Source organism: Bombina bombina, chromosome 1 (genome assembly GCF_027579735.1).
Source record: "Bombina bombina isolate aBomBom1 chromosome 1, aBomBom1.pri, whole genome shotgun sequence".
In the NCBI taxonomy this organism is placed as follows: Eukaryota; Metazoa; Chordata; class Amphibia; order Anura; family Bombinatoridae; genus Bombina; species Bombina bombina.
In genome coordinates, this window is record NC_069499.1 from 869,063,861 (window position 1) to 869,208,039 (window position 144,179).

The following is a 144,179-nucleotide window of genomic DNA, read 5'->3' on the forward strand; positions in this document are numbered from 1 at the left end:
CAGTAAAACCCACCACCCACACAACCAACACCCCAAATAAAATCGTAACTAAAAAAACTCCCCATTGCCCCGAAGATCCACTACCAGTTTTGAAGACCGGACATCCATCCTCAACAAAGCCGGGAGAAGTCTTCATCCAAGCGGCAAGAAGTCCTCAACGAAGTGGCTTGGATGAAGACTTCTCCCGGCTTTGTTGAGGACTTCTTGCCGCTTGGATGAAGACTTCTCCCGGCTTCAATGAGGATGGATGTCCGGTCTTCAAAACTGTAAGTGGATCTTCGGGGGTTAGTGTTTTTTTAAGGGTTTATTGGGTGGGTTTTATTTTTAGATTAGGGTTTGGGCAGTTGAAAAATAGCTAAATGCCCTTTTAAGGGCAATGCCCATCCAAATGCCCTTTTCAGGGCAATGGGGAGCTTAGGTTTTTTTAGTTAGGATTTTATTTGGGGGGTTGGTTGTGTGGGTGGTGGGTTTTACTTGGGGGGTTGTTTGTATTTTTTTTACAGGTAAAAGAGCTGATTTATTTGGGGCTAGTTTAGTTTAGGCTAGGGTTTTTTTTATTTTGGGGGGCTTTTTTTATTTTGATAGGGCTATTAGATTAGGTGTAATTAGTTTAAATATCTGATAATTTATTTTTTTAGTTTTTGTAATTTAGGTAATTGTATTTAATTTAGGTAACTGATTTAATTGAAGTGTAAGGTTAGGTGTTAGTGTAAGACAGGTTAGGTTTTATTTTACAGGTAAATTTGTATTTATTTTAGCTAGGTAGTTAGTAAATAGTTAATAAATATTTACTAACTAATCTACCTAGTTAAAATAAATACAAACTTGCCTGTAAAATAAAAATAAACCTTACGCTAGCTACAATGCAACTATTAGTTATATTGTAGCTATCTTATGGTTTATTTTATAGGTAAGTATTTAGTTTTAAATAGGAATAATTTAGGTAATGATAGTAGGTTTGATTTAGATTTATTTTAATTATATTAAAGTTAGGGGGTGTTAGAATTAGACTTAGGTTTAGAGGTTAATAAATTTTGTATAGTAGCAGCGACGTTGGGGGTGGTAGATTAGGGGTTAATAAATGTAGGTAGGTGGCGACGATGTTAGGGGTGGCAGATTAGGGGTTAATAATATTTAACTAGTGTTTGCAAGGCAAGAGTGCGGCGGTTTAGGGGCTAATATGTTTATTATAGTGGCGGTGATGTCCGGAGCAGCAGATTAGGTGTTAATAAGTATAATGTAGGTGTCGGCGATGTCGAGGGCAGCAGATTAGGGGTTAATAAGTGTAAGATTAGGGGTGTTTAGACTCTGGGTTCATGTTAGGTGTAAACATAAATTTAGTTTCCCCGTAGGAATCAATGGGGCTGCGTTACGGAGCTTTACGCTGCTTTTTTACAGGTGTTAGACTTTTTCTCAGCTGGTTCTCCCCATTGATGTCTATGGTGAAATTGTGCACGAGCACGTAAAACCAGCTCACTGCGGCTTTCAGCAGCGCTGGTATTGGAATGCAGTATGGAGCTCAATTTTGCTCTATGCTCACTTCTTGCCTGCTAATGCCGGGTTTTGTAAACCTGTAATACCAACACTGTAGGTAAGTGAGCGGTGACAATAACGTGCAAGTTAGCACCGCACCCCTCATAACGCAAAACTCGTAATCTAGCCGATATTTTCTCCACACTTAGAATGTCTGAACAAATCTTGTAAAAAAGCACCAGCTGTTCTATTTACATTTTATTATAATGTATAACAATTTGGGTTAAAGGGACATTAAATTAATTTAAAAAAAAAAAACACACAGTGCCTTTAAAAATAGTTTTCAAACCCCTTTTACAATCCATACATTTTTCTAAAACAGGTCCCTTTTTCAATTATTAGAAAATGAAATCTCGTTTCTAGTTGCCACTTAATTTTTATAATGAATACAGCCTGTTCCTGATGTAAAAACAAACCGTGTGCATTTATTTAGCACATTCTCATTCACCCTTAGGGACAGTAAGGGACAGTAAACATTTTGATATTGTAATATAAAATGATAATTTATACAAAAGTAGAACAACTCTGCAATAGACTCATTATTTATTTGCCTCCTTTTTCTGTGAAAATAGCATGTGACAGGCTACACAAGCTTCTCTCTATATCTCTCCCTAATTTGCTGTCTTTTTATTTCTGCTGAAGCCAAATAATGGAGATTTTGTAAACACAATCACAGTGGCAAGTCCTATCTTATCCATACTCAAGTCCAAATTTGCTCCTCCAAATAAGGAAAATTGTGGGTGGAGTTTGACCAATGAAAAACAACTGAAGCAAATAATGTTGATTAAAATCTGAATTTAACCTCTTAAGGACATATGACAGAATTTTTCCGTCATAAAACAATTGAGCAAACTGAAAGCTGTGTCCTTAAAGGGTTAAAGATAGTTCTAATAACAATTAGACTCAAACATTTAGATTCAAAATTAAACTTAAGGGACACAACCCAATTTTTTCTTTTGTGATTCAGATAAAGCATGCAATTTCAAGTAACTTTATAATTTACTCCTATTATCAATTTTTCTTCCTTTTCTTGCTATCTTTATTTGAAAAAGAAGGTATCTAAGCTTTTTTCTTGGTTCAGAACTCTGGACAGCACTTTTTTATTGGTGGATGAATTTATCCACCAATCAGCAAGGACAACCCAGGTTGTTCACCAAAAATGGGCCTACATCTAAACTTACATTCTTGCATTTCAAATAAAGATACCAAGAAAATAAAGAAAATTTGATAATAGAAGTAAATTAGAAATTTGTTTAAAATGTCATGCTCTATCTGAATCACGAAAGAACAAATTTGGGTTCAGTGTCCCTTTAAATGGACAGTCAACACCCGGCACAACTTAATCCCATAATTTAGATCCTCAGAATAAGATGCGCCTGCACCGCCTCCCATGTTAAATACCTCTAACGTTATAGGAGTAATCGTCCACAGCACATACGTTTTTTTGCTGTAAATATAGCGGCCAAACTCCTCCCCCTCTTCTCTATTGAATTCCATGCTCGTTCGTGTTCCTTTGCTAATGCGCAGTACAGCTGGACTGTACTGTGAAGTCAGGATCAGACTGATATGCTTCAGGAAAGTTTTTCTCTGTGAAAGGCACATGTTGAGCAAAAAGAGGCTGCTTCTTGGGTGGTAACTAGCCATAGAACAAGCTATTATGCTATTGTTCGTTTCCAGGTTGAGCGCTTCTCTCTTTTAATTTATGCAAATTATGACATTTTGGGAAGTCTCCCTAAGTGTGATGCGGGAATCCAGACGTGGACCCGTTGCTCAGTGTGCCTAGAGGTATATGGCTGCACCTCACTGACGAGGCCCACAATAGGCCGAAACGTACGTCTGGGGTTTTGCTGTTTCTCTCGTTCAGAGAAGAATTGCCTGGTATTTCGGGGCTGGACTGTACTGTGAAGTCAAGATCAGACTGATATGCTTCAGGAAAGTTTTTCTCTGTGAAAGGCACATGTTGAGCAAAAAGAGGCTGCTTCTTGGGTGGTAACTAGCCATAGAACAAGCTATTATGCTATTGTTCGTTTCCAGGTTGAGCGCTTCTCTCTTTTTATTTATGCAAATTATGACATTTTGGGAAGTCTCCCTAAGTGTGATGCGGGAATCCAGACGTGGACCCGTTGCTCAGTGTGCCTAGAGGGATATGGCTGCACCTCACTGACGAGGCCCACAATAGGCCGAAACGTACGTCTGGGGTTTTGCTGTTTCTCTCGTTCAGAGAAGAATTGCCTGGTATTTCGGGGCTGGACTGTACTGTGAAGTCAGGATCAGACTGATATGCTTCAGGAAAGTTTTTCTCTGTGAAAGGCACATGTTGAGCAAAAAGAGGCTGCTTCTTGGGTGGTAACTAGCCATAGAACAAGCTATTATGCTATTGTTCGTTTCCAGGTTGAGCGCTTCTCTCTTTTTATTTATGCATTTACATTTCTGTCTGCTCGCAAGCAGAAAACTAAAGTGCTGCTGCAAATCGCAGTGAACGCATGTTAAGAATCCAACCGAGGATTCCATTCTGATTGGCGGTTGAGTTTCAAATAAAACGTAATACGTAACATTGGGTTGAGTGTGGCGGTCATGTCTACAGCAGAAAAATGTCTGTGGACGATTATTCCTATAACGTGGGTATTTAACATGGTAGGCGGGATTAAGTTGTGCCGGGTGTTGACTGTCCCTTTAAAATAAAATAGAGCACAAATTGGATATCTTTTGTTAAGATGAGCTCAGGAGAGTCTTTATCCATGTGGTAAACGTGTTTGCAACAATGTTTATAGCAATTTTATACATAGTTGCAAACACTGCTGCCATAGATGGTTAAAGACACGTGCACTCACCTAAGCTAATATCAAGCTACCTAGGAGCGAGCAAATGTCTGTAGCACAAGCAGTGTTTGCTACCATACAGTGCTCTAGACATGTTCACGCTACCTATCTAGGTATCCTCTTCAACAAAGCATACCAAGAGAACAAAGCAAATGTAATCATTTAATTGGAAAGCTGTTTAAAACTGTATGCTCTATATGAATCATGAAAGTTTAATTTTGGCTTTACTGTCCCTTTGCAATGTACTGAAAAACTGCACAAAAAGTGGCGGTTGAAGTCTGACCTCTTATAGCTGTAGCAAACAAGGTGTTAATCTGTTTTAATAGCAGTCGGACTATACTGATATCCTAATCTATTGGAAGGCTGCAAAAAAATGTTGCAATTTCAAGGTGTTTACTGTCCCTTTTATTGTCTGTGAATTCGTCAGTGACAAAATACCATGCAAGTGCTTACTCCGGTACCTAGAGCAGGCTGTATTCACTATATTATATATCTCCATTTAACAAAAACAAAACAATGACACTGGTTGTCGATGCTACAAAATTTGCCTTGAAGACCCAAAAATCTAATTACTGATAACTTCTACACATTTGTCTCCTATAAATGCTACCTTTGCATATTATATCTATGTTTATGACGCTGTATAATCTTTTGGCGCTCTACAAATATCTGCTAATAATGATAACCAAGAGCTAATTATTATCTGTTATCCTTGCATGAAATGCGTCTGTGTCAGATTCTTACAAATCAATAAAATTAAAACAAAAATATAGATTTTCAGTTTATTTTTGACAGTCACGTTTAATAAATATATTTAAAAAAAAAGTTTTATTTTTTCCCGTTAGATGAGGCCCATCTGAACTGGTATTGTCTTCGTGGTAATACAAAATCAACAGATAGATCCTTTTGTTCTTTCTCTGAATCTATCATTTGGTATCCAAACATATTCATAGCACCTTTACACACGTCTTGTATCTTTTTGATTTTCTGAAATGAAAGAATATGCCTCCAAGCTTGAGACACATTTACCGCATCCCTTGATGTGATTTTGAATGCTTCCTTTTTGTTCCCTGGGCCTTGACCGTGCGTTATATTAAAGATCCAGTTCTTAAGTTTATTTGTCATTTTAAGATTTGCAAATTTATACATCTCTGTAATTTCTCTTAAAGGATCCCGAACAACATCCTCGTAACGGACCAACATATAACGATCCTTGAGGAAGCTTGGAGTTTTATGACTGGCGGTCTCATATATTTGGACATGACTTCTACAGATTGCACGCATTACTTCATACTTGGTATCATCTACTTTTGTACCATTTGTGTTGAGGACAATGCCGTTATCTCGAGATAAAGCTTTTAAAGATTGTTCTCGTGATTTAACAACAGCTCTTGGGTCCCGAATCAAGTGCAGAATTTTTATATTTAAGGAAGGATCATTCAAAAGTGGATATAAGACTTTTAGGTCAAAGAAGCGGACCTCTTTTAAAACAATATGACTGTATGTTTTACACGCTTCTTCAATCTTGCTAAAAGGATATTTTCCACATTTTTTTTTACACGACATTTCATTGGTGATATCATCACGAGTGTATGAATTACATGCAGGAAATGAGCATAGCGCCCTACTAACAGCCCACTGAAAAAGGTCTGACACATTCCTCTTTCCTGTCATGTAGGCATCAAACACAGACATGTCACACAAGAAAACTGATCTAATCAGGTCTCTCACTGCCATGTGCAGAACGTTGGCGTTATTTTGAAACATGGCTACCCAGACATGCCAAGCTGGCTCCATCAAGTAGAAGACATCTGGATGTTGACTGAAGATCTGACCAATAAAAGAGGAGCCTGACCTCCAGGAAGAGAGGATGAGAAGATGGACTTTAGCTGCTCTTTCTTCATTGTTTGGCACAAAAATGTTTTGATTGGAGTACAACACAAATAACAGAGCCGTTGAGATTCCAACAAATGCCGCAACTGCTGGGCCGTTAATTCGTAGTCTGGCCATGATTCTCAGATAACAGGTCTCTGTGTAAAAGAAAATAAATTATAATAGTTACCAATAACATATAGTTGTAACATAAAAGTAAATTTACAACAGTAAATATTTTGGCCTAGCAATGTTTTACTAAGTAAAGGCACAGAAAACACTCTGAGATAGTAATAAAAAAAACACCTAATTATACATAGTAAACCAACTGCAATATAATTTCATTAATTAATTTGCCCCTTTTTCCTGTAATTTAAGACAGTAAAATTAGGGTAAATTGTCCCTTTAATGCAATGTTCAGATTGGGTTCACTAAATAAGTAGTGGGTGGAGTTTGGCCATTAAAAAACATTTGCAGCAAACAATTCTAGTAACTTCTGAATTCTAATAAAGTTCTAATAACCTTTATACTCTACTAATATTATAATCTATGGAAAGACTTCAGAAGACAACTGTATAAAGTCTATTAGCCAGGCCAAAAATGTATGAGGGTTATTCCTGGGATTCTGTAATATTTCAGTCCCCCAGAGTTTTTAAAGTGTTGGTTCACCAAAATAAAGGGTAAAAAGCTTTTTATAACACTTAGGTTTGTTCAATATAATGAATAAAAATAATTATTGCATTTAAATAATTTTGATCATAAAAGATTGTCTTCTTTCTTACACCAAGCACTTTGTCCGGTGTCTGAGGCGCTTAACTGAATTTGTACTTGGAAAATAATCAATAAAATGTGCACATTGTCTATAACTTTTGGCAATAATGTAAGTAGTTATTTATGTTCCTTTCTTTTGAAAAAGAATTTTCAAAAAAAAGTTACGATTTTTTAGGAAAACCAGGCTATAAAGTTATGTTGTTCATTCTGAACTCAACCCCTGTCACGCCAACCATTCTCCACCCATAATAATTTAGACTCCATGCATATGTGACATCATTGACCGGAAATTACATTCAGCTCTCTTCAAGAGTGTGGTTCAGAAGAAGGTGATATCATACTTTTAAAAAATAAAATTTAATATTTTTATTGAGGACATCAAAAATAAAAGGAGATGAACATACATCAGATAATTAAAAGAAAAGTAAATAGAAATACAAAATGTACTAGATATTCACATCATATCTGAGTAAGAATTAATCAATAAAACCATAGTCCTCATTTTCTTTTCCCCTGCATCGATATAGTAGGTCACTCTTGCACCATTTGAGGTGATCTTGTAAAAGTCCAAGGGTATTTTATAACTGAAGCTCTAGAAAACAGCATCTGATAATAGATCCGCTTTAAAGTAATATAGGTAGATATATATTTTGATGCTGATGCCAAAACCAAACACACTAAGATTATACAACGTAATAAAACTTACTTTTAACATGAGTACATTTGTATATAATTTCTTAAGCAACATGTTGTTAAAGGAAGACCTAGATTATATACTTAAGGTTAAACAACAGAATTGTATTTTATATTAACCCCTTAATGACCGGACCATTTTTCAATTTTCTTACCCTTAATGACAATGGCTATTTTTACATTTCTGCAGTGTTTGCGTTTAGCTGTAATTTTCCTCTTACTCTTTTACTGTACCCACACATATTATATACCGTTTTTCTCGCCATTAAATGGACTTTCTAAAGATACCATTATTTTCATCATATCTTATAATTTACTAAAAAAAAATGATAAAATATGAGGAAAAAAATGGAAAAAAAACACACTTTTTCTAACTTTGACCCCCAAAATCTGTTACACATCTACAATCACCAAAAAACACTGATGCTAAATAGTTTATAAATTTTGTCCTGAGTTTAGAAATACCCAATGTTTGCACCTTCTTTGCTTTTTTTGCAATTTATGGGGCAATAAATACAAGTAGCACTTTACTATTTCCAAACCACTTTTTTTCAAAATTAGCGCTAGTTACTTTGGAACCCTGATATCTGTCAGGAATACCTGAATATCCCTTGACATGTATATATTTTGTTTTAGAAGACATCCCAAAGTATTGATCTAGGCCCATTTTGGTATATTTCATGCCACCATTTCACCGCCAAATGCGATAAAAAAAAAAAAAAAGTTCACTTTTTCACAAATTTTGTCACAAACTTTAGGTTTCCCACTGAAATTATTTATAAACAGCTTCTGCAATTATGGCACAAATGGTTGTAAATTCTTCTCTGGGATCCCCTTTTTCAGAAATAACAGACTTATATGGCTTTGTGGTTGCGTTTTGGTAATTAGAAGGCCGCTAAATGCCGCTGCGCACCACAAGTGTTTTATGTCCAGGAGTGAAGGGGTTAATTAGGGAGCTTGTAGGGAGCTTGTAGTGTTAATTTTAGCTTTAGTGTAGTGTAGTAGACAACCCCAAGTATTGATCTAGGCCCATTTTGGTATATTTTATGCCACCATTTCACCGCCAAATGCGAGCAAATAAAAAAAAAACTTTACATTTTTCACAATTTTAGGTTTCTCACTGAAATTATTTACAAACAGCTTGTGTTATTATGGCAGAAATTGTTGTAAAAGCTTCTCTGGGATCCCCTTTGTTCAGAAATAGCGGACTTATATGGCTTTGGCGTTGCTTTTTGGTAATTAGAAGGCCGCTAAATGCTGCTGCGCACCACACGTGAATTATGCCCAGCAGTGAAGGGGTTAAATTAGGTAGCTTGTAAGGAGCTTGCAGGGTTAATTTTAGAGATCAGCCTCCCACCTGACACATCCCACCCCCTGATCCCTCCCAAACAGCTCTCTTCCCTCCCCCACCCCACAATTGTTCCCGCCATCTTAAGTACTGGCAGAAAGTCTGCCAGTACTAAATAAAAGTTTTTTTTTTTTTTTTAAATAAAAATAATAAAATATTTTAGTTGTGATGAACCCCTTCCTTAGCACCAACCTCCCTGATCCCCCCCTCCAGCTCTCTAACCCTCTCCCCTACCTAATTACCGCCATCTTGGGTACTGGCAGCTGTCTGCCAGTACCCAGTTTGGCCCCACAAACCAAAGTATTTTAATTTTATTTTTAACTTTTATTTTTATTTTTAATTATTTCTGTAGTGTAGCAGCCCCCCACAATACCCCCACCCCCTCCCCCTCCCAGATCCTTTTATATGGAAAAAAAATTTTTTAACTTTTTTTCCCCCTTCCTAACTTCATTGGTGTCAGTGTGGCTAATGCGTGCACGTGCACGCGCGTCCACGTGCACACCCTCGTGCACACGCGCGCATCGTGCACGCGCGCACACGCTCCCTCCTCCCACCCGGTCAAACGGCACCATCGGCACCATCGCTACCAGTGCAGAGAGGGCCACAGAGTGGCTCTCTCTGCATCGGAAGCTTGTAAAGGAGTATTGCAGGATGCCTCCATATCGAGGCATCACTGCAATACCCTCAGAGCTGCTGGAAGTGGTTGTGATCACTTCCAGCACTCTGTTAGACAACTGACGTACCAGGTATGTCCATTTTCATTAACTGCTTGTTAATGCATGACGTACCTGGTACGTCAGTTGTCATTAAGGGGTTAAAAGTATGAGAGTCTGGCTTAACATGAACTTTTCAAACTTGTATGAATTACCATGCGGTCTTGTTCTGTGCGTAATTTTCTGTGTTCCACTTTAAGATTACTTGCATTTAAGTAATTATGTTATGGAGAAATATATACATTTGGGCCACATACAGTATTGTAATTAAGGATATATTTATCCTCCCCTCACCCCTGGCCGCTGAGAACAGGGGGTAACATCACTATTATTTCAGTATTGTAGCTAGAAACACTAGTACAGTGGTCCCCATAGTTCTTAGTCTGCATTATTGTGTAAGTTGTTTCCCTAGGAGCCCCCACAAACCCTGGGAAGTAAATATGGGTGAAATATAGTATATCGGTAGGTATTCTATAGGTGTTACACTGATGCGCCTCTATAAAGCTTATGGTTTTGTTCTACTGTAATCGTATGTTAATGGGGAGTCATGTATGGTTCAATGTTATAATGCTATAAAGAAAAATACACACATGGGTTATTAAGCCGGCTATGGAAAAAAAAAAACATTCAAAGTAGAAAAACTGAATAACATTCCATGAACATTTTTAAATTAGACTTTTAAGGTCATAATTGGCTGTGGCGCCTGATTGTGATTAGTTCCGTATCTTCAGGTTTTTGGCTTTAAAAGTGAAGAGTTTTTTATGGTAGCATTAGAGTCTCAAATCAAGTATGTGCCATCACTTTACAGGTACTCAAGGGGTTGTATATTTGCTTCCGTTAGTGTCCCGGGGGCCCCCCACCAATGCCACCAACCCCCCTAAGGGTGCAATATTTACTGAAGATTCTCTCTCCTCCAGGGGTCTTTCCATGCTGTGAAAGGGTCATAAGTTGGTGGCTTCAAAGTAGATGAGTCTGCCTCTATAATGGTCTCTGATAGATAGCTGTGTAACGTCTCCGTTTGCTCCAGTCTGTGTTGTGGTCTGTTCTTTATAGGAGCAGATTTTTCAGTAAATTCGGGCCCTTTTTGTTGGGTGCCTGATGTAGGTGGAATTGCTTCCAAAGTTCTACTGGAGGTTTTGGCTTTTGTACTGCAGGTTGTAAGTCAAGCCATTAGGTAGTCCATCTGTGCTTTATCCATAAGGTGCTGAAATAGTGCCTCCAGCTTTTGCCAGTGTTCTGCCAAAGCCATCATCATCATGTCTTCTAGTTAGTTTGGATCAATATCTTCTATACTATGTATGTGGTCTTCTTTAGGCTGAAAGTTGAGCTGTTAAGGATTGCTGGGAAGGATTAGTGTGTTTCGTTAAGGCAAGGTACCTCGGCCAGCCAAGGGGGTAGCGTCGCCTGTTGTGTGCCGCCGCGCCAGGCCTTTTATGTCTAGTTCCAAGCTCCGGTTTCACAAATACAGTCTGTATCAGTATATATTCGGCACCACTATATGATGTGATACTTCTTGGGATAGAAAAGGGTATTTTGCTGTGATTATTCTCCCTTAACTGGCGGATTAGATGAGATTTAGCCGGACCCCAGGAAAATGTGACCGTTCCCGGTCATAGTTCAGACACGCCCCGATATAGTTTTTATTAATATTTTGAGGCGTATTATGGCCAGGAAGGGTATTGACAAGCTTAACCACTCAACCCCATCACATAAAATTAAGATGGAAAATGATCTCTTTTCAAATTTTTATTTAAATCCATAAATAAAATATACTTATTTCATTGCTGCCATGTGGTCTACTCTCCTACACCACATTAGGAGAAAATGCCTTTTTTAAACAAAAAACACAACCCCATCACACTCACATATGTCATTGTTTTGAGGTTGTAAACTTGTCACAGGGTTGAGTTAGTTACTTAATTTATCTTTATTTAACTTTAATTAAAAAATATGAAATGTTCATTGTTTCAGTAAATATACTGTATGCTTACCGAAATCATGACAACTCATATTTTTGTTATAAATAGAATATTTGATGTAATGTGTAAACTTAAAGGGATACTAAATCCATTTTTTATCATTCATGATTCAAAGCATGCAATTTTAAGCAACTTTCTAATTTACTCCTATTATCAATTTTTCTTCATTCTCTTGCTATCTTTATTTAAAAAGCAGGAATTTAAAGCTTAGGAGCCAGCCCATTTTAGGTTCAGCACCATGGATAGTGCTTGCTTATTGGTGGCTACATTTAGCAAACCAATAAGCAAGCAAAACCCAGGTTCTGAGCCAAAATTGGGCTATCTTTATTTAAAAAGCAGGAATGTAAAGCATAGGAGCCTATGCTTTACATTCCTGCTTTTTAAATAAAGATAGCAAGAGAATGAAGAAAAATTGCTAATAGGAGTAAATTAGAAAGTTGCTTAAAATTGTATGCTCTATCTGAATCATTAAAGAAAAATTTTGTGTTTAGTATCCGTTTAAACTTTGACAGGCAGGAAAGAAAAAAAGAATTAGTGACCTAAGTGAGAGAGAGCCGTGGAGCATAATAAGTGGAGAGCAGCATAGAAAAGAAGGAGAGGAGACAACCACTGAGAATGATAAATACCCCATCTGAGAATGTCCCAGAGCTGCCACGACAGTCACTGTCAAGGTGAAGGGAAACAGGCATTTAAGGGTTTAAAAAAGTTGATTGTGAAAAATATTTTGTATAGAGCATGTTTAATTGTTTAATACTGGGGTTCCACAGGAGACCCTTACAGAATTGCTCCACAACAACATTCACAAGTTTGAGAAGCACCTGCTCAATGGCAAACAGCAATACACCTACTATTGTCAGCTAACAATACACCCTGGCAGTGTATGAGGCATTGATCCACATTGATTTTTCAGAGAACTCTCTCTGTAATTACGCATCAGAGATCCAAGCTGTCCACCTTGGGGCCTCACACAAGCAAGTCACTCTACACACTGGGGTAATGAATGTAGGGCAACAGAAGCCCATATGCTTCATCACAACACAACCTACCTTTCCAGACACAACGGCCCTACTGCTATATGGAAATATCTTAATCCAGTTCTACACTACCTTCATGCTACTCATCCAAAGGTTTCTGTGCTCGTTTTTTTAGTGATGGACCTTGCACACAGTATAAACAGAAACCAAAAGTTCTTGCTTTTTACTAATGAATTTAAAGCTGGCACATAGAACTATTTTGAGCCAAGCCATGGGAAAGGGGCCCTGATGATGAAGGAGGAGTATTAAAGGGAACAGCATACAGGTTGATGGCGTAGGACCATGAGATCCAGCTATATGAAGGCCTCAGACAAACAATCCCATAAGTGGGGCTGTTTTTCTTCAATGAGAATAAACCATCACCCTTGCTCTAGGTGAGCAGATACGTTGTGATGTCAGCTGCTTTTGTTTAACAAAGAAAGACCTAATCTGTACATGATTTAGCACAAATCACTTCAGTCATAACAACCCAATGCCTGTACAACTAGCAGACAATCAGGAACACCCACAACCTGTGAAAGTGCAGAAATGAAGAAATCCAGATGCTCTTGGACAGTGGTGCATACTGAGATATGATGACGACCTGTACCCATTTAGCCACCAATCAGCAAGCGCTACCCAGGTGTTGAACCAAAAATGGGCTGGCTCCTAAGCTTACATTCCTGCTTTTCAAATAAAGATACTAAGAGAATAAACATGTATAATAGGAGTAAATGAGAAAGTTGATTAAAATTGCATGCTCTATCTGATTCATAAAAGGAAAACATGTGGGTTTAATATCCCTTTAAATTTAACTCTGACAGTTGTGGATTTAATCTCCAGATTTTAGAAGCTACTGTCTACACAGTGATTGTTTAATCAATGTAGTAGCTCATTTGCATTTGTCTCTTATTGGCCTCAACTAAGGAGATAAAAGGCTTTTAAAAGGGTATGTAAATGGGTTGCAAAATAATGCAATGAAAAAAATTATTTCTGATTTATAAGCATATACAAAAATGTAGTTTTATATTTAAAATTTTTAGTAAGTTTTTAAAAATACATATACAGTAGTAGTTAAAAAAAAGAGGTGTTTTATGTCCATTTAAATATTTTTAAATATACTAGGTCCTTAAAATAAAGAGAACAGCATTATTACCCTAAAATGACCAGATGAGGGAAGTGTGTAACCAAGAAATGAGCAAAGCACTGGGTTTTACAAACACAGTGTCATGTATGTGTAATGTTATGTTTAGCTCCCAAGCCACCACTGGAATATAATAAAAACTATTTACTTTTGTTTAAACTACTATTACCCAAGACTACAAAATGTGGGTGGTGTAAAAGTATATATATGCTTAAAGGGACATGCAACTCAAAATGTTTCTTTCATTATTCAGCTAGAACGTACAATTATAAACTCTAATTTACTTCTATCATCAAATTTTCTTTGTTCGCTTTGTAATTTTTGTTGAAAAGCAGGGATATAAGTGTCTTGTGCACTATATAGCAGCAATTTTGCAAGAATGTTATCCATTTGCACGAACACTAGATGGTAACACTATTACCTAGGTGCTCCAGACACCCATCTAGGTATCACTTCAACAAAGAATACCATCAGAACAAAGCAAATTTGATAATAGTAGTAAATTGGAAACTTTTTATAACTATTTTTGTGTTTTATATCCCTTTAAGCAGCAATATGTTTAATGAGAAGTTCCTGTTAGATGGGTATAGCAGGAAAAATATTATTATTATTTTTTTATAAAAGCAGTGGTAAAAATCTGAATAAGCTAAGTTGCTATATTTTCCTACGGTGCATAATGTAGTGCAAGGACGTAGGGGCTATTTAAAGGGCCACTGTAAGTAAATATTTTCTATGCCTGTTACTAACTAACTACCCCAAATACGCTTTTTATCAATAGCATTTCATTAACATATCTCTACCGTATATCAGAAATCTTGTCTGCAAATTTAATTGTTTTCCAAACCCACTCCATGGGTATCCTTTGCTCTGTACCAATCCGTTTACAATACCTAGGTTTCAAAATGGCGCTTTAAACACAAAGTTATTGGTTTAAGTATTTTGAACACTCAGTGCTAAAAATAGTGGGCAGGATAACGTGACATCATCGGCGAATAAAAGATATAACTTTTAGAACGTTATGAAACTTTGTTTTGGAGAAAATATAGGTCAGTAGGTTTTAATTAATGTTTAAAAAGTCAAAGTGTGTCGGCACCTGAGGCAACTGGTGATGTAGGCAAAATAGGAACACAGACAATAACTAATATAAATTGTCTGAGGAGCTATACAATGTAATAAAGGTAGCTCCAATGCCGTAATAATCAAGTAAATCTCTCACCCCTCTTGGTCACGCAAAGTCCAGTTGTCACCTGGCCATACCCGCAGGTTAGCAAAATTCAAGACGACCCTTTGTGTGCAAACCAGGTGCACACGGAGCTGGTCTGGCACTTGACGCCCTCTCTAACTGCTCCGGTCTTCTCTGCCCGATTCCTCCTTGATGGCGTGTGACGTCACTGGTTCTTCTTCCGGTTCACGGAACTTCTTTCACCCGGATAGTATTGTGAAATCCCCGGCAACCTCCGAGATCAAGAGCGGTATGCTGAGATTTGTAGATAAGCAGATAAGACACACTGGTAACTGGTGCAACCTCGGTTCCACAAGACAGAGATAGCAAAGTTCAAATGAGGTGCACAAACAGCCAGTTGTGAATACAAATTTTCTTTTATTTGCAAGTAAAATTTCAAATTCCCTCCAGGGATACAGGAATCACAAGTTGGTAGTGAGTGGAGAAAGCTTCACTCTAGTGACTGTCTGCTGACATGTTTCGGCAATGAAGCCGTAATCGTAGCTGCAGTCTCAGGTGTGCACCAGTCTAATGAACCGGTTCCTGATACCTGATTGGTTTAAAAGTTTTATTAAAACCACACCTTGAGTGAAGCTAACCCCTACTCTCCTGACACATATTATAATAGAATAACACATTTCTATTACAGGTGTAACATACACACTTATGTGAAACCTAAACCACATAAACAATCAACTACTGTTGAGGTTATTAGGTGATAAGGAAATATTGCTGGCAAAGAGAGAGGTGTTTTGGATACACAGACTCAGAACCAGAGTCCCTGAAGGTCTAAATTCTGAATTTGACCTAATTAATTTCTGGGAATGATATTCTGGCTCTGGGTCTGTGTATCCAAGATTTCATCCTAACTCATATAAGGAGTACTTGCTGTACAATTTGCACGCTGTAGAAATATGCATATATTGTTACAAGTCAATGTGGGCAATGATACCACTTATGCATATATATATATGCATTCTAATACACTTGTTTATCTCTAAAATTTGTTTGTTAATTGCACTCTATGCATAACCTGTTTTTCACTGTATATATTACTATTTTTTTTAAATCTTGCATTTCTTATATGATTTTTGTCATGTTTGTAATGCTTGGTTAATGGATTTACCTAAGTGTTATATTGTTTATTTACTAATAACCTCAACAGTAGTTGATTGTTTATGTGGTTTAGGTTTCACATAAGTGTGTATGTTACACCTGTAATAGAAATGTGTTATTCTATTATAATATGTGTCAGAAGAGTAGGGGTTAGCTTCACTCTAGGTGTGGTTTTAATAAAACTTTTAAACCAATCAGGTATCAGGAACCGGTTCATTAGACTGGTGCACACCTGAGACTGCAGCTACGATTACGGCTTCATTGCCGAAACATGTCAGCAGACAGTCACTAGAGTGAAGCTTTCTCCACTCACTACCAACTTGTGATTCCCGTATCCCTGGAGGGAATTTGAAATTTGACTTGCAAATAAAAGAAAATTTGTATTCACAACTGGCTGTTTGTGCACCTCATTTGAACTTTGCTATCTCTTTAATTAATGTTTATTAACTTTAATATGTTAGTTGTTTAGCTTAAAAATTATAACAGAAAGTAATCCTTTAATAATGGATTTCAAGATGCTAGAAATCTGACATGCTCGAAAACTTTATTTTTATTGTTTATTGGCAAATTCAGGTAAATGCCATTTTAACCCCTTAACCCCTTAATGACAAGTGACGTACCAGGTACGTCCTGCAAAAACTTGCAGTTAGTGACAATGGACGTACCTGGTACGTCACTTGTCTAAGAGAGTGCTGGAAGCGATCGCAATCGCTTCCAGCAGCTCTCAGGGTATTGCAGGATGCCTCAATATCGAGGCATCACTGCAATACCCTTAGAAAGCATCCGATGCAGAGAGAGCCACTCTGTGGCCCTCTCTGCACCGGTAGCGATGCGGCCGGTTCGTTGGTGGGTGGGAGCGCAACTGGGAGGCGGGTGGGCGGCCCATCGCTACCCGGCATCCGGCTCCTGTTAGTGCAATGTGCACGCCGGGTGCCGGGAGCGCGCGGGTGCGCGCATGCGCGTGCGCGTGCGCGCGCGGGTGCGCGCGCACGCCCGCGATCACCTACCCACACTGACACCAATGAGTGGGAAGAGGGGGGGAAATATATATATATGAGGATCTGGGAGGGGGAGGGGGTTGGGGTATTGTGGGGGGCTGCTACACTACAGAAAAAAATAAATTAGTAATAAAAAATAATAATTAAAACCACTTTTTTGGGGGGCAAATTGGGTACTGGCAGACAGCTGCCAGTACCCAAGATGGCGGCAATTAGGTAGGGGAGAGGGTTAGATTGCTGGGGGGGGGGATCATGGAGGTTGGGGCTAAGGCAGGAGTCCATCACAGCTAAAACATTTTATTTTTTTTTATTAAAAAAAATAAAAACTCCTTTTATTTAGTACTGGCAGACTTTCTGCCAGTACTTAAGATGGCGGGGACAATTGTGGGGTGGGGGAGGGAAGAGAACTGTTTGGGAGGGATCAGGGGGTGGGATGTGTCAGGTGGGAGGCTGATCTCTACCCTAAAGCTAAAATTAACCCTGCAAGCTCCCTACAAGCTACCTAATTTAACCCCTTAACTGCTGGGCATAATTTACGTGTGGTGCGCAGCAGCATTTAGCGGCCTTCTACTTACCAAAAAGCAACCACAAAGCCATATAAGTCTGCTATTTCTGAACAAAGGGGATCCCAAAGAAGCATTTACAACCATTTGTGCCTTAATTGCAGAAGCTGTTTGTAAATAATTTCAGTGGGAAACCTAAAGTTTGTGACAAAATTTGTGAAAAAGTGAACTTTTTTTTTTATTTGATGACATTTGGCGGTGAAATGGTGGCATGAAATATACCAAAATGGGCCTAGATCAATACTTTGGGTTGTCTTCTAAAAAAAATATATACGTCAAGGGATATTCAGGTATTCCTGACAGATATCAGGGTTCCAATGTAACTAGCGCTAATTTTGAAAAAAAGTTGTTTGGAAATAGCAAAGTGCTACTTGTATTTATGGCCCTATAACTTGCAAAAAAGTAAAGAACATGTAAACATTGGGTATTTCTAAACTCAGGACAAAATTTAGAAACTATTTAGCATAGGTGTTTTTTGGTGATTGTAGATGTGTAACAGATTTTGGGGGTCAAAGTTAGAAAAAGTGTGTTTTTTTCAATTTTTTCCTCATATTTTATATTTTTTTTTATAGGAAATTATAAGATATGATGAAAATAATGGTATCCTTAGAAAGTCCATTTAATGGCGAGAAAAACGGTATATAATATGTATGGGTACAGTAAATGAGTAAGAGGAAAATTACAGCTAAACACAAACACTGCAGAAATGTAAAAATAGCCATTGTCATTAAGGGTAAGAAAATTGAAAAATGGTCCGGTCATTAAGGGGTTAAAGGGACAGTATACTGTAAAATAGTTTTTCCCTTAATGTGTTTACAATTGCTTATTTAACCAACTGCAGAGTAAAAAATGTATGAAAATTAGCTTTTTAAGGTTTATTTCTGTATATTAAAGCTCTGATTTTGTGTTTTGAAGCCACAACCTAATAAAATGGGTTGAGCTTGTAGGTATAATCAGATCTCATTACTGTATCACATTGTGCAAATATACCTGCTTCTTTATCTTATATCTGTCCTTAAAACAATCACCAATACTTTGAGAGAACAATGGAAAATCAACATTTTACTACCTTATCTCTGCTTTATCACACTGGGAGTGTAATTTCTTCTGCTGGCTGTGTTTACAAAGCTTATCTATAGCTGGTACGCGCGGCCACAAACTTTCAGAATAGGTGGGGATACCACATGCTAAATTAACATTTTCAAATGCCAATATAAGGGTAAAGGAGCTACTTGTAAACAATTTAATACACTCCAGCAGGTAAAGTGGATCATTGGGAACAAATTAAAGGGGAGAACATTTTTGAGTAAACTGTCCCTTTAAGGACAGAGGTTCTTCCAAGTTTCTGTTATTAAATGACACAGCAATTTGGCATTTTTGCTCACTATCGGTTTTCCCCTTAAAGGGACAGTCAAGTCAAAATTAAACTTTCATGATTCAGATAGGGCATGCAATTTTAAACAACTTTCCAATTTACTTTTATCATCAGAATTTGCTTTGGTCTATAATTATTCTTTGTTGAAAGCTAAACCTAGGTAGGCTCATATGCTAAATACTAAGACCTTAAAGACCACCTCTTATCTCAGTGCATTTTGACAGTATTTCACAGTTAGACACTGTTAGTTCATGGGTGTCACAAACAATGTCTAGTCATTTTTGACATGTGATCACGTGTGGGACCGCTGTCAGCGAGACCGCCTGGGCCTTAAGGGTTAAACGAAAGTCGTTAAGGAGATAATATGTTCACTTAAACGGGCATCAAACACCTCTTGCTTTTGTGTAAAAATGTGCTGCCTCATAAACCCACTAGTAAGGCCAAAAAGCAAAATCGTATAAGATAAGTTTTTAAAATTCTGCAAATAGCCGAAATCAGCTGTTTGAGTCGTAGTATTTGCAGTTTACCGAACTTTCTTTTTGCAACTCTAGGGAATGAGGTACCAGTGCAAATTTTACACAGAAGCAAGATCTGTTCAGTGACATTTTAACTGTATAGCGGCAAACTTTGTAATACACTCTCAATATTGTAGTTTGTCAACTCCTCTAGAGAGGCTGGAGTACATTATATGCAATTTAGACCCCTGACTCCTATATTCTGTACAGTAGGTGGTTGACATATGCAGCAGCTCAGTCAATATCTCTCCCTGTTTGGCCATAGCAGAGAATGGAGCCCAGACAAATTCAGCATTAAAAGGACACTGTATTGTAAAATGTAGTTCCAAATTACATGTTATACTTACTGCAGATTATTAAATATTTGGAAATTATTCCTTCATGTATATTTTTGTATTTGAAATAGCTGTTTTTGCTCATGAAAACCATCACCTATTGCTCTCACAGATATGGACATTTAAATGAGCTGACCCTGCAGAAAGAGCAGACGTTTATCATGTTATCTCTTTTTGTAGACAGAGTCTAATAGTTAGCTATTGGCATGCTAATTAAAGGGACATGAGACTCGAAATTTTTTCTTTCATGATTTAGGTAGAACATACAATTTCAAACAACTTTCCAGTTTACTTCTATTATCAAATTTGCTTCATTCTCTTTGTATGCTTTGTTGAAGGAGCAGCAATGCACTACTGGTTTCTAACTGAACACATGGGTGAGCCAATGACAATCGGTATATATATGCAGCCCCCAATCAGCAGCTAGAACCTAGGTTCTTTGCTGCTCCTAAACTTTCCTAGATAAACCTTTCAACAAAGGATAACAAGAAAAGAAAATTAAATAATAGAAGTAAATTGGAAAGTTGTTTAAAATTGTATTTTCTACCTAAATCATGAAAGAAAGATTTTGGGTTGCATGTCCCTTTAAGGCTGGTATGTTCAATGAGTAAAACCAACTATTTTCTGAGAGGTCAATGTATGCTGTTATCTCCTGTTTACATAACTTTTTGCAGAACAAACATATTTATATTTTCAGTATAGGTGTCAGTATTAATGGGCCAAATTAACTATTTCAAATGACAAAATAAATGTAAAAGAGTTTGCAAACAATGAAATATACTCCAGCAGGTAAAATGGGTATTTGGGAACACATTAAAGGGGAGAAAATTGTACAGTACCTTGTCCCTTTAACCCCTTCAGGACCGGGAATTTCAGAGAACTTCAGAGAAGTGCCAAATAATTTTTAGCATTTTTGCTATCACTCCAGTTTAACAGAAATAGAGCCTTGTGGGTTTATTTTTTTTTTTTTTTTTTTACCTATCAAAACTATATATTTTTAGTAGAAACCCCAATGTATTGATTAGGTCAATTTTGGTATATTTCATGCCACCAATTCACTGCCAAATGCAATCATATATAAAAAAAAATCTTTTAACATTTTCACAAACTTTGGGTTTCTCACAGAAATGATTTACATACCACTTGTAAAATCTTCTCTGGGATCCCATTTGTTCAGATATGCATGGCTTTACCATTGCTTTTTGGTAATTATAAAAAAAATAAAAAATGTGATCAAACAAACAGTGCACAAAAAAAAAATTGCTATTAGGGGAATAGAACTCTGTGTGTTAAATCCTTAGGCATACAACTTGACCACTAAGCTATCAGTTCCCACTAATGTTTTAAATGTATTTAATAGTGATACAACAAAGCAAATAGGCTTTTTGGTAATTAGAAGGCTAAAATTGCAGCTGTGCACCACACTTCTGAAATTCCCGATAGTGAAGAGGTTAATTAATTAATTAATTAATTAATTAATTATTTAATTAATTAGCTGGTAAGGGTAATAGTATTCTATTGTAAAAATTACCCTCCCACATGACACCTCCTACCTCCCTGATCCCTCCCTGATACTCCCAAACAGTTCTCACCCGCCCCCACTTTTCAGCACCATCTTAGGAACTGGCAGACAGTCTGCGGAACTACTATTGGTGGAGCAGGTGTGGTGGCACCAGGGCCCCATAGCAGCCAGTCTATATATATGCATGTGCAGAATGTGTTCAATCCTAATGCAGGGGAGCCTTTTACTAGTGCAGGCTGCAGGTTCATCTATCTTTCCTCAAAATCCTTATATGGTATATTATTATTATTATTGCTTACGACTGAGTTACCATTGGGGAGGGCCCAAAAAACAATTGCACCAGGACCCTCTGTTGAGTAGGTCCGTTACTGTTCTGCCAGTATTACGTTTTAGTTTTATTTATTTTTTGTTTTTTTTTTATTTAATTTTTTTCTGCAGTGTAGGTTCCCCTCTTACCCTCCCACCTCCCTGATCCCTCCTTAACAGCTCTATAAACCTCCCCCCTCCTACTGCACTCCACCATCTTAGGTACTGGCTGTTTGCCAGTACCCAGTTAATATACAATATTTTTGAAAAATATTTATTAATGCAAACATAGCCGCCCACCCACCTCCCTCTTTCTGCCCCTGGCTTGCAGTCTTAGCTGTCAAGGGACTGTAGTATGCGCTACAGGGTACGCTGGGCAAAGTAACCTGCAACATAGCACCTAAGTCCATGTGGTGCAAAGGGACACGAAACCCAACATTTTCTATTATAATTAAGACACAGTATAACATTTTAAAAATTTTCCAATGTATTTCTATTACCAAATGTACTTTGTACCCTTGGTACCCTTTGTTGAAAAGCAAGAAGGAAGGTTTAGGAGCAACCACATGGCTGTAGCACAAGCAGTGTTTGCTACCATACAGTGTTCTAGACATGTGCACTCTACCAATCTAGGTATCCTCTTCAATAAAGATTACCAAAAGAACAAAGCTAATTTGATAATAAAAATAAACAGGAAACTTTTTTAGAATAATAGGAAAAATTTTGTGTTCATATCCGAATGGGTACATTTATATTTATTTTGTCTACACTGCAACAGACAAGAAAAACATTTTTTTGCCTCTTTATGCTTCAGTTAAAGAGTTAATTGATGCATCAATGTCAATGAATAATGTCTGTGTACCTTAAAAAATAATCCATTGTCAGTCATAAAGCCCCTGTCCAACCAGGAAATATTTAAAGTGCAAATAAAATGCTCTAATGTGTTAGAGCATTTTATTATCACTATATTAGATGCATATATGCAACTGGGTTAAACACATAGTTTAAGGTCAGCTCCACTGCAGCAATGCACTACTGGAAGCTAGCTGGTGATTGGTGGCTACACACATGTCTCTAGTCATTGGCTCACCAGATGTGTTCAACTAGCTCCCAGTAGTAAACTGCTGCTCTAGAACTGACTTTAAATAACACCTAATTGTATACAAACAATAGTGCAAAATAAAATGCTCTAACACATTTTATGCACTTTTATGTCCCTTTTATTTAGGACACAGATGTCTCCTTAAAGTGCAATATACAGTATGTTTATTACATATGAAAAACTTTAAAAAAAAAAATTGATAAAAAATATATAATAGCTTTAATTTAGGTAGTTGGCGGTTTAGGGGTTAATAGCTTTGTTTAGTGTTAGGGATTGGGGGTACGGCCATTTAGGGGTTAATAGTTTAATTTATGTAGTTGCGATGTTGGGGGGTAGCAGTTTAGGGGTTAATAGCTTTATTTTGTGTTGGAGATGTGGGGGGACGCAGGTTTAGGGGTTAATAGTTTACTTTAGATAGTTGCGATGTGGGGGGCTGGCGGTTTAGAGGTTAATAGCTTTATTTAGTGTTGGCGATGTGGGGGGACGGCGGTATAGGGGTTAAAAGGTTTATTTAGTGTTGGCGGTGTGGAGATATGGCGGTTTGGGGGTTAATAGGTTTATTTAGTGTTGGCGATGTGCTGGGGCGGTTTAGGGGTTAAAAGGTTTATTTAGTGTTGGCGGTGTGGAGATATAGCGGTTTAGGGGTTAATAGGTTTATTTAGTGTTGGCGATGTGGGGGGACGGGGGTTTAGGTGATAATAGGTTTATTTAGTGTTGGCGATGTGGGGGGATGGCGGTTTAGGGGTTAATAGGTTTATTTAGTGTTGGTGATGTGGGGGGACGGCGGTTTAGAGTTTAATAGGTTTATTTAGTGTTGGCAAAGTGGGGGGGGGGGGGTGGCAGTTTAGATTAGATAAATATGAATAAACAATGGATCTGATTTTTTGGGGATTTTTGGGGATTTTAGTTATGGTGCTGATTCGGAAAGTTGTATTGATCTCAATCTCTTAATCAGCCAACATTCTTCCAAAAAGTAAATTCGGCCGAAACGAATTGCACATGTCTACTAATAAACATGCTACATGACCTTTAATTAGAGGCAGTGACAAGGGTAACATAGGCTTAGTCATAGGTGTCCAAAATAAAATTCCAAAGGGGGGTGGGAATAAGATGCCCCAAGCACAATTAAAGGGCCATTAAAGTGATTAAAGTGATTGTAAAGTTGAATGACTTAAAGCTCGGTATTTAAAAATGCTCTTAAAAACATGGGCACTTTAAGTCATTAAGCTTTACAATTACTTTTTGTTACTGTAAACTTACCGCCGATCCTCCGCCCACATCTCCTTCAGTATTGTGCAGATCGATCACAAATCCAGCTTCCTCCAATCGCTGTGTGCCCCTTTGGCGTCCAGCTCCTGAGGCACGCAGCAATTGGAGGAAGCCAAATCGTCATTGATATGCTAAAATTATACTGAAGGAGCTGCGGGCGTAGGATCGGCAGTAAGTTTACAGTAACAGAAAGGTAAGTATTTTAAAAAAGAAGCGTAATTGTAACGTTTAGTGACTTAAAGTGCCCATGTTTTTAAGACTTTTTAAATACCGGGCTTTAAATCATTCAATTTTACAATCACTTTAAACTGCTCGGTATAACTACAGATGAATGGTTATTACTCACCATGTTATCTTGCTCCTGTTCCTGCAGCTCTCATTAAAGCCATTGGTAAAGCTCTGAATCGTTATACTAAGTGCCGCCATCTTGTAACACAAATATTCTTCCATTCTGTGACAGAAGCAGTGCACTTTCACAGACAGATCAGTGATATTACAGTTATTTTGACAGCTGTACCTTGTATTTTGGGTTATTTTGCACAAAAGAAAGCAAAAGCGTTATATTTTTGCATAACAATATATATTAAAAAAAAAACTCATGAATAATGCAGCCGCTGGAAAACAAAATACTGCTTTGAATTGTGCACAATACGGTTTGTCAGGAAGACAACCGTATCACTGAATGATCAGCTGAATGTTATCTGCTTTGGTCACAAGATGCGAGTACTTCTACTCTAAGATGGCGGTGTCCAGTGTGAAGATGCAGCTTCACTAACCAGCACTTGTAAAATGTTGAAATAAGTGAATGGCTTTGAAGACAGCTGCAGGGAAAAACAAAAGCCTGGGGCCCGATCCGATATAAATCGTCGCCCGCAAAAGCCGGCGACGCCAAAATTTGCGCTGGTTTGGTATCACATATATGGCGTAACATAGAAGTTACGCTCGTATATTTCTGCCTTCGGCCGTAGTTTTTTGGACCATAGACAGGTATACCAAACCAGCGCAGTTTGGTATCCAAAATACAGCGTAAGGACTTACGTGGCGAAAATGGAGAAATCTTACTCCATTTTCACCTCGCCACAAATTGCAGGCGTAGTAAGCCTTACGCTGTGTATTGGAGCCCCGTAACTCCCTAAACTAACTGCAAAATAAAACCTAACACCTAACGTATGCGCAATGTCTATCTACCTGTCAACCGCAAACTGCAAAATAAAAACCTAACACCTAACACATGCGCAATGTCTATCTACCTGTCAACCGCGATCCCCCGCCGCAATCCCTAATAAAGTATTTAACCCCTAAACCGCCACTCCCCGGACCCCGCCGCCACCTACATAACCTACCCCCTACTGTGAGCCCCTTACCCCGCCGCCACCTACATGACCTACCCCCTAATGTGAGCCCCGTACACCGCCGCCACCTACATTACCTACCCCCTATGTGAGCCCCTTACTCCGCCGTCACCTACATTACCTACCCCCTAATGTGAGCTCCTTACACCGCCGCCACCTACATTACCTACCCCCTAATGTGAGCTCCTTACACCGCCGCCACCTACATTACCTACCCCCCTAACGTGAGCTCCTACCCCGCCGCCAGCTATATTAAAATTATTAACCCCTAATCTAATCCCCCTACCCCGCCGCCAGCTATATTAAAATTATTAACCCCTAATTTAATCCCCCTACAACCGCCGCAAGCTATATTAAATACATTAACCTCTAATCTAATCCTCCTACCCCGCTGCCAGCTATATTAAAATTATTAACCCCTAATTTAATCCCCCTACACTGCCGCAAGCTATATTAAATACATTAACCCCTAATCTAATCCCCCTACACCGCCGCCACCTATATTAACTATATTAACCCTAATTATATTAGGGTTAATATAGTTAATATAGTTATTATATTATATATATATTAACTATATTAACCCTATCTAACTCTAACACCCCTAACTTAATTATTATTAAAATAAATCTAAATAATATTAATAATATTAACTCAATTATTCCTATTTAAATCTAAATACTTACCTATAAAATAAACCCTAAGATAGCTACAATATAATTAATAATTACATTGTAGCTATTTTACGGTTTATACTTATTTTACAGGTAACTTGGTATTTATTTTAACTAGGTACAATAGCTATTAAATAGTTAATAACTATTTAATAGCTACCTTGTTAAAATAATTACCAATTTACCTGTAAAATAAATCCTAACCTAAGTTACAAATACACCTACACTATCAATAAATTAAATAAACTACAAATATCTAAACTAAAATACAATTAAATACACTAAACTAAATTACAAAAAAACAAAACACTAAATTACAAAAAATAAAAAAGATTACAAGAATTTTAAGCTACTTACACCTAATCTAAGCCCCCTAATAAAATAATAAAGCCCCCAAAATAAAAAAAATGCCCTACCCTATTCTAAATTAAAAAGTAACCAGCTCTTTTACCAGCTCTTAAAGGGCTTTTTGCGTGCATTGCCCCAAAGTAATCAGCTCTTTTGCCTGTAAAAAAAACACAATACCACCCCCAACATTACAACCCACCACCCACATACCCCTACTCTAAACCCATCCAAACCCCCCTTAAAAAAAACCTATCGCTAACCCCCTGAAGATCTCCCTACCTTGAGTCGTCTTCACCCAGCGCCGGGCCGAACTCTTCATCCAGATGTGGTCCTCCATCCCGGTGATGTCTTCATCCAAGCGGCAAAGAAGAGGTCTTCCATCCCGGCAATGTTGTTAGGTTTTTTTAAGGGGGGTTTGGGTGAGTTTAGAGTAGGGGTATGTGGGTGGTGGGTTGTAATGTTGGGGGGGTGGTATTGTATTATTTTTTTACAGGTAAAAGAGCTGATTACTTTGCGGCAACGCCCCGGCAAAAAGCCCTTTTAAGATCTGGTAAAAGAGCTGGTTACTTTTTAATTTAGAATAGGGTAGGGCATTTTTTTTATTTTGGGGGGCTTTATTATTTTATTAGGGGGCTTAGATTAGGTGTAAGTAGCTTAAAATTCTTGTAATCTTTTTTTATTTTTTGTAATTTAGTTTAGTGTATTTAATTGTATTTTAGTTTAGATATTTGTAGTTTATTTAATTTATTGATAGTGTAGGTGTATTTGTAACTTAGGTTAGGATTTATTTTACAGGTAAATTGGTAATTATTTTAACAAGGTAGCTATTAAATAGTTATTAACTATTTAATAGCTATTGTACCTAGTTAAAATAAATACCAAGTTACCTGTAAAATAAGTATAAATCCTAAAATAGCTACAATGTAATTATTAATTATATTGTAGCTATCTTAGGATTTATTTTATAGGTAAGTATTTAGATTTAAATAGGAAAAATTTAGTTAATATTATTAATATTATTTAGATTTATTTTAATAATAATTAAGTTAGGGGTGTTAGAGTTAGATAGGGTTAATATAGTTAATATATATATAATATAATAACTATATTAACCCTAATATAATTAGGATTAATATAGTTAATATATATAATATAATAACTATATTAACTATATTAACCCTAATATAATTAGGGTTAATATAGATAATATAGCTGGCGGCGGTGTAGGGGGATTAAATTAGGGGTTAATAATTTTAATATAGCTGGCGGCGGGGTAGGAGCTCACATTAGGGGGTAGGTAATGTAGGTGGCGGCGGTGTAAGGAGCTCACATTAGGGGGTATGTAATGTAGGTGGTGGCGGAGTAAGGGGCTAACATTAGGGGGTAGGTAATGTAGGTGCCGGCGGTGTAAGGAGCTCATATTAGGGGGTAGGTAATGTAGGTGGCAGCGGAGTAAGGGGCTCACATTAGGGGGTAGGTAATGTAGGTGGCGGCGGAGTAAGGGGCTCACATTAGGGGGTAGGTAATGTAAGTGGCGGCGGTGTAAGGAGCTCACATTAGGGGGTAGGTAATGTAGGTGGCGGCGGAGTAAGGGGCTCACATTAGGGGGTAGGTAATGTAGGTGGCGGCGGAGTAAGGAGCTCACATTAGGGGGTAGGTAATGTAGGTGGCGGCAGAGTAAGGGGCTCACCTTAGGGGGTAGGTAATGTAGGTGGCGGCGGAGTAAGGGGCTCACATTAGGGGGTAGGTAATGTAGGTGGCGGCAGAGTAAGGGGCTCACATTAGGGTAGGTAATATAGGTGGCGGCGGGATCCGGGAGCGGCGGTTTAGGGGTTAATAACTTTATTAAGTGCGGCGGGGTCCGGGAGCGGCGGTTTAGGGGTTAATACATTTATTATTAGGAGAGTGAGGGGGGATAGCGGATAGAGGGGTATACGTGTCGGGCTATGTTTGGGAGGCGTGTTAGACAGTACGGGAGATTTAATACTTTAGTCAGTTTTTGTAGGCGCCGGCAGTTTCTAAAGTGCCGTAAGTCACTGGCGACTCCAGAAATTTGTACTTACGCAGATTTCTGGACATCGCTAGTTTATTCCGACTTACGGCACTTTAGCAATTGCCGGCGGGGTATATTGGATAGCTCGAGTTGCGAGCTGAAACTACGGGGCGTGCGGGGTTCCCTCGCTTTGCGCCCGCAAACTACGCCGTATATCGGATCGCGCCCCAGGTGAGCAGTAACTATTATACTGTAGTATGTACCCTGCAGTTTAATGTCCCTTAAAGGGATATTAAACCCATTTTTTTTTCTTTTGTGATTCACACAGAGCAAACAATTTAAAAAAAAAAAAAAAAAAAAGTTTCCAATTGGCTTCTATATCAAATTTGCTTTGTGCCCATGGTAATTCTTTGTTCAAGACACACCTTGGTGATGTCTGGCGCACAACAAGGAAGGGAAATAGTGCTGCCATCAAGTGCTCTTGCAATACTGCGCCAGGCACGTGCACACTCCTAAGCTTATGTCCCTGCTCAACAAAAGATAGCAAGAGAACGAAGAAAATTAGATAATAGAAGTAAATTAGAACATTGTTTAAAATTGTAAGTTCTGTCTGAATCATGAAAGAAAATGAATGGGTTAAAAGTAATTTTAAACTCAGCTGCAACATGTGGAACATTAGAGAGTTGCTTAATCTACAATTGAACCGCACATCATATCATGTTCATAAGCATCAAAATAGTGAATCAAGTAGGTGCTTACATTGGGATATAAAGACCCAAAATCATCCCCCCCCATGGGATTACTAAGCACCACTGTGCCTGCTAATAGGGTCTGACTACTGCAGAAAATAAAGGGGAGTTTGTTTGCTTTCAGCTGCGGTTATGTACAGTATATTGCCCTGCCTGGAATTTACATTTTCTCTGGCATTTAACCTTAACTAACTATGGGCCAGATTACAAGTGTAGCGCAAAATATTCCTTTCACAAGGGTGATGTTTGCGCTCCACTTTGTAATACCAGCGCACGCCAAATGTACGCTGGTATTACAAGTTACGTGCAATGCGAACGCGCTCACAGCGAGCGTGCACTTCTATAGGCACATAACACATATTAACACATAAATATATATGTATTTATTCATATACATATATATTTATAGAGAACACACAGTTATGTAAAGGCACGGTTTTTTTCCTAGCAACCCACACCAGTACACTTTAAACCCTAAAAATTGCTTAGTATAGTGGGGGGGGGGTTGTGTGTGTTTTTTTTTTTTTTAAATGCTACATTATTATTTTTTTTTTTGAAAAGGGACCTCACATGTTATTCTGGGGGCAATTGGCGGACATTTAAAAAATGTACCTCTCATTAATTTTTTGAGCGATAATTGCTACCACAAGCTTGCGGTAACAATAACCAGCCACTTGTAATGGCTGGTTATTTATTGTGCGCCCCCGGAAATGGTAGAATTAGCCCATTTACGGGGTGCACGATAAATTAGCGCTCCACTTGTAATCTAGCCCTATATGTCTTATTTCTTATTTCAGAGCTATGCCAGTCACATTATAATAGTACATTAAACTTTTTTTTTTACTGACCCAACTGTATATTTTCCCATAGAGTTTACAGGTCATCACTACATTACAATGCTCTTTATATTACGCACAGTGCGTTTGTATTACACCACTGTTTATTCTTAGAAGCAATCGTTCTGTTGTCTATAGATAACTATGTATCACTTAAGAATGATTAATTACTTCTCACTATTGTGACCCGCTCATGTCCGGTATAGCCCACACCTTTTTTCTTGTGCATTGTACAACTGTTTGACCTTTCGCAAGGTAAATTGTAGTTTGCACCACCTTTGGCTAATACTAATCCTGTTGTCAATACAGCATCATTACAAGTCCATACATATTCATTTCATTGCTGGTATATTTTGTATGAATTTCCAACTTGAATTGTTGATTATTCTCATGATAGACATAATTATCTACATGACATAAATGCTTAAAGGGACGGTGAAGTCAAATTTTAAACTTAAATGGATTGGATAAAGTATGGAATTTTAAACAAATGTACTTATGTTATCAATTTTGCTCAGTTCTCTTGGTATTCTTTGTAAAGAGTAATCCCAGATGATCACAAGAGTATATATGTGTCTTTAGCCTTGTGGTAACAATGTTTATAGCAATATTATACATATTCGCAAACACTGCTGCCATAGACTGATAAATGTATGTTCCCGCTCCTGAGCTCCTAAGCTCCTAAATGTCTTAAATATCTTCAACAAAGGATACCAGGAGAATAAAGCAAATCTGGTAATATAGTACCTTTGAAAAGATCTTTGAAATTGTATGTTCAATCTAAATTATGAAAATGTACTTGCCGTTAATAAACTGTGGTTATTAGGCAATATATAATTTACTCCTCTCCTTTCTTGATCACTTATGTATTTGTTTACTATTTGTCCCTTCTTCTTAGTGTGTATTTAATTAATTTGCCCTGACTTACTTGCAAATCTTAAAATGATATACATAGTGGACAATGTAGAATAAGTAGACTACAGGTGATGGTGTTTTGGTTGGCTGAGGACATTTTACACCGATAGTTTTGTCTTATATTTAATATAGATTCTTCAGATCTAAAGACTTTTAATCTTGAAAATTAATATTTAAAAGTTATATCATTTTTAGAGTTAATTTAAAGGGATCGTAAAAACAAATATGTTAAGGGACAGTCTAGACCAGAATTTTTTTTGTTTTAAAAGATAGATATCCCTTTATTACCCATTCCCCAGTTTTGCATAACCAACACAGTTATATTAATAAACTTTTTACCCCTGTGATTACCTTGTATCTAAGCCTATGCAGACTGCCCCCTTATCTCAGTTCTTTTAACAAACTTGCATTTTAGCCAATCAGTACTGACTCTTAGGTTACTCCACGGGCATGAGCTCAATGTTATCTATATAGCACACATAAACTAATGTCCTCTAGTTGTGAAAAAAATGCCAAAATGCATACAGATAAGAGGCGGCCTTCAGGGGCTAAGAAATCAGCATATGAACCTACCTAGGTTTAGCTTTCAACTAAGAATACCAAGAGAACAAAGCAAAATTGATGACAAAAGTAAATTGGAAAGTTGTTTAAAATGACAGGCCCTATCTGAATCATAAATGTTTAATTTCGACTAGACTATCCCTTTAAAGTAAACATGAAAAGAAACAGATTGTTTAAAAAAAACAGCAAACACCTGACTTATTTACTTGCAACATGAGTACTTAGGAATTTCTCATTGTAGCCCTCAGAGATAAGAAGAGCAGACGTGTTTTGAACTTAATTTGCATTCTGCCTAAACTGAGCAGGAGCAAAACAGACTTACTGTCTCTCCATCATTATCTGAATAGTAAACCAGCTCAGGTTACCCTAGAAGATTTGTAATATCATGCTAGATAAGCTTCCTGTAGAGACCACAGCCTCCTTAAAGGGCTGTGACAGAAAGTAATGGACACTGCAAAAACGAAGTTACAAATAAGAAATAAAAGGTAAAATAATTTAAAAATTATGAAAAATACATATTGCAATGATTTCTATTAAGCATAACCCACTGGTTAGAGCATTTTTATTACAACAATGAAACAGAATGTTTAACATCTCTTTAATACTACTTGATCGGTCATAATTTTCCACAAAAACCTGTAAAGAATGCAGTCTTTGTTTTACAGAATGCTTCACTGCAATCTATAGATGATTACAAACTGAGAGGGCCTGTATCAATTAAATAAATATCCAGGCCCCATTACATATGTGGCGTCACCCACAAAAGCCGGCAACGCCGGTTTTTGCGGGGGGTTTGGTATCCTATATAAAGCGCCGCATATAAATGTGGCACGTATATTTCACCCCATCGCCCGCAATTTTTACTCCCATAGACTAACATGGGACCCGCGTCACAAATCGGTATCCAATATTCAGCGCAAGGAATTACATGGGAAAAGGGAGAAATCTTACTCCATTTTACCTCGCCATAAAAAGGCAGCCATACAAGCCTTGCAGCTGAGTATGGGAGCACCGTAACTCCCGAAAATGCCTGCAAAATAAACTAACACCTAAGGCATGCGCAATGTCTATCTACCTGTCAACTGCAATCCCCCACCGCAATAACTAATAAAGTGTATTAACCCCTAATATCCGCCATCAAACCCACACCGCAAGTAATAACTAAATTATTAACCCCTAATCCGCCATTAACCCACAATGCAATAAAACCATTAAAACTATTAACCCCTAAACCCGCCATTAACCCACAACGCAAACTACGTATTAAAACTATTAACCCCTAATCCGCCACTAACCCCACAATGCAAACTACCTATTAAAACTATTAACCCCTAAACCGCCAAAGCCCACAACGCAATAAGCCTATTAAAGTATTAACCCCGTAAACCGCCAAAGCCCACAACGCAATAAACCTAACCCCTAACCTAACCCCCTAACCTTACACCGACTAAATGAACCCAAATTACCTAATTTACAAAATACTAAAGTTACTATTAAATTAAAAAAACCTAACACTTACTTTAAAATACAAATAAACTAAGTATAAATTAAAGGGACAGTCTAATCAAAATTCTGGAATAAACTGTCCTTTAAGCTACAATTACAGAAAATAAAAAAATCGAAGATTACAGAAAATAAAAAGGAAAATTACCAATTTTAAAAATTATACCTAATCCCTATGAAAATAAAAAGCCCCCCCAAAATAAAAACACCCCCTACTCTAATAAACTACCAGTAGCCCTATAAAAGGGCTTTTTGCAAGGCATTGCCCCAAGATATCAGCGGCTCTTGTACAACAAAATACACAAAGCCCCCCTAACAGTAAAACCCCCCACCCACCAACCCCCGCCAAATAAAATAACCTAACACTAAAAACCCTAAACTACCCATTGCACTTAAGAGGGCATTTGTGGAGCATTGCCCTTCAAAGGGCATTTAGCTCTTTTACTGCCCACCCTATCTAAATAAATAACCCCCCCCCAAAAAAAAAAAAAAAAAAACATTAAAAAACACTAAGTCTAAGCCTCAGGTTGCTACTCACCGTTCCTGAAGTCCGGCGGAGAAGGTCCTGTTCCAGGTGGTGAAGTTTTCTTCCAAGCGGCGACCTCTTCTTTCTTCTTCCTGGAACATCCTTCGCGGAGTGGAGCTGAAGACCGCGGAGCTGAAGACTGAAGACCGGGGAACTGAAGACCGGCAAAACTGGAACTGAAGACCGGCGACCGCAGAGCCATGGAGCGTGGAGAATCCTCTTCGTACGATCTTCGCCGCACACTTGAGAATTAAAAATGGCGTCCCTTGAATTCCTATTGGCTGATTTGATTCTTCAAATTCAAATCAGCCAATAGGATGAAAGCTACTCAAATCCTATTGGCTGTTCAAATCAGCCAATAGGATGAGAGCTACTGAAATTCTATTGGCTGATTTGAATAGCCGATAGAATTTCATTAGCTCTCATCCTATTGGCTGATTTGAACAGCCAATAGGATTTGAGTAGCTTTCATCCTATTGGCTGATTTGAATTTGAAGAATCAAATCAGCCAACAGGAATTCAAGGGACACCATTTTTAATTGCATCGAAGATCGTACGAAGAGGATCCTCCATGCTCCATGGCTCCGCGGTCGCCGGTCTTCAGTTCCAGTTTTGGCCGGTCTTCAGTTCCCGGTCTTCAGTCTTCAGCTCCGCGGGTCTTCAGCTCCACTCCGCGAAGGATGTGCCAGGAAGAAGAAAGAAGTGGGTCGCCGCTTGGAAGAAAACTTCACCACTGGAACAGGACCTTCTCCGCCGGACTTCAGGAACGGTGAGTAGCAACCTGAGGCTTAGACTTAGTGTTTTTTAAGGTTTTTTTTTTTGGGGGGGGGGTTATTCTATTAGATAGGGTGGGCAGTAAAAGAGCTAAATGGCCCTTTGAAGGTCAATGCTCCACAAATGCCCTCTTAAGGCAATGGGTAGTTTAGGTTTTTAGTGGTTAGGTTATTTTATTTGGCGGGGGTTGGTGGGTTGGGGGCTTACTGTTAGGGGGACTTTGTGTATTTTTGTTGTAAAAGAGCCGCTGATATCTTGGGGCAATGCCTTGCAAAAAGCCCTTTTTAAGGGCTACTGGGTAGTTTATTAGAGTAGGGGGTGTTTTTATTTTGGGGGGGGCTTTTTATTTTCATAGGGATTAGGTATAATTTTTTAAAATTTGGTAATTTTCCTTTTTATTTTCTGTAATCTTCGATTTTTTATTTTCTGTAATTGTAGCTTAAAGGGACAGTTTATTCCAGAATTTTGATAGACTGTCCCTTTAATTTATACTTAGTTATTTGTAATTTTTAAAGTAGTGTTAGGTTTTTTTAATTTAATAGTAACTTTAGTATTTGTAAATTAGGTAATTTGGGTTCATTTAGTCGGTGTAAGGTTAGGGGGTTAGGTTAGGGGTTAGGGTTTATTGCGTTGTGGGCTTTGGCGGTTAGGGGTTAATACTTTAATAGGCTTATTGCGTTGTGGGCTTTGGCGGTTTAGGGGTTAATAGTTTTAATAGGTAGTTTGCATTGTGGGGTTAGTGGCGGATTAGGGGTTAATAGTTTTAATACGTAGTTTGCGTTGTGGGTTAATGGCGGTTTAGGGGTTAATAGTTTTAATGGTTTTATTGCATTGTGTGTTAATGGCGGATTAGGGGTTAATAATTTTAGTTATTACTTGCGGTGTGGGTTTGATGGCGGATATAGGGGTTAATACACTTTATTAGTTTATTGCGGTGGGGGATTGCAGTTGACAGGTAGATAGACATTGCGCATGCCTTAGGTGTTAGTTTATTTTTGCAGGCATTTTCGGTAGTTACGGTGCTCCCATAACTCAGCGCAAGGCTTGTTATGGCTGCCTTTTATGGCGAGGTAAAAATGGAGTAAGATTTCTCCCTTTTCCCCATGTAATTCCTTGCTCTGAATATTGGATACCGATTTGTGACGCGGTCCCATGTTAGTCTAAGGGAGTAAAAATTGCGGGCATTGGGTGAAATATACGTGGCACCTTTTATATGCGGCGCTTTATAAGGATACCAAACCCCCGCAAAAACCGGCGTTGCCGGCTTTTGTGGGTGACGCCACATATGTAATGGGGCCCTGGATATTTATTTAATTGATACAGGCCCTCTCAGTTTGTAAATCATCTATAGATGCAGTGAAGCATTCTGTAAAACAAAGACTGCATTCTTTACAGGTTTTGTGGAAAATTATGACCGATCAGTAGTTATTAAAGAGATGTTAAACATCTGTTTCATTGTTGTAATAAAAATGCTCTAACCAGTGGGTTATGCTTAATAGAAATCATTGCAATATGTATTTTTCATAATTTTTAAATTATTTTACCTTTATTTCTTATTTGTAACTTCGTTTTTTGCAGTGTCCATTACTTTCTGTCACAGGCCCTTTAAGGAGGCTGTGGTCTCGACAGAAGCTTATCTAGCATGATATTACAAATCTTCTAGGGTAACCTGAGCTGGTTTACTATTCAGATAATGATGGAGAGACAGTAAGTCTGTTTTGCTCCTGCTCAGTTTAGGCAGAATGCAAATTAAGTTCAAAACACGTCTGCTCTCTTATCTCTGAGGGCTACAATGAGAAATTCTAAGTACTCATGTTGCAAGTAAATAAGTCAGGTGTTTGCTGTTTTTTTTAAACAATCTGTTTCTTTCATGTTTACTTTAAAGGGATAGTCCTAGTCGAAATTAAACATTTATGATTCAGATAGGCCTGTCATTTTAAACAACTTTCCAATTTTACTTTGTCATCAATTTTGCTTTGTTCTCTTGGTATTCGTAGTTGAAAGCTAAACCCTAGGTAGGTTCATATTGCTGATTTCTTAGCCCCCTGAAGGCCGCCTCTTAGCTGTATGCATTTTGGGCATTTTTTTCAACAACTAGAGGACATTAGTTTATGTGTGCAATATAGATAACATTGAGCTCATGCCCGTGGAGTAACCTAAGAGTCAGTACTGATTGGCTAAAATGCAAGTTTGTTAAAAGAACTGAGATAAGGGGGCAGTCTGCATAGGCTTAGATACAAGGTAATCACAGGGGTAAAAATGTTATTAATTTAACTGTGTTGGTTATGCAAAACTGGGGAATGGGTAATAAAGGGATTATCTATCTTTTTAAAACAAAAAAAATTCTGGTCTAGACTGTCCCTTTAACATATTTGTTTTTACGTCCCTTTAAATTAACTCTAAAAATGATATAACTTTTAAATATTAATTTCAAGATTAAAAGTCTTTAGATCTGAAGAATCTATATTAAATATAAGACAAAACTATCGGTGTAAAATGTCTCAGCCAACCAAAACACCATCACCTGTAGTCTACTTAATTCTACATTGTCCACTATGTATATCATTTAAGATTTGCAAGTAAGTCAGGGCAAATTAATTAAATACACACTAAGAAGAAGGGACAAATAGTAAACAAATACATAAGTGATCAAGAAAGGAGAGGAGTAAATTATATATTGCCTAATAACCACAGTTTATTAACGGCAAGTACATTTTTCATAATTTAGATTGAACATACAATTTCAAAGATCTTTCAAAGGTACTTATATTACCAGATTTGCTTTATTCTCCTGGTATCCTTTGTTGAAGATATTTAAGACATTTAGGAGCTTAGGAGCTCAGGAGCGGGAACATACATTTATCAGTCTATGGCAGCAGTGTTTGCGAATATGTATAATATTGCTATAAACATTGTTACCACAAGGCTAAAGACACATATATACTCTTGTGATCATCTGGGATTACTCTTAACAAAGAATACCAAGAGAACTGAGCAAAATTGATAACATAAGTACATTTGTTTAAAATTCCATACTTTATCCAATCCATTTAAGTTTAAAATTTGACTTCACCGTCCCTTTAAGCATTTATGTCATGTAGATAATTATGTCTATCATGAGATAATCAACAATTCAAGTTGGAAATTCATACAAAATATACAGCAATGAAATGAATATGTATGGACTTGTAATGATGCTGTATTGACAACAGGATTAGTATTAGCCAAAGGTGGTGCAAACTACAATTACCTTGCGAAAGGTCAAACAGTTGTACAATGCACAAGAAAAAAGGTGTGGGCTATACCGGACATGAGCGGTCACAATAGTGAGAAGTAATTAATCATTCTTAAGTGATACTAGTTATCTATAGACAACAGAACGATTGCTTCTAAGAATAAACAGTGGTGTAATACAAACGCACTGTGCGTAATATAAAGAGCATTGTAATGTAGTGATGACCTGTAAACTCTATGGGAAAATATACAGTTGGGTCAGTAAAAAAAAAAGTTTAATGTACTATTATAATGTGACTGGCATAGCTCTGAAATAAGAAATAAGACATATAGGGCTAGATTACAAGTGGAGCGCTAATTTATCGTGCACCCGTAAATGGGCTAATTCTACCATTGTCCGGGCGCACAATAAATAACCAGCCATTACAAGTGGCTGGTTATTGTTACCGCAAGCTTGTGGTAGCAATTATCGCTCAAAAAATTAATGAGAGGTACATTTTTTAAATGTCCGCCAATTGCCCCCAGAATAACATGTGAGGTCCCTTTTCAAAAAAAAAATTAATAATGTAGCATTTAAAAAAAAAAAACACACACAACCCCCCCCCCACTATACTAAGCAATTTTTAGGGTTTAAAGTGTACTGGTGTGGGGTGCTAGGAAAAAAACCGTGCCTTTAACATAACTGTGTGTTCTCTATAAATATATATGTATATGAATAAATACATATATATTTATGTGTTAATATGTGTTATGTGCCTATAGAAGTGCACGCTCGTGAGCGCGTTCGCATTGCACGTAACTTGTAATACCAGCGTACATTTGCGTGCGCTGGTATTACAAAGTGGAGCGCAAACATCACCCTTGTGAAAGGAATATTTTGCGCTACACTTGTAATCTGGCCCATAGTTAGTTAAGGTTAAATGCCAGAGAAAATGTAAATTCCAGGCAGGCAATATACTGTACATAACCGCAGCTGAAAGCAAACAAACTCCCCTTTATTTTCTGCAGTAGTCAGACCCTTTAGCAGGCACAGTGGTGCTTAGTAATCCCATGGGGGGGATGATTTTGGTCTTTATATCCAAATGTAAGCACCTACTTGATTCACTATTTTGATGCTTATGAACATGATATGATGTGCGGTTCAATTGTAGATTAGCAACTCTCTAATGTTCCACATGTTGCAGCTGAGTTTAAAATTACTTTAACCCATTCATTTCTTTCATGATTCAGACAGAACTTACAATTTTAAACAATGTTCTAATTTACTTCTATTATCTAATTTTCTTCGTTCTCTTGCTATCTTTTGTTGAGCAGGGACATAAGCTTAGGAGTGTGCACGTGCCTGGCGCAGTATTGCAAGAGCACTTGATGGCAGCACTATTTCCTTCCTTGTTGTGCGCCAGACATCCACCAAGGTGTGTCTTGAACAAATAATTACCATGGGCACAAAGCAAATTTTATAATAGAAGCCAATTGGAAACTTTTTTTTTTTTTTTTTTTTAAATTGTTTGCTCTGTGTGAATCACAAAAGAAAAAAAAATGGTGTTTAATATCCCTTTAAGGGACATTAAACTGCAGGGTACATACTACAGTATAATAGTTACTGCTCACATGGGCGCGATCCGATATACGGCGTAGTTTGCGGCGCAAGCGAGGGAACCCCCGCCGCCCGTAGTTTCAGCTCGCAACTCGAGCTATCCAATATACCCGCCGGCAATTGCTAAAGTGCCGTAAGTCGGATAAACTAGCGATGTCCAGAAATCTGCGTAAGTACAAATTTCTGGAGTCGCCAGTGACTTACGGCACTTTAGAAACTGCCGCGCCTACAAAAACTGACTAAAGTATTAAATCTCCCGTACTGTCTAACACGCCTCCCAAACATAGCCCGACACGTATACCCATCTATCCGCTATCCCCCCTCACTCTCCTAAATAATAAATGTATTAACCTAAACCGCCGCTCCCGACCCCGCCGCACTTAATAAAGTTATTAACCCCTAAACCGCGCTCCCGGATCCCGCCGCCACCTATATTACCTACCCTAATGTGAGCCCCTTACTCTGCCGCCACCTACATTACCTACCCCCTAATGTGAGCCCCTTACTCCGCCGCCACCTACATTACCTACCCCCTAAGGTGGCCCCTTACTCTGCCGCCACTACATTACCTACCCCTAATGTGAGCTCCTTACTCCGCCGCCACCTACATTACCTACCCCCTAATGTGAGCCCCTTACTCCGCCGCCACCTACATTACCTACCCTAATGTGAGCTCCATACACCGCCGCCACTTACATTACCTACCCCCTAATGTGAGCCCCTTACTCTGCCGCCACCTACATTACCTACCCCCTAATGTGAGCCCCTTACTCCGCTGCCACCTACATTACCTACCCCCTAATATGAGCTCCTTACACCGCCGCACCTACATTACCTACCCCCTAATGTTAGCCCTACTCCGCCACCACTACATTACATACCCCCTAATGTGAGCTCCTTACACCGCCGCCACCACATACCTACCCCCTAATGTGAGCTCCTACCCCGCCGCCAGCTATATAAAATTATTAACCCCTAATTTAATCCCCTACACCGCCGCCAGCTATATTATCTATATTAACCCTAATTATATTAGGGTTAATATAGTTAATATAGTTATTATATTATATATATTAACTATATTAATCCTAATTATATTAGGGTTATATAGTTATTATATTATATAAATATTACTATATTAACCCTATCTAACTCTAACACCCCCTAACTTAATTATTATTAAAATAAATCTAATAATATTAATAATATTTAACTAAATATTTCCTATTTAATCTAAATACTTACCTATAAAATAAATCCTAAGATAGCTACAATATAAATAATAATTACATTGTAGCTATGTTTAGGATTTATACTTATTTAACAGGTAACTTGGTATTTATTTTAACTAGGTACAATAGCTATTACAATAGTTAATAACTAATTAATAGCCTACCTTGTTAAAATAATTACCAATTTACCTGTAAAATAAATCCTAACCTAAGTTACCAAATACACCTACACTATCAATAAATTAAATAAACTACAAATATCTAAACTAAAATACAATTAAATACACTAAACTAAATTACAAAAAATAAAAAAAGATTACAAGAATTTTAAGCTACTTACACCTAATCTAAGCCCCCTAATAAAATAATAAAGCCCCCCAAAATAAAAAAAATGCCCTACCCTATTCTAAATTAAAAAGTAACCAGCTCTTTTACCAGATCTTAAAAGGGCTTTTTTGCGGGGCGTTGCCGCAAAGTAATCAGCTCTTTTACCTGTAAAAAAATAATACAATACCACCCCCCAACATTACAACCCACCACCCACATACCCCTACTCTAAACTCACCCAAACCCCCCTTAAAAAAACCTAACAACATTGCCGGGATGGAAACCTCTTCTTTGCCGCTTGGATGAAGACATCACCGGGATGGAGGACCACATCTGGATGAAGAGTTCGGCCCGGCTGGGTGAAGACGACTCAAGGTAGGGAGATCTTCAGGGGGTTAGCGATAGGTTTTTTTTAAGGGGGGTTTGGATGGGTTTAGAGTAGGGGTATGTGGGTGTGGGTTGTAGTATGTTGGGGGGTGGTATTGTGTTTTTTTTACAGGCAAAAGAGCTGATACTTTGGGGCAATGCACGCAAAAAGCCCTTTAAGAGCTGGTAAAAGAGCTGGTTACTTTTTAATTTAGAATAGGGTAGGGGCATTTTTTTTATTTTGGGGGCTTTATTTTTTATTAGGGGGCTTAGATTAGGTGTAAGTAGCTTAAAATTCTTGTAATCTTTTTATTTTTGTAATTTAGTGTTTTGTTTTTTTGTAATTTAGTTTTAGTGTATTTAATTGTATTTTAGTTTAGATATTTGTAGTTTATTTAATTTATTGATAGTGTAGGTGTATTTGTAACTTAGGTTTGGTAGGTATTTATTTTACAGGTAAATTGGTAATTATTTTAACAAGGTAGCTATTAAATAGTTATTAACATTTAATAGCTATTGTACCTAGTTAAAATAAAATACCAAGTTACCTGTAAAATAAGTATAAACCGTAAAATAGCTACAATGTAATTATTAATTTATATTGTAGCTATCTTAGGGTTTATTTTATAGGTAAGTATTTAGATTTAAATAGGAATAATTGAGTTAATATTATTAATATTATTTAGATTTATTTTAATAATAATTAAGTTAGGGGTGTTAGGAGTTAGATAGGGTTAATATAGTTAATATATATATAATATAATAACTATATTAACTATATTAACCCTAATATAATTAGGGTTAATATAGTTAATATAGGTGGCGGCGGTGTAGGGGGATTAGATTAGGGGTTAATGTATTTAATATAGCATGCGGCAGTGTAGGGGGATTAAATTAGGGGTTAATAATTTTTAATATAGCTGGCAGCGGGGTAGGAGGATTAGATTAGAGGTTAATGTATTTAATATAGCTTGCGGCGGTGTAGGGGGATTAAATTAGGGGTTAATAATTTTTAATATAGCTGGCGGCGGGGTAGGGGGATTAGATTAGGGGTTAATAATTTTTATATAGCTGGCGGCGGGGTAGGAGCTTCACGTTAGGGGGGTAGGTAATGTAGGTGGCGGCGGTGTAAGGAGCTCACATTAGGGGGGTAGGTAATGTAGGTGGCGGCGGTGTAAGGAGCTCACATTAGGGGGTAAGTAATGTAGGTGACGGCGGAGGTAAGGGGCTCACATTTGGGGGTAGGTAATGTAGGTGGCGGCGGAGTAAGGGGGCTCACATTAGGGGGGTATGTCATGTAGGTGGCGGCGGTGTAAGGGGCTCACATTAGGGGGGTAGGTTATGTAGGTGGCGGCGGGGTCCGGGAGTGGGCGGTTTTAGGGGTTAAATACTTTATTAGGGATTGCGCGGGGGATCGCGGTTGACAGGTAGATAGACATTGCGCATGTGTTAGGTGTTAGGTTTATTTTGCAGTTTGCGGTTGGACAGGTAGATAGACATTGCGCATACGTTAGGTGTTAGGTTTTATTTTGCAGTTAGTTTAGGGAGTTACGGGGCTCCAATACACAGCGTAAGGCTTACTACGCCTGCAATTTGTGGCGAGGTGAAAATGGAGTAAGATTTCTCCATTTTCGCCACGTAAGTCCTTACGCTGTATTTTGGATACCAAACTGCGCTGGTTTGGTATACCTGTCTATGGTCCAAAAAACTACGGCCGAAGGCAGAAATATACGAGCGTAACTTCTATGTTACGCCATATATGTGATACCAAACCAGCGCAAATTTTGGCGTCGCCGGCTTTTGCGGGCGACGATTTATATCGGATCGGGCCCCAGGCTTTTGTTTTTCCCTGCAGCTGTCTTCAAAGCCATTCACTTATTTCAACATTTTACAAGTGCTGGTTAGTGAAGCTGCATCTTCACACTGGACACCGCCATCTTAGAGTAGAAGTACTCGCATCTTGTGACCAAAGCAGATAACATTCAGCTGATCATTCAGTGATACGGTTGTCTTCCTGACAAACCGTATTGTGCACAATTCAAAGCAGTATTTTGTTTTCCAGCGGCTGCATTATTCATGAGTTTTTTTTTTAATATATATTGTTATGCAAAAATATAACGCTTTTGCTTTCTTTTGTGCAAAATAACCCAAAATACAAGGTACAGCTGTCAAAATAACTGTAATATCACTGATCTGTCTGTGAAAGTGCACTGCTTCTGTCACAGAATGGAAGAATATTTGTGTTACAAGATGGCGGCACTTAGTATAACGATTCAGAGCTTTACCAATGGCTTTAATGAGAGCTGCAGGAACAGGAGCAAGATAACATGGTGAGTAATAACCATTCATCTGTAGTTATACCGAGCAGTTTAAAGTGATTGTAAAATTGAATGATTTAAAGCCCGGTATTTAAAAAGTCTTAAAAACATGGGCACTTTAAGTCATTAAGCTTTACAATTACTTTCTGTTACTGTAAACTTACTGCCGATCCTACGCCCGCAGCTCCTTCAGTATAATTTTAGCATATCAATGACGATTTGGCTTCCTCCAATTGCTGCGTGCCTCAGGAGCTGGACGCCAAAGGGGCACACAGCGATTGGAGGAAGCTGGATTTGTGATCGATCTGCACAATACTGAAGGAGATGTGGGCGGAGGATCGGCGGTAAGTTTACAGTAACAAAAAGTAATTGTAAAGCTTAATGACTTAAAGTGCCCATGTTTTTAAGAGCATTTTTAAATACCGAGCTTTAAGTCATTCAACTTTACAATCACTTTAATCACTTTAATGGCCTTTAATTGTGCTTGGGGCATCTTATTCCCACCCCCTTTGGAATTTTATTTTGGACACCTATGACTAAGCCTATGTTACCCTTGTCACTGCCTCTAATTAAAGGTCATGTAGCATGTTTATTAGTAGACATGTGCAATTCGTTTCGGCCGAATTTACTTTTTGGAAGAATGTTGGCTGATTAAGAGATTGAGATCAATACAACTTTCCGAATCAGCACCATAACTAAAATCCCCAAAAATCCCCAATAAATCAGATCCATTGTTTATTCATATTTATCTAATCTAAACTGCCACCCCCCCCCCCCACTTTGCCAACACTAAATAAACCTATTAAACTCTAAACCGCCGTCCCCCCACATCACCAACACTAAATAAACCTATTAACCCCTAAACCGCCATCCCCCCACATCGCCAACACTAAATAAACCTATTATCACCTAAACCCCCGTCCCCCCACATCGCCAACACTAAATAAACCTATTAACCCCTAAACCGCTAGATCTCCACACCGCCAACACTAAATAAACCTTTTAACCCCTAAACCGCCCCAGCACATCGCCAACACTAAATAAACCTATTAACCCCCAAACCGCCATATCTCCACACCGCCAACACTAAATAAACCTTTTAACCCCTATACCGCCGTCCCCCCACATCGCCAACACTAAATAAAGCTATTAACCTCTAAACCGCCAGCCCCCACACATCGCAACTATCTAAAGTAAACTATTAACCCCTAAACCTGCGTCCCCCCACATCTCCAACACAAAATAAAGCTATTAACCCCTAAACTGCTACCCCCAACATCGCAACTACATAAATTAAACTATTAACCCCTAAATGGCCGTACCCCCAATCCCTAACACTAAACAAAGCTATTAACCCCTAAACCGCCAACTATAAATTAAAGCTATTATATATTTTTTATCAATTTTTTTTTTTAAAGTTTTTCATATGTAATAAACATACTGTATATTGCACTTTAAGGAGACATCTGTGTCCTAAATAAAAGGGACATAAAAGTGCATAAAATGTGTTAGAGCATTTTATTTTGCACTATTGTTTGTATACAATTAGGTGTTATTTAAAGTCAGTTCTAGAGCAGCAGTTTACTACTGGGAGCTAGTTGAACACATCTGGTGAGCCAATGACTAGAGACATGTGTGTAGCCACCAATCACCAGCTAGCTTCCAGTAGTGCATTGCTGCAGTGGAGCTGACTTAAACTATGTGTTTAACCCAGTTGCATATATGCATCTAATATAGTGATAATAAAATGCTCTAACACATTAGAGCATTTTATTTGCACTTTAAATATTTCCTGGTTGGACAGGGGCTTTATGACTGACAATGGATTATTTTTTAAGGTACACAGACATTATTCATTGACATTGATGCATCAATTAACTCTTTAACTGAAGCATAAAGAGGCAAAAAAATGTTTTTCTTGTCTGTTGCAGTGTAGACAAAATAAATATAAATGTACCCATTCGGATATGAACACAAAATTTTTCCTATTATTCTAAAAAAGTTTCCTGTTTATTTTTATTATCAAATTAGCTTTGTTCTTTTGGTAATCTTTATTGAAGAGGATACCTAGATTGGTAGAGTGCACATGTCTAGAACACTGTATGGTAGCAAACACTGCTTGTGCTACAGCCATGTGGTTGCTCCTAAACCTTCCTTCTTGCTTTTCAACAAAGGGTACCAAGGGTACAAAGTACATTTGGTAATAGAAATACATTGGAAAATTTTTAAAATGTTATACTGTGTCTTAATTATAATAGAAAATGTTGGGTTTCGTGTCCCTTTGCACCACATGGACTTAGGTGCTATGTTGCAGGTTACTTTGCCCAGCGTACCCTGTAGCGCATACTACAGTCCCTTGACAGCTAAGACTGCAAGCCAGGGGCAGAAAGAGGGAGGTGGGTGGGCGGCTATGTTTGCATTAATAAATATTTTTCAAAAATATTGTATATTAACTGGGTACTGGCAAACAGCACAGCATACCTAAGATGGTGGAGTGCAGTAGGAGGGGGGAGTTTATAGAGCTGTTAAGGAGGGATCAGGGAGGTGGGAGGGTAAGAGGGGAACCTACACTGCAGAAAAAAATTAAATAAAAAAAAAACAAAAAATAAATAAAACTAAAACGTAATACTGGCAGAACAGTAACGGACCTACTCAACAGAGGGTCCTGGTGCAATTGTTTTTTGGGCCCTCCCCAATGGTAACTCAGTCGTAAGCAATAATAATAATAATATACCATATAAGGATTTTGAGGAAAGATAGATGAACCTGCAGCCTGCACTAGTAAAAGGCTCCCCTGCATTAGGATTGAACACATTCTGCACATGCATATATATAGACTGGCTGCTATGGGGCCCTGGTGCCACCACACCTGCTCCACCAATAGTAGTTCCGCAGACTGTCTGCCAGTTCCTAAGATGGTGCTGAAAAGTGGGGGCGGGTGAGAACTGTTTGGGAGTATCAGGGAGGGATCAGGGAGGTAGGAGGTGTCATGTGGGAGGGTAATTTTTACAATAGAATACTATTACCCTTACCAGCTAATTAATTAAATAATTAATTAATTAATTAATTAATTAATTAATTAATTAACCTCTTCACTATCGGGAATTTCAGAAGTGTGGTGCACAGCTGCAATTTTAGCCTTCTAATTACCAAAAAGCCTATTTGCTTTGTTGTATCACTATTAAATACATTTAAAACATTAGTGGGAACTGATAGCTTAGTGGTCAAGTTGTATGCCTAAGGATTTAACACACAGAGTTCTATTCCCTAATAGCAATTTTTTTTTTGTGCACTGTTTGTTTGATCACATTTTTTATTTTTTTTATAATTACCAAAAAGCAATGGTAAAGCCATGCATATCTGAACAAATGGGATCCCAGAGAAGATTTTACAAGTGGTATGTAAATCATTTCTGTGAGAAACCCAAAGTTTGTGAAAATGTTAAAAGATTTTTTTTATATATGATTGCATTTGGCAGTGAATTGGTGGCATGAAATATACCAAAATTGACCTAATCAATACATTGGGGTTTCTACTAAAAATATATAGTTTTGATAGGTAAAAAAAAAAAAAAAAAAATAAACCCACAAGGCTCTATTTCTGTTAAACTGGAGTGATAGCAAAATGCTAAAAATTATTTGGCACTTCTCTGAAGTTCTCTGAAATTCCCGGTCCTGAAGGGGTTAAAGGGACAAGGTACTGTACAATTTTCTCCCCTTTAATGTGTTCCCAAATACCCATTTTACCTGCTGGAGTATATTTCATTGTTTGCAAACTCTTTTACATTTATTTTGTCATTTGAAATAGTTAATTTGGCCCATTAATACTGACACCTATACTGAAAATATAAATATGTTTGTTCTGCAAAAAGTTATGTAAACAGGAGATAACAGCATACATTGACCTCTCAGAAAATAGTTGGTTTTACTCATTGAACATACCAGCCTTAAAGGGACATGCAACCCAAAATCTTTCTTTCATGATTTAGGTAGAAAATACAATTTTAAACAACTTTCCAATTTACTTCTATTATTTAATTTTCTTTTCTTGTTATCCTTTGTTGAAAGGTTTATCTAGGAAAGTTTAGGAGCAGCAAAGAACCTAGGTTCTAGCTGCTGATTGGGGGCTGCATATATATACCGATTGTCATTGGCTCACCCATGTGTTCAGTTAGAAACCAGTAGTGCATTGCTGCTCCTTCAACAAAGCATACAAAGAGAATGAAGCAAATTTGATAATAGAAGTAAACTGGAAAGTTGTTTGAAATTGTATGTTCTACCTAAATCATGAAAGAAAAAATTTCGAGTCTCATGTCCCTTTAATTAGCATGCCAATAGCTAACTATTAGACTCTGTCTACAAAAAGAGATAACATGATAAACGTCTGCTCTTTCTGCAGGGTCAGCTCATTTAAATGTCCATATCTGTGAGAGCAATAGGTGATGGTTTTCATGAGCAAAAACAGCTATTTCAAATACAAAAATATACATGAAGGAATAATTTCCAAATATTTAATAATCTGCAGTAAGTATAACATGTAATTTGGAACTACATTTTACAATACAGTGTCCTTTTAATGCTGAATTTGTCTGGGCTCCATTCTCTGCTATGGCCAAACAGGGAGAGATATTGACTGAGCTGCTGCATATGTCAACCACCTACTGTACAGAATATAGGAGTCAGGGGTCTAAATTGCATATAATGTACTCCAGCCTCTCTAGAGGAGTTGACAAACTACAATATTGAGAGTGTATTACAAAGTTTGCCGCTATACAGTTAAAATGTCACTGAACAGATCTTGCTTCTGTGTAAAATTTGCACTGGTACCTCATTCCCTAGAGTTGCAAAAAGAAAGTTCGGTAAACTGCAAATACTACGACTCAAACAGCTGATTTCGGCTATTTGCAGAATTTTAAAAACTTATCTTATACGATTTTGCTTTTTGGCCTTACTAGTGGGTTTATGGCAGCACATTTTTACACAAAAGCAAGAGGTGTTTGATGCCCGTTTAAGTGAACATATTATCTCCTTAACGACTTTCGTTTAACCCTTAAGGCCCAGGCGGTCTCGCTGACAGCGGTCCCACACGTGATCACATGTCAAAAATGACTAGACATTGTTTGTGACACCCATGAACTAACAGTGTCTAACTGTGAAATACTGTCAAAATGCACTGAGATAAGAGGTGGTCTTTAAGGTCTTAGTATTTAGCATATGAGCCTACCTAGGTTTAGCTTTCAACAAAGAATAATTATAGACCAAAGCAAATTCTGATGATAAAAGTAAATTGGAAAGTTGTTTAAAATTGCATGCCCTATCTGAATCATGAAAGTTTAATTTTGACTTGACTGTCCCTTTAAGGGGAAACCGATAGTGAGCAAAAATGCCAAATTGCTGTGTCATTTAATAACAGAAACTTGGAAGAACCTCTGTCCTTAAAGGGACAGTTTACTCAAAAATGTTCTCCCCTTTAATTTGTTCCCAATGATCCACTTTACCTGCTGGAGTGTATTAAATTGTTTACAAGTAGCTCCTTTACCCTTATATTGGCATTTGAAAATGTTAATTTAGCATGTGGTATCCCCACCTATTCTGAAAGTTTGTGGCCGCGCGTACCAGCTATAGATAAGCTTTGTAAACACAGCCAGCAGAAGAAATTACACTCCCAGTGTGATAAAGCAGAGATAAGGTAGTAAAATGTTGATTTTCCATTGTTCTCTCAAAGTATTGGTGATTGTTTTAAGGACAGATATAAGATAAAGAAGCAGGTATATTTGCACAATGTGATACAGTAATGAGATCTGATTATACCTACAAGCTCAACCCATTTTATTAGGTTGTGGCTTCAAAACACAAAATCAGAGCTTTAATATACAGAAATAAACCTTAAAAAGCTAATTTTCATACATTTTTTACTCTGCAGTTGGTTAAATAAGCAATTGTAAACACATTAAGGAAAAACTATTTTACAGTATACTGTCCCTTTAACCCCTTAATGACCGGACCATTTTTCAATTTTCTTACCCTTAATGACAATGGCTATTTTTACATTTCTGCAGTGTTTGTGTTTAGCTGTAATTTTCCTCTTACTCATTTACTGTACCCATACATATATATACCGTTTTTCTCGCCATTAAATGGACTTTCTAAGGATACCATTTTTTCATCATATCTTATAATTTCCTATAAAAAAAAATATAAAATATGAGGAAAAAATTGAAAAAAACACACTTTTTCTAACTTTGACCCCCAAAATCTGTTACACATCTACAATCACCAAAAAACACCTATGCTAAATAGTTTCTAAATTTTGTCCTGAGTTTAGAAATACCCAATGTTTACATGTTCTTTACTTTTTTTGCAAGTTATAGGGCCATAAATACAAGTAGCACTTTGCTATTTCCAAACAACTTTTTTTCAAAATTAGCGCTAGTTACATTGGAACCCTGATATCTGTCAGGAATACCTGAATATCCCTTGACGTATATATTTTTTTTTAGAAGACAACCCAAAGTATTGATCTAGGCCCATTTTGGTATATTTCATGCCACCATTTCACCGCCAAATGTCATCAAATAAAAAAAAAAGTTCACTTTTTCACAAATTTTGTCACAAACTTTAGGTTTCCCACTGAAATTATTTACAAACAGCTTCTGCAATTAAGGCACAAATGGTTGTAAATGCTTCTTTGGGATCCCCTTTGTTCAGAAATAGCAGACTTATATGGCTTTGTGGTTGCTTTTTGGTAAGTAGAAGGCCGCTAAATGCTGCTGCGCACCACACGTAAATTATGCCCAGCAGTTAAGGGGTTAAATTAGGTAGCTTGTAGGGAGCTTGCAGGGTTAATTTTAGCTTTAGGGTAGAGATCAGCCTCCCACCTGACACATCCCACCCCTGATCCCTCCCAAACAGTTCTCTTCCCTCCCCCACCCCACAATTGTCCCCGCCATCTTAAGTACTGGCAGAAAGTCTGCCAGTACTAAATAAAAGGAGTTTTTATTTTTTTTAATAAAAAAAAATAAAATGTTTTAGCTGTGATGGACTCCTGCCTTAGCCCCAACCTCCATGATCCCCCCCCCAGCAATCTAACCCTCTCCCCTACCTAATTGCCGCCATCTTGGGTACTGGCAGCTGTCTGCCAGTACCCAATTTGCCCCCCAAAAAAGTGTTTTTAATTATTATTTTTTATTACTAATTTATTTTTTTCTGTAGTGTAGCAGCCCCCCACAATACCCCAACCCCCGCCCCCTCCCAGATCCTCATATATATATTTCCCCCCCTCTTCCCACTCATTGGTGTCAGTGTGGGTAGGTGATCGCGGGCGTGCGCGCGCACCCGCGCACGCGCATGCGCGCACCCGCGCGCTCCCGGCACCCGGCGTGCACATTGCACTAACAGGAGCCGGATGCCGGGTAGCGATGGGCCGCCCACCCGCCTCCCAGTTGCGCTCCCACCCACCAACGAACCGGCCGCATCGCTACCGGTGCAGAGAGGGCCACAGAGTGGCTCTCTCTGCATCGGATGCTTTCTAAGGGTATTGCAGGATGCCTCAATATCGAGGCATCACTGCAATACCCTGAGAGCTGCTGGAAGCGATTGCGATCGCTTCCAGCACTCTCTTAGACAAGTGACGTACCAGGTACGTCCATTGTCACTAACTGCAAGTTTTTGCAGGACGTACCTGGTACGTCACTTGTCATTAAGGGGTTAAGGGGTTAAAATGGCATTTACCTGAATTTGCCAATAAACAATAAAAATAAAGTTTTCGAGCATGTCAGATTTCTAGCATCTTGAAATCCATTATTAAAGGATTACTTTCTGTTATAATTTTTAAGCTAAACAACTAACATATTAAAGTTAATAAACATTAATTAAAGAGATAGCAAAGTTCAAATGAGGTGCACAAACAGCCAGTTGTGAATACAAATTTTCTTTTATTTGCAAGTCAAATTTCAAATTCCCTCCAGGGATACGGGAATCACAAGTTGGTAGTGAGTGGAGAAAGCTTCACTCTAGTGACTGTCTGCTGACATGTTTCGGCAATGAAGCCGTAATCGTAGCTGCAGTCTCAGGTGTGCACCAGTCTAATGAACCGGTTCCTGATACCTGATTGGTTTAAAAGTTTTATTAAAACCACACCTAGAGTGAAGCTAACCCCTACTCTTCTGACACATATTATAATAGAATAACACATTTCTATTACAGGTGTAACATACACACTTATGTGAAACCTAAACCACATAAACAATCAACTACTGTTGAGGTTATTAGTAAATAAACAATATAACACTTAGGTAAATCCATTAACCAAGCATTAAAACATGACAAAAATCATATAAGAAATGCAAGATTTAAAAAAAATAGTAATATATACAGTGAAAAACAGGTTATGCATAGAGTGCAATTAACAAACAAATTTTAGAGATAAACAAGTGTATTAGAATGCATTATATATATGCATAAGTGGTATCATTGCCCACATTGACTTGTAACAATATATGCATATTTCTACAGCGTGCAAATTGTACAGCAAGTACTCCTTATATGAGTTAGGATGAAATCTTGGATACACAGACCCAGAGCCAGAATATCATTCCCAGAAATTAATTAGGTCAAATTCAGAATTTAGACCTTCAGGGACTCTGGTTCTGAGTCTGTGTATCCAAAACACCTCTCTCTTTGCCAGCAATATTTCCTTATCACCTAATAACCTCAACAGTAGTTGATTGTTTATGTGGTTTAGGTTTCACATAAGTGTGTATGTTACACCTGTAATAGAAATGTGTTATTCTATTATAATATGTGTCAGGAGAGTAGGGTTAGCTTCACTCAAGGTGTGGTTTTAATAAAACTTTTAAACCAATCAGGTATCAGGAACCGGTTCATTAGACTGGTGCACACCTGAGACTGCAGCTACGATTACGGCTTCATTGCCGAAACATGTCAGCAGACAGTCACTAGAGTGAAGCTTTCTCCACTCACTACCAACTTGTGATTCCTGTATCCCTGGAGGGAATTTGAAATTTTACTTGCAAATAAAAGAAAATTTGTATTCACAACTGGCTGTTTGTGCACCTCATTTGAACTTTGCTATCTCTGTCTTGTGGAACCGAGGTTGCACCAGTTACCAGTGTGTCTTATCTGCTTATCTACAAATCTCAGCATACCGCTCTTGATCTCGGAGGTTGCCGGGGATTTCACAATACTATCCGGGTGAAAGAAGTTCCGTGAACCGGAAGAAGAACCAGTGACGTCACACGCCATCAAGGAGGAATCGGGCAGAGAAGACCGGAGCAGTTAGAGAGGGCGTCAAGTGCCAGACCAGCTCCGTGTGCACCTGGTTTGCACACAAAGGGTCGTCTTGAATTTTGCTAACCTGCGGGTATGGCCAGGTGACAACTGGACTTTGCGTGACCAAGAGGGGTGAGAGATTTACTTGATTATTACGGCATTGGAGCTACCTTTATTACATTGTATAGCTCCTCAGACAATTTATATTAGTTATTGTCTGTGTTCCTATTTTGCCTACATCACCAGTTGCCTCAGGTGCCGACACACTTTGACTTTTTTAAACATTAATTAAAACCTACTGACCTATATTTTCTCCAAAACAAAGTTTCATAACGTTCTAAAAGTTATATCTTTTATTCGCCGATGATGTCACGTTATCCTGCCCACTATTTTTAGCACTGAGTGTTCAAAATACTTAAACCAATAACTTTGTGTTTAAAGCGCCATTTTGAAACCTAGGTATTGTAAACGGATTGGTACAGAGCAAAGGATACCCATGGAGTGGGTTTGGAAAACAATTAAATTTGCAGACAAGATTTCTGATATACGGTAGAGATATGTTAATGAAATGCTATTGATAAAAAGCGTATTTGGGGTAGTTAGTTAGTAACAGGCATAGAAAATATTTACTTACAGTGGCCCTTTAAATAGCCCCTACGTCCTTGCACTACATTATGCACCGTAGGAAAATATAGCAACTTAGCTTATTCAGATTTTTACCACTGCTTTTATAAAAAAATAATAATAATATTTTTCCTGCTATACCCATCTAACAGGAACTTCTCATTAAACATATTGCTGCTTAAAGGGATATAAAACACAAAAATAGTTATAAAAAGTTTCCAATTTACTACTATTATCAAATTTGCTTTGTTCTGATGGTATTCTTTGTTGAAGTGATACCTAGATGGGTGTCTGGAGCACCTAGGTAATAGTGTTACCATCTAGTGTTCGTGCAAATGGATAACATTCTTGCAAAATTGCTGCTATATAGTGCACAAGACACTTATATCCCTGCTTTTCAACAAAAAATACAAAGCGAACAAAGAAAATTTGATGATAGAAGTAAATTAGAGTTTATAATTGTACGTTCTAGCTGAATAATGAAAGAAACATTTTGAGTTGCATGTCCCTTTAAGCATATATATACTTTTACACCACCCACATTTTGTAGTCTTGGGTAATAGTAGTTTAAACAAAAGTAAATAGTTTTTATTATATTCCAGTGGTGGCTTGGGAGCTAAACATAACATTACACATACATGACACTGTGTTTGTAAAACCCAGTGCTTTGCTCATTTCTTGGTTACACACTGCCCTCATCTGGTCATTTTAGGGTAATAATGCTGTTCTCTTTATTTTAAGGACCTAGTATATTTAAAAATATTTAAATGGACATAAAACACCTCTTTTTTTTAACTACTACTGTATATGTATTTTTAAAAACTTACTAAAAATTTTAAATATAAAACTACATTTTTGTATATGCTTATAAATCAGAAATAATTTTTTTCATTGCATTATTTTGCAACCCATTTACATACCCTTTTAAAAGCCTTTTATCTCCTTAGTTGAGGCCAATAAGAGACAAATGCAAATGAGCTACTACATTGATTAAACAATCACTGTGTAGACAGTAGCTTCTAAAATCTGGAGATTAAATCCACAACTGTCAGAGTTAAATTTAAAGGGATATTAAACCCACATGTTTTCCTTTTATGAATCAGATAGAGCATGCAATTTTAATCAACTTTCTCATTTACTCCTATTATACATGTTTATTCTCTTAGTATCTTTATTTGAAAAGCAGGAATGTAAGCTTAGGAGCCAGCCCATTTTTGGTTCAACACCTGGGTAGCGCTTGCTGATTGGTGGCTAAATGGGTACAGGTCGTCATCATATCTCAGTATGCACCACTGTCCAAGAGCATCTGGATTTCTTCATTTCTGCACTTTCACAGGTTGTGGGTGTTCCTGATTGTCTGCTAGTTGTACAGGCATTGGGTTGTTATGACTGAAGTGATTTGTGCTAAATCATGTACAGATTAGGTCTTTCTTTGTTAAACAAAAGCAGCTGACATCACAACGTATCTGCTCACCTAGAGCAAGGGTGATGGTTTATTCTCATTGAAGAAAAACAGCCCCACTTATGGGATTGTTTGTCTGAGGCCTTCATATAGCTGGATCTCATGGTCCTACGCCATCAACCTGTATGCTGTTCCCTTTAATACTCCTCCTTCATCATCAGGGCCCCTTTCCCATGGCTTGGCTCAAAATAGTTCTATGTGCCAGCTTTAAATTCATTAGTAAAAAGCAAGAACTTTTGGTTTCTGTTTATACTGTGTGCAAGGTCCATCACTAAAAAAACGAGCACAGAAACCTTTGGATGAGTAGCATGAAGGTAGTGTAGAACTGGATTAAGATATTTCCATATAGCAGTAGGGCCGTTGTGTCTGGAAAGGTAGGTTGTGTTGTGATGAAGCATATGGGCTTCTGTTGCCCTACATTCATTACCCCAGTGTGTAGAGTGACTTGCTTGTGTGAGGCCCCAAGGTGGACAGCTTGGATCTCTGATGCGTAATTACAGAGAGAGTTCTCTGAAAAATCAATGTGGATCAATGCCTCATACACTGCCAGGGTGTATTGTTAGCTGACAATAGTAGGTGTATTGCTGTTTGCCATTGAGCAGGTGCTTCTCAAACTTGTGAATGTTGTTGTGGAGCAATTCTGTAAGGGTCTCCTGTGGAACCCCAGTATTAAACAATTAAACATGCTCTATACAAAATATTTTTCACAATCAACTTTTTTAAACCCTTAAATGCCTGTTTCCCTTCACCTTGACAGTGACTGTCGTGGCAGCTCTGGGACATTCTCAGATGGGGTATTTATCATTCTCAGTGGTTGTCTCCTCTCCTTCTTTTCTATGCTGCTCTCCACTTATTATGCTCCACGGCTCTCTCTCACTTAGGTCACTAATTCTTTTTTTCTTTCCTGCCTGTCAAAGTTTAAACGGATACTAAACACAAAATTTTTCTTTAATGATTCAGATAGAGCATACAATTTTAAGCAACTTTCTAATTTACTCCTATTAGCAATTTTTCTTCATTCTCTTGCTATCTTTATTTAAAAAGCAGGAATGTAAAGCATAGGCTCCTATGCTTTACATTCCTGCTTTTTAAATAAAGATAGCCCAATTTTGGCTCAGAACCTGGGTTTTGCTTGCTTATTGGTTTGCTAAATGTAGCCACCAATAAGCAAGCACTATCCATGGTGCTGAACCTAAAATGGGCTGGCTCCTAAGCTTTAAATTCCTGCTTTTTAAATAAAGATAGCAAGAGAATGAAGAAAAATTGATAATAGGAGTAAATTAGAAAGTTGCTTAAAATTGCATGCTTTGAATCATGAATGATAAAAAATGGATTTAGTATCCCTTTAAGTTTACACATTACATCAAATATTCTATTTATAACAAAAATATGAGTTGTCATGATTTCGGTAAGCATACAGTATATTTACTGAAACAATGAACATTTCATATTTTTTAATTAAAGTTAAATAAAGATAAATTAAGTAACTAACTCAACCCTGTGACAAGTTTACAACCTCAAAACAATGACATATGTGAGTGTGATGGGGTTGTGTTTTTTGTTTAAAAAAGGCATTTTCTCCTAATGTGGTGTAGGAGAGTAGACCACATGGCAGCAATGAAATAAGTATATTTTATTTATGGATTTAAATAAAAATTTGAAAAGAGATCATTTTCCATCTTAATTTTATGTGATGGGGTTGAGTGGTTAAGCTTGTCAATACCCTTCCTGGCCATAATACGCCTCAAAATATTAATAAAAACTATATCGGGGCGTGTCTGAACTATGACCGGGAACGGTCACATTTTCCTGGGGTCCGGCTAAATCTCATCTAATCCGCCAGTTAAGGGAGAATAATCACAGCAAAATACCCTTTTCTATCCCAAGAAGTATCACATCATATAGTGGTGCCGAATATATACTGATACAGACTGTATTTGTGAAACCGGAGCTTGGAACTAGACATAAAAGGCCTGGCGCGGCGGCACACAACAGGCGACGCTACCCCCTTGGCTGGCCGAGGTACCTTGCCTTAACGAAACACACTAATCCTTCCCAGCAATCCTTAACAGCTCAACTTTCAGCCTAAAGAAGACCACATACATAGTATAGAAGATATTGATCCAAACTAACTAGAAGACATGATGATGATGGCTTTGGCAGAACACTGGCAAAAGCTGGAGGCACTATTTCAGCACCTTATGGATAAAGCACAGATGGACTACCTAATGGCTTGACTTACAACCTGCAGTACAAAAGCCAAAACCTCCAGTAGAACTTTGGAAGCAATTCCACCTACATCAGGCACCCAACAAAAAGGGCCCGAATTTACTGAAAAATCTGCTCCTATAAAGAACAGACCACAACACAGACTGGAGCAAACGGAGACGTTACACAGCTATCTATCAGAGACCATTATAGAGGCAGACTCATCTACTTTGAAGCCACCAACTTATGACCCTTTCACAGCATGGAAAGACCCCTGGAGGAGAGAGAATCTTCAGTAAATATTGCACCCTTAGGGGGGTTGGTGGCATTGGTGGGGGGCCCCCGGGACACTAACGGAAGCAAATATACAACCCCTTGAGTACCTGTAAAGTGATGGCACATACTTGATTTGAGACTCTAATGCTACCATAAAAAACTCTTCACTTTTAAAGCCAAAAACCTGAAGATACGGAACTAATCACAATCAGGCGCCACAGCCAATTATGACCTTAAAAGTCTAATTTAAAAATGTTCATGGAATGTTATTCAGTTTTTCTACTTTGAATGTTTTTTTTTTTCCATAGCCGGCTTAATAACCCATGTGTGTATTTTTCTTTATAGCATTATAACATTGAACCATACATGACTCCCCATTAACATACGATTACAGTAGAACAAAACCATAAGCTTTATAGAGGCGCATCAGTGTAACACCTATAGAATACCTACCGATATACTATATTTCACCCATATTTACTTCCCAGGGTTTGTGGGGGCTCCTAGGGAAACAACTTACACAATAATGCAGACTAAGAACTATGGGGACCACTGTACTAGTGTTTCTAGCTACAATACTGAAATAATAGTGATGTTACCCCTGTTCTCAGCGGCCAGGGGTGAGGGGAGGATAAATATATCCTTAATTACAATACTGTATGTGGCCCAAATGTATATATTTCTCCATAACATAATTACTTAAATGCAAGTAATCTTAAAGTGGAACACAGAAAATTACGCACAGAACAAGACCGCATGGTAATTCATACAAGTTTGAAAAGTTCATGTTAAGCCAGACTCTCATACTTTTAACCCCTTAATGACAACTGACGTACCAGGTACGTCATGCATTAACAAGCAGTTAATGACAATGGACGTACCTGGTACGTCAGTTGTCATTAAGGGGTTAAAAGTATGAGAGTCTGGCTTAACATGAACTTTTCAAACTTGTATGAATTACCATGCGGTCTTGTTCTGTGCGTAATTTTCTGTGTTCCACTTTAAGATTACTTGCATTTAAGTAATTATGTTATGGAGAAATATATACATTTGGGCCACATACAGTATTGTAATTAAGGATATATTTATCCTCCCCTCACCCCTGGCCGCTGAGAACAGGGGGTAACATCACTATTATTTCAGTATTGTAGCTAGAAACACTAGTACAGTGGTCCCCATAGTTCTTAGTCTGCATTATTGTGTAAGTTGTTTCCCTAGGAGCCCCCACAAACCCTGGGAAGTAAATATGGGTGAAATATAGTATATCGGTAGGTATTCTATAGGTGTTACACTGATGCGCCTCTAATAAGCTTATGGTTTTGTTCTACTGTAATCGTATGTTAATGGGGAGTCATGTATGGTTCAATGTTATAATGCTATAAAGAAAAATACACACATGGGTTATTAAGCCGGCTATGGAAAAAAAAAAAACATTCAAAGTAGAAAAACTGAATAACATTCCATGAACATTTTTAAATTAGACTTTTAAGGTCATAATTGGCTGTGGCGCCTGATTGTGATTAGTTCCGTATCTTCAGGTTTTTGGCTTTAAAAGTGAAGAGTTTTTTATGGTAGCATTAGAGTCTCAAATCAAGTATGTGCCATCACTTTACAGGTACTCAAGGGGTTGTATATTTGCTTCCGTTAGTGTCCCGGGGGCCCCCCACCAATGCCACCAACCCCCCTAAGGGTGCAATATTTACTGAAGATTCTCTCTCCTCCAGGGGTCTTTCCATGCTGTGAAAGGGTCATAAGTTGGTGGCTTCAAAGTAGATGAGTCTGCCTCTATAATGGTCTCTGATAGATAGCTGTGTAACGTCTCCGTTTGCTCCAGTCTGTGTTGTGGTATGATCTTTATAGGAGCAGATTATTCAGTAAATTCGGGCCATTTTTGTTGGGTGCCTGATGTAGGTGGAAATGCTTCCAAAGTTCTACTGGAGGTTTTGGCTTTTGTAAGCAGGTTGTAAGTCAAGCCATTCAGGTAGTCCATCTGTGCTTTATCCATAAGGTGCTGAAATAGTGCCTCCAGCCTTTTGCCAGTGTTCTGCCAAAGCCCATCATCATCATGTCTTCTAGTTAGTTTGGATCAATATCTTCTATACTATGTATGTGGTCTTCTTTAGGCTTGAAAGTTGAGCTGTTAAGGATTGCTGGGAAGGATTAGTGTGTTTCGTTAAGGCAAGGTACCTCGGCAGCCAAGGGGGTAGCGTAGCCGTGTTGTGTGCCCGCCGCGCAGGCCTTTTATGTCTAGTTCCAAGCTCCGGTTTCACAACATACAGTCTGTATCAGAATATATTCGGCACCCACTATATGATGTGATACTTCTTGGGATAGAAAAGGGTATTTTGCTGTGATTATTCTCCTTAACTGGCGGATTAAGATGAGATTTAGCCGGACCCCAGGAAAATGTGACCGTTCCCGGTCATAGTTCACGACACGCCCCGATATAGTTTTTTTATTAATATTTTTGAGGCGTATTATGGCAGGAAGGTATTGACAAGCTAACACTCAACCGCATCACATAAAATTAAGATGGAAAATGATCTCTTTTCAAATTTTTATTTAAATCCATAAATAAAATATACTTATTTCATTGCTGCCATGTGGTCTACTCTCCTACACCACATTAGGAGAAAATTGCCCTTTTTTAAACAAAAAACACAACCCCATCACACTCCCAATATGTCATTGTTTTGAGGTTGTAAACTTGTCACAGGGTTGAGGTTAGTTACTTAATTTATCTTATTTTAACTTTAATTAAAAAATATGAAATGTTCATTGTTTCAGTAAATATACTGTATGCCTTACCGAAATCATGACAACTCATATTTTTGTTTATAAATAGAATATTTGATGTAATAGTGTAAACTTAAAAGGGATACTAAATCCATTTTTTAATCATTCATGATTCAAAGCATGCAATTTTAAGCAACTTTCTAATTTACTCCTATTATCAATTTTTCTTCATTCTCTTGCTATCTTTATTTAAAAAGCAGGAATTTAAAGCTTAGGAGCCAGCCCATTTAGGGTTCAGCACCATGGATAGTGCTTGCATTATTGGTGGCTACATTTAGCAAACCAATAAGCAAGCAAAACCCAGGTTCTGAGCCAAAAATGGGCTATCTTTATTTAAAAAGCCGGAATGTAAAGCATAGGAGCCTATGCTTTACATTCCTGCTTTTTAAATAAAGATAGCAAGAGAATGAAGAAAAATTGCTAATAGGAGTAAATTAGAAAGTTGCTTAAAATTGTATGCTCTATCTGAATCATTAAAGAAAATTTTGTGTTTAGTATCCGTTTTTAAACTTTGACAGGCAGGAAAGAAAAAAGAGAATTAGTGACCTAAGTGAGAGAGAGCCGTGGAGCATAATAAGTGGAGAGCAGCATAGAAAAGAAGGAGAGGAGACAACCACTGAGAATGATAAATACCCCCATCTGAGAATGTCCCAGAGCTGCCACGACAGTCACTGTCAAGGTGAAGGGAAACAGGCATTCTAAGGGTTTAAAAAAGTTGATTGTGAAAAATATTTTGTATAGAGCATGTTTTAATTGTTTAATACTGGGTTCCACAGGAGACCCTTACAGAATTGCTCCACAACAACATTCACAAGTTTGAGAAGCACCTGCTCAATGGCAAACAGCAATACACCTACTATTGTCAGCTAACAATTACACCCTGGCAGTGTATGAGGCATTGATCCACATTGATTTTTCAGAGAACTCTCTCTGTAATTACGCATCAGAGATCCAAGCTGTCCACCTTGGGGCCTCACACAAGCAAGTCACTCTACACAACTGGGGTAATGAATGTAGGGCAACAGAAGCCCATATGCTTCATCACAACACACAACCTACCTTTCCAGACACAACGGCCCTACTGCTTTATGGAAATATCTTAATCCAGTTCTACACTACCTTCATCGTTACTCATCCAAAGGTTTCTGTGCCTCGTTTTTTTAGTGATGGACCTTGCACACAGTATAAACAGAAACCAAAAGTTCTTGCTTTTTTACTAATGAATTTAAAGCTGGCACATAGAACTATTTTGAGCCAAGCCATGGGAAAGGGGCCCTGATGATGAAGGAGGAGTATTAAAGGGAACAGCATACAGGTTGATGGCGTAGGACCATGAGATCCAGCTATATGAAGGCCTCAGACAAACAATCCATAAGTGGGGCTGTTTTTCTTCAATGAGAATAAACCATCACCCTTGCTCTAGGTGAGCAGATACGTTGTGATGTCAGCTGCTTTTGTTTAACAAAGAAAGACCTAATCTGTACATGATTTAGCACAAATCACTTCAGTCATAACAACCCAATGCCTGTACAACTAGCAGACAATCAGGAAACACCCCACAACCTGTGAAAGTGCAGAAATGAAGAAAATCCCAGATGCTCTTGGACAGTGGTGCATACTGAGATATGATGACGACCTGTACCCATTTAGCCACCAATTCAGCAAGCGCTACCCAGGTGTTGAACCAAAAAATGGGCTTGGCTCCTAAGCTTACATTCCTGCCTTTTCAAATAAAGATACTAAGAGAATAAACATGTATAATAGGAGTAAATGAGAAAGTTGATTAAAATGCATGCTCTATCTGATTCATAAAAGGAAAAACATGTGGGTTTAATATCCCTTTAAATTTAACTCTGACAGTTGTGGATTTAATCTCCAGATTTTAGAAGCTACTGTCTACACAGTGATTGTTTAATCAATGTAGTAGCTCATTTGCATTTGGCTCTTATTGGCCTCAACTAAGGAGATAAAAGGCTTTTTAAAGGGTATGTAAATGGGTTGCAAAATAATGCAATGAAAAAAATTATTTCTGATTTATAAGCATATACAAAAATGTAGTTTTATATTTAAAATTTTTAGTAAGTTTTTAAAAATACATATTACAGTAGTAGTTAAAAAAAAGAGGTGTTTATGTCCATTTAAATATTTTTTAAATATACTAGGTCCTTAAAATAAAGAGAACAGCATTATTACCCTAAAATGACCAGATGAGGGAAGTGTGTAACCAAGAAATGAGCAAAGCACTGGGTTTTACAAACACAGTGTCATGTATGTGTAATGTTATGTTTAGCTCCCAAGCCACCACTGAATATAATAAAAACTATTTACTTTTGTTTAAAACTACTATTACCCAAGACTACAAAATGTGGGTGGTGTAAAAGTATATATATGCTTAAAGGGACATGCAACTCAAAATGTTTCTTTCATTATTCAGCTAGAACGTACAATTATAACTCTAATTTACTTCTATCATCAAATTTTCTTTGTTTCGCTTTGTATTTTTTGTTTGAAAAGCAGGGATATAAGTGTCTTGTGCACTATATAGCAGCAATTTTTGCAAGAATGTTATCCATTTGCACGAACACTAGATGGTAACACTATTACCTAGGTGCTCCAGACACCCATCTAGGTATCACTTCAACAAAGAATACCATCAGAACAAAGCAAATTTGATAATAGTAGTAAATTGGAAACTTTTTATAACTATTTTGTGTTTTATATCCTTTAAGCAGCAATATGTTTAATGAGAAGTTCTGTTAGATGGGTATAGCAGGAAAAATATTATTATTATTTTTTTATAAAGCAGTGGTAAAAATCTGAATAAGCTAAGTTGCTATATTTTCCTACGGTGCATAATGTAGTGCAAGGACGTAGGGGCTATTTAAAGGGCCACTGTAAGTAAATATTTTCTATGCCTGTTACTAACTAACTACCCCAAATACGCTTTTTATCAATAGCATTTCATTAACATATCTCTACCGTATATCAGAAATCTTGTCTGCAAATTTAATTGTTTTCCAAACCCACTCCATGGGTATCCTTTGCTCTGTACCAATCCGTTTACAATACCTAGGTTTCAAAATGGCGCCTTTAAACACAAAGTTATTGGTTTAAGTATTTTGAACACTCAGTGCTAAAAATAGTGGGCAGGATAACGTGACATCATCGGCGAATAAAAGATATAACTTTTAGAACGTTATGAAACTTTGTTTTGGAGGAAAATATAGGTCAGTAGGTTTTAATTAATGTTTAAAAAAGTCAAAGTGTGTCGGCACCTGAGGCAACTGGTGATGTAGGCAAAATAGGAACACAGACAATAACTAATATAAATTGTCTGAGGAGCTATACAATGTAATAAAGGTAGCTCCAATGCCGTAATAATCAAGTAAATCTCTCACCCCTCTTGGTCACGCAAAGTCCAGTTGTCACCTGGCCATACCCGCAGGTTAGCAAAATTCAAGACGACCCTTTGTGTGCAAACCAGGTGCACACGGAGCTGGTCTGGCACTTGACGCCCTCTCTAACTGCTCCGGTCTTCTCTGCCCGATTCCTCCTTGATGGCGTGTGACGTCACTGGTTCTTCTTCCGGTTCACGGAACTTCTTTCACCCGGATAGTATTGTGAAATCCCCGGCAACCTCCGAGATCAAGAGCGGTATGCTGAGATTTGTAGATAAGCAGATAAGACACACTGGTAACTGGTGCAACCTCGGTTCCACAAGACAGAGATAGCAAAGTTCAAATGAGGTGCACAAACAGCCAGTTGTGAATACAAATTTTCTTTTATTTGCAAGTAAAATTTCCAAATTCCCTCCAGGGATACAGGAATCACAAGTTGGTAGTGAGTGGAGAAAGCTTCACTCTAGTGGACTGTCTGCTGACATGTTTCGGCAATGAAGCCGTAATCGTAGCTGCAGTCTCAGGTGTGCACCAGTCTAATGAACCGGTTCCTGATACCTGATTGGTTTAAAAGTTTTATTAAAACCACACCTTGAGTGAAGCTAACCCCTACTCTCCTGACACATATTATAATAGAATAACACATTTCTATTACAGGTGTAACATACACACTTATGTGAAACCTAAAACCACATAAACAATCAACTACTGTTGAGGTTATTAGGTGATAAGGAAATATTGCTGGCAAAGAGGAGAGGTGTTTTGGATACACAGACTCAGAACCAGAGTCCCTGTAGGTTCTAAATTCTGGAATTTGACCTAATTAATTTCTGGGAATGATATTCTGGCTCTGGGTCTGTGTATCCAAGATTTCATCCTAACTCATATAAGGAGTACTTGCTGTACAATTTGCACGCTGTAGAAATATGCATATATTGTTACAAGTCAATGTGGGCAATGATACCACTTATGCATATATATTATATGCATTCTAATACACTTGTTTTATCTCTAAAATTTGTTTTGTTAATTGCACTCTATGCATAACCTGTTTTTCACTGTATATATTACTATTTTTTTTTAAATCTTGCATTTCTTATATGATTTTTGTCATGTTTGTAATGCTTTGGTTAATGGATTTACCTAAGTGTTATATTGTTTATTTACTAATAACCTCAACAGTAGTTGATTGTTTATGTGGTTTAGGTTTCACATATGTGTGTATGTTACACCTGTAATAGAAATGTGTTATTCTATTATAATATGTGTCAGAAGAGTAAGGGGTTAGCTTCACTCTAGGTGTGGTTTTAATAAAACTTTTAAACCAATCAGGTATCAGGAACCGGTTTCATTAGACTGGTGCACACCTGAGACTGCAGCTACGATTACGGCTTCATTGCCGAAACATGTCAGCAGACAGTCACTAGAGTGAAGCTTTCTCCACTCACTACCAACTTGTGATTCCCGTATCCCTGGAGGGAATTTGAAATTTGACTTGCAAATAAAGAAAATTTGTATTCACAACTGGCTGTTTGTGCACCTCATTTGAACTTTGCTATCTCTCTTAATTAATGTTTATTAACTTTAATATGTTAGTTGTTTAGCTTAAAATTATAACAGAAAGTAATCCTTTAATAATGGATTTCAAGATGCTAGAAATCTGACATGCTCGAAAACTTTATTTTTATTGTTTATTGGCAAATTCAGGTAAATGCCATTTTAACCCCTTAACCCCTTAATGACAAGTGACGTACCAGGTACGTCCTGCAAAAACTTGCAGTTAGTGACAATGGACGTACTTGGTACGTCACTTGTCTAAGAGAGTGCTGGAAGCGATCGCAATCGCTTCCAGCAGCTCTCAGGGTATTGCAGTGATGCCTCGATATTGAGGCATCCTGCAATACCCTTAGAAAGCATCCGATGCAGAGAGAGCACTCTGTGGCCCTCTCTGCACCGGTAGCGATGCGGCCGGTTCGTTGGTGGGTGGGAGCGCAACTGGGAGGCGGGTGGGCGGCCCATCGCTACCCGGCATCCGGCTCCTGTTAGTGCAATGTGCACGCCGGCGGTGCCGGGACTGCGCGCGGGTGCGCGCATGCGCGTGCGCTAGTGCGCGAGGGTGCGCGCGCACGCCCGCGATCACCTACCCACACTGACACCAATGAGTGGGAAGAGGGGGGAAATATATATATATGAGGATCTGGGAGGGGGAGGGGGTTGGGGTATTGTGGGGGCTGCTACACTACAGAAAAAAAATAAATTAGTACTAAAAAATAATAATTAAAAACCCTTTTTTGGGGGGCAAATTGGGTACTGGCAGACAGCTGCCAGTACCCAAGATGGCGGCAATTAGGTAGGGGAGAGGGTTAGATTGCTGGGGGGGGGGATCATGGAGGTTGGGGCTAAGGCAGGAGTCCATCACAGCTAAAACATTTTATTTTTTTTTATTAAAAAAAATAAAAACTCCTTTTATTTAGTACTGGCAGACTTTCTGCCAGTACTTAAGATGGCGGGGGACAATTGTGGGGTGGGGGAGGGAAGAGAACTGTTTGGGAGGGATCAGGGGGTGGGATGTTGTCAGGTGGGAGGCTGGATCTCTACCCTAAAGCTAAAATTAACCCTGCAAGCTCCCTACAAGCTACCTAATTTAACCCCTTAACTGCTGGGCATAATTTACGTGTGGTGCGCAGCAGCATTTAGCGGCCTTCTACTTACCAAAAAGCAACCACAAAGCCATATAAGTCTGCTATTTCTGAACAAAAGGGGATCCCAAAGAAGCATTTACAACCATTTGTGCCTTAATTGCAGAAGCTGTTTGTAAATAATTTCAGTGGGAAACCTAAAGTTTGTGACAAAATTTGTGAAAAAGTGAACTTTTTTTTTTATTTGATGACATTTGGCGGAGAAATCGGTGGCATGAAATATACCAAAATGGGCCTAGATCAATACTTTGGGTTGTCTTCTAAAAAAAAATATCTACGTCAAGGGATATTCAGGTATTCCTGACAGATATCAGGGTTCCAATGTAACTAGCGCTAATTTTGAAAAAAAGTTGTTTGGAAATAGCAAAGTGCTACTTGTATTTATGGCCCTATAACTTGCAAAAAAAGTAAAAGAACATGTAAACATTGGGTATTTCTAAACTCAGGACAAATTTAGAACTATTTAGCATAGGTGTTTTTTGGTGATTGTAGATGTGTAACAGATTTTGGGGGTCAAAGTTAGAAAAAGTGTGTTTTTTTCAATTTTTTCCTCATATTTTATATTTTTTTTTATAGGAAATTATAAGATATGATGAAAATAATGGTATCCTTAGAAAGTCCATTTAATGGCGAGAAAAAACGGTATATAATATGTATGGGTACAGTAAATGAGTAAGAGGAAAATTACAGCTAAACACAAACACTGCAGAAATGTAAAAATAGCCATTGTCATTAAGGGTAAGAAAATTGAAAAATGGTCCGGTCATTAAGGGGTTTAAAGGGACAGTATACTGTAAATAGTTTTTCCCTTAATGTGTTTACAATTGCTTATTTAACCAACTGCAGAGTAAAAAATGTATGAAAATTAGCTTTTTAAGGTTTATTTCTGTATATTAAAGCTCTGATTTTGTGTTGTGAAGCCACAACCTAATAAAATGGGTTGAGCTTGTAGGTATAATCAGATCTCATTACTGTATCACATTGTGCAAATATACCTGCTTCTTTATCTTATATCTGTCCTTAAAACAATCACCAATACTTTGAGAGAACAATGGAAAATCAACATTTTACTACCTTATCTCTGCTTTATCACACTGGGAGTGTAATTTCTTCTGCTGGCTGTGTTTACAAAGCTTATCTATAGCTGGTACGCGCGGGCCACAAACTTTCAGAATAGGTGGGGATACCACATGCTAAATTAACATTTTCAAATGCCAATATAAGGGTAAAGGAGCTACTTGTAAACAATTTATACACTCCAGCAGGTAAAGTGGATCATTGGGAACAAATTAAAGGGGAGAACATTTTTGAGTAAACTGTCCCTTTAAGGACAGAGGTTCTTCCAAGTTTCTGTTATTAAATGACACAGCAATTTGGCATTTTTTGCTCACTATCGGTTTCCCCTTAAAGGGACAGTCAAGTCAAAATTAAACTTTCATGATTCAGATAGGGCATGCAATTTTAAACAACTTTCCAATTTACTTTTATCATCAGAATTTGCTTTGGTCTATAATTATTCTTTGTTGAAAGCTAAACCTAGGTAGGCTCATATGCTAAATACTAAGACCTTAAAGACCACCTCTTATCTCAGTGCATTTTGACAGTATTTCACAGTTAGACACTGTTAGTTCATGGGTGTCACAAACAATGGTCTAGTCATTTTTGACATGTGATCACGTGTGGGACCGCTGTCAGCGAGACCGCCTGGGCTTAAGGGTTAACGAAAGTCGTTAAGGAGATAATATGTTCACTTAAACGGGCATCAAACACCTCTTGCTTTTGTGTAAAAATGTGCTGCCTCATAAACCCACTAGTAAGGCCAAAAAGCAAAATCGTATAAGATAAGTTTTAAAATTCTGCAAATAGCCGAAATCAGCTGTTTGAGTCGTAGTATTTGCAGTTTACCGAACTTTCTTTTTGCAACTCTAGGGAATGAGGTACCAGTGCAAATTTTACACAGAAGCAAGATCTGTTCAGTGACATTTTAACTGTATAGCGGCAAACTTTGTAATACACTCTCAATATTGTAGTTTGTCAACTCCTCTAGAGAGGCTGGAGTACATTATATGCAATTTAGACCCCTGACTCCTATATTCTGTACAGTAGGTGGTTGACATATGCAGCAGCTCAGTCAATATCTCTCCCTGTTTGGCCATAGCAGAGAATGGAGCCCAGACAAATTCAGCATTAAAAGGACACTGTATTGTAAAATGTAGTTCCAAATTACATGTTATACTTACTGCAGATTATTAAATATTTGGAAATTATTCCTTCATGTATATTTTTGTATTTGAAATAGCTGTTTTTGCTCATGAAAACCATCACCTATTGCTCTCACAGATATGGACATTTAAATGAGCTGACCCTGCAGAAAGAGCAGACGTTTATCATGTTATCTCTTTTTGTAGACAGAGTCTAATAGTTAGCTATTGGCATGCTAATTAAAGGGACATGAGACTCGAAATTTTTTCTTTCATGATTTAGGTAGAACATACAATTTCAAACAACTTTCCAGTTTACTTCTATTATCAAATTTGCTTCATTCTCTTTGTATGCTTTGTTGAAGGAGCAGCAATGCACTACTGGTTTCTAACTGAACACATGGGTGAGCCAATGACAATCGGTATATATATGCAGCCCCCAATCAGCAGCTAGAACCTAGGTTCTTTGCTGCTCCTAAACTTTCCTAGATAAACCTTTCAACAAAGGATAACAAGAAAAGAAAATTAAATAATAGAAGTAAATTGGAAAGTTGTTTAAAATTGTATTTTCTACCTAAATCATGAAAGAAAGATTTTGGGTTGCATGTCCCTTTAAGGCTGGTATGTTCAATGAGTAAAACCAACTATTTTCTGAGAGGTCAATGTATGCTGTTATCTCCTGTTTACATAACTTTTTGCAGAACAAACATATTTATATTTTCAGTATAGGTGTCAGTATTAATGGGCCAAATTAACTATTTCAAATGACAAAATAAATGTAAAAGAGTTTGCAAACAATGAAATATACTCCAGCAGGTAAAATGGGTATTTGGGAACACATTAAAGGGGAGAAAATTGTACAGTACCTTGTCCCTTTAACCCCTTCAGGACCGGGAATTTCAGAGAACTTCAGAGAAGTGCCAAATAATTTTTAGCATTTTTGCTATCACTCCAGTTTAACAGAAATAGAGCCTTGTGGGTTTATTTTTTTTTTTTTTTTTTTACCTATCAAAACTATATATTTTTAGTAGAAACCCCAATGTATTGATTAGGTCAATTTTGGTATATTTCATGCCACCAATTCACTGCCAAATGCAATCATATATAAAAAAAATCTTTTAACATTTTCACAAACTTTGGTTTCTCACAGAAATGATTTACATACCACTTGTAAAATCTTCTCTGGATCCCATTTGTTCAGATATGCATGGCTTTACCATTGCTTTTTGGTAATTATAAAAAAAATAAAAAATGTGATCAAACAAACAGTGCACAAAAAAAAAATTGCTATTAGGGGAATAGAACTCTGTGTGTTAAATCCTTAGGCATACAACTTGACCACTAAGCTATCAGTTCCCACTAATGTTTTAAATGTATTTAATAGTGATACAACAAAGCAAATAGGCTTTTTGGTAATTAGAAGGCTAAAATTGCAGCTGTGCACCACACTTCTGAAATTCCCGATAGTGAAGAGGTTAATTAATTAATTAATTAATTAATTAATTATTTAATTAATTAGCTGGTAAGGGTAATAGTATTCTATTGTAAAAATTACCCTCCCACATGACACCTCCTACCTCCCTGATCCCTCCCTGATACTCCCAAACAGTTCTCACCCGCCCCCCACTTTTCAGCACCATCTTAGGAACTGGCAGACAGTCTGCGGAACTACTATTGGTGGAGCAGGTGTGGTGGCACCAGGGCCCCATAGCAGCCAGTCTATATATATGCATGTGCAGAATGTGTTCAATCCTAATGCAGGGGAGCCTTTTACTAGTGCAGGCTGCAGGTTCATCTATCTTTCCTCAAAATCCTTATATGGTATATTATTATTATTATTGCTTACGACTGAGTTACCATTGGGGAGGGCCCCCAAAAAACAATTGCACCAGGACCCTCTGTTGAGTAGGTCCGTTACTGTTCTGCCAGTATTACGTTTTAGTTTTATTTATTTTTTGTTTTTTTTTTATTTAATTTTTTTCTGCAGTGTAGGTTCCCCTCTTACCCTCCCACCTCCCTGATCCCTCCTTAACAGCTCTATAAACCTCCCCCCTCCTACTGCACTCCACCATCTTAGGTACTGGCTGTTTGCCAGTACCCAGTTAATATACAATATTTTTGAAAAATATTTATTAATGCAAACATAGCCGCCCACCCACCTCCCTCTTTCTGCCCCTGGCTTGCAGTCTTAGCTGTCAAGGGACTGTAGTATGCGCTACAGGGTACGCTGGGCAAAGTAACCTGCAACATAGCACCTAAGTCCATGTGGTGCAAAGGGACACGAAACCCAACATTTTCTATTATAATTAAGACACAGTATAACATTTTAAAAATTTTCCAATGTATTTCTATTACCAAATGTACTTTGTACCCTTGGTACCCTTTGTTGAAAAGCAAGAAGGAAGGTTTAGGAGCAACCACATGGCTGTAGCACAAGCAGTGTTTGCTACCATACAGTGTTCTAGACATGTGCACTCTACCAATCTAGGTATCCTCTTCAATAAAGATTACCAAAAGAACAAAGCTAATTTGATAATAAAAATAAACAGGAAACTTTTTTAGAATAATAGGAAAAATTTTGTGTTCATATCCGAATGGGTACATTTATATTTATTTTGTCTACACTGCAACAGACAAGAAAAACATTTTTTTGCCTCTTTATGCTTCAGTTAAAGAGTTAATTGATGCATCAATGTCAATGAATAATGTCTGTGTACCTTAAAAAATAATCCATTGTCAGTCATAAAGCCCCTGTCCAACCAGGAAATATTTAAAGTGCAAATAAAATGCTCTAATGTGTTAGAGCATTTTATATCACTATATTAGATGCATATATGCAACTGGGTTAAACACATAGTTTAAGTCAGCTCCACTGCAGCAATGCACTACTGGAAGCTAGCTGGTGATTGGTGGCTACACACATGTCTCTAGTCATTGGCTCACCAGATGTGTTCAACTAGCTCCCAGTAGTAAACTGCTGCTCTAGAACTGACTTTAAATAACACCTAATTGTATACAAACAATAGTGCAAAATAAAATGCTCTAACACATTTTATGCACTTTTATGTCCCTTTTATTTAGGACACAGATGTCTCCTTAAAGTGCAATATACAGTATGTTTATTACATATGAAAAACTTTAAAAAAAAAATTGATAAAAAATATATAATAGCTTTAATTTAGGTAGTTGGCGGTTTAGGGGTTAATAGCTTTGTTTAGTGTTAGGGATTGGGGGTACGGCCATTTTAGGGGTTAATAGTTTAATTTATGTAGTTGCGATGTTGGGGGTAGCAGTTTAGGGGTTAATAGCTTTATTTTGTGTTGGGAGATGTGGGGGGACGCAGGTTTAGGGGTTAATAGTTTACTTTAGATAGTTGCGATGTGGGGGGCTGGCGGTTTAGAGGTTAATAGCTTTATTTAGTGTTGGCGATGTGGGGGGACGGCGGTATAGGGGTTAAAAGGTTTATTTAGTGTTGGCGGTGTGGAGATATGGCGGTTTGGGGGTTAATAGGTTTATTTAGTGTTGGCGATGTGCTGGGGCGGTTTAGGGGTTAAAAGGTTTATTTAGTGTTGGCGGTGTGGAGATATAGCGGTTTAGGGGTTAATAGGTTTATTTAGTGTTGGCGATGTGGGGGGACGGGGGTTTAGGTGATAATAGGTTTATTTAGTGTTGGCGATGTGGGGGGATGGCGGTTTAGGGGTTAATAGGTTTATTTAGTGTTGGTGATGTGGGGGGACGGCGGTTTAGAGTTTAATAGGTTTATTTAGTGTTGGCAAAGTGGGGGGGGGGGGTGGCAGTTTAGATTAGATAAATATGAATAAACAATGGATCTGATTTTTTGGGGATTTTTGGGGATTTTAGTTATGGTGCTGATTCGGAAAGTTGTATTGATCTCAATCTCTTAATCAGCCAACATTCTTCCAAAAAGTAAATTCGGCCGAAACGAATTGCACATGTCTACTAATAAACATGCTACATGACCTTTAATTAGAGGCAGTGACAAGGGTAACATAGGCTTAGTCATAGGTGTCCAAAATAAAATTCCAAAGGGGGTGGGAATAAGATGCCCCAAGCACAATTAAAGGGCCATTAAAGTGATTAAAGTGATTGTAAAGTTGAATGACTTAAAGCTCGGTATTTAAAAATGCTCTTAAAAACATGGGCACTTTAAGTCATTAAGCTTTACAATTACTTTTTGTTACTGTAAAACTTACCGCCGATCCTCCGCCCACATCTCCTTCAGTATTGTGCAGATCGATCACAAATCCAGCTTCCTCCAATCGCTGTGTGCCCCTTTGGCGTCCAGCTCCTGAGGCACGCAGCAATTGGAGGAAGCCAAATCGTCATTGATATGCTAAAATTATACTGAAGGAGCTGCGGGCGTAGGATCGGCAGTAAGTTTACAGTAACAGAAAGGTAAGTATTTTAAAAAAGAAGCGTAATTGTAACGTTTAGTGACTTAAAGTGCCCATGTTTTTAAGACTTTTTAAATACCGGGCTTTAAATCATTCAATTTTACAATCACTTTAAACTGCTCGGTATAACTACAGATGAATGGTTATTACTCACCATGTTATCTTGCTCCTGTTCCTGCAGCTCTCATTAAAGCCATTGGTAAAGCTCTGAATCGTTATACTAAGTGCCGCCATCTTGTAACACAAATATTCTTCCATTCTGTGACAGAAGCAGTGCACTTTCACAGACAGATCAGTGATATTACAGTTATTTTGACAGCCTGTACCTTGTATTTTGGGTTATTTTGCACAAAAGAAAGCAAAAGCGTTATATTTTTGCATAACAATATATATTAAAAAAAAAAACTCATGAATAATGCAGCCGCTGGAAAACAAAATACTGCTTTGAATTGTGCACAATACGGTTTGTCAGGAAGACAACCGTATCACTGAATGATCAGCTGAATGTTATCTGCTTTGGTCACAAGATGCGAGTACTTCTACTCTAAGATGGCGGGTGTCCAGTGTGAAGATGCAGCTTCACTAACCAGCACTTGTAAAATGTTGAAATAAGTGAATGGCTTTGAAGACAGCTGCAGGGAAAAACAAAAGCCTGGGGCCCGATCCGATATAAATCGTCGCCCGCAAAAGCCGGCGACGCCAAAATTTGCGCTGGTTTGGTATCACATATATGGCGTAACATAGAAGTTACGCTCGTATATTTCTGCCTTCGGCCGTAGTTTTTTGGACCATAGACAGGTATACCAAACCAGCGCAGTTTGGTATCCAAAATACAGCGTAAGGACTTACGTGGCGAAAATGGAGAAATCTTACTCCATTTTCACCTCGCCACAAATTGCAGGCGTAGTAAGCCTTACGCTGTGTATTGGAGCCCCGTAACTCCCTAAACTAACTGCAAAATAAAACCTAACACCTAACGTATGCGCAATGTCTATCTACCTGTCAACCGCAAACTGCAAAATAAAACCTAACACCTAACACATGCGCAATGTCTATCTACCTGTCAACCGCGATCCCCCGCCGCAATCCCTAATAAAGTATTTAACCCCTAAACCGCCACTCCCGGACCCCGCCGCCACCTACATAACCTACCCCCTAATGTGAGCCCCTTACACCGCCGCCACCTACATGACCTACCCCCTAATGTGAGCCCCTTACTCCGCCGCCACCTACATTACCTACCCCCAATGTGAGCCCCTTACTCCGCCGTCACCTACATTACTTACCCCCTAATGTGAGCTCCTTACACCGCCGCCACCTACATTACCTACCCCCTAATGTGAGCTCCTTACACCGCCGCCACCTACATTACCTACCCCCTAACGTGAGCTCCTACCCCGCCGCCAGCTATATTAAAATTATTAACCCCTAATCTAATCCCCCTACCCCGCCGCCAGCTATATTAAAATTATTAACCCCTAATTTAATCCCCCTACACCGCCGCAAGCTATATTAAATACATTAACCTCTAATCTAATCCTCCTACCCCGCTGCCAGCTATATTAAAATTATTAACCCCTAATTTAATCCCCCTACACTGCCGCAAGCTATATTAAATACATTAACCCCTAATCTAATCCCCCTACACCGCCGCCACCTATATTAACTATATTAACCCTAATTATATTAGGGTTAATATAGTTAATATAGTTATTATATTATATATATATTAACTATATTAACCCTATCTAACTCTAACACCCCTAACTTAATTATTATTAAAATAAATCTAAATAATATTAATAATATTAACTCAATTATTCCTATTTAAATCTAAATACTTACCTATAAAATAAACCCTAAGATAGCTACAATATAATTAATAATTACATTGTAGCTATTTTACGGTTTATACTTATTTTACAGGTAACTTGGTATTTATTTTAACTAGGTACAATAGCTATTAAATAGTTAATAACTATTTAATAGCTACCTTGTTAAAAATAATTACCAATTTACCTGTAAAATAAATCCTAACCTAAGTTACAAATACACCTACACTATCAATAAATTAAATAAACTACAAATATCTAAACTAAAATACAATTAAATACACTAAACTAAATTACAAAAAAACAAACACTAAATTACAAAAAATAAAAAAGATTACAAGAATTTTAAGCTACTTACACCTAATCTAAGCCCCCTAATAAAATAATAAAGCCCCCAAAATAAAAAAAATGCCCTACCCTATTCTAAATTAAAAAGTAACCAGCTCTTTTACCAGCTCTTAAAGGGCTTTTTGCGTGCATTGCCCCAAAGTAATCAGCTCTTTTGCCTGTAAAAAAAACACAATACCACCCCCAACATTACAACCCACCACCCACATACCCCTACTCTAAACCCATCCAAACCCCCCTTAAAAAAAACCTATCGCTAACCCCCTGAAGATCTCCCTACCTTGAGTCGTCTTCACCCAGCCGGGCCGAACTCTTCATCCAGATGTGGTCCTCCATCCCGGTGATGTCTTCATCCAAGCGGCAAAGAAGAGGTCTTCCATCCCGGCAATGTTGTTAGGTTTTTTTAAGGGGGGTTTGGGTGAGTTTAGAGTAGGGGTATGTGGGTGGTGGGTTGTAATGTTGGGGGGTGGTATTGTATTATTTTTTTACAGGTAAAAGAGCTGATTACTTTGCGGCAACGCCCCGCAAAAAGCCCTTTTAAGATCTGGTAAAAGAGCTGGTTACTTTTTAATTTAGAATAGGGTAGGGCATTTTTTTTATTTTGGGGGGCTTTATTATTTTATTAGGGGGCTTAGATTAGGTGTAAGTAGCTTAAAATTCTTGTAATCTTTTTTTATTTTTTGTAATTTAGTTTAGTGTATTTAATTGTATTTTAGTTTAGATATTTGTAGTTTATTTAATTTATTGATAGTGTAGGTGTATTTGTAACTTAGGTTAGGATTTATTTTACAGGTAAATTGGTAATTATTTTAACAAGGTAGCTATTAAATAGTTATTAACTATTTAATAGCTATTGTACCTAGTTAAAATAAATACCAAGTTACCTGTAAAATAAGTATAAATCCTAAAATAGCTACAATGTAATTATTAATTATATTGTAGCTATCTTAGGATTTATTTTATAGGTAAGTATTTAGATTTAAATAGGAAAAATTTAGTTAATATTATTAATATTATTTAGATTTATTTTAATAATAATTAAGTTAGGGGTGTTAGAGTTAGATAGGGTTAATATAGTTAATATATATATAATATAATAACTATATTAACCCTAATATAATTAGGATTAATATAGTTAATATATATAATATAATAACTATATTAACTATATTAACCCTAATATAATTAGGGTTAATATAGATAATATAGCTGGCGGCGGTTGTAGGGGGATTAAATTAGGGGTTAATAATTTTAATATAGCTGGCGGCGGGGGTAGGAGCTCACATTAGGGGGTAGGTAATGTAGGTGGCGGCGGTGTAAGGAGCTCACATTAGGGGGGTATGTAATGTAGGTGGTGGCGGAGTAAGGGGCTAACATTAGGGGGTAGGTAATGTAGGTGCCGGCGGTGTAAGGAGCTCATATTAGGGGGTAGGTAATGTAGGTGGCAGCGGAGTAAGGGGCTCACATTAGGGGGTAGGTAATGTAGGTGGCGGCGGAGTAAGGGCTCACATTAGGGGGTAGGTAATGTAAGTGGCGGCGGTGTAAGGAGCTCACATTAGGGGGTAGGTAATGTAGGTGGCGGCGGAGTAAGGGGCTCACATTAGGGGGTAGGTAATGTAGGTGGCGGCGGAGTAAGGAGCTCACATTAGGGGGTAGGTAATGTAGGTGGCGGCAGAGTAAGGGGCTCACCTTAGGGGGTAGGTAATGTAGGTGGCGGCGGAGTAAGGGGCTCACATTAGGGGGTAGGTAATGTAGGTGGCGGCAGAGTAAGGGGCTCACATTAGGGTAGGTAATATAGGTGGCGGCGGGATCCGGGAGCGGCGGTTTAGGGGTTAATAACTTTATTAAGTGCGGCGGGGTCCGGGAGCGGCGGTTTAGGGGTTAATACATTTATTATTAGGAGAGTGAGGGGGGATAGCGGATAGAGGGGTATACGTGTCGGGCTATGTTTGGGAGGCGTGTTAGACAGTACGGGAGATTTAATACTTTAGTCAGTTTTTGTAGGCGCCGGCAGTTTCTAAAGTGCCGTAAGTCACTGGCGACTCCAGAAATTTGTACTTACGCAGATTTCTGGACATCGCTAGTTTATCCGACTTACGGCACTTTAGCAATTGCCGGCGGGGTATATTGGATAGCTCGAGTTGCGAGCTGAAACTACGGGCGGCGGGGGTTCCCTCGCTTGCGCCGCAAACTACGCCGTATATCGGATCGCGCCCCAGGTGAGCAGTAACTATTATACTGTAGTATGTACCCTGCAGTTTAATGTCCCTTAAAGGGATATTAAACCCATTTTTTTTTCTTTTGTGATTCACACAGAGCAAACAATTTAAAAAAAAAAAAAAAAAAAGTTTCCAATTGGCTTCTATTATCAAATTTGCTTTGTGCCCATGGTAATTCTTTGTTCAAGACACACCTTGGTGGATGTCTGGCGCACAACAAGGAAGGAAATAGTGCTGCCATCAAGTGCTCTTGCAATACTGCGCCAGGCACGTGCACACTCCTAAGCTTATGTCCCTGCTCAACAAAAGATAGCAAGAGAACGAAGAAAATTAGATAATAGAAGTAAATTAGAACATTGTTTAAAATTGTAAGTTCTGTCTGAATCATGAAAGAAAATGAATGGGTTAAAAGTAATTTTAAACTCAGCTGCAACATGTGGAACATTAGAGAGTTGCTTAATCTACAATTGAACCGCACATCATATCATGTTCATAAGCATCAAAATAGTGAATCAAGTAGGTGCTTACATTTGGATATAAAGACCAAAATCATCCCCCCCCATGGGATTACTAAGCACCACTGTGCCTGCTAATAGGGTCTGACTACTGCAGAAAATAAAGGGGAGTTTGTTTGCTTTCAGCTGCGGTTATGTACAGTATATTGCCTGCCTGGAATTTACATTTTCTCTGGCATTTAACCTTAACTAACTATGGGCCAGATTACAAGTGTAGCGCAAAATATTCCTTTCACAAGGGTGATGTTTGCGCTCCACTTTGTAATACCAGCGCACGCAAATGTACGCTGGTATTACAAGTTACGTGCAATGCGAACGCGCTCACGAGCGTGCACTTCTATAGGCACATAACACATATTAACACATAAATATATATGTATTTATTCATATACATATATATTTATAGAGAACACACAGTTATGTAAAGGCACGGTTTTTTTCCTAGCACCCCACACCAGTACACTTTAAACCCTAAAAATTGCTTAGTATAGTGGGGGGGGGGTTGTGTGTGTTTTTTTTTTTTTAAATGCTACATTATTAATTTTTTTTTTGAAAAGGGACCTCACATGTTATTCTGGGGGCAATTGGCGGACATTTAAAAAATGTACCTCTCATTAATTTTTTGAGCGATAATTGCTACCACAAGCTTGCGGTAACAATAACCAGCCACTTGTAATGGCTGGTTATTTATTGTGCGCCCGGAAATGGTAGAATTAGCCCATTTACGGGTGCACGATAAATTAGCGCTCCACTTGTAATCTAGCCCTATATGTCTTATTTCTTATTTCAGAGCTATGCCAGTCACATTATAATAGTACATTAAACTTTTTTTTTTACTGACCCAACTGTATATTTTCCCATAGAGTTTACAGGTCATCACTACATTACAATGCTCTTTATATTACGCACAGTGCGTTTGTATTACACCACTGTTTATTCTTAGAAGCAATCGTTCTGTTGTCTATAGATAACTATGTATCACTTAAGAATGATTAATTACTTCTCACTATTGTGACCGCTCATGTCCGGTATAGCCCACACCTTTTTTCTTGTGCATTGTACAACTGTTTGACCTTTCGCAAGGTAAATTGTAGTTTGCACCACCTTTGGCTAATACTAATCCTGTTGTCAATACAGCATCATTACAAGTCCATACATATTCATTTCATTGCTGTATATTTTGTATGAATTTCCAACTTGAATTGTTGATTATTCTCATGATAGACATAATTATCTACATGACATAAATGCTTAAAGGGACGGTGAAGTCAAATTTTAAACTTAAATGGATTGGATAAAGTATGGAATTTTAAACAAATGTACTTATGTTATCAATTTTGCTCAGTTCTCTTGGTATTCTTTGTTAAAGAGTAATCCCAGATGATCACAAGAGTATATATGTGTCTTTAGCCTTGTGGTAACAATGTTTATAGCAATATTATACATATTCGCAAACACTGCTGCCATAGACTGATAAATGTATGTTCCCGCTCCTGAGCTCCTAAGCTCCTAAATGTCTTAAATATCTTCAACAAAGGATACCAGGAGAATAAAGCAAATCTGGTAATATAAGTACCTTTGAAAGATCTTTGAAATTGTATGTTCAATCTAAATTATGAAAAATGTACTTGCCGTTAATAAACTGTGGTTATTAGGCAATATATAATTTACTCCTCTCCTTTCTTGATCACTTATGTATTTGTTTACTATTTGTCCCTTCTTCTTAGTGTGTATTTAATTAATTTGCCCTGACTTACTTGCAAATCTTAAAATGATATACATAGTGGACAATGTAGAATTAAGTAGACTACAGGTGATGGTGTTTTGGTTGGCTGAGACATTTTACACCGATAGTTTTGTCTTATATTTAATATAGATTCTTCAGATCTAAAGACTTTTAATCTTGAAAATTAATATTTAAAAGTTATATCATTTTTAGAGTTAATTTAAAGGGATCGTAAAAACAAATATGTTAAAGGGACAGTCTAGACCAGAATTTTTTTTGTTTTAAAAGATAGATAATCCCTTTATTACCCATTCCCCAGTTTTGCATAACCAACACAGTTATATTAATAAACTTTTTACCCCTGTGATTACCTTGTATCTAAGCCTATGCAGACTGCCCCCTTATCTCAGTTCTTTTAACAAACTTGCATTTTAGCCAATCAGTACTGACTCTTAGGTTACTCCACGGGCATGAGCTCAATGTTATCTATATAGCACACATAAACTAATGTCCTCTAGTTGTGAAAAAAATGCCAAAATGCATACAGATAAGAGGCGGCCTTCAGGGGCTAAGAAATCAGCATATGAACCTACCTAGGTTTAGCTTTCAACTAAGAATACCAAGAGAACAAAGCAAAATTGATGACAAAAGTAAATTGGAAAGTTGTTTAAAATGACAGGCCCTATCTGAATCATAAATGTTTAATTTCGACTAGACTATCCCTTTAAAGTAAACATGAAAAGAAACAGATTGTTTAAAAAAAACAGCAAACACCTGACTTATTTACTTGCAACATGAGTACTTAGAATTTCTCATTGTAGCCCTCAGAGATAAGAGAGCAGACGTGTTTTGAACTTAATTTGCATTCTGCCTAAACTGAGCAGGAGCAAAACAGACTTACTGTCTCTCCATCATTATCTGAATAGTAAACCAGCTCAGGTTACCCTAGAAGATTTGTAATATCATGCTAGATAAGCTTCCTGTAGAGACCACAGCCTCCTTAAAGGGCTGTGACAGAAAGTAATGGACACTGCAAAAACGAAGTTACAAATAAGAAATAAAAGGTAAAATAATTTAAAAATTATGAAAAATACATATTGCAATGATTTCTATTAAGCATAACCCACTGGTTAGAGCATTTTTATTACAACAATGAAACAGAATGTTTAACATCTCTTTAATACTACTTGATCGGTCATAATTTTCCACAAAACCTGTAAAGAATGCAGTCTTTGTTTTACAGAATGCTTCACTGCATCTATAGATGATTACAAACTGAGAGGGCCTGTATCAATTAAATAAATATCCAGGGCCCCATTACATATGTGGCGTCACCCACAAAAGCCGGCAACGCCGGTTTTTGCGGGGGTTTGGTATCCTATATAAAGCGCCGCATATAAATGTGGCACGTATATTTCACCCATCGCCCGCAATTTTTACTCCCATAGACTAACATGGGACCGCGTCACAAATCGGTATCCAATATTCAGCGCAAGGAATTACATGGGGAAAAGGGAGAAATCTTACTCCATTTTTACCTCGCCATAAAAGGCAGCCATAACAAGCCTTGCGCTGAGTATGGGAGCACCGTAACTCCCGAAAATGCCTGCAAAAATAAACTAACACCTAAGGCATGCGCAATGTCTATCTACCTGTCAACTGCAATCCCCCACCGCAATAACTAATAAAGTGTATTAACCCCTATATCCGCCATCAAACCCACACCGCAAGTAATAACTAAATTATTAACCCCTAATCCGCCATTAACCCACAATGCAATAAAACCATTAAAACTATTAACCCCTAAACCGCCATTAACCCACAACGCAAACTACGTATTAAAACTATTAACCCCTAATCCGCCACTAACCCACAATGCAAACTACCTATTAAAACTATTAACCCCTAAACCGCCAAAGCCCACAACGCAATAAGCCTATTAAAGTATTAACCCCTAAACCGCCAAAGCCCACAACGCAATAAACCTAACCCCTAACCTAACCCCCTAACCTTACACCGACTAAATGAACCCAAATTACCTAATTTACAAAATACTAAAGTTACTATTAAATTAAAAAAACCTAACACTACTTTAAAAATACAAATAAACTAAGTATAAATTAAAGGGACAGTCTAATCAAAATTCTGGAATAAACTGTCCCTTTAAGCTACAATTACAGAAAATAAAAAAATCGAAGATTACAGAAAATAAAAAGGAAAATTACCAAATTTTAAAAAATTATACCTAATCCCTATGAAAATAAAAAGCCCCCCCAAAATAAAAACACCCCCTACTCTAATAAACTACCAGTAGCCCTTAAAAGGGCTTTTTGCAAGGCATTGCCCCAAGATAATCAGCGGCTCTTTTACAACAAAATACACAAAGCCCCCCTAACAGTAAAACCCCCCACCCACCAACCCCCGCCAAATAAAATAACCTAACACTAAAAACCCTAAACTACCCATTGCCCTTAAGAGGGCATTTGTGGAGCATTGCCCTTCAAAGGGCATTTAGCTCTTTTACTGCCCACCCTATCTAAATAAATAACCCCCCCCCCCAAAAAAAAAAAACCTTAAAAAACACTAAGTCTAAGCCTCAGGTTGCTACTCACCGTTCCTGAAGTCCGGCGGAGAAGGTCCTGTTCCAGGTGGTGAAGTTTTCTTCCAAGCGGCGACCTCTTCTTTCTTCTTCCTGGAACATCCTTCGCGGAGTGGAGCTGAAGACCGCGGAGCTGAAGACTGAAGACCGGGGAACTGAAGACCGGCAAAACTGGAACTGAAGACCGGCGACCGCAGAGCCATGGAGCGTGGAGAATCCTCTTCGTACGATCTTCGCCGCACACTTGAGAATTAAAAATGGCGTCCCTTGAATTCCTATTGGCTGATTTGATTCTTCAAATTCAAATCAGCCAATAGGATGAAAGCTACTCAAATCCTATTGGCTGTTCAAATCAGCCAATAGGATGAGAGCTACTGAAATTCTATTGGCTGATTTGAATAGCCGATAGAATTTCATTAGCTCTCATCCTATTGGCTGATTTGAACAGCCAATAGGATTTGAGTAGCTTTCATCCTATTGGCTGATTTGAATTTGAAGAATCAAATCAGCCAACAGGAATTCAAGGGACACCATTTTTAATTGCATCGAAGATCGTACGAAGAGGATCCTCCATGCTCCATGGCTCCGCGGTCGCCGGTCTTCAGTTCCAGGGTCGCCAGTCTTCAGTTCTAGGGTCGCTGGTCTTCAGTTCCAAGGTCGCCGGTCTTCAGTTCCAGGGTTGCTGGTCTTCAGTTCCAGGGTAGCCGGTCTTCAGCGCTGCGGTCTTGAGTCTTCAGCTCTGCTCCGCGAAGGATGTTCCAGGAAGAAGAAAGAAGAGGTCGCCGCTTGGAAGAAGACTTCACCGCCTGGAACAGGACCTTCTCCGTCGGACTTCAGGAACGGTGAGTAGCAACCTGGGGCTTAGACTTAGGGTTTTTTAAGGGGTTTTTGTTTTTTTTTATTTTATTTAGATAGGCTGGGCCGTAAAAGAGCTGAATCTCCTTTTAAGGGCAATGCCCAACAAATGCCCTTTTCAGGGCAATGGGTAGTTTAGGGTTTTTAGTGTTAGGTTATTTTATTTTGGGGTTTGGTGGGAGGGGGGGTTTTACTGTTGGGGGGCTTTGTGTATTTTCTTGAAAAAGAGCTGATTATCTTGGGGCAATGCCCTGCAAAAAGCCCTTTTAAGGGCTACTGGTAGTTTATTAGAGTAGGGGGTGTTTTTATTTTGGGGGGGCTTTTTTATTTTCATAGGGATTAGGTATAATTTTTTATTTTCTGTAATCTTAGATTTTTTTATTTTCTGTAATTTTAGCTTAAAGGGACAGTCTACTCCAGAATTTTGATTAAATTGTCCCTTTAATTTATACTTAGTCAACTAAGAATACCAGGAGAACAAAGCAAAATTGGTGATAAAAGTAAATTGGAAAATTGTTTAAAATTACATGCTCTATCTGAATCATGAAAGTTTATTTTGGACTAGACTGTCCCTTTAATATAACGTTGGTTGTGCAAAGCTTGGGATTGGGTAGTAAAGGTGTTATCGATCTTTTTAAACAATAACAATTTTACAACAAAATACACAAAGCCCCCCTAACAGTAAAACCCCCCCACCCACCAAACCCCCCCCAAATAAAATAACCTAACACTAAAAACCCTAAACTACCCATTGCCCTGAAAAGGGCATTTGTGGGGCATTGCCCTTCAAAGGGCATTTAGCTCTTTTACTGCCCACCGTATCTAAATAAATAACCCCCCCCCAAAAAAAACCTTAAAAAACACTAAATCTAAGCCTCAGGTTGCTACTCACCGTTCCTGAAGTCCGGCGGAGAAGGTCCTTGTTACAGAAGCATTAGTTATTTTGTTGTGAAGAGCTTATTTCCCAGCAGCAATGCCTGAACCAGCAAGCCAGCGCCTAAGAAGGGCTCCAAGAAAACCGTAACAAGTATCATTTCATAAAGAGTTAACTCTTTTTTTTTCAGCTTTTAGAAACTATTGCCTAAATACACATTTTTGCTAGCCTCAGCTCTAAGTTTAGGGATAACCAATCCCATTGTCTAATCACCTCTGGAGCCAGACTGCTAATTGATAAGATGAACTTGTAAACTTGTTATCTTAAGTACTGTAATCCTATTGTGGCCTGTCAAAGGACAGTGCTCTCTATCTAAATGTGTGATGGGGGATTTTGTGCTTCCCCCCCCTCTCCCCCTGGGAGTGCCCTGTGTGCATGTAACCTTAATAAAAAGCAGGCTGGGCATCCCAGTCCTGAGTTCTTGTTTGACCCTCAATCGCAGCGTTGACTCGTTTTTGTGGGCAGAAGGGTATCCTAGCTGTACTACAGCTAAGGGAGATTATTCTATATTTGCGAGACTCATATAGAATACTATGGAAAGCAGCTTCTCCCCTCTTTAGCAATAGGGATCCAGGCTACTAAGCGGTCCATCTCTCAGCGAGACTAAGGGTAACCGTAACATTTGGCGGCAGCGGCGGGATTTTCCTGGATTTCCTAGGAGAGGTACAGAACGGATGGAGAGCGCTTACGAAAAATTGAAGCGTACAACCCTAAAGGATTTACTTGAAAGCAGAGGGGGGTACGCCAGCAACCGGCCGAGGAGAGAGCTGATCGCAGAATTGAACGAACTGGATCAGAGCTTCACAATGGCGGAAACACCGACCACGATTAGTGATGAAAAAACCAGGATTGTTCGGGAAAGGCTCTCATTATACGGGCCGAACCCCTCCATGGAATTGGTACAGCAGTTGATGGCGGAGGCGGACGAGGATATACGAGAGACTCGAGCCCACGAACTCAACCTAGCGAACGCACACCGCAATGCTGTAGCCCCGCAGGTAATCATCCCTGTCGAAAATGCTGGGAGGCCCAAGATACCCTATACGGCATTTCGACCCTTTCTAGAGAGCGAGACAGGGATTGATGAATATTTGGCGGACTTCGAAAGGCAATGTGCCCTGCACCAGATTCCCAACAGAGAGTGGCCCACGATATTGTCTGGGAAACTATCCGGGCGAGCCCTGGAAGCCTTTCGTACTCTGGGTGCTAAGGAAGTGACACAGTATGAGCTAGTTAAGGAGACACTGTTGCGACGGTACGCTGTAACTCCGGACACGTATCGCCGACAGTTTCGGGGCACGGAAAAGAAGCCTAACGATACCCATATGGAATGGGCGCACCGAATGCGGAGAGCGGCAAATCACTGGCTGAGCGGAAGTAAAGCGGTGACTGGGGAGGAAATTTTACAATTGTTTCTCTTAGAACATTTTTATAATGGCATGGAACAGCAAGGGAAGGAATGGCTGCGAGACAGGCGGCCTTCTACCTTAGAAGAAGCAGCCAAATTGGCCGATGAACATTATGACTCCCGTCTTCACAAACCCATGAACTACCGAGCTCCAGCACGGGTCGAACTCAGAGAGGTTTACCGTGCACCCCCTCGTGCTGAATTCCGAGCCCCGGTGCCCACAGGGCCCGTCCGACACTCAGGACCACCCAATAACAGCTCTGAGCGTCACAGACCGACTTGCCACCGATGCAAGCAACCAGGGCATTTCATGGCTAGCTGCCCCCTTAATACGCACCAGACACCCAGGAATTACAATTACCCCTCTGGGTCCTATCGTCCGGCCCGGGCCCTCTGTGTTAACCAAGAGGCACCTATGGAGGGATATGTGGGGCCGCTTCACGAGGCAGACCCTGTATATGCTGCCTCAGATAACCGCCAGCACCATCGGCAGAGGGTATGGCTCGAGGGGCGATCTACCGAGGGATTGCGAGACACAGGGGCTACTATCACGCTGGTACAGAGTCATTTGGTGCCAGAGCACAAGCGATCCGGACAGACTGTGGCCGTTAGAGTGGCGGGGGGGGATGTGTACAAAATTCCAACAGCTAAAGTGCATCTTGATTGGGGAGCGGGAAAGGGGGCTGTGAACGTGGGCCTAATGGATAATTTACCTGCCGAAGTACTACTGGGCAACGATTTGGGCCCCATGACTTCTGCCTATGCTCCAGTATGCAACAACGAGGCGGACCCAGTGACTACACGGGCCCAAGCCCGGACAGAGCGAGAGCTCTCACCAGTGCGGGAGACACAGGTAAGACCTACCCCGACCTTGCCTGACAGGTTAGGCCCCATACCCTGGGACACCCCAGATGCTTTCGAGGCAGAGTCTAAGACTGACCCGACCTTACAAAAGTACCGGGAACGAGCAGAGACCGGAGGGGGCGGGGCAGATAACGAAACATTCTTATGGGAAAAAGGGAAACTATACCGCTGGACAGAGAAAAGGGGACAGCGTAGGCGACAGCTGGTAGTGCCCCACAAATACCGTCAAGAAATCCTCAAAATAGGCCACGACATCCCCTTAGCAGGCCACCTAGCCGTAACCCGTACCCTACACCGCATTACTCACACGTTCTTTTGGCCAGGGGTGCACGCTGACGTTAGAACTTACTGTAACACCTGCGATGTGTGTCAACGAGTAGGAAGGCGAGGCGATCACCCTAAAGCCCAGCTAGTAAATATGCCCATTGTAGAGGAACCCTTCAGCCGGGTTGCTATTGACCTAGTGGGACCACTGGCTACCCCTAGTCCCTCCGGTAAGCGCTACATTCTTACCGTAGTGGACTACGCTACCAGGTACCCAGAGGCTGTCGCCCTATCCAACATACAAGCGGATACGGTAGCGAATGCACTAGTACAGGTGTTCTCCCGGGTAGGATTTCCAAAAGAAATCCTATCCGACCGAGGCACCCAATTTACGGCTGAATTAACCCAACAACTCTGGCAGGTTTGCAAAATTAAGTCCCTCCTGAGCTCCCCATACCACCCCCAGACGAACGGGCTGTGTGAGAGGTTCAATGGGACCCTCAAGCAAATGCTCAAGACGTTCACTCAGGAATACCGAGACTGGGAACGCTTCCTGCCGCACCTCCTATTTGCTTATCGGGAGGTGCCCCAGGAAACGACAGGGTTCTCTCCCTTCGAGTTGCTCTACGGAAGAAAGGTACGGGGACCCCTAAACCTGATCCGGGAGCACTGGGAGGGAGAGATGGAGGCTGACGGTGTCCCCATTGTGCCATACGTGCTGGAACTCAGGGACCGAATGGAGCAATTAGCCAAATCCGTGCGGGCTAATCTCCAGTTGGCCCAGAGAAGACAGAAAGTATGGTACGATCGGGGGGCCCGAAAGAGAATCTTCACCATAGGACAAAAGGTGTTAGTACTTAAGCCGGTGAAGACAGACAAATTGCAGGCGTCCTGGCAGGGTCCCTACCAGATCGTAGAGAAAAGGGGAGACACCACTTATGTGATAGCTAGCTGCCATGACAACAATCTTAGAAAGACATTCCATGTAAACATGCTCAAGGAATATTTTGAGCGACCAGAGAACGTGACGGCCGTATGTTGTTCCCCTCAGGAAGACCCAGACAGTTTACCCATTCCAGACCTATTAGAAAAGAGTCTCCCCACAGGTATAGTGGCGCAGGTTCAGATAGGGGACCGACTTAGCCCCACTGAAAGGGAGCAGCTCAACCAACTCCTCCAGTCCAAACACCTCACCTTCTCCCCGAAGCCAGGGTACACTACTTTAACCACCCACCAGGTAGATACTCCGGGACAAGCTCCCTTGCGCCAGGCTCCGTACCGAATCCCCGAAGCAGTTAGGACAGGAATGAAGAAGGAGATCGATGAGATGCTCCAGCTCAGGGTAATTGAGCCCTCCGATAGTCCATGGGCCTCCCCAGTTGTCTTGGTGCCCAAGAAAGATGGGACCACCCGGTTCTGTGTAGACTATCGGAGGCTCAATGAAAATACCGTGACGGACGCTTACCCTATGCCCAGGGTAGACGAGCTACTCGATCGTATAGCCAGGGGAAATTACCTGACCACTATTGACCTCTGCAAAGGTTACTGGCAGATTCCCCTGGCCCCGGAGGCTATCCCCAAGTCGGCATTCGTCACCCCATTCGGCTTATATCAGTTTAGGGTAATGCCGTTTGGGATGAAGAATGCCCCAGCTACATTCCAGCGCTTGGTGGATAGGCTCCTGGATGGCTTCCAGAGTTTTGCTTGCGCCTACCTGGACGACATAGCGATCCACAGTGAGTCCTGGGAGGACCACTTAGCTCATGTGGGAATGGTTCTGGATCAGATCCGGGCTGCTGGCCTGACTCTGAAGCCAGAAAAATGCCACTTTGGGATGGCCGAGGTACAGTACCTGGGTCACCGGGTGGGGTGTGGAAAGCAGCGACCAGAGCCGGCCAAAATAGAAGCTGTCGCCAATTGGCCCACCCCCATCACTAAGACTCAGGTCCTAGCCTTCCTGGGCACGGCAGGGTACTATAGACGGTTCGTACCAGACTACAGCACACTTGCCAAACCCCTGACTGACTTGACCAAGAAGAACTTACCTCGACAGGTCCTGTGGTCTCCCCACTGTGAAACGGCTTTCCAGGCTCTCAAAAATGCTCTAATTAACGCTCCTGTCTTGGCGGCCCCAGCCCTTAACAAACGTTTTATCGTCCATACAGACGCTTCCATGTTCGGGCTGGGAGCTGTCCTCAGCCAAGTAGGCGAAGATGGAGGGGAGCATCCAGTTGCCTACATCAGCCGGAAGCTCCTGCCCCGCGAAGTCAGCTATGCAGCGGTCGAAAAGGAGTGTTTGGCTTTGGTGTGGGCATTAAAGAAATTGACTCCCTATTTATATGGTCAGGAGTTCACTCTGGTCACCGACCATAACCCGTTGGTGTGGCTGAACCGGGTCTCTGGAGATAACGGCAGGCTATTACGTTGGAGCTTATCGTTGCAACCCTTCAATTTCACCATTACTTACAGACCTGGGAAACAGAATGGCAACGCCGACGGGTTGTCCAGACAAACAGACCTCAGCCCCGCATAACCAGCGGTCTGGACAGCCTTAGTCTGCCCCGAAAAGGGGTCAGACCGTGTCTGCCAGAGTGTTCCACAGAAAGGGAGCACTGTTACAGAAGCATTAGTTATTTTGTTGTGAAGAGCTTATTTCCCAGCAGCAATGCCTGAACCAGCAAGCCAGCGCCTAAGAAGGGCTCCAAGAAAACCGTAACAAGTATCATTTCATAAAGAGTTAACTCTTTTTTTTTCAGCTTTTAGAAACTATTGCCTAAATACACATTTTTGCTAGCCTCAGCTCTAAGTTTAGGGATAACCAATCCCATTGTCTAATCACCTCTGGAGCCAGACTGCTAATTGATAAGATGAACTTGTAAACGTGTTATCTTAAGTACTGTAATCCTATTGTGGCCTGTCAAAGGACAGTGCTCTCTATCTAAATGTGTGATGGGGGATTTTGTGCTTCCCCCCCCCTCTCCCCCTGGGAGTGCCCTGTGTGCATGTAACCTTAATAAAAAGCAGGCTGGGCATCCCAGTCCTGAGTTCTTGTTTGACCCTCAATCGCAGCGTTGACTCGTTTTTGTGGGCAGAAGGGTATCCTAGCTGTACTACAGCTAAGGGAGATTATTCTATATTTGCGAGACTCATATAGAATACTATGGAAAGCAGCTTCTCCCCTCTTTAGCAATAGGGATCCAGGCTACTAAGCGGTCCATCTCTCAGCGAGACTAAGGGTAACCGTAACAGTCCTGTTCCAGGCGGTGAAGATTTCTTCCAAGCGGCGACCTTTTCTTTCTTCTTCCTGGAACATCTTTCGCGGAGCGGAGCTGAAGACTGAAGACCGGGGAACTGAAGACCGGCGAAACTGGAACTGAAGACCGGCGACCGCAGAGCCATGGAGCGTGGAGAATCCTTTTCGTACGATCTTCGCCGCACACTTGAGAATTAAAAATGGCGTCCCTTGAATTACTATTGGCTGATTTGATTCTTCAAATTCAAATCAGCCAATAGGATGAAAGCTACTCAAATGCTATTGGCTGTTCAAATCAGCCAAAAGTATGATGGCTACTGAAATTCTATTGGCTGATTTGAATAGCCGATAGAATTTCATTAGCTCTCATCCTATTGGCTGATTTGAACAGCCAATAGGATTTGAGTAGCTTTCATCCTATTGGCTGATTTGAATTTGAAGAATCAAATCAGCCAATAGGAATTCAAGGGACACCATTTTTAATTGCATCACTTGAATTCTCTATCCAGTGTGCGGCGAAGATCGTACGAAGAGGATTCTCCACGCTCCATGGCTCCGTGGTCGCTGGTCTTCAGTTCCAGGGTCGCCGGTCTTCAGTTCCAAGGTCGCCAGTCTTCAGTTCTAGGGTCGCTGGCCTTCAGTTCAAGGGTCGCCGGTCTTCAGTTCCAGGGTCGCCGGTCTTCAGCGCTGCGGTCTTGAGTCTTCAGCTCCGCTCCGCGAAGGTTGTTCCAGGAAGAAGAAAGAAGAGGTCGCCGTTTGGAAGAAGACTTCACCGCCTGGAACAGGACCTTCTCCGTCGGACTTCAGGAACGTTGAGTAGCAACCTGGGGCTTAGACTTAGGGTTTTTTAAGGGGTTTTTGGTTTTTTTTATTTTATTTAGATAGGGTGGGCAGTAAAAGAGCTGAATCTCCTTTTAAGAGCAATGCCCAACAAATGCCCTTTTCAGGGCAATGGGTAGTTTAGGGTTTTTAGCGTTAGGTTATTTTATTTGGGGGTTTGGTGGGTGGGGGGGTTTTACTGTTGGGGGGCTTTGTGTATTTTCTTGAAAAAGAGCTGATTATCTTGGGGCAATGTAAGGAGTGTAAGCGCTAGAACAGCTTAAAAGGCTAGATGAGAATATACAAGTACAATTTATTAAAATAACAATGTAAAAACTAATAACATGGATCCATGTATAACAATAAAAACAAAAGGGTACAGTCTAGCAGTGATATAGCATACCACAGAGTATCTCTACGTTGGAGGTTATACCATAATATATATGTATATACCTCAGCAGCTTAAAACATAGGTGTGATTGTGAACCAAATGATGCCAAAAATAAATCACAATAATACAATCAAGAAACCTATAAATAAGGTGGCGAAAATTCCAGTGAAAATGGTGTGTGATAACGTTGAATTGTCAATCAAAAAATAGTAGTCCCATATAAGTTTAAATAAGTGTCCTCCAAATATCGTGAAGATGTGCTGATGAAAAAAAGGAAGAAAGTGTTGTGGTGTGTAGAAAAAATTCCAAGCTTCCAAATTTAAAATCCAAAACACAGTGTAAAACAAGGGCGATGTGTAGAATGTCTAAAAGTTGTATCCAAGCTCAATGAAAAAGCTAAATCCAAAAAATCCAAAAGAAAAAAACAAAAAATGTGGGACCCACAAAATGTATATATATATATATAGTGAAAAAATATATATGTGAAAAAGTACCAAACAAAATCAGTAAAAAAGCAAAGTCACATATGTAAGAGTAGAGACTGGATACTGGAGTCAAATACTCATAATAAAATCCTCAAAATGGTAAAAAATCCTAAAGGGAAAAAAGAGAAAACAAAATAGTGCAACACTGTATACAATAAACAATAATGATGATTAAAAACAAGCTCACCAGTATGCCAACGTGTTTCGGCCTAGATTAGGCCTTTCTCAAGACTATACTGTATAAGTGAGTCTGGGAGCTTATATAGGGTAAGTGTGAAGATGATTGGTGGTGTTTTGGCGCCAAAAAGATGGAAGGCCCTCCCCTTCCTGTTTGTCCTAGTGCATCTCTGGGAAATTTCCTAGTAGTTTCTTCTATCTTATATTATTTGTTATGTATGCCTTCCTAAATATAGATGTGTGTATAAAAACATCGTAGATCTTGTTACTATATTTGCGGTAACATTTGTATAGTTCTATACTGAAGCTCATATTTTGGCTCTGTTATAAATCCAAATTGTTTGATCTACTTGAACTCTTCATAGTCTATTGTACTGGGTGTATTTCTATCTATTACTGATGTTAATATGGTGAAGGAATGTCCTTTGCTTTCGGTCTCGATCTTTAGCTATTATAACAGGTTTCAGCCATAGATCATCATTATTATTAGATCATAGCTAATAATACCTGTTATAATAGCTAAAGATCGAGACCGAAAGCAAAGGATATTCCTTCACCATATTAACATCAGTAATAGATAGAAATACACCCAGTACAATAGACTATGAAGAGTTCAAGTAGATCAAACAATTTGGATTTATAACAGAGCCAAAATATGAGCTTCAGTATAGAACTATACGAATGTTACCGCAAATATAGTAACAAGATGTACGATGTTTTTATACACACATCTATATTTAGGAAGGCATACATAACAAATAATATAAGATAGAAGAAACTACTAGGAAATTTCCCAGAGATGCACTAGGACAAACAAGAAGGGGAGGGCCTTCCATCTTTTTGGTGCCAAAACACCACCAATCATCTTCACACTTACCCTATATAAGCTCCCAGACTCACTTATACAGTATAGTCTTGAGAAAGGCCTAATCTAGGCCTAAAAGCGTTGGCATACTGGTGAGCTTGTTTTTAATCATCATTATTGTTTATTGTATACAGTGTTGCACTATTTTGTTTTCTCTTTTTTCCCTTTAGGATTTTTTACCATTTTGAGGATTTTATTATGAGTATTTGACTCCAGTATCCAGTCTCTACTCTTGCATATGTGACTTTGCTTTTTTACTGATTTTGTTTGGTACTTTTTCACATATATATTTTTTCACTATATATATATATATATATATACATTTTGTGGGTCCCACATTTTTTGTTTTTTTCTTTTGGATTTTTTGGATTTAGCTTTTTCATTGAGCTTGGATACAACTTTTAGACATTCTACACATCGCCCTTGTTTTACACTGTGTTTTGGATTTTAAATTTGGAAGCTTGGAATTTTTTCTACACACCACAACACTTTCTTCCTTTTTTTCATCAGCACATCTTCACGATATTTGGAGGACACTTATTTAAACTTATATGGGACTACTATTTTTTGATTGACAATTCAACGTTATCACACACCATTTTCACTGGAATTTTCGCCACCTTATTTATAGGTTTCTTGATTGTAATTATTGTGATTTATTTTTGGCATCATTTGGTTCACAATCACACCTATGTTTTAAGCTACTGAGGTATATACATATATATTATGGTATAACCTCCAACGTAGAGATACTCTGTGGTATGCTATATCACTGCTAGACTGTACCCTTTTGTTTTTATTGTTATACATGGATCCATGTTATTAGTTTTTACATTGTTATTTTAATAAATTGTACTTGTATATTCTCATCTAGCCTTTTAAGCTGTTCTAGCGCTTACTCACACTCCTTACCTTGTTATTTTATATTAGCCTACTAGGAGGCTAGTCTGAAAGTAAGCTTAAGGCCCGCCCCCCCATATAGCGCTCGGTCCACTCATCTCAATATCTTGGGGCAATGCCCTGCAAAAAGCCCTTTTAAGGGCTACTGGTAGTTTATTAGAGTAGGGGGTGTTTTTATTTGGGGGGGCTTTTTTATTTTCATAGGGATTAGGTATAATTTTTAAAAATTTGGTAATTTTCTTTTTTATTTTCTGTAATCTTAGATTTTTTTATTTTCTGTAATTGTAGCTTAAAGGGACAGTCTACTCCAGAATTGATTAAATTGTCCCTTTAATTTATACTTAGTCAACTAAAAATACCAGGAGAACAAAGCAAAATTGGTGATAAAAGTAAATTGGAAAATTGTTTAAAATCACATGCCCTATCTGAATCATGAAAGTTTATTTTGGACTAGACTGCCCCTTTAACCCCTTAATGACAAGTGACGTACCAGGTACGTCCTGCAAAAACTTGCAGTTAGTGACAATGGACGTACCTGGTACGTCACTTGTCTAAGAGAGTGCTGGAAGCGATCGCAATCGCTTCCAGCAGCTCTCAGGGTATTGCAGTGATGCCTCCATATGGAGGCATCCTGCAATACCATTTAGAAGACTCCGATGCAGAGAGAGCCACTCTGTGGCCCTCTCTGCACCGGTAGCGATGGTGCCGGTTCGTTGGTGGGTGGGAGCACATCAGGGAGGCGGGTGGGCGGCCCATCGCTACCCGGCATCCGGTTCCTGTAAGTGCTATGTGCACGCCGGGTGCCGGGAGCGTGCGGGGGCGCGCGGGGGCGCGCGGGGGGGGCGCGCGGGGGCGCGCGTGCGCGCCCGATTACATGCCCACTGCCACCAATGAGAAAGGAAGGGGGGATAAAAGTAAAATATAAATAAATATATAAGGATCTGGGAGGGGGAGGGGGTTGGGGTATTGTGGGGGGCTGCTACACTACAGAAAAATGTAAACTGGCAATAAATTGCAAAAAAAAACACTTGTTTTGGGGGCAAATTGGGTACTGGCAGACAGCTGCCAGTACCCAAGATGGCGGCAATTAGGTAGGGGAGAGGGTTAGAGAGCTGGGGGGGGGGATCATGGAGGTTGGGGCTAAGGCAGGAGTCCATCACAGCTAAAACATTTTAATTTTTTTTATTAAAAAAAAGAAAAACTCCTTTTATTTAGTACTGGCAGACTTTCTGCCAGTACTTAAGATGGCGGGGACAATTGTGGGGTGGGGGAGGGAAGAGAACTGTTTGGGAGGGATCAGGGGGTGGGATGTGTCAGGTGGGAGGCTGATCTCTACCCTAAAGCTAAAATTAACCCTGCAAGCTCCCTACAACCTACCTAATTAACCCCTTCACTGCTGGGCATAATTTACGTGTGGTGCGCAGCAGCATTTAGTGGCCTTCTAATTACCAAAAAGCAATGCCAAAGCCATATAAGTCTGCTATTTCTGAACAAAGGGGATCCCAAAGAAGCATTTACAACCATTTGTGCCTTAATTGCACAAGCTGTTTGTAAATAATTTCAGTGGGAAACCTAAAGTTTGTGACAAAATTTGTGAAAAAGTGAACTTATTTTTTTATTTGATGACATTTGGCGGTGAAATGGTGGCATGAAATATACCAAAATGGGCCTAGATCAATACTTTGGGTTGTCTTCTAAAAAAAAATATATACATGTCAAGGGATATTCAGGTATTCCTGACAGATATCAGGGTTCCAATGTAACTAGCGCTAATTTTGAAAAAAAGTTGTTTGGAAATAGCAAAGTGCTACTTGTATTTATGGCCCTATAACTTGCAAAAAAAGTAAAGAACATGTAAACATTGGGTATTTCTAAACTCAGGACAAAATTTAGAAACTATTTAGCATGGGTGTTTTTTGGTGATTGTAGATGTGTAACAGATTTTGGGGGTCAAAGTTAGAAAAAGTGTGTTTTTTTTCAATTTTTTCCTCATATTTTATATTTTTTTTATAGTAAATTATAAGATATGATGAAAATAATGGTATCTTTAGAAAGTCCATTTAATGGCGAGAAAAACGGTATATAATATGTGTGGGTACAGTAAATGAGTAAGAGGAAAATTACAGCTAAACACAAACACCGCAGAAATGTAAAAATAGCCATTGTCATTAAGGGTAAGAAAATTGAAAAATGGTCCGGTCATTAAGGGGTTAATATAACGTTAGTTGTGAAAAGCTGGGGATTGGGTAGTAAAGGTGTTATCGATCTTTTTAAACAATAACAATTTTGGTGTTGACTGTCCCTTTAAGGGCACAGAGGTCAGGTGAACTTTAATGTCTTGGACAATACTGATATTTGTGGTAAGTTGGCTCATCTACTTGAACCTGTCAGATAAATGATGACTGGACATAAAGCTAAGATTCCACTGGCTATGAGACTCCTCATTGGGCTGGTGTAATGTACAAATTTACTATAGAAAGCAAAAGTTTTTCTGGGAAAGCACAAGAAGCAAACATAGCTGAGTCTCCTTGATTTCTTACATAAACACATTACATTACTGTAGTGTAGGCAGAGCTGAATAATAAGTTGGGTTTTTCTCTCAGCACTTACTTATACGTAAATTATAGTTAAGTAAGTTATTCAGATTGGAAGACACTGAGTCGTGTATCACCTTAAAGGGACATTATACACCAATTGTAATATAAAGAAGAATGGTCTGAAAACAGAGGGGGCGCCTGTGCTAAATATGTGAAAATGGTCTATACATGCTGTACACATAGATATATGTATATATATATTTGCCACTCTCTGTCTTTAAGGGGGTGTGTTAGTTATCTCACTATTCTATTGGTGCAGCTCAGCTTTATTAGGGACTCACCTGTGGTGTCTTATCACCTCTGATGAAGCGCAGGTACGCCTGCGCGAAACATGTCAGGTGTTCTTTTCTGCTGACTATGTCCTGTCTGGATGAATAAACGCTTTTGGTATTAACAGCACCTTGGTCGCCTGAGCAGTGTTTGCTTTTGTTTCTTACTTATACAAAACACAGAGTTGGCTTGATTTTAAACACAAACCCAGTAACAATATGCAGTTAACATACAACTTAATTAAAGGGACAGTCTACACTAGAATTGTTATTGTTTTAAAAGATAGATAATCCCTTTATTACCAATTCCCCAGTTTTGCACAACCAACACAGTTATATTTATATACTTTTTACCTCTGTGATTATCTTGTATCTAAGCCTCTGCAAACTGCCCCTTTATTTCAGTTCTTTTGACAGACTTGCATTTTAGCCAATCAGTGCTGGCTCCCAGGTAACTTCACGTGCATGAGCACAGTGTTATCTATATAAAACACATGGACTAACACCCTCTAGTGGTGAAAAACTGTTAAAATGCATTCTGAAAAGAGGTGGCCTTCAAGGTCTAAGAAATTAGCATAGGAACCTCCTAGGTTAAGCTTTCAACTAAGAATAACAAGAGAACAAAGCAAAATTGGTGATAAAAGTAAATTGGAAAATTGTTTAAAATTACATGCCCTATCTGAATCATGAAAGTTTATTTTGGACTAGACTGTCCCTTTAATTATAGTCCAAAAATAGGCCCAGTAAATGTAATGACGGCCGCACTCCTCCTCACAGAAGAATCTGGAAGAACTGTATAATAAAAGAGAGAACAGAGGGGCGCCTCATGTGTAGAACAACCAGATGAATGTTGATAAATTGTATGAAAAAGCAGAATGGGTACTCACATTTAGTCAGAGCACCCTTGTGTGTTAGTAGACACAGACTGATGTCAAAGGTTGCATCAGTTCACCTACTCCAGGTTCTCCCAGCCAGGTGTAGCTCTGAATGAGGGGAAAGAAGCAAAGGAACGCCACATGGGCAGAACTACTAAACCAATCTGATTTAAGTAATGAGAAATGCCAAGTGGGTACTCACATTTCAAATAAGGACACTTATGTGCTGGTAGAAGCAGACTGATAGATTTGTATAAGGGCCTATCAGCTCACCCACTGCAGGTTCTCCCAACGAATGGTTGTATAGACAGGAAAGTATAAACTTGTATTCACAGGTGGCTAATAGAATGTAAGGTGCTACCACTAAACTTGAGTTGAATTAAAAACTGATTTATTAAAAACTATATTACAGTAAAAACAAACACAAGTAATGGACTAGAGGATATCAAAGTAGTCCCCTAGTATGCAACGCGTCTCTCGGCACTAGAAGGGCCGTTTCCTCAGACATAAAACCCACCTTACATTCTATAAGCTATTTAAACCTTTAAACAACCAATGGGCAAACAATTGACATCTAACGCCCATTATAGGCGTGGCTAACAAATGTTAACCCTAACACAATCATTATTGCTATTCAAGTTGTCTCACATTATAATGGTATTATACTGTTTAGGATGCATTTATATATGATGGTAATACGCATTATAATGTGAGACAACAAGCAATAGCACAATAATAAAAGTGCAAAATAAAAATGTTCCTAAAGAGCTTTTAACGTCCATTTAAAGTGACAGTAAACCTTATTTTAATGCCTTGAAAAAACCTTTATAAGAGGCATTAAAGGGACATTATACACTACATTTTTCTTTGCAAAAAATGTTACGTAGATGCTCGATTTATATAGCCCACCTGGGAGTGTTTTTGTAACACTGTATAGTTTTGCTTATTTTTTTAATAACATTCTGCTGATTTTCAGACTCCTCACCAAGCCCCACAGTGTCAGATGTATACACGCGTTTACAGACACCTGCTGGCTCCTGTTTATGTTAGCTGTCTTTTTATATAGGGGGAGAGGGGAGTGTCTGCTCTTCTTCCTTTCCCAGTCCCTTTCACTGGGTGTCCCAGCCTAACCTTGTCAACAGAGCTAAACTGTGAGCTTCTAAGTAAGTTTTTAAAAGGTTTTATACTGGATTTTTAGATCAGTAAATGAGTATATGAAAATTGGTGTATACTGTCCCTTTAAGCAATCCATCTCTTGCTTGTTTTTGGGCAACACCACCAACCCCCCATTTCTAAATGAAAAGATTAAATGGGCAGTAAAGCCAATCACATGTTGTACCACCCACCCTACAGACTATTATCACAGTCACTCTGAATTGCAAATGGACAGAATGCAACCTGCAAAAAGAGTTGCTACAAAAGGAAAGAAAAAGGTGGACAGTTTGAGAGCACTCAAGGTGATATGATATGTATACAGATAGGTGGCAAGGGAAATCACCAAGAGGGCATTGAGTAAATAAAACTTAACATTTAATATTAACTGATTAAAAAAGTATATATCAACAGTGTGAGTGTATTAAAACGTATTACAGGAGAATACTATAAGTCACAATTAAACACTGTAACCCACACAACTCAGTACAGACAAACCAACTCATGTACTGCACAAACTTATTAACTAGAAAAGAGGATTGACCTCAACCTTTTTTAGCCTTTGAGAAAGCCGTGTTTGAGGCGAAATGCGCATCAGGCGCTCATAGAGACCAGTAATCACCTCATTTGCTCCTCAATTTGCGATATTTTGGCTAATACACTTAGCATTGTTTATTCCTGTAACTAAGGATCACACAGGCCGATACTTACTTGCTCTAGAACTGCACCTTTTTAGAATAATTGTTGCAAGGTCAATCCTCTTTTCTAGTTAATAAGTCTGTGCAGTACATGAGTTGGTTTGTCTGTACTGAGCTGTGTGGGTTACAGTGTTTAATTGTGACTTAGCAATAGTATTCCCCTGTGATTACTGATACTCTATCACTTATTAATCTAAGTCTTAATACACTCACACTGTTGATATATATATTTTTTTAAACAGTTAATATTAAATGTTAAGTTTTATTTACTCAATGCCCTCTTGGTGATTTCCCTTGCCACCTATCTGTATACATATCATATCACCTTGAGTGCTCTCAAACTGTGCAGCTTTTTCTTTCCTTTTGTAGCAACTCAACTTATGGGACAGTGAGCACAGTAAGTTATTATTGATAAAATCATTGGTTTGATTTTGAAATTGATATTCATTTAATTGTGAAAATAATTCTTATTATGACTATGGGGCAAAAATAGACAACTTATTATTCCCTTCTCATTCATATTATACAACCTGCAAAAAGAGCCTATGGGGCAGGTGTATAGCATATGATTGGCCAGTCACATGACATACCCCCTGCCTGTTTGTTTTTTTAGGAAAAAGGACTGATTTCATGTGTGTGTCCTGGTCTCCTTTGTTATGGTCAGTTAGGGATGGATGTAAATTTGCTTGTGCTCTGGGCTAACCAATCACTGAGTAGAATGCTGCAGGGTCAGACAAATTACACCATACTTAGAGACAGTAAAGTGATAATTAGACATTCATTATTCAGACAGAGCATACAATTTTAAACAACTTCCAAATGTACTTCTATTATTTAATTTGCTTCCTTCTCTTGTTATCCTTTGCTAAAATGTTTATCTAGATAAGTTCAGAAGCAGCAAAGAACCTAAGTTCTAGCTGCTGATTGGTGGCTGCATATATACATACAAATTGTCATTGGCTCACCCATGAGTTTAGTTATTAACCAGCAGTGCATTGCTGCTCCTTGAACAAATGATATCAAGAGAATGAATCAAATTTGATGATTGAAGCAAGCTTCTACCTAAATCATGAAATATTTTTTGGGGGTTTCATGTACCTTTAAAGGGACATGAACCCCAAAATGTATCTTTCAGGATACAGATAGAACATACAATTTTAAAAAATGTACTTCTGTTATCTAATTTGCTTTGTGTTCTTTATATCATTTGTTGAAAAGCAAACCTAAGTAGGTTCAGGAGATTGGAACTACCTGCTGATTGGTGGCTGCACATAAATGACTCTTTTCATTGGCTTAAAGGGACAGTCTAGTCAAAATTAAACTTTCATGTTTCAGATAGGGCATACAATTTTAAACAACTTTCCAATTTACTTTTATCATCAAATTTGCTTTGTTCCCTTTGTGGTATTTTTGAAAAGCTAAACCTAGGTAGGCTCAAACTGATTTCTAAACCGTTGAAACCCGCCTTTTAGCTCAGAGCATTTTTAAAGTTTTTCACAGTTAGACAGTACTAGTTCATGTGTGTCATATAGATTACATTGTGCTCACTTCCGTGGAGTTATTTAGGAGCCTGCACTGATTGGCTAAACTGCATATCTGTCAAAAGCACTGAGATAAGGGGGCAGTCTGCAGAGGCTTAGATACAAGGTAATCACAGAGGTAAAACATATATTAATATAACCGTGTTGGTTATGCAAAGTGGGGAATGGGTAATAAAGGGATTATCTATCATTTTAAACAATAACAATTCTGGTGTAGACTGTCCCTTTAACAATGTGTTTAGCTGGTTCACAGTAGTGAAATGCTGCTCCTTCAATAAAGGATACCAAGAGAATCAAGCAATTTTGATAAAGTAAATTGTAAGATTGTTTAAAATTGTATGTTCTATGTGAATCAAAAAAGAAAAAAAATAGGTTTCATGCCCCTTTAATGAGACAAGACACTAAAAGTTGTTTATTTTCTATCTATATGAAGATGTTTCGAAATGTAAAACAAAGCTTTATTTAAAAAAACAAAACAAAACATATTCCAGTTCTGAGTATGCAAACTTTTATTTTTCTTCTAAAGGAGTTGTCCCTGTCAGCCAGTGAGCAGTAGGACTCAGTGGTATTTAATTATGCACTTCCTGCTGGTTTTACCATAAATATAAAACAGCTCTCACATAGCGTTTTTTAGGCAAAACATCATTATAATATATTTCACTATGTATAGATCTTGAATCAACGTGAGGAAAAAAGGTAATATGTTGCTTTAAACACGATGGAGGCTTCACTTGTGTTATATTGTTTAGTTGAGTTTCCTGCCCATTTAACAACTGGAAGTAAAAGCTTAAAAAGAAACAAACTAACAAAAAAACTAAAAAAAACAAAACAGTAATCCAGCTTCTGCAGAGCAAAATTGAGTATTAAATTGACATAAACGTACACAAAACAAAAACAAACATACACTTAATGTGCTAAAGCAAGTTTTATTGTACTATTGCTGGTTAATAACAGCTGCAAATGAGTTAAACACAAAGTTAAAGTCAGCTCCAGCACAGCAAAGCACTACTGGGGGCTAGCTAACTACATCTGGTAAGCCTAAAACAGGGGGCATTTTCTTGTGTTGGTTGTGCAACAATAAGGAATCGGTAATAGAGAGATAATCTATATTTTTAAACAATAACAATTCTGGAGTAGACTGTCCCTTTAAATTAAAGGAATAGTCTAGTCACAATTAAATTTTTATGATTCAGATAGAACATGCAACGTTAAGCAACTTTCTAATTTACTCCTATTATCAATTTGTCTTTAGTCTCTTATTGTCTTTATTTGAAAAAGCAAGAATGTTAGCTTAGGAGCCAGCCCATTTTTGGTTCAGCATCTGGGTAGTGCTTGCTCATTGGTGTCTACATGTAGCCACCAATCAGCAAGTGCTGAACCAAAAATGGGCCAGCTCCTAAGCTTACATTCCTGCTTTTTTAAATAAAGATACCAAGAGAACAAATAAAAATTGATAATAGGAGTAAATTGGAAATTTGCTTAAAGGGTCAGTAAACACCAGAATTTTTGTTGTTTAAAAAGGTAGATAATCCCTTTATTACCCATTCCCCAATTTTGCATAACCAACACAGTTATAATAATATACTTTTTACCTCTGTGATTACCTTGTATCTATGCCTCTGCAAATTTGCCCCCTTATTTCAGTTCTTTTGACAGACATGCATTTTTAGCCAATCAGTGCTTGCTCTTAGGAGCTTCACGTGCCGGAGCTCAATATTATCTATATGAAACACATGAACTAACGCCCTCTAGTGGTGAAAACTGTCAAAATGCTTTCTGATTAGAGGCAGTCTTCAAGGTATAAGAAATTAGCACATGAATCTCCTAGATTTAGCTTTCAGCTAAGAATACCAAGAGAACAAAGCAAAATTGGTAATAAAAGTAAATTGGAAAGTTGTTTAAAATTACATGCCCTATTTAAATCATGAAATATTTTTTTTTACTTTACTGTCCCTTTAAAATTGCATGCTCTATCTGAATTATGAAAGTTTAATTTTGACTAGACTATTCCTTTAAGCACTTGTCTTATTGCACTATTGCATGCATTCAACTATTATTTAACCTCTGTAAAGGGGACAAAAACACAAAGTTAAAGTCAGCTACAGGGCAGCTATGCACTACTGGGAGCTAGCTGAGCAAATCAAGTGAGCCAATGACACCAGGCATATTTATGCAGCCACCAATCACCAGCTAGCTCCATGTAGTGCATTGTTACTCCTAAACCTAACTTGGTAGGTTACCAAACGAATAAAGTTAATTTAAAGGGACAGTAAACATCTTGTAATTACAAGACATTTCTGTTGTGTTGTGATAGAATAACATATCAGCCAAGTCTTAACGTTTTTAAAACAAAGTAACATAATGTTTAATGCAATTGGTTATTACTAGTCAAACTCCACTCACCATTTGCCTTATTTGAGGAGCCAATTCTGGCTTTAGTTCTCAGACTACAAGACTAGCCGTGGCTATAATGTTAGTATATAGTGCATTGTTTTGCAGTTGTCATCAGTTAAAGACAATTTGGGACAGTTATATAGCAGTGTAGAAAAGTCAACAGGTGGAATTAAAAATAGCGACATTTTCAGAGCTATAAACATGAACAGGGGACAAACTAAATAATTAAAATATATTGCAAATTTGTTTCATTATGTATAACTAAACATTTTATATACAAATCTCAAGGTGTTTACTTACTGTCCCTTTAATAGCAGAAGTAAATAAACGTCTTTTAATATAAAAAAGTGTAATTTTCACTTTCATATCCTGTGAGTTCAGGTTAGCAAGATCTAAGTGCAGCTTATCAAACTGCAGTATTACCAAAGTTAGGTTACTGAGTCCCGTTGTAAGAACTTGTTTGTGAAAGCTCAGAGGAACAGTTGTAAGTGATTTAAAATACTAATGTCACCTTATTGTTACAACAAATCTAACAAATGAGCATTAGTAGGGTTACCATGGCCCATGTAAACGATCCTAGAACCTGACATAATGACAAATTTAATATGCACTTAACACAGCCCTATGTAATGTGTATTGTTCCTATTTGCTTTTTAATGTTTCATAGCATTGAGTGACAAAGAGTAGGGAAGTTGCACTCTCCAAGGGGAGTGGGAAGAAAACTTTATTAGTAGCGCTTAAAGAGACATGAAACTCAACAATTTCCTTTCATGATTCAGATAGAGAATACAATTTTTTAAAAAGGTTTCTAATTTGCTTCTATTATCAAATTTGCTTTGTTCTTTTGCTACTCTTTGTTGAAGAGATATCTAGATAGATAGTTTGCACATGTCTGGAGCACTAAATGACAGGAAATAGTTCTGCCGTCTAATGCTGTTGCTAATGTATAACATTCTTGCAAAACTTCTGGCAGATAGTACTGCAGACACATGCACACTCCTGAAATTACCTCCATTCTTTTCAACAAAGGATAACAAGAAAAACAAAGAAAATTTCATAACAGGAGTAAATCGGAAAGTTGTTTAAAATTGGTATGTTCTATCTGAACCATGAAAGAAAAATTTGGGGGTTTATGTCCCTTTAATTAGTAGATATTAATAAAGTTTTCTTCCCTCTACATTTGGAGAGCGCAACTCCCCTACGCTTTGCTTATATTATATTATTATTAATATTAAAATGTGAGCATTGGAGTTGCTGTGAAAGCTGTGACCCAATTGGACAGGAATGCTTATATTGAAAGTGCTAATATTACTATTGTAGTGATGTATGATATTTATTCATTGCACACAACATACATTTTATTTAAAGAAAATGTAAAAAAAATATTATTAAAGATAAATTCACTTAAAAATGTGTGAAAAAAATACAACAGGTCTTCTAGGATGACAGATGAAAAGGGTTGAGGAAATATCATTAAAGAAAACTTAGTTTTTTTTAACTTTTTTTCCTCATACCATTTAGCTAGCGCATGATTTATTTTTCAAGTGAATCTGTGTGTTTCAAATTTGTCTTTTAGATGTCTTTGACAGCTTGTTTTATACACAAGTTTGTAAATCCCATTAGATGGGTTAGAACAACAATTTGTATTCCTGCCAAAGTAAAATAATTACTAGGAATATTCAAAAATGCAACAGTATTTTAATATGGCTGTGTATTTAATTCTATTTATTCTCTCAAAATAAATATTTGCTATACATTATCTACCTGACCACAATAGTTAGTAAAATCAGTCGAGTGGAGCACCCGCTAAAAAGGTCCTAGGAAGAACACTGGAACAAGAAAACAGCAGTGAATTTACTGCAAAGGGTGTAAAAATAGTTGTGAAATGTACACATTGATCTCACTACTGGGAATGTGCTGAGCCCTTGACAGCTTCTGATAAATTCCAAAGTGAAATGCAAGTGATCGGTAACATACAATAACTAAGTGTCACACAAACACTATAGGCACACACAGGTGTGTGCAGCTCCCAGGCCTGGCACTAGCATATGAGTAAGTAACCTATGGTAGCTACATTCCAGTGAGCAGCCTCAAGTGTAAGAACTAAAATTAAACAAATGATACAACTATACAGATATATACACATGTACATATAAAGCACCAATACATATATAGACTATAGATTATCTATCTATCTATTTATCTATATATCTATCATTTATCTTTCAAAAAATCTAATATATTCAGCATATTTACACAAATTTCACTTAATCTACAGTTTTATACTTTTATACTGTCTCCCAGTCTGTCTTCCCCATTTTAGTTTTTATTTAGTGAACGCCATAAATAGATCAGTGGAATCTGCTGTGGTGTATATATATATATATATATATATATATATATATATATATATAATTTGTGTATTTATATATGTATGTGTATATATATATATATATATATATATATATATATATATATATATATATATATATATATATATATATATATATACACACAAATACACCAATACAAATAATATCTAACAAGTATACATATAGAATATGCACATTAATCATATGTTAAATCATGCACTACTTAGTATGTGTATATAATAATTTGCTAATATATATATATATATATATATATATATATATATATATATATATATATATATATATATATATATATATATATATATATATATATATATATATATATACATACAATTAACGAGATGTAGAAACTTAAACATTTTATTTTATTACAGCTAAAGATAAGCTCTGTAATTAAGCACCCCCTCCACTTCGGATCTTATACATCGAACTTGGATCCCCCGTGATGCTTCATCCCCAGACTCACCTTACTTTTTATTATCTGTTATCCAATCGTCCGGAGATCCATCATCTCCACTCCATCCCCCCTTTTTCCTTACTTCTCAGATCCCCCTCCCACAGCTCACCTCTTCCTACTCCCCCTATACCTCATCATTAAACTCACCTCTCCCTTCTCCTGTACCCTGACAATGAGCCTCATTCAGACGTGGCGACTGCTCTCAAGGGGAGGGCGGGATATCTTATAGTGATGTGATCGCCCTCCTGTGCTAGTATCCTGGGCAATATTATAAATGGGGGTAGTCACTGCCAGACTGAGGCTCAGTCAGTGGGCGCTCAGTTACCTGCAGTGCTCTGACATTACACACTGAGCACAATGAGAATACACACGAGTGACTGAGATTACAAGAGATGATGAGTGACACTTGGGATGGAACGAGAGATGGAACTGCAGAAAGTAGCAGTGATCAGGGGGACGAGAGGAGGGGGCACAGGGGAGGGGAGGCAGACAATAAAATTCCAAGGAGTCGAGCGTCCAGTCACGGATCAGATGGCGATCTTGAGATTTCTGAGTTTCTACTTCTATTGGCTAAAGAATCTGCAAACGTTTTCTTTCAGCAGCTCTTATATATAAGAACTTCACTGTGCTGTAGCCTGGCTAGTTATATTGTAGGTGACCAAAAGGATATTGTAATAAAAAAGGTCAAACTTTGTATGATATTTGTTACACTCTTGAATGAATTGATTGAGCTTTTATTTTTGTACTTTAGTTTGGCTTCACTTAAAGGCTAGGCTAATTTTATGATATAAAGGAAGTCAAAGGTTTCTTAAAAGTGAGTTTAAGAAATTGCCACATAAATACTATGGAGACATACCACAGACATCCCAAGTCTCCCTGAAGTTCAGGGAGTCTCCCTGATTGTAATAGCGGCTCAATGATGCCAGCAAATGGACTGCAATCTCCCTGAAACTCCAAGTACCATAATCCAATGTGGCCCAAATTCGGAAAAGTGTTTCTTTAAAGGGACATTCCAGTCAAAATTTAATTGCACATAGATTAATTATACCTGTGAATAGAAACATATTTGCAATATAGATGTATTGGCAAAAATGCTTCTAGTAAAAGTTATCACTCTTTTAGTGTTAGAATTTTTCTCTGCACGTGCACCTGAAGCATAACTAGATATTGTCACTGCACCCACATTTTAAATACTGCAGCTGATTGGATCATCAGTGGGGCGTGTAATATATCAACAAATAACAAATTGAGTCATTACCAGAGGGTAAAAGTACCTTAGGCTCTCTGAGCAAGTGCTGTGTTTAAAATGCTGGTGCACGTTGCATACTTAAATACACTTTTTAAACAGCTATAGCTTTTATTAGAAGCATTTTTGCTAATACATGAATATGACAAAAATGCTTCTATTCAATGCCGAAATGCTCCTATGTGGTTTCCAATTTTGGCTGGAATGTCCCTTTAAGGAATGCCTTTAGTTGCTGGGACATTATAGAACCCTTAAAGCATGCATCAGTAACCAAAAAGCCCCCACTGATTTTAATAAAATAAAACACAAATACTAACTTATTTACTGCACGTAATTAAAATTCGTATTCTAAAATATTTGAGCATTCAACAAGCGTACGATCACTGGAAAATAGGTTTGTTGTATGTGGTTGTGCAATAAAGCTACTTTTTTATGTGACTTTAGTAGGAAGCTACTTTAATGATAAGTCTCTCTTGTTTAGGGTTTCAAGGTGTCCAATATATAAATGGGATGGGGGGGTGCGGCGCAGTAGCGGAAGAAGCCACCTCCCTGAAATTAGTTTTTGCAGGTTGGGATGTCTGCATACAGTATGAAAAAAAAATGATTTTGCATACAACTACTTTGAATAAAAGAACAGGTTAGTGTGAATACCGACAGACCAACTTATTTGTATTTTTTGTTTTTTGTTTTTCTGTCATGAAAACAAAGTTGAGCATTTACACAGAAATTCTATTTTTCAAAATGCCAGTAACATTCAAACAGCAGAAAACTAATCAAGTCACATCTCCACTCTCAGGTATTAGGATGTAAATCTGAAGAATATATTTTTGATAACATTAGATAAACTTTTCATTGTTTTATTCCAGTTTAAAAAAAACAAAAACAAGATATCCTTGACTGTTTATGGTGCATATGCACATATGCTGCACCTGCACAGTGCATCCATGTTCAAGATAGAGAATTGATGGTTTATTTCAGTCATGAAGCATTGTTGTATGTGAGAGCACTGGGTATGTGCAGCATATGTGCCTATGCCCCTGAAACAGTAACATTTATTTGAAGCATTTTTGCTAATACAGGTATATTAAAATGCTTTAAATGGATATGAAACCCAAATATTTTATTTCATATTTCAGATACAACATGTGATTTTAAACGACTTTCCAATTTACTTCTTTTGTCAAATTTGCTTCATTTTTTTTAAATTATTTTATTTATCAAATGACAGGGTACAAAAAGCAAGAAGGGAAAGGGAAGGAAAGAACAATACAAATTATTGTGATCAAATATGCAAAAATTGTTAATACACACATTTCATAATATCTCAATACTTGTATTATCAAAAAAACTAATAATTGTACTCTCTGCCTAAATTTTCTATTTTTTTAAACCCCTACAAAAAAAGGGGATTAAAAAAATGATAATACCAATAATATTAGTTCCCCTCCAAGTAAGACTAAGTCTATATTTCTAAATGTGAATATAATGTTCCTCCTTAGAAAGTGATTTGATAAAGATTTACCATTTTGAAAAAAAAAAGACCACCCTTGTAGTTCTAGGTTAGTGTCTGTGTCTCTCTGTTCAATAATACACTGCTTTTTAATGAAGCTCATTCTTTCTGAAAATTTAGGTGTTGTCTTATCTTTCCATTTGTGAAAAATGAGACTTCTTATACAGAGAATAAAAGAGTTAATGAGTTTATTATTGGGCAGGTCTATGCTATAGGAGAAGAGAAGGATTACAGGTGAAACTCGAAAAATTAGAATATCGTGGAAAAGTTAATTTATTTCACTAATGCAACTTAAAAGGTGAAACTAATATATGAGATAGACTCATTACATGCAAAGCAAGATAGTTCAAGCCGTGATTTGTCATAATTGTGATGATTATGGCTTACAGCTCATGAAAACCCCAAATCCACAATCTCAGAAAATTAGAATATTACATGCAACCAATAAAACAAGTATTGTACATAGAACAATATCGGACCTCTTTGGCCCCTTTTGCAGCAATTACTGCCTCAATGCGGCGTGGCATGGAAGCGATCAGCCTGTGGCACTGCTGAGGTGTTATGGAAGACCAGGATGCTTCAATAGCAGCCTTCAGCTCTTCTGCATTGTTCAGTCTCATGTCTCTCAACTTTCTCTTGGCAATGCCCCATAGATTCTCTATGGGGTTCAGGTCAGGCGAGTTTGCTGGCCAATCAAGCACAGTAATCCCACGGCCATTGAACCAGGTTTTGGTGCTTTTGGCAGTGTGGGCAGGTGCCAAGTCCTGCTGGAAAATGAAGTCAGCATCCCCATAGAGCTCATCTGCGGAAGGAAGCATGAAGTGCTCCAAAATCTCCTGGTAGGCGACTGCGTTGACCCTGGACTTAATAAAGCACAGTGGACCAACACCAGCAGATGACATGGCTCCCCAAATCAACACAGGCTGTGGAAACTTCACACTGCACTTCAAGCATCTTGCAGTGTGTGCCTCTCCATTCTTCCTCCATACTCTGGGTCCTTGGTTTCCAAATGATATGCAAAATTTGCTCTCATCAGAAAATAGGACTTTGGACCACTGAGCAACAGACCACGTCTGTTTTTCTTTAGCCCAGGTAAGACGCTTCTGATGTTGTTTGTTTTTCAGGAGTGACTTGACAAGCGGAATACGACATTTGAAGCCCATGTCCAGGATCCGTCTGTGTGTGGTGGCTCTTGATGCAATGACTCCAGCCTCAGTCCACTCCTTGTGAAAGTCCCCAACACTTTTGAATGGCCTTTTCCTGACAATCCTCTCCAGGCTGCGGTCATCCCTGCTGCTTATGCACCTTTTTCTTCCACACTTTTCCCTTCCACATAACTTTCTTTTAATGTGCTTTGATAAAGCACTTTGCAATTACCTTTTGAGGCATTCCCTCCTTATGGAGGGTGTCAATGATGGTTTTCTGCACAAATGTCAGGTCAGCAGTCCCATGATTGTGATTCCTACTGAACCAGACTGAGAGATCATTTAAAGGCTCAGGAACCATTTGCAGGTTTTATGGCTTAATTAGCTGATTAGAGTGGGACACTTTGAGCCTAGAATAATAGAAGATCTTTTTTTTAAGCTTTAAAGGAACATTCTGAATTACATAAAGAATCTTGGGGAAATAAATCATTTTAAATATAGCAACCCTTCCCGAAATATTTAACGGCAAATTATGTCAGTGATGCAAATCTTCTTTGACTTTTGAGGTACGTGGGTCTCTCGAAATATTTATACCAAGATATGTAAATAAATGTGTTGCCACTTTAAATGGTATAGTTACTGTAGAGAAGTGATGTTCTTGAAGCCAGAAAATTTCTGACTTCATTGTGTTTACAATTAACTAGAAAATTAACTAAATATTTTGATCTCTTGCAAAAGTAATGGGATATTTCTCGATAGATTAGAAATATAAACTTAAAGGTCATCAGCATAGAGAGCAACCTTAATTTCTCTTTTACAGATTTTAATACCTTCAATTCTTTGATGAATAGCAATGGCTAAAGGTTCTATAGCTATGATAAATAAAAGAGGTGAAAGTGGACAGTCCTGCCTAGTCCCTTGTTTTAAGGTTATGTTCTCTGTCAATTGACCATTAATTAACAAAGCTGTTTTAGAAGTGTTATAAATATTTTTCACAAAGTGCAAGAAAGAACCAAAAAAACCAAATCTTTCCATAGAAAAAAATATATGATCATGCTGCACCAAGTTGAACGCCTTCTCTGCATCCAGTGACAGAACAGCCATATCCTCATATGTCCTAAATGCTTCAGAGGATAGAGCTTCTTTAGATACACAATAGTCTATTGTAAAAAATAATTTTCAGATCTTAGAAGAGGCATTTCTACATTTAAGAAAGCCAACTTGATCGGAGTGAATTATTCTATTTAAAGAGCTCTGTATTCTATTGGCAAAAATAGTAGTTAAAATTTTGTAATCAGAGTTTAATAAAGCAATCGGTCTATAAGAACCCATTTCAAGAGGATCCTTACCTTTCTTTATAATCAAGACCGTCCAGGATGCAGAGAAGGTGTCTGAGCAAGGTGCTTTATTCACAAAGTAATAACTAAAAAGATTTTTGAGATAGGGAATAATATTAAGTTTCAACATTTTATAAAATTTATTGGGAAGTAAATCTGGACCCGGTGTTTTATGTAAATATATAGAGTCTATGCTGTCCGAGATTTCTTTATCGGTAATAAAGGCATTAATTAAGGGTAATAAATGTTCTGGACAACTCAGGACCGAGCTACTATCGCAGAATTTTACTTTATAATCTAAATTGGGTTCTTTTTATGAGTATAAATCAGAATAATAGGAAGAAAAAGATGCTAAGATCTCTTTTGAATCTTTGTGAATACAGGTGGCCCTCGGTTTAAGCCGGTTCAATTTGCACCGTTTCAGAATAACAGCCTTTTTTTCAGTCATGTGACTGCTATTGAAAAGCTTTGGAAAACAAAGTGCACTAATTAAAATAGCCAGTAGGTGGAGCTGTCCGCTTGTTTTGCAGCAAATTTATGCAACTTAACAGCCTGAAATTGATCTGTGTTCACAGAGCAGACATTAACTATCGAGCAACAAGTTTTAGCAGTCACTTCCCTATTATCTTCCTGTCCAACTGCTTGAGGTGAGGGTGCCTAACTGCTTATTAATCACTGCAGATTGAAATGCATAGAATAGGTGCAGACCCAATAGTATCTAACATGCTAACAATGCAGAGAACTGATTGCAGAAAAATGCAAGTACAAAAACGTTTTTGTTCATTAAACTTAGTTTGATGATGATGCAGTCTGTTGTGTAATTATTTTATTAGGTGATGTTTAGCAAATGTTTTTGTTCATTAAACTTAGTTTTATGATGATACAATCTATATTGTTCAAAACTTTAAAAATAATGTATTAGGTGTTACTTATGACAATTTTGAGAGGGGCCTGGAACCTAACCCCCTCACTTCTCATTGACACATTATAAACTGGGTTTCAATTTACAACGGTTTCGACCATTCCTCCTGGAACCTAACCCCAGTGTAAATTGAGGGCTACCTGTATTACCATTTAATTGAATCGCTTTGATAACTTGAGAACTAGAAGAGTTTTGAATTATTCTAGCCAAGAGTTTGCCCATCTTATTCCCATATCTATAGTATTTGGCCTGGGTTTTTAATTCAGCCATTGTTGTAGAGTGAAGGAGTAAAGAACCTTGTTCTTTCTTAGCATTAAGATATTTGACCCAGTTTTCATTGGAGAAGCCTTAGCAGTCTGTCAAAACAGCTCAGGATTATCTATATGTGCTTGGTTTAAAAAACAAAAATCCTCCCATTTTTTGACAAGGTAATTTTTACATTTAAGATCATTAAACAAATAAGTTGGGAAATGAAAACAACGAAAAAAAGAATTGAAAGAAAAAAGAAAAATGTTCAATATAATAGGTGCATGATCCGAGAGACAGAAGGAAGGGATCGAAGAATAAACTCCCATATTTGTTAATCTATTACTAGTAAGAAGCATATCGATCCTGGAGAGAAAGACATATTTTTTTGACATACATGTATAATTTGTAATATCAGGATTCTGTTCTCCCCAGACATCTATGATCCCAAGATTGCAAACAAGTTTTCTAAACTGTTTGTTCTCTAATTTATCTCTAATAGTCTTGGCACAATTCTTACCCTGTCTGACCCTATCTAAAGGATACTGTGGAATCATATTGAAATCGACACCCAATTTAAGATGACCTTCTACTATCTTTAATATCCTAGTTTGGAGGGAATTCCAAAATAATGGGTTAAAATCATTAGGTGCATTAATGTTGCATAAAGTAAATAGACCATTTATAGTTTTTTATTTTTAATATAATAATTCTCCCATCAGGATCTCATATTTAAAAGATTTTGCAAGCAGAATAGCTACCCCCTTCTCCTACCAGATGAAGGAGAGACCTTAGCCTCCCCTACCCATTGGGTCTTAAGTTTCAAACCTTCTTCTAATGAAAGATGAGTTTCCTGGAGGAAGGCTATATCAGTGTGTAATTTCTTTAAGTGGCAAATAATGGCCTTCCGTTTAATGGGGGAAATGATACCCCCTATATTCCAAGACAATAATACAAGTTTCTTAAAGGGACAGTTTACTCAAAAAATATTTCCCCTTTAATTTGTTCCCAATGATCCACTTTACCTGCTGGCGTGTATTAAATTGTTTACAAGTATTTCCATTACCCTTATATTGGCATTTTAAATAGTTTATTTAGCCTGTGGTATTCCCACCCATCCTGAAAGTTTTTGGCCTCAAGGCCAAGCTGTGTTAACACAGCCAGTAGAAGAAATTACACTCCCAGTGGGTTATAGAAGAGATAAGGTAATAAAATGTTAATTTTCCATTGTTCTCTCCAAGTATTGGTGATTGGTTTATGGACAGATATAAGATAAAGAAGCAGTTATATGTACACAATGTGATAAAGTAATGAGATCTGATTATACCTACAAGTTCAACCCATTTTATTAGGTTGTGGCTTCAAAACACAAAATCAGCTAATTCATATACACAAATAAACCTTGAAAAAGCAAAACTCATAGATTTTATACTCTGGAGCTGGTAAAAAAAAGTAATTGGAAACACATTAAGGGAAAAACTATTTTATAGTATACTTTCCCTTTAACTTTAATAAGTCCAAAGAGAGAGAGAAGGGGGAAAAAGAGGGGGGGGGGGATAGGGGAAAAACATGCACAATCCAATTGAACTCCAATGGAACAAGTCTGAGAACAGCTATGAGAGGGTTTTTTTAGACTTAAAAAATTGTTCAGCATCTGCTGCATTATCAAAAAAATATAATGTATTTCCATCTGAAACCTTCAACTTAGCAGGATAAATGACTGTGGCTCTAATACCTTCTTTTAACATTTTACTACAAATAGGAGAAAGCGCTTTTCTTTTACTAAGAGTTTCATAAGAAAAATCCTGAAATATTTTAATCTGTGCATTTTCTATTTGAACAATTCGTTTTTTATGAAAATGTTGAAAAAGGAGTTTTTTCTCCTGGAAATTTAAAATTTTGGCAACAACTGGTCTAGGTCTATTACTCCCATTACTATTAGAAAATATTTTGCCCACTCTGTGAGCTCTTTCAACAATAATCGGTATAGAAGATGAAGAGATTTCCAAAAGCAAGGGGAGTGTTACAGAAACAAATTTAATTGAATTTCCATATTCCTTTGATTCAGGAATCCCAATTAATCTAAAATTATTCCGTCTGCTACGGTTTTCAAGATCTTCTAACTTTTTTTGAAGTTTTACGGTCATTTGATTCTCTGCCAGGAGAGTTTTCTGTACAACATTACGGTTAGATTACGAGTTGTGCGTTAAGGTAAAAAAAGCAGCGTTAACGCTGCTTTTTTACCCCCGCTGGTATTAAAAGTCTTGCAGGTATAGGTGTACCGCACACTTTTTTGGCCTTAACGCAAATCAACTTACGTAAATTTCATAAAGGCTTTTTTCTATGGGACTTCCATAGCGCCGGTATTACGAGTTTGTCCTGGGAGGCCAAAAAGTGAGCGGTACACCCTCTACCGCCAAGATTCCTAACACATTTTAAAGTCAGTAGTTATGAGTTTTATGCTACAAAGCTGTAGCATAAAACTCATAACTTAAGTGCTAAAAAGTACATTAACACCCATAAACTACCTATTAACCCCTAAACCAAGGCCCTCCTGCAACGGAAACACTAAAATAAAATTATTAACCCCTAATCTGCCGCTCTGGACATCGCCGCCACTGTAATAAACATATTAACCCCTAAACTGCTGCACTCCCGCCTTGCAAACACTAGTTAAATATTATTAACCCCTAACTGCTGCCCCCAACATCGCCGCCACCTACATTATACTTATTAACCCCTAATCTTCTGCTCCGGACATCGCCGCCACCTACATTATACCTATTAACCCCTAATCTGCCGCCTCTAACATCACTGCCACCTACCTACATTTATTAACCCCTAATCTGCCGCCCCCAATGTCGCTGCCACTATATTATATTTATTAACCCCTATATCTAAGTCTAACCCTAACACACCCTAACTTAAATATAATTAAAATAAATCTAAATAAAACTTACTATCATTACCTAAATTATTCCTATTTAAAACTAAATACTTACCTGTAAAATGAACCCTAAGCTAGCTACAATATAACTAATAGTTACATTGTAGCTAGTTTAGGGTTTATTTTTATTTTACAGGCAAGTTTGTGTTTATTTTAACTAGGTAGAATAGTTACTAAATAGTTATTAACTATTTAATAACTACCTAGCTAAAATAAATACAAATTTACCTGTAAAATAAAACCTAACCTAAGTTACAATAACACCTAACACTACACTACAATTAAATAAATTCCCTACATTAAATACAATTAAATAAATTAAATCAAATTAGCTAAATTACCAAAAAAACAAACACTAAATTACAGAAAATAAAAAAACAAATTACAAGATCTTTAAACTAATTACACCTAATCTAATAGCCCTATCAAAATAAAAAATTCCCATCCGAAATAAAAAAAACCTAGCCTACAATAAACTGCCAATAGCCCTTAAAAGGGCCTTTTGCGGGGCATTGCCCCAAAGAAATCAGCTCTTTTACCTGTAAAAAAAATACAAACAACCCCCCCAACAGTAAAACCCACCACCCACACAACCAACCCCCAAAATAAAAGCCTAAATAAAAAACCTAAGCTCCCCATTGCCCTGAAAAGGGCATTTGGATGGGCATTGCCCTTAAAAGGTTGGAACAGCCAATAGATTGGAACAGCCTGATTGGAACAGCCAATAGAATGCAAGCTCAATACGATTGGCTGATTGGATCAGCCAATTGGAATGAACTTCAATCTGATTGGCTGATTGAATCAGCCAATCAGATTTTTCCTACCTTAATTCTGATTGGCTGATAGAATCCTATCAGCCAATTGGAATTGAAGGGACGCCATCTTGGATGACGTCACTTAAAGGTACCGTCATTGTGTTAGAAGACTCTGGATGAAGAGGATGGCTCCGCATCGGCTCCTTGGAAGATGGCTCCGCTCCGGATAAATGAAGATTGAAGACGCCGCCTGGATGAAGACTTCTACCGGATGAAGGACCTCCTCTGCGCACCTTGGAGGAAGATTTCGGCCCGGTTGGGTGAAGACGACTCAAGGTAGGGAGATCTTCAGGGGGTTAGCGTTAGTTTTTTTTAAGGGGGGTTTGGCTGGGTTAGAGTAGGGGTATGTGGGTGGTGGGTTTTAATGTTGGGGGGGTTGTATTTATTTTCTGTAATTTAGTGTTTGTTTGTTTTTGTATTATAGATTTGTTTATTTAATTGTATTTTAGTTTAGCTAATTGTAGGTAATGTTATTTAATTAATTTAATGATAGTGTAGTGTTAGGTGTATTTGTAACTTAGGTTAGGATTTATTTTACAGGTAATTTTGTACTTATTTTAACTAGGTAGCTATTAAATAGTTATTAACTATTTAATAGCTATTGTACCTAGTTAAAATAAATACAAAGTTGCCTGTAAAATAAATATAAATCCTAAAATAGCTACAATGTAATTATTAGTTATATTGTAGCTATCTTAGGGTTTATTTTCTAGGTAAGTATTTAGTTTTAAATAGGATTAATTTATTTAATTATAGGAATATTATTTCGTTTTATTTAAATTATATTTATGTTAGGGGGGGTGTTAGAGTTAGGGTTAGACTTAGGTTTAGGGGTTAATAACTTTATTATAGTAGCGGCGATATTGCGGGTGGGAGATAAGGGGTTAATAATTGTAGGTAGGTGGCTGCGATGTTAGGGAGGGCAGACTAGGGGTTAATACAATTTATTATAGTGTTTGCGAGGCGGGAGTGCGGCGGTTTAGGGGTTAATACATTTATTATAGTGGAGACGAGGTCCGGTCAGCAGATTAGGGGTTAATAAGTGTAGGTAGGTGGCGGCGACGTTGGGGGGGCAGATTAGGGGGTAATAAATATAATATAGGTGTCGGCGATGTTAGGGGAAGTAGATTAGGGGTTCATAGCTATAATGTAGTTGGCGGCGGTGCCCGGAGCGGCAGATTAGGGGTTAATATTATAATGTAGGTTTCAGCGATAGAGGGGGCAGCAGATTAGGGGTTAATAAGTGTAAGGTTAGGGGTGTTTAGACTCGGGGTTCATGTTAGGGTGTTAGTTGTAGACTTAGAGAGTGTTTCTCCATAGGAAACAATGGGGCTGCGCTAGGAGCTGAATGCTGCTTTTTTGCAGGTGTTAGTTTTTTTTTTTAGCCTGCTCAGCCCCATTGTTTCCTATGGGGATATCGTGCACAAGCACGTTTTTCCAGCTTACCGCTACCGTAGGCAACGCTGGTTTTGAGGGTTGAAGTGGAGCTAAATTATGCTCAACGCTCCCTTTTCTGAGCCTAACGCAGCCACTCAGACAACTCTAAATACCAGCGTTGTCTTAAGGGCGTGCTGGAAAAAAAAGCAGCGTTAGCACCGCGGGTCTTTACCGAAAAAACTCTAAATCTAGGCGAGAGTGTTATCAGAATGTAGTTCAGCCAAGAGCACTACTGGTTGTTTATTTTTCTTATCTCTTTTAGAAGCCATATTTGAAGATTTTACTGTAGATTGTAAAGAAGGGGAAATAAATGTCTCCCTAAAAATAGTTTAGATAATAAAGAGTGATAAGACTCTTTATATGATAAATATAAGAGAGAACAATATTTAGCTTAGCATATAATAAGAAACGGAGCTGGGACATACGTTAAAGCAAAATAAATGCTTAAAACTAGAACATAATATAAATAAGTCCTCACATTATTATAGAGATCTCAAGCAGTTACTCAAAGCTCTACATATATAGATTTATACAGTGTAATCAAACAGTACAGTTACTGTAGATGAAGTGAGAACCACAGTGGGTGGGGAGTCAAGGAAATGGAACAGCAAAAACTAAAAGCTTTTATAACGTTACCAAGAACTTTCTGTTATTAGGTGTAATAAACCACAGTAACCAGTATGGCCCTCCAACCCAAAGTAGCAAACAAGACATATACAGAGAGCAGTATTTCAAAATCATGAACTCAAACCCCTCAATAAACAAGATCCGGAAAAAGGGTGAGCCAGGTGGTAAATAAACAGCATATGATGATTATCTTCGCTGAGATTAACAGCACAAAAGGGACAAGAATATAAATACATGCAACTCTACGAGAGAAGAGCTTATTTAGTCCTGTAATAAATTATGTATAAAAAGCAGCAGATACCGGAGTAGCTCTCTGTCCCAATCTAGGTCGCCAGATATACATATGAATCACAAAAAAGGACTAAAATTTCCAGAGTTCCCATCCTCCCTAATGTGTTTTTTTTATACAGATGTGGATTAGTATCTTCAGCAGAATTAGGCCAAGCAAGTGTAAAAGTCACTGCAAATGAGATGCGGAGGCCCATTTATCACGCTCCGTATTGAGCTTGTGTGCCTGTGTTTCTGGCGAGTCTTCAGACTTGCCAGAAACACCAGTTATGAAGCAGCGGTCTAAAGACCGCTGCTCCATAACCCTGTCCGCCTGCTCTGAGCAGGTGGACAGAAATCTCCACAATTCAACCCGATCGGGTTGATTGACACCTCCCTGCTGGCGGACGATTGGCTGCAAGTCTGCAGGGGGCGGCGTTGCACCAGCAACTCTTGTGAGCTGCCGGTGCAATGCTAAATACGGAGAGCGTATTGCTCTCCGCATTCAGCGAGGTCTTGCGGACCTGATCCACACTGTCGGATCAGGTCCACAAGACCTTTGATAAAAAGGCCTCGATATCTTCACTGGAGTATTAAACCATAAAAAGGCAAACAGTTATAGACATTTAGACAGAGTTGAACAGACTTGCTATGCTTGTATATCATGAGCAGCAACAAGTGGTGTAAGTTTTACAGCTAAATTAAATTATCAGGCGTAGAAAAAGCTCTTATTGAAAAAACGTTATTTGGCAACAACTTTTCCCTTAATTTTTGTCTCCTTCTATGAAAAAGTCAATTTGCCATAACTGAAGAGTCTTATATGTAATAATGAAAGAGACTCTATGGCCTCTATTTATCAAGCTGTCAACTGCAAATACGCTGGAATTCCGCAGCGTATTTGTGGCAAGCCTGATTCGCCTTAGTTATCAAAGGCTAGAGACCGGCAAAAGTAGAATATAGTGATGTAACATACGATCCGCTGGACTCAGTCCGACACAGACCGATGGTTACGTCACTCCAGATGTTCTGAACGCAAGTTCGGCACAATCTGACTACTTTTGCTAGTTATCAAGATCCTACCAGGTACGCTCACCACTATTCCGGCACAGTTGGTCCTTTAAATTACGTCATCCAAGATGGCGTCCCTTGAATTCCGATTGGCTGATAGAATTCTATCAGCCAATCGGGATTTAGGTAGGAAAAATCCTATTGGCTGATGCAATCAGCCAATCGGATTGAAGTTCAATCCGATTGGCTGATCCAATCAGCCAATAGGATTGACCTCTCATTCTATTGGCTGTTCCAATCAGCCAATAGAATGCGAGGTCAATCCTATTGGCTGATTGCATCAGCCAATAGGATTTTTCCTACCTTAATTCCGATTGGCTGATAGAGTTCTATCAGCCAATCCGAATTCAAGGGACGCCATCTTGGATCACGTCATTTAAAGGACCATTCATTCAGTCGTCGGCCGTCAGATGAAGAGGATGCTGCCCGTCGGATGTCTTGAAGATGGACCCGCTCCGCTCTGGAAGGATGAAGATAGAAGATGCTGCTTGGATGAAGACTTCTGCCGGTCTGAAGGTCCTCTTCTGCCCGGATAGGATGAAGACTTCTGACCCTCTGGAGGACCACTTGTGCACGGCTGGGTGAAGACGGCTCAAGGTAGGGTGATCTTCAGGGGGTTAGTGTTAGTTTTTTTAAGGGGGGTTTGGGTGGGTTTTAGAGTAGGGTTAGGTGTGTGGGTGGTGGGTTTTAATGTTGGGGGGGTTGTATTTCATTTTTTACAGGTAAAAGAGCTGATTACTTTGGGGCAATGCCCTGCAAAAGGCCCTTTTAAGGGCTGTTTGTAATTTAGTGTAGGGTAGGGATTTTTATTATTTTGGGGGCTTTTTTGTTTTATTAGGGGGCTTAGATTAGGTGTAATTAGTTTAAACTTCTTGTAATTTTTTTATTTTCTGTAATTTAGTGTTTGTTGTTTTTTGTACTTTAGTTTATTAAATTTAATTGTAATTAATTGTAGGTAGTTTAGGGAATTAATTTAATGATAGTGTATTGTTTGTTTTAATTGTAACTTAGGTTAGGATTTATTTTACAGGTACTTTTGTATTTATTTTAACTAGGTAGTTATTAAATAGTTAATAACTATTTAATAACTATTGTAGCTAGTTAAAATAAATACAAATTTGCCTGTAAAATAAAAATAAATCCTAAAATAGCTACAATGTAATTATTAATTATATTGTAGCTATCGTACGGCTAGATTTAGAGTTTTGTCGGTAAGGACCCGCGTAGCTAACGCTGGTTTTTTTCTGGCCGCACCATAAAAATAACTCTGGTATTGAGAGTCCACAGAATGGCTGCGTTAGGCTCCAAAAAAGGAGCGTAGAGCATATTTAACGCAGCTTCAACTCTCGATACCAGAGTTGCTTACGGACGCGGCCAGCCTCAAAAACGTGCTCGTGCACGATTCCCCCATAGGAAACAATGGGGCTGTTTGAGCTGAAAAAAAACCTAACACCTGCAAAAAAGCCGCGTTCAGCTCCTAATGCAGCCCCATTTTTGCTATGGGGAAACACTTCCTACGTCTGCACCTAACACTCTAACATGTACCCCGAGTCTAAACACCCCTAACCTTACACTTATTAACCCCTAATCTGCCGCCCCCGCTATCGTTGACCCCTGCATATTATTATTAACCCCTAATCTGCCGCTCCGTAAACCGCCGCTACTTACATTATCCCTATGTACCCCTAATCTGCTGTCCCTAACACTGCCGACCCCTATATTATATTTATTAACCCCTAATCTGCCCCCCACAACGTCGCCTCCACCTGCCTACACTTATTAACCCCTAATCTGCCGACCGGACCGCACCGCTATTATAATAATGTTATTAACCCCTAATCCGCCTCACTAACCCTATAATAAATAGTATTAACCCCTAATCTGCCCTCCCTAACATCGCCGACACCTAACTTCAATTATTAACCCCTAATCTGCCGACCGGAGCTCACCGCTATTCTAATAAATGTATTAACCCCTAAAGCTAAGTCTAACCCTAACACTAACACCCCCCCTACCTTAAATATAATTTAAATCTAACGAAATTAATTAACTCTTATTAAATAAATTATTCCTATTTAAAGCTAAATACTTACCTGTAAAATAAATCCTAATATAGCTACAATATAAATTATAATTATATTATAGCTATTTTAGGATTAATATTTATTTTACAGGTAACTGTATTTATTTACAATAGCTATTAAATAGTTAAGAACTATTTAATAGCTAAAATAGTTAAAATAATTACAAAATTACCTGTAAAATAAATCCTAACCTAAGTTACAATTAAACCTAACACTATACTATCATTAAATTAATTAAATAAAATACCTACAATTACCTACAATTAAACCTAACACTACACTATCAATAAATTAATTAAATACAATACCTACAAATAACTACAATGAAATAAACTAACTAAATCCGATTGGCTGATCCAGATTGAGCTCGCATTCTATTGGCTGACCGGAACAGCCAATAGAATGCAAGCTCAATCTGATTGGCTGATTGGATCAGCCAATCGGATTGAACTTGATTCTGATTGGCTGATTCCATCAGCCAATCAGAATATTCCTACCTTAATTCCGATTGGCTGATAGAATCCTATCAGCCAATCGGAATTCGAGGGACGCCATCTTAGATGACGTCCCTTAAAGGAACCATCATTCTTCAGTTGGACGTCGCTGGATGAAGATGGGTCCGCGGTGGAGGTCTTCAGGATGGAGCCGGTCCTCATCGGATGAAGATAGAAGATGCCGCTTGGAAGATGATGGTTGCCGGTCCGGATCTACTCTTCTTCCCGGATAGGATGAAGACTTTGGAGCCTCTTCTGGACCTCTTCAGCCACCGGATGATGGATCGCCAGCCCCCGCTTGGGTTGGATGAAGATTTTGGAGCCAGGACCGATCGGTGATACCCGGTGAGGTGAAGACAAGGTAGGATGATCTTCAGGGGCTTAGTGTTAGGTTTATTTAAGGGGGGTGTGGGTTAGATTAGGGGTATGTGGGTGGTGGGTTGTAATGTTGGGGGGGGGTATTGTATGTTTTTTTTTACAGGCAAAAGAGCTGAACTTCTTGGGGCATGCCCCGCAAAGGGCCCTGTTCAGGGCTGGTAAGGTAAAAGAGCTTTGAACTTTAGTAATTTAGAATAGGGTAGGGCATTTTTTATTTTGGGGGTCTTTGTTATTTTATTAGGGGGCTTAGAGTAGGTGTAATTAGTTTAAAATTGTTGTAATATTTTTCTTATGTTTGTAAATATTTTTTTATTTTTTGTAACTTAGTTCTTTTTTATTTTTTGTACTTTAGTTGGTTTATTTCATTGTAGTTATTTGTAGGTATTGTATTTAATTAATGTATTGATAGTGTAGTGTTAGGTTTAATTGTAGGTAATTGTAGGTATTTTATTTAATTAATTTAATGATAGTATAGTGTTAGGTTTAATTGTAACTTAGGTTAGGATTTATGTTACAGGTAATTTTGTAATTATTTTAACTATTTTAGCTATTAAATAGTTCTTAACTATTTAATAGCTATTGTACCCGGTTAAAATAAATACAAAGTTACCTGTAAAATAAATATTAATCCTAAAATAGCTATAATATAATTATAATTTATATTGTAGCTATATTAGGATTTATTTTACAGGTAAGTATTTAGCTTTAAATAGGAATAATTTATTTAATAAGAGTTAATTAATTTCGTTAGATTTAAATTATATTTAAGTTAGGGGGGTGTTAGTGTTAGGGTTAGACTTAGCTTTAGGGGTTAATACATTTATTAGAATAGCGGTGAGCTCCGGTCGGCAGATTAGGGGTTAATAATTGAAGTTAGGTGTCGGCGATGTTAGGGAGGGCAGATTAGGGGTTAATACTATTTATTATAGGGTTAGTGAGGCGGATTAGGGGTTAATAACTTTATTATAATAGCGGTGCGGTCCGCTCGGCAGATTAGGGGTTAATAAGTGTAGGCAGGTGGAGGCGACGTTGAGGGGGGCAGATTAGGGGTTAATAAATATAATATAGGGGTCGGCGGTGTTAGGGGCAGCAGATTAGGGGTACATAAGGATAACTTAAGTAGCGGCGCTTTGCGGTCGGCAGATTAGGGGTTAATTATTGTAGGTAGATGGCTGCGACGTTGTGGGGGGCAGGTTAGGGGTTAATAAATATAATATAGGGGTCGGCGGTGTTAGGGACAGCAGATTAGGGGTACATAAGGATAACGTAGGTGGCGGTCGGCAGATTAGGGGTTAAAAACATTTAATCGAGTGGCGGCAATGTGGGGGGGCCTCGGTTTAGGGGTACATAGGTAGTTTATGGGTGTTAGTGTACTTTAGAGTACAGTAGTTAAGAGCTTTATGAACCGGCGTTAGCCCAGAAAGCTCTTAACTACTGACTTTTTTCTGCGGCTGGAGTTTTGTCGTTAGAATTCTAACGCTCACTTCAGACACGACTCTAAATACCGGAGTTAGAAAAATCCCATTGAAAAGATAGGATACGCAATTGACGTAAGGGGATCTGCGGTATGGAAAAGTTGCGGCTGAAAAGTGAGCGTTAGACCCTTTTTTGAGTGACTCCAAATACCGGAGGTAGCCTAAAACCAGCGTTAGGAGCCTCTAACGCTGGTTTTCACGGCTACCGCCAAACTCCAAATCTAGGCCGTAGGGTTTATTTTATAGGTAAGTATTTAGTTTTAAATAGGAATTATTTAGTTAATAATAGTAATATTTATTTATATTTATTTAAATTATATTGAAGTTAGGGGGGTGTTAGGGTTAGACTTAGGTTTAGGGGTTAATAACTTTATTATAGTGGCGGCGGTGTAGGGGGGCAGGATAGGGGTTAATAAATATAATGCAGGTGGCGGTGGGCTCCGGGAGCAGCGGTTTAGGGGTTAAACAATTTATTTAGTTGTGGCGGGGTCCGAGATCGGCAGGATAATAACTTTATGTAGGTGGCGGCGGTATAAGGGGCGGCAGATTAGGGATTAATAGGTATAATGAAGGTGGCGGCGGGGTCCGGGAGCAGCGATTTATGGGTTAATATATTTATTATAGTTGTGGCGGGGTCCGGAAGCGGCGGTTTAGGGGTTAATACGTTTATTTAGTTGCGGGGGGCTCCGGGAGCGGCGGTTTAGGGGGTAAACAGTATAGTATAGTGTGGGTGCTTAGTGACAGTATAGCAAGAAAGCTGTGAAGAAGCCGAAGAGCAGCGAGATTGATGACTGTTAGTTAAAGGGACAGTCAACCATAGAATTGTTATTGTTTTAAAAGATAGATAATCCTTTTATTACTCATTCCCCAGTTTTGCATAGCCAACACAGTTATATTAATGTACTTTTTACCTTTGTGATTACCTTGTATCTAAGAACCTTCTTCCAGCCCCCTGATCAAATCTTAAATAACTTTCTGCTGCTCATCGCTCTGTACTTGGTGCACGGCTTTTTGACAGCTTTCTTGATAGATTTGGTGAACGTATTCAGGTCCGCGGCGGCGATGTTAGGCGATCTTAGGTGAGCGTATTGGGGCCGTCGAATGCAGGTAAGTAGACAGCTTGATAAATAGAGGCCTATGAGTATGTTGGGCTTTTAGACAGAACAGACAACAAATGTGGTTACTTAAATAACCTTTAGAAAGATTCCATCTCACTGTATACCAAACAAGCTGAACAAGGAATATAAGTACATCCCACACTCCCAGACTACTTTACCAAACTTGCAATAATTTCCCAGATAACAAACTTTCAGTGCAACTTCACCTGTGCTGGTTTCTTCACTGAGGTTGAACTTAAAACAACATATGAGGGGGTACAACAGCAGTCAGAACTTCAGAATATATAAAAAAAGAACAAAAGACAAGCTGCACCCTTTACTCTCAGACTAGATTATCACACACAGGATTTACAATCTCCTCCAGATATATAACATTCATCACGAAGGTGATATTGAGAGGTATTCTCCACTTACATAGTGGTCTTGGAGGGTTAAAAAAACACCTCATACCAGTGGCGTATTTAGGTTTTGTGCTGCCCTAGGCACTCAAAATTCTGCTTCCCCCAAAAAAAAGGTTTTAGGCCTTTTTCCCCTTCATATTTTTTTGGGTCAGTGTGTGCATTTTTTTTTTTTTTTTTCATAACAATTCAAAAGAAAATGGACTAGCAAAATAATTTCATACAGGTGGGTTGAATTGCCAAGGGAGAGAGGTAGGCAGGGAAAGAAGACTAAACTTTGAAACAATCACTGCCCTTCACATGCAACAACATACAGTAATTACCATAATTCAAGTAATTAAACTTTTTATGTGTCTGTTTACTATTTACTCTGTGGGTTAATGAATGCAGAGAAAGCTAGCTATTAGTAGCTAACATACATTAGCACTGAGAGTTTATCATTAGACATCACAAGCTGATCTAAGCAGTGCACAGACGCATCCGGTCTGTTAGTTACTAAGATCTGCAATAAGCACTGCGCTCGCAGACCCACCACAGCTGACAAGGGAAGGCACCATATCGGTACAAGGTCTTCTCCTCCAGCCTCACCTTGTAAGCATATCCCTGGGCAAGTTTCTCACCAAGAACGCTTCCACTGCAAGAATGCCGGCAGCTCTAAATGAAGCAACAGTTTAAAAGAGCACTGCCTGTGAAGAGCGACCTTAATCAGCGCACGTGCCTTGTCTTCTCTGTAAAAGCCTGCACTTTATCGCTCACTGTAATGTGTGCTGGCTTTTAGAGAGAGGATAGGGCAGATGTGCTGCCCCTCCAAAATATGTTGCCCTAGGTACCGGCCTTGTTGGCCTAGGCCATAATACACCCCATACCCTTTAAAGCAGCCAGTAACCTTCCTTGTTCCAGAGGAGGATTTAATAAAAGCACTGTGCCCAGTGCACAGCACCCGCAGCGTGAATGGAAGACACTGTGTAGAGGTAAAGCGGGTTGATGAAGGAAACCCCAATCAGCTTTTCCCTGCTTTAACAGGCTCCAGGAGTTCGATCCCCATGCCAAGGATTCAGCCGCACGGAGAGAGAGAGAGAAAGACAAGCTCAACAGGAACGCATCAGACTGACCACATGGTAGCGTCCACGTGCATGTGTGTTCATGCAGCTCCAGCTCCACCTCCAGAACCTCTTGCTTCATTTTCTTGATATTCTTTGTTGAAGGAGCAGCAATCTGCTACTAGGAAATAGCTGAACATATTGGCATCTATTTCTCAAGCCGTCAACCGCAAATACGCTGGAATACCGCAGCGTATTTGTTGCGAGCCTGATTCCCCTTAGTTATCAAACCCTACAGACCGGCAAAAGTAGAATTTTGTGACGTAACATACGATCCGCCGGACTCAGTCCGACACAGATCGATGCTTACGTCATTACAGATGTTCTGAATGCAAATTCGCCACAATCTGACTATTTTTGCTAGTTATCAAATTTTACCAGGTACGTTCGCCACTATTCCAGCCCAGCGTACCTGGTTTTCAATCCGTCGCCCTGGAGGCGGCGGATACCATAGTAATCAATGGGAGTCTGAAAGCAGCGAAAGCTCATGTTCGCTGCTGCCCGATATCCCATTGATTCCTATGGTAAGGTTTACACCTAACACCCTAACTTGTACCCCGAGTCTAAACACCCCTAATCTGCCCCCCTACACCGCCGCCACCTACATTATACTTACTAACCCCTAATTTGCTGCCCGCCACTGCCGCCACCTACATTATACTTATTAACCCCTAATCTGCCACCCCCTACACCGCCGCCACCTACCTACATTTATTAACCCCTAATCTGCCGCCCCCAATGTCGCCACCACTATATTAAATTTATTAACCCCTAAACCTAAGTCTAGCCCTAACCCTAACACCCCCTAACTTAAATATAATTAAAATAAATCTAAATAAATATTCCAATCATTAACTAAATAATTCCTATTTAAAACTAAATACTTACCTGTAAAATAAACCCTAAGCTAGCTACAATATAACTAATAGTTACATTGTAGCTAGCTTAGGGTTTATTTTTATTTTACAGGCAAGTTTGTATTTATTTTAACTAGGTACAATAGTTATTAAATAGTTATTAACTATGTAATAACTTCCTAGTTAAAATAAATACAAATATACCTGTAAAATAAAACCTAACCTAAGTTACAATTATACCTAACACTACACTATAATTAAATTTATTCCCTAAACTAAATATAATTAAATAAAATTATCTAAAGTACAAAAAAAAAAAACAATAAATTACAGAAAATAATAAACAAATTACAAGATTTTTAAACTAATTACACCTTATCTAATCCCCCTAACAAAATAAAAAGGCCCCCCACCCAAAAAAAATAAAAGAAACACCCTACCCTACACTAAATTACAAATAGCCCTTAAAAGGGCCTTTTGCAGGGCATTGCCCCAAAGTAATCAGCTCTTTTACCTGTAAAAAAAAATTAAAAAAACCCCAACATTAAAACCCACCACCCACACAACCAACCCTACTCTAAAACCCACCCAATCCCCCCTTAAAAAAACCTAACACTAACCCCTTGAAGATTACCCTACCGTGAGAAGTCTTCACCCCACCGGGCTGAAGTCCTCAACGAAGCCGGCAGAAGTGGTCCCCCAGACGGGCAGAAGTGGTCCTACAAACAGGCAGACGTCTTCATCCAGACGGCATCTTCTATCTTCATCCATCCGGCGTGGAGCGCTCCATCTTCATCCGACGTCTTCTTGAACAATGGCGGTTCCTTTAAGGGTTGTCATCCAAGATGGCGTCCCTTCAATTCCGATTGGCTGATAGAATTCTATCAGCCAATCGGAATTAAGGTAGGAAAAATCCTATTGGCTGATGCATTCTATTGGCTGATTGGAATGCGAGCTCAATCCTATTGGCTAATTGAATAATAATCATAATATCCATGAAGAAAGCACAATCATTTTGTAAATGTTTTAGGAATGAAATGCTTTAGAGAATCAACAGCTGAGATGAACGATGAGGCAGATAGGTTACCAGTCAGTATGAATAGAACGGAACATTAACTAGTTAGTATTGGCGGACTGTTGAATACACCAGAGTGCCTGGAAAAATAGAACTGTAATGTCACATGTGTAATGAGAAATTTGCAAGGATTGGCTAAAATATAAACATTTTGTACCTGACTACACTTTGGTGAAAAATGTTCCCATAGTAAAATCATTATAATCTTTTTCCATAAAAAGTTTTTTCTCTTGCTACAACAAATCATTACTTTTCTTATATTGATTTAAAGGGATACTATAGTAAAAATTAAACTTTCATTATTCACATAGAGCCTGCAATTTTTTTTTAATTTTTTTTTTATTTTTTTTTATTTAATTTTTTTGTACCAACAATATAACATATTCAGCAATAATATAAACCAAACAATAATCAAGGCAAAAAAAGCATGGAAACAAACAAGGAAAAAAAAAGAGACAAGTAACCAACATTGCACTGTTTGTGTCTATTCAACCTAACAAGTACATAAGTGCCTCATTGGAGACGACATTTCCACCTTTTAACTTTTACCCATAAAATAACATCTCTAGGCTTCCTTCGCCTTGGTTTTATGAAATATTGTTAGTATTTTTTACTTTATAACAGCCGGAAAGAGAAGAGAGAGAAGAAAAAAAGATAAAAAAGGAGACCTAAAAAAAAAAAAAAAAAAAAAACGGGGAAAGAGCAGAGAAAAAAAAAAAAAAAAAAAAGAAGAGTGTTTCTTTAACTTCGCACTGAATCTCCCCCCCCCCCCCGCCCCTCCACCGCGGTAATCCCCCACTACCAAATGCCCATTAAAACTATTTCGGAGTCTTGAAATGGAGTTATCATGTATTCTATTTCGGCCGGGGAAAAACTTTTGATAAATTTTGACCATTTACTAAAAAAAGCTACAATTTTGCGTTCTGAATTCAGATCTGTAGCGAGTTGTTCTATCCGGTATTGTCTTTTAAGATAGTTCTTTACCTCATTCATTGTAGGTATGATTCTAGTTTTCCATTTTTTGAATATCAGATTTCTCATGGCCAAAATAACTAGGTTTAATATTTTAGCATCTCTGAAGTCCTCCTTATTACTAGATAGAAAGATTATAGTTAGGGGAGTGAGGGTGAAAGGATTTATTTTCACCACTCTATGTAGCCAGTACTCAACTCTGTACCAGAATTGTTTAATTTTTGGACACAACCACACCATATGCAATAGGTCTGCGGCCAATAAACTACATTTTGGACATTTATTGAAGACAGTATTATTCCATCTATAGGCTTTGTCTGGTGTGTAGTATATCTGATATATAAGCCTTATGTGAGACTCTCTCCAGGTTTCAGCTATAGTGGTATCACGAAGTAATGTGAGTGTCTCTTGATTTGTGCTTCCTTATCAATATTCATTGATAAATGATCTGACCATTTTAAAGCTAATTTCTCTATATTACCGCTGCCCCTCTGGGAGTTAAGATAGGAGTACCACGGAGAAATAGAGTAAAGGCCTGCCTTAATCAAGGCAGGCCACGACTCTAATCTCCCCCAGGTCCATTTCCAGTTAAATTGGTTATACAATTGACTGGTATAATGCCTAACTTGCAGGTAAGCAAAGAAATCTTGGTTACCAAGATTGAATTCCAGTTTTAGTTCTTGGAAAGATTTAATAATTCCCGTTTCTGAATGATGTAGCTGTGCCGCATATCTGAGTCCTTGTTCCTGCCATTTTTTCAAGTGCGGAGCTTGTGAGCCCTCTTGAAATTCTGGGTTGCCTATAAGAATTTGGAATCTAGGAATGTTAGTATTTACTCCTACTAGTACACCGATCTTTTTCCATGCCTGGATTATTATATACAACGTATTAAAATTTTTCACCTGCTTAGGTATTAAATGAGTTGGTGTATGTAGTAGCGATACTGGCTTCAAAGGATAGATTATGCTATTCTCTAACCTGTTATTCGTGAAATAATCGGCTTCTGCTATCCAGTCTGCCGCAATTCGGCCTAAGAAAACTAAATTATAAAGATATAAGTTTGGAAGAGCCAGCCCAGCGAATTGTTTTGCCAGATATAATCTCTGCAAGGAGATTCTAGGTTTCCTTGACTGCCATATGAATTTTCGAAGTGCCATATTAATTTTCTTAATGTCCTGTATCTTTACGATAAGCGGGAGATTTTGAAGAATATATGATATCTTTGGCAGAATTATCATTTTATATAGGGCAATACGCCCAGTATTTAAGGAATACCATTCCTGAGGATTGGCTGAAACTATTATCCCTAGATATCTAAATGAATCCACAACTGTTTTAAGTGGGTTATTTAAGAATGAAGTATCGGTCTTTCTTAACCATAGTATTTCAGTTTTTTGTTTATTCATTCTATACCCTGTGAATTGACCAAATTGTTCAATTATGTTAAGCAGCTTTGGGATATTCCTAGGGGTATTAGAAACATATACAAGTAAATCGTCCGCATTTAGATCTACCTTTGACTCCTGATTCTGTATCTTAATACCTTCGATATGCTTTCTAATTTTTATAGCTAGGGGTTCGATTGCCAGATCGAACAAGAGGGGGGAAAGCGGACAGCCCTGCCTCGTGCCCTGCTCTAAACGAATACTCTTTGACTCTTGCCCATGCATAACTAATTTTGTTGATGCCTGAGTACATAGATTGTTTACTAAGTTCACAAAGTTATCTTGAAAACCATATTGTTTTAGTGTGTTTAGAATACGATCGTGGCTAACTCGATCGAACGCCTTCTCCGCGTCGATAGCTATTATCGCTGCGTCCGGAAGGCCCTCAAATGATTTTCCTTCGCCGTTTCTGAAATAATCTATAGTTAAAAGAAGTTGTCTAATTTTAGCTGCCGTGTTCCTTTTTAGAAGAAACCCCACTTGATCACTATGAATAATCTCAGCTAAGCCTTCTTGCATTCTTTTAGCCAATATTGAAGCAAATATTTTGTAATCCGTGTTCAATAATGCGATGGGTCTATAGGATTCTCTGCATTGTGGATCTTTACCGGCTTTAGGTATAAGGATGGTATGTGATGCAAGAAAGCTAGCAGGTATTTGATTATTCAGTTGGAACAGATAATTAAACAAGGTAGTCAGTTGGGGGGTAATTGCTTTATCCAGACTTTTATAAAATTTGTTTGGTAGGGAGTCGAGGCCCGGCGCTTTCTCTCCTTTCAAAGCTTGAATTGCCTGACTAACTTCCACCTCTGTTATTGGAGCATTCAACGCCAGGTTGAATTCAGGAGATATCTTCATGATGTCGATATCTTTCCAAAATCTCTCCCTTATGGTTGTATTTACTGGGTTAGCCGCATAAATTGATTTGTAATAATGAAAAAAAGCTTTAGATATTTCCTCTGGTGAGGTAAGCAGTTTGCTATTAAATTGTAATGCTTCAATTGTTTTTGAGGTTCTCGAGTTCTTTACCAATTTAGCCATTAATTTGCCTGATTTATTTCCGAACCTGTACAAATTAGATTGATATCTTAAGTTCGCTTGTGTCTCATTAAGGGTTAAGAAAGTGTCTCTCTCCTCCTTGGCTTTGATGTATTTCTTCCAGTTCTCGTCGGAGGATAGATTCAAATATCTATTATAAGCATTGGTTACCGTGGCCGTTACCTGACTCTCTCTCACGCGAACCTCCCTCTTGGTCTTTGCCATGTATGCAATTATATCTCCCCTCAGTACCGCTTTTGCCGCTTCCCATAGAATCACTGGACTAGAAACTGATTCTTTATTGTTTTGAAAATAATCTTCCCACTTCTCTTTGAGCCAGTCTCTAAACTTTGCGTTCTTGTTAAGATGTTTAGGAAAAAAGAACCCCTGTTTTCTGTAACCAGCGTTCAAATCTGGAATAGTCAGTGTGATTGGTGCATGATCGGATATCAAAATTTCTGATATTTGTGCTTTAACCCCCCTATGGGAAAGACTATCGTTAATTAATATAAGATCAATTCTTGATAGTGATTTGGTTGTTTTGGTATAACATGTATAGCTTTTGCTATCAGGGTTTTGCACCCTCCAGATATCACTGACTGCAAGATTACGCGTGATAGATTTAAATATTTTTCTTTCCAATTTGTCTTTTTTGTTTATCTTCTGCGCCACCCCCCTTCTCAATCTGTCCAGGGGTTCTCGTGGGGACATATTAAAGTCTCCTGCTATTATTACATGACCTTCCGCTATTTGCAAGATTTTCGATTGAAGAGAGTCCCAGAATCCATATTCGATTATATTAGGCACGTACAGATTACATATGGTGTATATTGAATTTGAGATTTTCAATTTTAATATTATAAATCTGCTGTCCGAGTCAATCAGTATGTCTAATTTTTCATAACTCAATTTCTTCCCTAAAAGAATTGCAACTCCTTTCTTCCTGTTAGGAGAGGGTGCAAAGATACACTCGGCCACCCAGGAAGATTTCAATTTTAATGATTCCTCTGTATTAAGATGTGTTTCCTGGAGAAGCGCTATGAGTGTATTTGTTTTCCGTAGGTGCGCTAAGATTGTTTTCCGTTTAATGGGTGAGACAATTCCACCTATATTCCATGAGGTAATTTTAATAACTTTACTCACAGCACTATTCTTATGCCTCTAAAAGGCATTGACTATGTGTAGAATAATCCTAGAGAATGAGGGGCGCACGCAGGGGAAGAGGGCGGGGGAGGAGAGGGAGTGCGAAAAGAAGAGATGGGAAGGAAGGAGGAAGAGAATAAAAAAAAAAAAAGGGGGGGGGGGAAACTCCTGCCCTTACTGGCAGCATGATATCTTGAATTGTCTTTAGTTCTTGCTGTTAATCTGACTCCCCTGAGTTTATCATTTAGCCCCATGTTCGGCTATTTTTTTCTCAGCTTCGACTGCTGAGTCAAAAAAAAATGTTTGACCTTCAAGTATAAGTTTGAGTCTAGCTGGGAAGATGACAGTAGCCTGCCACCCCATCTTCAACATTCTGCCGCAGACCAGGGAGAGCTCCTTCCTCTTTAAGGAGGTCTCTATTGAGAAGTCCTGAAATAACAGAATTTTATTTCCATTATGGAAAATAGGCTGGTTTTTACGATACGACTGAAGAAACATCATTTTGTCCTGAAAATTCAGGAATTTTGCGATAATCGGTCTAGGTCTGGTCAGATTAGTTGGGGACTCAGGAGCTCTCCCCAATCTGTGAACTCTTTCAATTGGAATGAGTGTTTGCGTTGGGGGAATTTTTAATATCTGTGGCAGAACGTGTGTCATGACCTGCATAAGTTCCTCTTGTTTAACTGACTCTGGCAAACCTATAATCCTAAGATTATTCCTCCTTGATCTATTTTCTAATTCTTCGACTCTAGATTGCAATTTCGCTATCTTAGACTGATTATCATCAATTTTGGAGAAATATGCACTTGATGTGTCTTCTAAGTCTGAAATTCTCTGCTCTGCTTCTTGAATTCTGTTGGAGAATTGTCTGATCTCCAAGGTCAGTAGCGAGATATCCTGTCTTATTTCGTTCTTTAATAGATCAAATTTTGGAGTAATGGCTTCTAGTATATTAGCAACGAGATTTTGCATGTCATGTGAGATAGATAGGTTTTGAGATTTTGAGGGGGTCATTTCTGTGTGAAGATCTGCAGGTGTCCCTGGAGGGTTTTTATTCCTGCGGTCCTTGCTTTTGGCTGCCATGCCTAAATTGTTTTTGCCCGTAAGTGATGGTGATGTGATTAACTTATCCATACAAGAAATTGCATGCAAGTGTGTTAGGTGATACAGGAGGAAGTGCTAGAGGGGGTACATATAAATTGGACCCTATCAGAAATTGGGTGCGCTACGATAAAGAGGAAGAAAACGTAAATGTGCTAGGAAGGTGAGAGAGGGAAAAAAAAAAAAAAGAAAAAAAAAGGGTGAAGTGCAAATTTAAGTGAGTTACCGCAAAAAAAAAATAAAAAAAAAAATACGTTAAGAACCCTTAGATTTTAAGGGACAGAATGTGCCAGCGTGCTTAGTGTATTCTGGTGCTGAAAATCAAGGACGCAGGATTTTAATCTTTATCGGCTCGCGGCTGGGTATTTACCTTTAAACCCCTCAATATTAACCTATAATTACAATGTATCCGCTACCTCTAAGGTGAAAAAGTGCCACTGTTTCTTTTTTCAGTGTAATCCCTAGGTGATCTCCTGTCACGTCGGGCAGAATAGACTAATCTTACATGATACTACCAGATCAAGAAAACCTAATTATATTATCGTAGACCTTAGGAATATACAGTGTTTGCTTGGATTTCCTGAATAAGTGGAATGTGAAATCCCCACTGTATCCTGATAAAATGTACCCCAACTATTGGGTCCCTTCCCTTTATCCCAAGGCCTCTCAACCTATCTGAGTTTCTGTAGTCTGTGAATTGTTTATATTACAATTGCCACATCATATATCTTAACCTCTACACATAATATTTTACAATTGCACAAACCATGATACAATAATAATTAGACCATTTGTTGTTCACAGCAGATATCTATAACATCAGCTTTTAACTCTGCTTTTACTTCTAGATATCTGAAGCTGAAAAAAAAAAAAAAAAAAGACCAATAACAGTTTCCTTCTACCTCCTCTTTTTCTCCTGGCAAATTAGCCCCTAGTAACGTGGAAGATTACTAAACAGTGTTCAAAAAAGAATGGATCTTATTTTCCACAGGGGGAATAAATAACCCCAGAACATTGAAAGTTCCTTCATTAGTTTGTAAACTTTACCCCTGCTTCAATGTTTAGCAAATTCCAGTGGGCTTTCGTGTGTCTCTGTAACCTTTCCTGTTTGTTTCTTCACCACCTCCCTCCTCTCGATATCATCCAGGAAACACACGATCCACAGCTTTGCAATAGCAATCACAAAACTTCCCCACTAATTTATGTAGTTATTTCAGCAGACTTCTCTTGTGTTAGCAGAAAAAAAAGACAATAATTCTCTTGCCCAGTAATTGAAAAGGAGTTGCAGGTTTCTCCAATTCTATTTTTACCAAGATTAATATTAAGGTGATTTAATATAGCTTTTTAGCCGGTGGTTGTAGCTATGACTCTAGAGGAGAATTTAAGTTAGGCATAGCTTTTATACTCTTAGCTTGCACAGTTCCCCTTACAGTTTCTATTCCCCACCGGCCAGCTGATTTGTGCACTCACAGTGACAGCCGCCCCGCACTCACCCGTCTTCCTTTTGAAGCTCTGTGTCGGGCTCTCGTGAAGCAACTGGAGTAGATCCTTCAATCAGTCTCTGTCGGGCTCAGTGCCTGTTATTAGGTCCTGCGGTTCTCAGCACTTTTTCCGGTTACCGATACACTTGCTGTCTCCTTTTCCAACAGAGTGATAGTCTGGACTGCGGGCTCCACCTCGCAACATCGGTGGGGAGGAGCCGCCTTCACTGCCAGGGATAGTTCCTCCTTAGACCTTCCAGCCGGTTAGATTAGAGGAGACAGGAGTCTGTGCCGCTCAACCCTCACACGCAACATCGGTGGGTGGAGTAAATGAGCAGCTGTTTCCGTGGAGACTCACCTCGGGCACCGGTAAAGCTTCGGTCTCTTCTGTCCAGATCACAAGAGCCCCTGCGGTAGACAGTAGTACGGTGAGTGTCGGTTAGCTGCCACTATGTCCAGGCTGTATAAATAAGTACTCTTTGGGGCTTCTTACCCTCCTCACTTGGCAGAACTGTGAGTGGGCGGCCCACACTCGGTCTTACAGGCCCCTCCACAGATAGCGGAGCTTGCGTTAGTATTCTGCCCTTCGCTCTAAGCTCCTGGAGGGACAGATTGGTTTTAGTGCCGCTGATATCTTGCGCTGCCGGGGGAACACCTAGCTGTAAAAGTTGTTATTTTCCTGGGCTGTAGCAATCTTTCCCTTGTCCCAGGGAGGTCCTGGCGTGCAAAAACCGCCACTGGACAGGCTACAGGGGATGGAAGCCTGGAGAGCGCTCTCTCAACACTGACTCCTCCTCTTCCTCCATCTTCACCAGAGCCTGCAATTTTAAACAACTTTCTAATTTACTCCTATTATCAATTTTTCTTCATTCTCTTGGTATCTTTATTTTAAAAAGCTGGAATGTAAGCTTAGAAGCCGGCCCATTTTTGGTTCAGCACTTGGGTAGTGCTTGCTGATTTGTGTCTAAATGTAGCTATCCAATCAGCAAGCGCTACCCAGGAGCTGAACCAAAAATGGGCCGGCTTCTAAGCTTACTTTCCAGCTTTTTTAAATCAAGATACCAAGAGAACGATGAAAAATTTATAATAGGAGTAAATTAGAAAGTTACTTAAAATTGTATGCTCTATCTGAATAATTAATTATTTCTTTTTGACTATACTATCCCTTTAACAATTTTTTAAAGTAGGTACACCCATCAAACACTGCTACCGCCACCGTAACTTCACAAAAAGAATGTCCACAGTTTCTTTATTATTACATGCAGTTAAAAGTCCACATTAAAGGGCACTAAATATTACTAGTGATGTCGCAAACCTAAAATTTTTCATTTGCGAACAGCGAACGCGAGCTTCCGCAAAAGTTTGCGAACATTGACTTCAATAGGCAGGCGAATTTTAAAACCCAGAGGGACTCTTTCTGGCCACAAAAGTGATGGAAAAGTTGTTTCAAGGGGACTAACACCTGGACTGTGGCATGCCGGAGGGGGATCCATGGCAAAACTCCCATGAAAAATTACATAGTTGATGCAGAGTCTGTTTTTAATCCATAAAGGGCATAAATCACCTAAAATTCCTAAATTGTTTGGAATAACGTGCTTTAAAACATCAGGTATGATGTTGTATCGTTCAGGTAGTGTAAGGGTTACGCCCGCTTCACAGTGACAGACCAAACTCCCCGTTTAACACACCGCAAACAACCGCAAACATTCCATTTGCACAACTGCAAACTCCCCATTTGCACAAGGTTGGATACCAAGTGGGCCTGGCACACACGCTGGCAGGCAGGCAACTGCTATTAGATTACACTAGCAGACTGATGTTTCATAGTCAAAAAAGTTTTTTTTTAAAAAATTTACACTACTGTTACAACAGATATGAGTGGTGGCACTAGTTGGCAAGTGGGCCTGGCACACACGCTGGCAGGCAGGCAACTGCAATTAGATTACACTAGCAGACTAATGTTTCACAGTCAAAAAAGTTTTTTTTTTTTTAAATTTACACTACTGTTACAACAGATATGAGTGGTGGCACTAGTTGGCAAGTGGGCCTGGCACACACGCTGGCAGGCAGGCAACTGCTATTAGATTACACTAGCAGACTGATGTTTCACAGTCAAAAAAGTTTTTTTTTATAAATTTACACTACTGTTACAACAGATATGAGTGGTGGCACTAGTTGGCAAGTGGGGCTGGCACACACGCTGGCAGGCAGGCAACTGCTATTAGATTACACTAGCAGACTGATGTTTCACAGTCAAAAAAGTTTTTTTTTTCACAAAATTTACACTACTGTTACAACAGATATGAGTGGTGGCACTAGTTGGCAAGTGGGCCTGGCACACGCTGGCAGGCAGGCAACTGCAATTAGATTACACTAGCAGACTGATGTTTCACAGTCAAAAAAGTTTTTTTTTAAAAAATTTACACTACTGTTACAACAGATATGAGTGGTGGCACTAATTGGCAAGTGGGCCTAGCACATACGCTGGCAGGCAGGCAACTGCTTATAGATTACACTAGCAGACTGATGTTTCACAGTCAAAAAAGTTTTTTTTGCAAAATTTACACTACTGTTACAACAGATATGAGTTGTGGCACTGCAGGCAGGCAACTGCAATTAGATTACACTAGCAGACTGATGTTTCACAGTCAAAATTACACAGACAAAAAAAAAAAAAAGATGTTCTAGCCCTAAAAAGATGAGTCCTTCAGGACTGTAGTGGACACTGAATACACTAGCCTAGCTATCAATTTCCCTATAAAATCAGCAGCAGCTACACTATCCCTCCTCTCACTAAGAATGCAGGATCAGAATGAATCTAAAATGGCCGCTGCCCAGGAGCTGGGAGGGTCTGGGAGGGAGTGTCTGCTGCTGATTGGCTGAAATGTGTCTGCAGACTGTGAGATACAGGGTCAAAGTTTACTCAATGATGACGAATAGGGGGCGGATCGAACATCTCATAAGTTCGCCCGCTGTGGCGAACGCGAACAAGTTATGTTCGCCGGGAACTATTCGCGACATCACTAAATATTACATTTTTATTATTCAAACGAAAAATGCAATTTCTATTATCTAAATTGTTCTGTTTTCTTTGTTGAAGAGGGGGCTCATGAATAGCAATGCACTACTGGGAGCTAGCTGAATACATCTGGTGAGCTAATGACAAGAGATATAAATGTGAAGCCATGAATTACCAGCTAGCTCCCAGCAGTGCATTGCTGCTCCGGAGACTGCCTACTCTTCAACAAAGGATACCAAGAGTACAAAGCTAATGTAATAATAATGTACAGAAAGTTTTTTTAAAATCACATGCTCTGTCTAAACCATGACAGAAGCAGCCTGAAGCCACCATCTTAACTGTTAAGCCTGAAAATGAAAGCTTAAACAGTATGAAAAGGACATGAAACCCAACTTTTAACTTTTATGATTCAGATAGAGCATGTGATTTAAAAAAAAAACTTTCCAATTTGCTTCTATTGTCTATTTTGTTTAATTCTCTTTGTATCCTTTGTTGAAGGAGCAGCAATGCACTGCTGGTGAGCCAATGACAAGAGGCATAAGCCTCTGCAGCAACCAATCGGCAGTTAGCTCCCAGTAATGCACTGCTGCTTCTAGGCCTACCTATATATGCTTTTCAGCAAAGGATACAAATAGAACAAAGCAAATTAGATAATAGAAGTAAGCTGGAAAATTGATTTCAATTGCATGTTCTGTCTGAATCATTATAGTTTAATTTTGATTTTACTGTCCCTTTAAGTACATTTTCACATTGATTAGATTTGTTTGGTACATAGATATTTATTGTGTAGAATGTGTATACTCAAGAACAAATTGCGTAAATGTAGAGTTAATTTGTAAGTTATTGTCTACTTGAACTCAGAGTGAAATCGGAAAATAGCTACAAAAATCTAAAGAATTATTATGTGGGTACATATAGTAGCTGATTATATTGACAGCACTTAGATGCAGAGGGGCATATTTATGATTGTGCGAGCAGACATGATACAAAGTAACGTATCATGTCCGCCGCACATCGATAAATGCCGACAGTTCTTGTGAACGGCTGGTGCAATACCGCCCCCTGCCGATTCGTGGCCAATTGGCCGCTAGCAGGGGGTGTCAATCAACCCGATCGGTTGCACTATAATAGAGCCAGTTTATTTATTGTTTAATTTATCAAGCTCTAAAGACCGCTGAACCATAACTTGTCCGCCTGCTCTGAGGCGGTTTATTGACACCCCCTGCTAGCGGTCAATTGGCTGCAAATCTGCAGGGGGCGGTATTGCACCAGCAGTTCACAAGAACTGCTGGTGGAATGATAAATGCTGACAGCGTATGCTGTCGGCATTTATCGATGTGCGGTGGACATGATACGTTACATTGTATCATGTCAGTCCGCACTATAATAAATATACCCCAGAGAGAGAGAGAGAAAGAGAGAGAGATAGATACAGAGACGGAGAGACACAAAGAGAGACAGAGAGAGAGAGAGAGACAGAGATAGAAAGAGAGAGAGAAAGAGACAAAGAGAGAGAGACAGAGACAAAGAAAGAGACAGAGAGAGACAGAGAGATAGAAAAAGAGGGAGAGAGAGAAAGAGACAGAGAGAGAGATACAGAGAGAAAGAGACAGAGAGAAAGAGACAGAGAGAGATACAGAGAGAGAGAGACACAGAGAGAGAGAGAGAGAGACAGAGACAGAGAGACAGATAGAGAGAAAGAGACAGAAAGACAGAGAGAGAGAGAGAGAGAGAGAGAGAGAAAGTGATATATAGAGAGAGATACAGAGAGATAGACACAGAGAGATAGAGAGAGACAGAGAGAGAGATACAGAGAGAGAGAGAGACATAGAGAGAGATACAGAGACAGAGAGACACAAAAGAGAAAGAGACAGAGAAATAAAGAGAGAGAGACAGAGACAGACAGAGACAAAGAGAGAGAGACAGAGAGATAGAAAGAGAGAGAGAGAGAGAGAGAAAGAGACAGAGAGAGAGAGATACAGAGAGACACAGAGAGACAGAGAGAGAGAGAGAAAGAAAGAAAGAAAGAAAGAAAGAAAGAGACAGAAAAAGAGAGAGAGAGAGAGACTCAGAGGCCCATTTATCAAGGCTCGCCAGAAAAAGCAGTTATGAAGCAGCGGTCTAAAGCGGTCCGCTGCTCCATAACCCTGTCCGCCAGCTCTGAGCAACAGACATCGCCACAATTCAACCCGATCGAGTATGATCGGGTTGATTGACACCTCCCTGCTGGCCGCAAATCTGCAGGGGGCGGCGTTGCACCAGCAGCTCACAAGAGCTGCTGGTGCAATGCTGAATACGGAGAGTGTATTGCTCTCCGCATTCAGCGAGGTCTGTTGGACCTGATCCGCACTGTCAGATCTGGTCCGACAGACCTTTGATAAATAGGCCTCTAAGAGAGAGAGACAGATAGAGAGAAAGAGACAGAGAGACACACAGAGAGAGAGAAAGAGACAGATACAGAAAGAGAGACAGAGAGAGAAAGAGACAGAAAAAAAGATACAGAGACAGAGAGACACAGAAAGAGAGAGAGACAGAGGGGACGATTTATCAATGTCTGTCCGACATAATATGATGCAGCGTATCATGTCCGACAGACATCGATGAATGCAGACAGCATACGCTGTCGGCATTTAACATAGTACAAGCAATTAACCAGAACTGCTTGTGCAATGCCACCCCCTGCAGATTCGCAGCCAATCGGCCGCTAGCAGGGGGTGTCAATCAGCCCGGTCGTATAGAATCATGCGGATTGCACACCGCAGCCTCAGAGGCAGCGGATCAGTTATGGAGCGGAGCTGTTTCCGGCGAGCCTAAAGGCTTGCGCGGAAACAGGGACATCAAGCTCCATTCGGAGCTTGATAATTCGGCCCCAGAGAGTCTAAACAGCAAATAATATCTGATTAGTTTGAGATTCAGTTTGTTGCTGAGTATTATAGGTTTGTTAATACTGCAAACAAGCTCTACCAATGCTAAATATAGAAGTAAAATGCTGTTTACTTCTTAAGCATAAAAGCATAAAACATTTTCTTCATAGATCCTGTAAGCTGCTTTGGAATCCCTTCTTCAAGTGCTCATACACACAAAAGGTAAACATTAACTTAAAGGGACATTATACACTCATTTTTTCTTTGCATACATGTTTTGTAGATGATCTATTTATAAAGCCCATAAAGTTAGTTTTTTTTAAAAATGTATAATTTTGCTTACTTTTAAATAACATTGCTCTGATTTTCAGTCTCCAAACCAAGCCCCAAAGTTTTATGTGAATACCGTCAGCTACCTTCTCCAGCTTGCTCCTGTTTGTGTAAAGGGTCTTTTTATATGCAAAAGAAGGGGGAGGGGGGAGTGTCTTATTTCCCACTTGCACTGGGCTTTCCATCTCCCTTTTCAACAGAGCTAAACTGAAAGCTTCTAAGTAGGTTTTTAAACCATTTTATACTGGATTTTTATATCAGTATCTGTGCATCTTATTCTTTATAGTAGTGTCTATTACATGCAGTTATATGAAAATTAGTGTATACTGTCCCTTTAAACTTTAAGGTTGCATTATTTTTATCAGTTAAATTAGTGGTAGTAACTAAGGAATCAGGTTGAAGTGAGAGAAAAAGTGTGTGTGAATCTCTGCACAAATTCCACAGCCTTGTTCTTACCAAATAACCTGTTTTTCATTTACAGAATGATGGGGTTGGCATGGGAATATCTGTTGCTGCTTGTATTACTAGCGTTGTTGGGTGATGTCCTAGCTGCAAATTGTTCTGTTATGGATTATATGAAAAACCACATTAATTACACTGGATAAGCAGTAAATGACTACAATACTAAAACATAACACATCTCTCCAACAAAGTCTAATGATACTTAAGCTGACTAAAGCGTTGCACATATATATTATATTATTAAAGGGACATGAAATTTTATAAAAGTTTTGAGTTTACTGCTATTATCAAATGCACTTTGTTCTCATAGCATTCTTTGTTGAAGAAATACCTAGGTAAGTAGAGTGCACTTTCTGGAGCCGCACATGACAGTAAACAAACATTGCGACCAGTGCTCTTACTAATGTGTAACATAGTTATAAAACTGCTGCAAAATATATTGCTCCAGATACGTGCACACGTCTACACTTTCCCGTCTGCTTTTCAACAAAGCACAAAGTAAGTTTCATAATAGAAGTAAATTGGATAAAAAAAAAGTTTCACACTTTTTTTTTTTTTTCCAAAAGTTTTTTATTGAGGATTAAACATTACAGCAGATGTCACAACGCAGGTGACCAATCGGTGAACATACACAGAAACATTATGCCGTTGGTATGACACAGCAAGTGTAGCAATTAATGACATTACTGCGTATATAGGTCAAGTGTGTCTAGAATGAAATAGAATATCTGTCATATAAACCTCATTTTCGATTAATGTGAACTCAGAAATAAATCCATTATGAAAACATCATTTACAAACAGAATGAACAAACTTAGGTTATAAGGACCGGGTAGTACCTCAGTCCTACACAATAACTCAAATTTCTAGGAATTTCGTGAAGTCAGCTTAGAAGTGCCTCTCCGTGTACTACAACTGGGAATTATAGTGCGCATTTCCAGGCGGGGGAGTCCAGATGGAGCATGAGGGAGGAGGGAAAAGGAGGGGGGGGGGAGAGGGAGAGGTAAGGGTATGGTGGTGGGGGTGACTAGGACCTTGGGTCCACACAGTCATTTATCTTTGAGTTCCCTGGTGGTTAAACCAGGGCTCCCAAATCTGCCAGTAAAGCTCTTCCTTGTCCATATGGGAGTAGAAGCTTTGTTCCATCGTGGCGTACACCTGCATTACAGATGTGACAGCCGTTATGTCTGGGGGTTGGGTTTGTTTCCAAGCTCTTGCTATCGTCAGTTTCGTGGCCGCTAAGACGAAGATGACCAATTTAGAGACATGGGTTGGGACGCTCCTCGGGAAAATGTGTAAAAGAGCGATTGCAGGAGTTAGTGGGATAGATAGCCCCAGGTTAGCACAGAGGGTTTCTACCTGAGTCCAGAGAGGTGCCAGCTTTGGGCAATCCCACCAAGTATGCATGTCTGAGCCCCTTTGCATGCATTCCCTCCAACACAGAGGAGGCGCTGTGGGGAACATCTGTGACAGCCTTGTGGGAGTATAGTACCATTTTAGGAATAATTTCATGTAAGCCTCTAGTGTATTTGCACAGTGTACCGTCTTTTTAGTCAACGTCATGGCTATGGATAGATCTTTATCTGAAATTGGTCTGGATAAATCACCCTCCCAGGCCCTTATCTGCCATGGTCTGTCTTTGTTAGTGGACGACTGTAGAAGATCGTAGTGAAACGATATGAGCCTAGGGGTCTTGATAGGGAGTTGCCATAGCTTTTCCCAATTAGTCAGGGGTCTGTTTAGGGTTTTGGGGAATCCCCAAGATGTCATAAAGGCGTAGAGCCTCGAATATTCAAAGGAGGCCCACGGGGGGGGGGGCTCTGGGATTATGGTACTGATGTTATGAGGTGAGATTAAGGTGTCCGAGGGGTACACACAGGAGACCATTTTGAGGTTTAAGTCCCTCCACTGCTGTATGTGTGTATCAGGAAGAGCCGCCAGTAAGGCCGGTATAGATTGAATGGGAGATGGGTGTGGGGCGATGTCACGGAGGTTTCTGAGGCTATACCAGACTTTCAGATTGTCTCTGATAATGATATTTTGTATTCCTAAGCTGTCAACACAAT

The 144,179-nt window shown here is 38.6% G+C and overlaps 1 protein-coding gene across 1 annotated transcript; it reads right to left on the bottom strand.

Moving 5' to 3' along the window:
* Positions 1 to 5,120: 5,120 nt before the first annotated feature.
* Positions 5,121 to 106,128, bottom strand: LOC128640243 (carbohydrate sulfotransferase 5-like). The gene is made up of 2 exons (XM_053692665.1): positions 105,860 to 106,128; positions 5,121 to 6,382 (listed from the first exon to the last, which is right to left on the bottom strand). Exon 2 carries the CDS (start codon positions 6,360 to 6,362, stop codon positions 5,181 to 5,183), a length of 1,182 nt encoding a protein of 393 aa, XP_053548640.1. The 5' UTR covers positions 6,363 to 6,382; positions 105,860 to 106,128; the 3' UTR covers positions 5,121 to 5,180.
* Positions 106,129 to 144,179: the final 38,051 nt, after the last annotated feature.

Bases quoted from the DNA above. Each gene is read 5' to 3' on its own strand.
- LOC128640243 (XM_053692665.1), bottom strand. From the start codon at position 6,362: ATGGCCAGACTACGAATTAACGGCCCAGCAGTTGCGGCATTTGTTGGA.